Raw genomic sequence first — 144179 nt, 5'->3', positions numbered from 1 at the left:
GCTTGCAAAATCCCTATTTTTCTGTCCACATCTAATGTCCCACCTTCCTTGGATATTACATATCCTAGGTATTTAACTTGTTTTTTCCAAAGCTGCAGTTTATTTTTGTTTACTTTATGTCCTTCAGTGGCTAAAAATTGTAATAGCACTACGGTATCTTCTTTACAGTCTTGCTAGGTGGGAGATGCCAGCAGGATATTGTCAACATAAAGCAAAATCTGACTACCTCTTGGTTGGGTAAATCCCATTAAGTTGCTTTCCATTTCTTGTGAGAATATTGTTGGACTTTCACAATACCCCTTTGGTAGTTGCGTATATGTAGTCCTTTTCCCCTGAAATGTGAATGCAAACCAATGCTGGCTGTCAGGGTGTATCGGTATCGAAAAGAATGCATTGCTGATATCTACCACAGAAAAATATTTCTGTTGAGGTTTTAAATCATTTAACAGGGTGTGTGGGTCTGGCACCGTAGGTGCCCTTAGTATTACTGCGTCATTTACAGCTTGTAAATCTTGGACCATAAGCCACTCTCCATTCGCTTTCTTAACAGGAAATAAGGGTGTGTTACATGGTGAATCAGGAGATTCCACCAGCACCCCTTCCTTAAGTAAAGCTGCTATAATAGGTTTGATTCCTACCTCTGCATCTTTTCTTAAGGGATACTGTCTCTTTTGTGGTCTAAATGCTGACTTTGGCGTAATAGTAACTGGTCCTGCTGTACGAATAAGTCCTACATCTGATTTTCCTGTCGACCAGAGATTTTCTGGTATATTCTGTAAGGCATTCTCTTCCTCCTTCAATAGGAGTGACAATCAGCTGTCCTTGCTAGACTGCAAGTGTACAGCTGGGTGGGTCTGAGTTATCCAATTCAGCTTCTGCATTTGTATTCCCTGTTCTGACAGTTCTAACTCTGTCTGTTTTTCCCATCTCGTGACTTTTTCTCCTAAGTCTACCCATTTTACATTCTTGTCCTTAGTTAAGCTAACATGTGGCAATTGATTAGATTTATAAAGCGCAAAGAACTCCTGGGGCAACGAACTGCTGGCTACACTGTTCCCTTCTGTGTCCCAGTACAGATTACATAATATCAATCTGTTTGCATGATTTCTAAACAATTCTTGCTCATATTCCTTATCAGGTCCTGGTGTATTACAATAATACAGAGTACAGTGCAACAAATGCTGTTTATCAATGTCAAGGGAGGGGAACTTGCTGACGGCTACATTCATCAACTCTTCGGTCATTGCCCCTGGACCAGTTGTAACCAAATCCTGGCTGTACCAATAAAACATTTCACCCTCCGATTGCACTGCAAAGGTATCAATTTGTCGCTGTGCTTCCATACCCTGCATAGTCGGAACTACTGCTATACTAAATAACTGCATAAGGTCTCTGCCCAAGAGGTTTACTGGGCATTTTGCAGATACAACAATTTTGCTTTTCTGGGTCAATCCTGAAACAGGATCAGTTATCACAATATTATGGGAGAGGGGCTCCCGATACAGCTGTCCATTAGCTGCTTTCACTAATATGTAATCAGGTGACTCTGAATTCTCTGGCAGATTGGAGGGATGTACCAGGGTCCGTGATGCCCCTGAGTCACACAAGAATCTGACTTCCCTCCCTTCTACCAGGAGTGTAACTTCTGGTTTCGTGTCTGCTAAATAGAGCTCTAAGCTCAATAAAGCCAAATCCAATATTTCATTTACTTCACTATCCGTGATTGCACTTCCTCTGTTTCTTCTGTCACATTCTCTACTCCCTCTATCACATACTCATTTGTCTTTCTCTGCTATCCCCTTCTAGTGATTCCTGACCATCATATAGTCAGTCCTCACCCTCCTTATCCTCCGTGGTTGCCTTCTTGTTTTTCTTGCAATCCCTTGCCAAGTGTCCTTTCTTACCGCATTTAAAACATTCACCCCTTTTCTTTCGCCCTTCAAAGTCCTCTGATCGTTGATCAGATTGTTTGTTCCCCTGGGCATTTTTCTTGCCCTTTTTCCCGGACTGTACTACATATACTTCTGCTCCATCTTCTACAGAAAATACTTGGGCTTTCTTTTTCTTTTTGCTATTAAAATGCCTTTCGGCATATCTAGCATATTCAAGCAATGACTGTAACCTGCTTGTACGATGATCTACCATGTGTTTTGTAATAAAGCTGCTTATAGGTGCAATACTGTCTTTCAAATATGCATTCTTTAACTGCTGCTCATATGGGGAATCGTGTGTCTGATCTTCAGGAACCTGCATTCCACAATGGTTATTAAAACATTCCAATAGTCTGGCATAATATCGGTCAACAGTTTCACCTTCCTGTTGGATGCATTGATTAATGCAAGTCCAGTCTGCCCTAGGCTTCCATTTCTCAGAGATTCTGTCTGTAAGACCTTTCCCTCTGTTGTCTAACTCTGCGCTGCTATGTGGAAGGGTGTGAGCGCAATATCACGGGGATTCCAGTCGCCACTAATCATGTGCCAATCTGGTCCCACAATTTGTCTGACTACTTTTTCTACCTCTTCTCTGTTTAAGTTATAACTCAGCCTCATTCCTTGCAAATCTTATAAGAACTTTCTAAAATTAACTTTTGGATGGGGAATTCCCTCAGTGGCTTTCCGGATGTCTTCTGGAGTCCAGGGTCTATACACTAGAATAGTTGGGTCCTGACCTTCTTGTCCTGCCTGAGGATTAGGCACTTCTATAAGTGGGCATATTTCTTCTTCAGTCATAAATCGTGAATTCCTACCCATTTGATATAACTCAATGTCCCCTTTTGAGTTTCCTGCCCGTGTTCGAGACCTGATCTCAACGGGATGTCTAACAAACGGTTTTGCTTTTGTAGTGTCTCTACTCACAGTGACAGTAGGATATCACGGGGGTGGACTAACTTGTTCACTTGCCTCATATTCTGGTAAGGGAAGTGGAGGGGCTGACGCTATTACTAATTTATTGTCCTCCTTATGTAAAAACATTGCTTTTGAATTATTACTCTTTTGTTCCCTTCGGTTTACTTCCTCAATCCACCTGTGTGCCTGAGGAATTCCTAACTGACGTTGCTTCTTTACCCGACATCTAGAATCAGTGTTAAGCTGTTTGACAAGTTTGACAAGTGAGGATTTTTCTAGTTTACCATCAAATTCATACTTATTAACCCATTTTGAGTAGTATTTAATATTATCAGCACGCTGTGACTGCATGTATTTTGCTTCTTCAGTTAACAGTGGATTTTGGGACCTTTTTGTACAATTATTACCCATTTTTGTTCTACCCTTTTAATCGTTACGTAACTCCTTATTTTTAACGTGATGCCACGGATGTTTTTATAGTGTCTTTTGAATGACTGCCTACCTGCTCTGTTTCTCTGATCTATGACAAGACAGTAATCTTTCTGTCCCTGACTTATAAATAAAGTCTTAACAGAACAAATACAAATCTAGTCCCTGATCTAAAACAGAAAAAGAAGGTAGATTCACCTCACCTGAGCCTTCTTGATTGATCACCTGGTTCGAGTAAACCTGTCCTTCAATCTTAGATCAGAAAGTGGCTGGCCTCTTTTGTACAACAATTCAGTCGGAGGACTTTTCAAATAAGAAGAACCGATGTGGTTTCTTCCCCGCATGGTTTCAAGCCACCTGGCCTTGCTGATCCAAGGCGAAGTGAAGGTTTCCGGTCTGAAGGACCAATCTGTCAAAGGAAAAAAACTTCAAAGACCAATACACGTAAGGTTCAGTTAAAGCACTTTAATTTACTTGCAGCAAGGAGACATAAACATGCAAATACAAGGATTTGTCTAACTACTAACAGGAAGTATGTTCATTCTCATACTATTTTACAAGACACGGCCTTCTAAGCTGACGTAATTAAACACAACTTTTAGCATTGTTCTACAGCAGATGTTACTTCAGATTTTCTGCTGACATGACTAGATTTGTGAGAAACTTTTCAGAAAAACAACCTGGCCTTGGTGACTATTAATCCGTTTACAAGCATCTGTTGTACAATGTTACTTTTCAAGGTACTTTTCTAATACAGATACAAGCAAATACTGATTGCAGTTCATATTTTCAAGCAGGCTTTGTACTAATTATCTGTAACTTCTACAGCTGTGTATTTTCTCATGGCACAGTGGAACTTCTTGTCTAAGTTTCATACAAGTAGTATTGTTCTATTCATAATTTTCCTAACGCAAGCAGAAATCACCTGCTTCTCAGTAAATTTCCAAGGCACAAGCAAGATTTTAGCTAACAGTACAAGGTCAGAAAGCAACTGCAGTTTGTACAGATTTATGCAGTATGAAATAGAATAAATGTGTTAACTCTTTTCAAGCTTCTAAATGCACTTTTTAAAGCGGCAGTGAATGATAAAAAAAGAGTTCACTGCCTTTTTAAAAATGAAAAAGCTAAATCATGTGGCTTGTTAAATCACATGATTAATTTGAAATAAGATAAATAGTTTTGCTAATTTTAAACACATTATGCAGTCTGAGGAAGCCCAGGGTGATGAAAGTGCTTACTGTTTGATGTGAAGATTAAAGTGAAGTGAAATTTGGTTTTATTTTGGCTCACTTGCGGTTTTTATTCAAGTTCTGTTATTTTCTGACTTTTCATTTATTGTTTTTGAACATTTTTGTTCTTTATGTGAGCCTATTAATATGACTAGTTTCATGACTATAACTCCAGGAGACATTCTAACAGATACACCAAATGGGTTGGTTATTGCAAACCAAGAAGGATATGGCTCACAGCAAGGCTCCATTATTTTCAACAAAGAAGTGGCACCAGGGAGATTTGATGAGATGCTGAATGGATGGTTGGCACCCCCGGTTGAGCCGTTTAATGGTTTGCAGAATGTAGAAGGAGAAAGAAGTTCAAAGAACTTGAGAATGATTTGTTAAAGCTTAAAAGACTACAATGGGGCAATATGTATTTTGAGACTTGTCTCAAGACACAAAGAGTCCCTAAAGGTCTAAGAGTAACTGTTATGCCAGTTGGTAATAATTTTTCTGCCGACTTTATAAATAAATAAGTGAGTAGTTCTTAACCAAAAAAAACAGGGCTACAATATGTGAAAATGTTGGCAGAAGCAAATTCAAGTAGAATCAGTGAGTTAAACAAAATGATTCAAACTGTTTTCTAAGTTAAAAGACAATTAAACTGCTGACAACTTTGATACCAAATTTTCATTGATTCAGGGGAGGCTGAATGAAAGTTTGCACAAAAATAAATTTAAAAGGTTTTTGCATGACAAGGCTGATTACAAACTAGTTGGAGAGTTGAATCAACCAGTTGCAGAGAAGGTGGAACAACGTCAGCAGCATAAACAACAAACACCAGTAAGATGGGCTTACAATGCGGATGATATAACTGAGAGTGAGGACAATGGTGGCCGTAAATCCAAGTGATTAGCGCAAAGAAATCCAATAGTGGCATCTAGCATTGTAGCAGCGACTACTAGTAAAGTAGGAGAAGAGATTGTGTTGTTGGAAAACACTGAAAAGAATTTTCCAACAGAGCCCAATCAGCTGGTGAGAGAGTATCAACAGCAAGGCAAGCAGAGCAGGACTTGGGCTGAGGTTACATCACCGAAAAAGAATGTGCATTATCAGAACAATTGGAAAAAGAAGAATGTTAGCTAATAAGCAAAGAATGTACTGTGATACAGTCTTTATTATAGTAAATTTGTCTAATGTTGCATTATCAGATGAGTTGGTTAAAGTGTTAAATAAAGGCTGGAATTTTGTGCCCTCAAAACGAGCGGACAAATGTGACACTATCAATGAACTTAGGGACTATGTTAGAAAGTTAAATTTTAAAGTGATGTTCTCTAATACTTCAAATGGTGGCAAAATGTTTAGTAAGCCTAGTGTGTATAATCCACCGTTAACAAAGGAACTAGAAATGTTTCAAATGATGTGTGAGCAGGAAATAATTGAAATGTTTGAAAAGAAACTTGCTTTCAAATATTTTTATTTAAAATATGAACAAAGGCAGCTATTGAATGTTTTTTTAAATAATGAGAATGTATTAGTAACTAAGGCTGACAAAGGAAATGCTTTGGTTGTGTTAGATAAAAATGTTTATATTAAGCAGATGGAAGAAATGTTATCTGATACGCAGTTCTACAAAGTTGCAACTTTTATAGAAGTTAAAAAAAGTTTTTCATTTATAGATGGTCAAATAGAGGAGTGGTTCCTGACAGGCCGCATAACAGAAGATATAAGGAAATATTTGCATGTAGAAACACCTAGGATGAGTCGTATTTTTGGGCAACCGAAAATACATAAAGATTTAAATAAACCTCTGGTGCACCCTATATTGCAAGCAGTGGAGCAAAGACAGAAGCTATGGCTATTATTGTAGATCGACATTTGTAGCAAGTTGTCAAATATAGTTCATCATACATCAAAGATTCTTTTGAATTTAAAAATATGTTAAGAGAAATTAAGGTAACAAAAGAGGGTCTTTTGGTAACATTAGACATAAAGTCTTTATATACAGTCATTCCCAATGATGAAGGAATGGAGGTAGTTTGATTGGAACTACTAAGTTCTAAGAAATTTTCGACCAATATGGTTGGTTTACCAATGGAAATATTAGACATCATTTTGAATTTTAACTTCTTTGAATTCAATCAGAAAATATATAAACAAACAAATGGAGTTGCTATGGGTGCATTGATGGCGCCAAGTTATGCTAATATTTTCATGTACGGCTGGGAAAAGTATCATATTTTAAAAAGTAAGTTTATGGAATACATTGTGTTCTATAAACATTTTATTGATGATGCTTTTATGATTTGGAGAGGAGAACAGAACTTGTTAGACGAGTTCTTAACCTATTTGAATGGAGTATGTGGCTATTTGAAATTTACATCTGGGTATAATGCAGAGTTTATTAATTTTTTGGATCTAACTGTGTATAAAGAAAATGATAAGTTGCTTACCACTATTTACAAGAAAAATGTGCAGAATAATTCATATCTGCACTTTGATAGCATGCACCCTAAAAGTACGAAAATGAATATAGTAAGGGGTCAGTTGGAAAGAATATATCATTTAACTGACGATGAAGAAAAAATTCAAAATTAATGCGGCAGCTTATATAATAGTTTTATAGAAAGAGGATATCCCAAAGATGTATTAATGATTTCTAAAGAAAGTTTTGAAAGAAGAGCCACACATGAGATAGGTAAAAATAATGCTAAGAATGATTTTAAAACAGCCATGCAAGTTACTAATAGTGGTGATTCTGGAGCATTTAAGAACATTATAACTAACAATTGGAAGTTCTTAAAATGCAGTGCTGAAGTTGAAAAAATAGGAGTAGGACCAGAATTTGTGCAAAAAAGAGTAAAGAGCTTTAAAAATATATTCCAGAGTAGCTTGAATAATAGGCAACCAGTATGTAGAAATCCAGGGATGGTAAAATTATGAATTGCAATATGCGTGAGTATTTATTAACATGTGTAAAAAAAATCAAGATAGGAACTACTATTGTACATCTAAAAGGAAAATATACATGTAAGTCTAGGTTTATAGTATATTTAATTATTTTTCAATCATGTGAAGCCTGTTATGTAGGGCATACTACAAGGGAGTTATATAAGAGGGTGTATGAGCACAAGTATGCTGTTCACATACAGGATGATAAAAATGCAATGGGCAAACATTATAAAGAAAATGGTTGTAAAGTGGATTTTAAATTTTGTGTACTGGATGAAGTAATTAATTTTGAAGTCAAATTTGATGCTGAATCTGAATTAAGTTGGAAAGAGTATTTGTGGCAGGTTAAATTGAACTCTTGTTACCCACCAGGGTTAAACGATAAAAAAGAGTTCACTGCCTTTTTAAAAAGGAAAAAGCTAAATCATGTGGCTTGTTAAATCACATGATTAATTTGAAATGAGATAAATAGTTTTGCTAATTTTAAGCACATTATGCAGTCTGAGGAAGTCCAGGGTGACAAAAGCACTTACTGTTTGATGTGAAGATTAAAGTGAAGTGAAATTTGGTTTTATTTTGGCTCACTTGCGGTTTTTATTCAAGTTCTGTTATAAAATAATTTTTAACTAAGTTTGTATATTGGATAAGCAAATGATGTATCTACCTAGAATGCATAGTATTCATTTGTAGGTAGTTCCATAGACCTTCTGGTTTGTAAATGATTTTCATTCATTGTGATATATTTTGCAATTGTAATTCATGCAGGATCATGTGGACATATATTGTGAACAATAATATGGACATTTTACTGTTGAGGGCCAGCAAGAGGAAAGAGTGGTCTGCTGTGCATTTGTATGCCTGCACTATTTCACTGTTACTGGTAGATCACCAGAATACACATACATGTGTGCACACATGCATGCACACACACACACACACACACACACACACACACACACACACACACACACACACACACACGTGCACGCACACACACATGCACACACACACACGCACACGCACACACACATGCACACACACACACGCACACACACACACACACACACACACACACACACATGCATATGCATTTGCACAATATGATTATAATATCAGAGGTGGTGAAGTTTTCAAGATAGGAAGAAGGATCAGATTATCCCTTTATTTCTTTGAGTGCTTTTCTTTTCCTTTCTTTTCTCTACAGTCATGAAAGCTAGTATATTAAAGAGTACATGGTAATAAATTTATATCTATATCTCTCAGTCATTCTGTATTGCTACCTGTAGCTATAATAATCTGTTTACTGTCTATATATCTATTTATGGATTCACACTACTGATCAAATCAAATAAATGACTTGTCAAATGCCATTTTTGTGACACAGCTGGTTAATTTCACTAGCTGGCAAGTACAGAAAGAATGAATGTCTGCAACATTGAATGTAAGGTAATTGAGAGTGGATAGTAATGCTGAAACATTTTTGTAAGTTTTAGCATCTGGACTGAGTGTTTGTGTGTGAGCATTTGCAGGTTAGAGTTATAGTAAGGGCTAGCTTAGGTGATGTGCTTGTGTTTTGCTTGTGTGTGTGTGTGTGTGTGTGTGTGTGTGTGTGTGTGTGTGTGTGTGTGTGTGTGTGTGTGTGTGTGTGTGTGTGTGTGTGTGTGTTTGTGTGTGTTTAGTACCCTAATGTGTAGGTCTGGGGCAAGGGACCAGGGTAGGATTAGGGTTAGCATGCATTAATAAGGTGGCACAGAGGGGGGCAAGGATTCAGGAGTAACAAACCTTCTGTTAATATTGTTTTAGGGGGTGGTTATGCAGCTGATCTAATAGATTATGTGAATCAGGAAGCAATGTATTTAATCTAAAAGTAGATATTCATTTTTTCAAGTGGAATCACTGGAAACCCTATGAAACCACATATAACAATTTCCCTAGTTCAATTTAATAAATATGAGAAAACTGAGGGTAAGATCCCTTAATGTCACACCTAGAACTCTATGATACAAATTGAGTGAGCCTGGCTATTTTGGTTAAGGAAATATACAAGCTCCGACAAAGTAAAGCCAGTGTTAATAAAATACATGCACATGTTTCAGCAAAACTGTCAAATCTTTTATTATATTACAGGTATTCTTTTTTGAAAAATTATGTTTAATGTACTGTTCTACAAGTAGACCTAAAAATGGTACTTAATTTCAAGAGAGTCAAAACATTGAGTTGGAATGACAAACATTTTCTAAATATTACATTTATATGGAATGCATGAAGGAACAAATGCCTCAGTCCATGAATAATTAAATGTACACTTTCAGAAAGACCCATATTTCTTAAAATAAAAATATTCTAATACCATTAAAGATATCGGGAGATTTAAATTAATCTGGAATCATAATCAGAAAATATATGATTATTATTACTATTATTATTTTTATTATTATTATTATTATTATTGTTATTATTATCACTATTATCATTAAGAAGTTACAAAATTGCAGAGAAGAAAAGTGGGAGGGGTTGTGACAACTAAATGAAGATAAGAATGTTTCCAATTATCCATTTTTATTCCATTTATTGCCTACTTGGAGGCGATCTGTTCTTGACTTACAAGGCCATGCCTGACCCAGCTCTGTTAGAAATGCTAGATCTAAATAAATCCCAATCCCTCCACACCACATGCTCCAGAGACCTCAACCTCATTACCACAATCAACAGAACAAGCTGGAGGGACAGGATCATAACCCAGAGACTGCCCATGCTATGGAATAGTCTTCCCATACATGTCAAGCTGAGCGCCTCACTGGCCCTCTTCAAGAGAAATCTTGATGAGTGGATGGGAAATAGAAAATTCACCCCAGAAATCACTCCAGTGGCTCTACTTGACAGAGGCACTGAGAACTAACATCAGGTGGCACGATGCCAGGGTAATCCTATGGGTTAGGCTTGTAAACACTCCAGGGCCATTAGCCTAGTACACACCTATGAACCTATGAACCTATGAACCATAAAGCTGCTAGACAAGGGAGATAGTATTGTAGTCCATGGAGCACCAGGATTATGCTCAAATATTGTGAAAAATTGAAACCAGTTAACAGTTTCTGTAGACGGAGACCCAGTTTTATCACTCTGTAAGCACTCCTGTTAAAGTTGTAAAGATTTAAAAGCAGATTACTTTCTGCCTCTTATTAAACAGATCTTATGTTAGCATATTCTTACAAGTTACTAAGCACATGCTGTGCTCTACATCAGTGGTTCCTATGAAATGACCTTTATTGCACAGATCATGAAACTGATGAGCCAAAAAACACATCATCATATAACAGGATGTTTTCCTAAGATTCTGCATAATTTAATAACAATTTAATAACATATATCAATCTAATTTGTTAAACTGTCACACCTGTCTTTTACCTACAAAGGTGACAGGGAGTGTTCCTTAAAAAAGAATGAGGACATCTTTAAGTATGAAGCAGTGACTCCTCCATAATTAGCATTTTAATACCAGACAAATGACGGATCGCTAGAGGCCTAACCATATATACCTTCAAGAAGCTTTTAAGTGTGTGTACTTAATGTTTTAGATGGCTAAGCCTCAGATGGTTCCCCTGATTACTTGACTAATATTGTCCCCATGTTCAAACCACTTTATTGCTGAACTACATTTGAGATAAAAAATTAACTATTAATGATTTGCACTAAGCAATTAGATACAAAGGTGGGTGACTTAAGTTTTAGCTGTCTAAGTGGAGAGACACTATTTTAAAACAGCAAGATAGATTGAAAAGGGGTGGGCACGTTTGTATTCTGGTACTATGGAATACAGTGGGATGGCCAATAAATTTAAATAGTTGAAGGGGAGTGATTTCACAATATGCTAATTTTGTGCTTACTCACACCAGCCATTGAAAGGAGACAGGAAAGGTGTTATATGGTCAAATTAACACAAGGGGCAGGCAACTAGAAAGAACACAACAGTAACAGGGTGGGAGGGTGGAAAAAATCTGTCTGACTCACAAGAGACCCAGGTGTGGTCTCTTTTCAAGTTTTAATATGCAATTAAAAGCTTTGATTAGCAAAGGCATCAAATCTAGAGCAAAGGAGGTTATGACCCTCTATACTCATCACTAATCAGGCCCATAATGGAGTATAACACCCCTGTTGGGATGTACCACACAAAGTGCCTGCAGCAATTGGAGAGACCTCAGAGGTTTCTAACTAAGAAGATCAAGGGACTCCACCATGTGCCTTACACAGACAGACTAAAGTCCATGTCACTATACTCAGTATCATAAAGACTTCTTAGGGGAGACTTATGCCTGGCTTACAGAACAATCTCATACCCAAATCTAATGAATTTGCTTTACACTTGTAAATCAAATGGGGTGAGAGCTACCCATTCTAGGGACCTAAATATGGCCTGCAACTGAAATAGAACATGCTGGTGGGACAGATTTGTCTCCCAGCAACTTCATGTCTTTGGAATAGGCTGCCAAACCATGTGATGCAGAGCACCTCTATGACACTCTTCAAAAGGAACCTGGATGAGTGGATGGGGCGCAGTAAGCTTTTACCGGGGATAGTGCCCACACATCTTCTGGACTTGGGCAGTCATTACTAAATACAATCCTTGGTATTGACTAGAGTGTCTATGGTATTACATTGGGATGAAATGACTAGGCTTGAAATGACCTCCAGGTTAATAGCCTAGTAATCTCCTATGGTGCTATGATCGTATGATATACAGGAAATAATACTAGTGTGGTTTCTATGTATGTGCTGGCAATGATTTCTTTGTTTTGGGAGATTTTTTCCCTTCTGTACTTTTGTTCACCTATGGATGGAGTTATTATACATAATTTGTTATGGACTCTGTATATACTTTAATTGTTTTAGTTGATGGTTGAGTTTTATATTTTATACTTTGTATTCTTTTACTTTCTTTGGGTGGCTGCAGTGGTGCTGTGGTTAGCATTGCCGCCTCACAGCAAGAGTTTCTCTGGTTCAATTCTCGGCTGGGGTGCCTTCTGTGCGGAGTCTGCATTTCTTCCCTGTGGTCGTGTGGGTTTCCTCCGGGTGCTCTGGTTTCCTCCCACATCCCAAAGACATGATCTAGGTGGATTGGATGCTCTAAATTGGCCCTAGGCATGAGTGTGTGCATGCATGTGTGTGCCTTCTGTGGAAGATTGGACGTTGGGCTGGCAACTCGACACTAAAACTCCGCTGCCAATCATGAGTGGGCATGTGATCTGCTGTGGTGACCCCTAACCGGGAAAATTCAAAAGAAGAAGAAGATTCTTTTACTTTCTTTATGTGAATTTGCAATGCAATAAAAAGTTTTTTAAGTAAGAAATTAAATACTTTGACCATTTTGATCTTCTGCACCTTAATAGAAGCAACAGTATAAAAAGAAAACAGTCTAAGAATCCCCTTCTCTAAAGTTCTAAACCACTATTTTAAAATTAATAACACTTACTGGTGACATAGGTGTGATAGTTTTTTTTTTTTCCAATGCATTCCCCATCCTTGGAATAGACACCTTCTGCATATCAAATGAAGTACCTCCCTGACTACATTCAAAGCCTTCCACAATAACAGAGAGGGTAAAATAAATTCATGGCTGGTATTAATGCAACTGATCCTCTGTCCAGTGGAAACTAATTTGCCTTTATCACAACATTGGGGATATGGATGAATGTCTCAATGGCTGTCCAGCCTTAAGCTTAGTATAACCCTATATACGTATAAATCTAAATAAAGGAGTAAAAGTTCCACAACAGAAGTTATTCTGATAGAAGCATTTTGCTGCAAATATAACTACTGAATGTTCCCAGTCAGCTACTTCAGCAGTTAACAGGACCCATCCATATATTGGTGAACTAAAGTTGACAGTGTGGTTGTTTCAATTAATGAATGAATTAATGAATTAATTAATGTATTTATTTATGTACAATTGTAAGTATGTTATTTATTGGTACATTTATCTGTTTGTGTGTTTGTTTAGTAGCATTTGTTAAGTGCGATTGAGGCCAAATATCTTAGTATGTTGTTATCGATAGTTTGAACAGATTTGTTGTTTTCTGTGGAGCATTCGATAACAAGACGCAGGCCATACTCTAGTTGTGCAAATACAATTACTTTGCTGCTTACTACTCTAACACTGTATGTAAGGAAAGGAGAGATTTTTCCTGCCAAAAATGGAAGCAGTTGATTTTAATCTTGTTGTGTCCAGGTGGTACTGGAAATTGAGGAAAGTGTCTAGCCATAAGCAAAGATAATTGAATTGAGAGACGTTCTCAGTTGAGAAGCTGTAATTGTCAGGAATTTGAAGGATGGCAGTGTTTTTGTTATGTTTTTTGGATAGTGCAAGAGTGTAACTTTAGTTTTTGATGTGCTAAGGAGCTTTTTTACTACTTATACATTCTGTTAGTGATAGGATGTCAGATTTGCCTTCTTTTTGCATAGAGAGAAGACACTGATTACTTTTCTACATATACAAGGACAGACTGGTCTGGAAGGTTGTATGACAGTTTGTTAAATGAAACTGAGAATAGTACTAGAGCAAAGATTGATCCTTGTGGCATTCCTTTTAAAATAGTTTGTATTTTTGTATTAATGTTTACAGTTAGGTTCGTTAATGTTCAGTTTTTATTTTTTGATGCAGGATGAAGCCTGTCTTTAAGATTTTATCATGTGATTTTATTGTGTTTTTAATTGAATGATGAAATTCATTGGTTGTTAGTGTCTTTAAATATGCAGTGTGTTTTATCATGAGTTTGTCTGATGAAGCTGTCATTGTGAACTGTGAAAGCGCTAACATTAAAATGTTTTACTTGGTGATATTTTGCATCTTTCATTGACGCTGTGGAATTGTATGCCTTCTTATTGCCGTGGTGTGGTTCGCTTCATTTTTTACTACATTTTTATAGTGCTGTATTTTGTAGTGCTGACAGAAGAACCCTGTCTTGCCCTGGTTGCCTGTACTTTTCGCTTTTAAAAGACGTGATTGAAGAACCTATTTTAACTCAAAATTTTCAATTAGAGAGTTAGTTTAAACCAGGAAGAAATTGTCAAGCATATAGTTGGCTAGAGTGGGGTGATCAACCAAATAAAGCCTTCATGAGGTGTATAAATATTGTTCCAGTTAATTGAGGACTGTCCATATTTTGAAGTATTTCATCAGAGAGAGAGAGAGAGAGAGACAGAGACAGAGAAAGAGAGAGAGAGAGAGAGAGAGAGAGAGAGATAGTCCATATAGCATTTCTAGTGCTGCAGTCTGCCCCAAACCTATGTTGTCTGGAAGTGAGAACATGAGATTGATGACATTGACTAACATATTGGAATAGTTGAATGGAAATTAATTTCTTTAATATTTGCCATGAATAGGCAAAACAGAGACTGTGTAAATGTGGGAATGGTATATTGGATTTGTGCCTTAGACAAATCTTAACTATGACAGATTTGCAAATATCAGGCATAATATTATGTGCAATGAAAAGGTGTTATTTGTTTTGGAGTGGTACAATAATGTATTCTTTGGACTGATAAAAGAACCAATGAGGGAGACTGTCAATACCTGCCGGGCCATCATGAGGGATGTGTTCTAGTAGAGATTTGATATATGTGGTGTTTATTGCATTGAAATAGTTATGTACAGAGTGGGATGGAAATATATTCTTGGGTTTATGAAGCTGTGATGGGAATTAAAGAAAATTACTGAATTCTGTCAGAAAATCTTAGAGCATTAGAGAAGATGGACAGGTGACTATATCTGCAGGTCTTTGTCAACTGGTAAGTTGTTTGGTTTCTTTCCAAAATAATGCAGGTATGTCGAGTAAGGTTTTTTGTGTAGATGAAAAGTTAAGCACTTTAGGATGACATATAGCTTGTTTAATAGGCTTCTTAATGTAATATACTGTTGTCTGATGGCCATATCCCTCTCAACTTCTTAGCACAATAAATCTGGATAAAGCCTAAAATAATGGGGGGAGGGCAAAGGCTCAAAATTAGGGATAGCTTGTAACTGTTGTTCTTACAATTTTAAAAAGTTACTAGAATAACATATGTATCAGTATGCATTTCCTGAAGGATATGAAGCCTGAAACTGAAATGCATGTCATTATTTAGTGACTTCAATCCTCACTGATTTGCCATAAATTTTATGAGGAACAGACCCAAAATATGAGGCAAAAATCAGGACATTCTGCAAAACATATGTACAGCTGAGAGGTATGCAGGTGGTTGATGGGTTATTGTACAAGATCTGCCATGCCTCCTCTCTGTATTTAGAAATCTTACTTAATTTAGGAGCCATTAAGCATTGTTAGGTTTATAGTCTCTAGAGGTTATTGTGAATAATATGCCCTATTTGTATAGGAGATGTCTAGTTAGGGAATGTGCTACAGTATTTGGGTCCTAAGGTTTGAGGATGTTTGTCATATAATGTCTTTTGGAATGTATTAATGCTGGTGAGGGAAGGAAGTGGGCTACTGCTAGGAGCAGATATTTGTTATAAGTTGGGATTCTGTCATGAGACAGTTATGGAGAGAGTTCAGTTTGCTTTTGATGGAATTTGTAAAAGAAAAGTGTGCCAGTTCAATGTCTGCTGCCTGAGTGGGTATCTATTAACTACTGATATTAGTGAAAATAATGGTAAACTGTCAGTTTTAATCAAGGATTCACTGATTCCTACTGTGTCAGGCTTAGTTGTTGTTATATGGGGAACCAGTTTGATATAGTTTATTGCAACTGTTTTGTGCATTAATTAGAGAGCAAGTTTGATTGTGTCAAATAAGAGTATTATTTTATTTATTTATTTATTTTTTACATTTGTTTACTGGAAAATTCAGACTGGACACATGTCCTTTTTCAGTGGAGGTCTGGGGGAGAAAAGCTTCACATTACAATATAAGAATAAGTAAAATACAGAGTTACATAATAGATAAATGAAGGCAATTGTTATATATTACAATAGCAATCATAGTATTGAATAGGGTATTTTAATATCTAGCTAGAAACTAACAAAAATGCTATTATGAATATTCAGATTGTAATCAAATAAAATCATACAAATATATAAGAAGATGTTCCACTAGAATGGTGGAACAAGCTAGAAGGGCTAAAAGGAACAGAAGGGGAAGGTAGAAAGGACTAAGAGGAGAGACTGAGTGATTAGAGGTGGTAGTCAGAAATAGGTAATTGTGTAGCAGGTGGAGAAGTATTTAGAAGTTGAGATGAAGGAAGGCAGTTGAGGATGGTATAAGAGGGGTCAGAGAGATTGAGCATGGCAGGGCAGGGTGCTGGGGAAAGCAAAAACCTGCAGATGAAAGGATTGTAATGATCCAACAGTGGGAAGCAGGGTGGCTAGGGAAGAAGTGAGAAAGAGGAGGTAAAAGGAAGTTCATTAATTGGGATTGATGCATGGACATATCCAGTGACTTTTTAAGTGAGTTGTTAGTACAGCCTTGAAGTGATTGCCTGATGGTAATGTGGTTATAGTGGGGAGAGAGTGTTACATAATTTGGATATTATGCAGGAGAATAGAGCTTCCCCAGCTGAGTTCTTGGCTTTGGTTACTAGAAGTTGATTTTTAATGCTGGAACAAAGTGGTTGAGTGGTGCAGTAGGGCTGGAGAATGTTTTGGAGGGATGGGACTTTAAGTGGATAGTTTACTAACTTATGAGTGAGTGAGAGTTGATTCAGGTGAAGAAGTTGAGGGAGTTCAAGCCAGTCAAGCTCCCTAAGTGAGATACAGTGGTGGCTGCGATATGATTCTCCAGTGACAAACTTAGCAATTTTGCTGTAGTAAGCCTCGAGTTTATAAGGGTCCGTTTGTCTAAGGTTGATGAGTATAGGAGAGGCATAGAGTAAATTGGAGATTAGGTGGAGAGTAGTTGATGATAGGCCAGGAGCATGGGTTCCAGGGTTAGGTACAATGCCTCCTTTTATGTATGTAGGGTTATGTGCTGTTTTACATGAAATTTGTGTGTATGTGAATGTAAAGTAAGAAATGCATTGCATGATGGTAGGGTTGAGGCAGTATACAATGTGGTAGGAAGGAAGGTTTCCAGGTAAAGGCTGAAGTGAGTTTGTACAATAACATAAGTGTCTCATTGATTTGGCATAGATTTGGTAGGTGACATGATGACTGATGGTGTGCTTGGGGTGGGATAGGTAGACATGCACATAGATTGCCAAGATTGGTTTTGTAAAGATTAGTGTAACCAGAGTGGCATTTTTGCAGTGATGGATATTATGGATGTTGCTTGGCGACAGAACTTGGAAAGGTGATATGTTATGTTGTACTTGTTCTATGTTTTCATAGTTTATGCTGTTGATAAAGAGTGCCAATGCCTTTAAGAGGAGTGGTTTGGATAACTAAAAGGGAGTACAAAGTGTTCATAATAAGTTGGATGATACAGGAGAAGGGACTGGACCACAGTCAGTTTGTTCATACGCAAAATGGGAAGCCCAATACAAGAATCCACAAGCAGAAGGCTAAAAACAAAAGGTATTTTCTATTTCTGTCAGCAAATATAAGTAGCTAAAGGTGCCTACAAAAACAAGGCTTCTTCAGTTTCTGGTTCCAGAAAATAGGTAGTGCAATTCAGTGATACGTCTGCCTGTGCTTTCATTGACCTATATTATGGGAGCAGGACACAACAAAACAATTATTAAAAAGTAAGACCTATTTTAAAACAACATTGTTGGTATTAAGTACTTTGGCTTCCCCAAATTAAAGTTGGAGAAAGCAGCATTCAGATCATGAGGATGTTGCTGTATGTGGTCAGTTCAGGATTCCTTCAGATTAATTCCAGCAGAATATTATTTGTGAAAAAGAATGGGGCAGTTCCTAATAATAGTGCACGTAAATCTTACTGCATGTGATTTCTCAGTTTTGGCAGACATGGAGATGTTGATTGTCAAAGGAAAAACAACTTCAAAAAGATCAACACACGGCAGGTTCAGATTAAGGCACTTTAATCTTGCAGCAAGGAGACAAAAACGTGATAATACTGAGTTTGTCTAACTAGAATCAGGAAGTGAAGCTATTCTTATACATTTCTTACAATGCATTGCCTACTAAGCTGACGTAATAAATCACAAGTTCTTTCAATATTATTTCATAGCAGCTGTTTGTCCATGATTTTCTGCTGGAATATCAAGTTTACAAAAAAACTTCCTAAGAAAAATAACGTGGCCTTGATGACCACTGGTCAGATACAACTTCTCACTATGCAATGTTACCATTCAATGTACTAGGGCTAATTCGAGCACAAAGCAAGTATAGATTATAGTTCATTTTTTCAAGCAGTCTTTGTTTATCTGTGTCTGTCTTTTCCACAGCTGTGCATGTTCTCATAACATGAACAGAGCTGATTGTTCAAGTTTGGTAACATTATAGAAAACAGTATTGTTCTTTTCATTATTTTTCTGACCTAGCAGATAATCACCTGCTTCTCAGTAAATTTCCAAAAGGTATAAACATGAATTCTGCTGTGCTAGCAAATACTAGGTCAGAGAGCATCTTGCAGTTTCAGAAAGCATACTGCAGTTTGAAAAGCATCTTGCAATTTCATACAGAATTAAGCTGTACATAAAATAGAATGAAATGTGTTAACCCTTTTAGCTTCTAATAAGCAATAAACATATACATTAATACATATTTTTCTAACATTTCCCCCTGTTAATACTTTTTATTCTATTTTCAAAAGCATAAACAGTTTGCTTCTTCTCTTAACCTCTTTCTGTTCAGAATTTGCAGTTAAGAGAGTCATTCAGTTTAGACTTATGAAAGTGTTTCATTTTTCAACAGTTCTTCAATTTCAGTACTTTGATACAAAGTTTCAGAAACTGACATGTCTATAAAATCTTTGATCAATCTTTTCATGCAGGGAATACCACAACAAACACATACCCCTAACAGGAGTAATCCCACACAAATGGCAATCAGGATGTTCATTAGGATGCTACCCCCCCAAACAAATTCTGGAAAAAATCCGTCAGTGGGTTTGGGCCTGGTTTGGTCATGGCCGACACTTGCTGAATCACCTCAAGATGGTCGTTTATCTCATGCTGGTTGTCAGGAGTATATGAACAGCACTCCTCTTTTATTAAAGCGCACGTACCACCTTTTGCTGCTAGGGTGAAGTCGAGAGCCATGTGGTTTTGAAGCACCACAGTTCTCATAGCATTCAGTTCATCAGTTACTAATTTGAGAGCAGAAAAAGTTGCATTGCTCATTACTTTGAGAAGTTTGGACAGTTTTCTCAGCTCCCAAATCGATTTCACTGCACCATATGCAGGGGCTATACCTGCCCACAATATAATAGTGTCACTCAAGTCCATTGTGTCATTTTATCCTTGTTTTTCACAGAGTTATGGTTTCTCCAGCCTGCTTCAATTCGTCTCATTGGATTCTCAGGTCTCTTGATCGAATTTCCAGGATTCTTGGTGACCTCTCTGACATTTCGAATTCTTCCCTGAGGCAAAACTGCAGTGTGTCGTATGGCCGGAACCAGGTAACCCAAAAAACAACTACCGGACCAATTTTCAGGTAGCCATTTGTATGCCTTTTTCCCACACACAAAATAACAATTCTTTACTTTAGTATTAATATATACTTGCCCTGCATGAAACATTTTCTTATCAATGATAGATAGTTGTTCAAGAAGAACAGGATTACGTTGTACTTCATCAACTGTTTTGTGCATTAATTCAAAATATGAGTCATAGTTTGTATCACAAATATAACCTGCATTATTAGCTTTGATATAACATTTGTAAGGAACAGTCACATTGCAATTGCTCCAACCCACCTGAACAGTATCATTTTTGTAAAAACATACAATTCTCTTTTGTGTAACAGGCAGGTACAATGCTATTTTGTCTTGTGATTTCACAGTCGTAGTATCAAAAATCAAATTTTCCAAGGTCTCATTTACCCCTAGGGGGACAGCAGTCATTAACAATCCCCCATATGCTGTTGGTAGAGCTGTGCAAATTCAGCAATTCGAAACATTAAAAGTTTCAGCATACACATATTTAATTGCTTGGTAAGTGTTAAAGTTCGGATGCCAGTCTATGAGTAATGCATCTTGTTTATTCAGTTCAGCTCGTGTTGCTGGAAAAATGAAAGGCCTCAGCAAAACAATTAATGTTATCAATATAGTTAACAGAATGATCATGCAATACTTTTGAGGTTGCTCTGTATTTCTATTCACTCCGTATCTGGTCATTTTGTTCTTGTGTAACAGTAACAAGTTTTTTGTCCAGTTCAAAGTTTTTAACCAATTTACAGTGTGTCAAATGAATCCAGGATGCTTGCTCTGCGATCTTGACTGCAGTGGGTGTTGACAGTAGAACTTGGTATGGCCCTTCCTACTTCAGTGTCATCCAATTCTTTCTCTTGATGACTTTCACCCAGACCCACGTGCCTGAGACTACTGCTGCTTCCAATGGTCTGGTTTATTCTTTATCTGAAACAGAATTTAACTGCAAAAGTTGTTTATTACTTAAAAGTCGTCTCCTATATTCTGCAAGTGAACTATCAGCCTCCTGATCTGCAGGCATGAGAGGTTTTCATTGAGGTATATAATATGCCCTCCCAAATAATTTTTTTCAAAAGGAGTTAACCCCTTTGCATTCGGAACAGTTCTCATGCTCAACAATGCTAGAGGCAGGCAGTGCACCCAGTTCTTTTGTGTCTCACTGATTAATTTCCTAAGTTTGTTTTTCAAAACCCCATTATGCCTCTCTACTAGTCCTGCAGATTGTGGGTGGTATGCACAATGGTTCTTTAAGGAAATTCTGAAATATCGGCTCAACTGTTGTTTAGTTTGATTTACAAAGTGTGTGCCATTGTCACTATAGATCTTTTCCAGTATGCCAAATCTAAGAATAATTTCTTTAACAAGGACTTTTGCAACAGTAGCTGCATCTGGATTTTTGGTCGGAAAAGCTTCCACCCATTTGGAAAACATATTTATAATGACAAGACAATACTTCTTATTTTTGCATTTGTTCAATTCTATGAAATCCATACAGATAGTATGGAATGGGTACGGTGGTGTTGGGAAACTCCTTTGCTTAGGCTTCAATGCCCCTTGTGCATGATGCTTGTTACAAACATGGCACGCTGCACAAATATTTTTTGTGTAGTTTGTAAATCCATATGCTGTGAACACTCGATTCACTAACTGTACCATCCCCCCTGTTGAGACATGGCACTGCCCATGGCTTAACAAAGCTGCATATCTAAACAAATTAGACAGCAAAATCGGTTTTCCTTCTTTGGAGATGTACAGCCCTTTCTCAAGAATTGCTCCTCGTTTTATCCATTTCTGTTTTTCTACTTTTGTAGTAAGTGTCTGCATTGTTTTTAACATTTCTAAATCTAAAATCTCAGAAGGTTGTAATTCCTTACTCAAAAGAAATACTTCTGAAGCTGAAGCTGCCTGCTTTGCAGCTGTATCAGCTCTCGCATTACCTTTTGAAATCCTAGCCTGTTGCTTGGTATGAGCTACGCATTTACAAATAGCTACTTTCTGAGGTAACTGAATAGATTCTAACAAATCTAAAATAAACTGCGCATGATTAATCGGTTTACCAGTAGATGTTATCATTCCTCTATTCTTCCACTGTTGCGCAAAGACGTGTACAGTAGAAAAAGGGTACTGGCTGTCAGTAAAAATGTTCACACATTTACCCTTTGCCAAGGTACATGCCCTTGTCAAGGCAATCAATTCTGCTGCTTGTGCAGATAAGTTGTGTGTTAAAGACTTTGCTTCTAAAATCTCAGTATCAGAAACTACTGCATACCCCACTAGGTTCTGCCCTGTAGGACCCCGTCTGCATGAGCCGTCCACGTAATATGTCACCTCGGCATCATCCAAGGGAACATCCATTAGATCTTTTCTAGGCAGTGTCTTTTGCTCAATCTCCTGCAGGCAGCTGTGAGGTGTGCCATCCGCAGGGGTCGGGAGCAAGGTAAACGGATTCAAAGTTGTACATCATTCTATTGTCATATGAGGTTGGCTCAAGAGTATAGTCATACAGGAGAGATGTCTAGCAGGAGAAAGATATGCTACTTTTTCTTGCAGTAAAATAATCGCAACTGCATGAGGCACTCTCAATGTGAGAGGGTGGAACAACACTACTGAGGCCGAATCCTGTACTGCCATTGCAGCTGCGACTACTGCTTGTACACAGTGGGGCAAGGATCGTGCCACTGGGTCCAGCTGTGATGAATAGTAAGCTATGGGACGTTACTTGTCCCCATGTTGCTGTGTTAACACTGATGTCATATAACCTTGCTTACAATCTACAGTTTGGAAAAAACGTTTATGATAGTTTGGTAATCCTAAAACTAATGAGGATGCTATCAATTGTTTCAGTTTGCAGAAAGCTGATTCTGCTTCTGGTGTCCATTGTAATAAATCTTGTGCTGCCACAGGCTTCTTGTATATCAAGTTGGTGAGTGGAGCAAGACTCCAAGGCATAGTTTGGAATCCAACTCCGACAGAAATTAGTCGTACCCAGGAAGGACATCATTTCCTTCTTGGTAGTCGGTTTAGGTGCTTGTAAAATTGCTATTTTCCTATCTTCATCTAATGTTCTGCCTTCTTTGGATATTACATATCCCAGGTATTTAACCTGCTTTCTCCAAAGCTGCAACTTGTTTTTGTTTACTTTATGTCCTTGAGTGGCTAGAAATTGTAGTAATGCTATGGTATCTTCTCTGCATTCTTGCTGGGTGGGGGCTGCCAGCAGGATGTCATCTACATAAAGTAAAATCTGACTGCCTCTTGGTGGGCTAAATCCCGCCAAGTTGCTTGCCATCTCTTGTGCAAATATTGTTGGGCTTTCACAATACCCCTGTGGTAGTCATGTGTATGTATACCTTTTCCCCTGAAATGTGAATGCAAACCAATGTTGGCTGTCAGGGTGTATCGGTATCGAAAATAATGCATTGCTAATATCTACCACAGAAAAATACTTCTGTTGAGGCTTCAAATCATTCAATAGGGTGTGTGGATCTGGCACCGTAGGTGCTCTAGGTATTACTGCGTCATTTACGGCTTGTAAATCTTGGACCATACGCCATTCTCTGTTTGCTTTCCTGACAGGAAATAAGGGTGTGTTACATGGTGAATCGGGAGATTCTACCAGTACTCCTTCCTTATGTAAAGCTGCTATTATAGGTTTGATTCCTACTTCTGCATCTTTCCTTAAGGGATACTGTCTCTTTTGTGGTCTAAATGCTGACTTTGGCGTGATAGTAACTGGTCCTGCTGTACGAATTAGTCCTACATCTGATTTCCCTGATGACCAGAGAGTTTCTGGTATGTTCCGTAAGGCATTCTCTTCCTCTTCTAGTAAGAGTGCTAATCAGCTGTCGTCGCTAGACTGCAAGTGTACAGCTGGGTGTGTCTGCGTTATCCAGTTTAACTTCTGCTTCTGTACTCCCTGTTCTGACAATTCTAACTCCGTCTGTTTTTCCCACTTTGTGACTCTTTCTCCTAGGTCTGCCCATTTCACATTCTTGTCCTTAGTTAAAAGTTAAACTAACATGTGGTAATCGATTAGATTTATAGAGTGCAAAGAATTCCTTGGGCAAAGAACAGCTAACTACACTGTTCCCCTCTGTGTCCCAGTACAGATTATGTAATACTAATCTGTTTGCATGGTTTTTAAACAGTTCTTGCTCATATTCCTTATCAGGTCCTGGTGTGCTACAATACAGAGTACAGTGCAACAAATGCTGTTTATCAGTGTCAAGGGAGGGAGACTTACTGATGGCTATGTTGATCAGTTCTTCGGTTACTGCCCCTGGACCAGTCATGACCAAGTCCTGGCTGTACCAATAAAATGTTCCGCCCTCCGGTCGCACCACAAAAGTATCCATTTGTCGTTGTGCTTCCATACCCTGCATAGTCGGAACTACTGCTCTGCCAAATATCTGCATAAGATCTCTGCCCAAAAGGTTCACTGGGCATTTTGCAGAAATAACAATTTTGCTTTTCTGGGTCATCCCTGAAACAGGGTCAGTTATTGCTATGTTATGGGAAAGTGGTTCCCGATACAGCTGTCCATTAGCTGCTTTCACTAATATGTAATCAAATGATTCTGAATTTTCTGGTAGTTTGGAAGGATGTATCAGGGTCCGTGAAGCCCCTGAGTCACACAAGAATTTTACTTCCCTCCCCTCTACCAGAAGTGTAACTTCCAGTTTTGTGTCTGCTAAACAGAGCTCTAGGCTCAATAATGCCAAGTCTAAAATTTCACTTTCTTCACCATCTGCAATTTCTTGCACTTCCTCTATTTCTTCTATCACATTCTCTACTCCCTCTATCACATTTGCATTTGTCTTTTCTTGGTTATTCCCTTCTAGTGATTCTTGACTATCATATAGTCAGTCCTCATCCTCCTTATCTTCCATGGCTACCTTCTTGTTTTGCTTGCAATCCCTTGCTAAATGTCCCTTTTTTACGCACTTAAAACATTCACCCCTTTTCTTTCTCTCTTCAAACTCCACTGATTGCTTATCAGATTGTTTGTTTCCTTGGGCATTTTTCTTGCCCTTTTTTCCGGTCTGTACTACTTAAACTTCTGCTCCATCCTCTACAGAAAATATTTGGGCTTTCTTTTTCTTTTTACTGTTAAAATGCCTTTTGGCATGTCTAGCATATTCAAGTAGTGACTGTAATCTACTTGTACGATGGTCTACCATGTGCTTTGTAATAAAGCTGCTTATAGGCAAAATACTGCCTTTCAAAAATGCATTCTTTAGCTGCTGCTCATACGGGGAATCATGTGTTTGATCTTCAGGTACCTGCATTCCACAATGGTTATTAAAACACTCTAATAATCTAGCATAATATCTGTCAACAGTTTCACCTCCTTGTTGGATGCTTTGATTAATGCAAGTCCAGTCTGCTCTAGGCTTACATTTCTCAGAGATTCGGTCTGTTAGATCTTTCACTCTGTTATCCAGTTCTGCATTGCTATGTGGGAGTGGCTTGTGTTCTGCATCATGGGGATTCCAGTTGCCACTGATCATGTGCCAATCTGGACCTACAATTTGCCTGACTACTTTTTCTACTTCTTCCCCATTTAAAAAATAACTTAACCTCATGCCCTGTAAGTCTTCTAAGAATTTTCTAAAATTAACTTTTGGATGGGGCTTTCCGAATGTCTTCCGGTGTCCACAGTCTATATACTAGGAGAGTCGGGTCCTGCCCTGCCTGTCCTGCCTGAGGATTTGGTACTTCTATGAGCGGACATATCTCTTCTTCACTCATAGCTCGTGAATTTTTGTTCATTTGATATAACTCAATATCCCCTCTTAAGTTACGTGTTCGAGACCTAGTCTCAATGGGATCTCTGACAAACGGTCTTGGCTTCGCGGAGACAGCAGGGTATAGCGGAGGTGGACCTGCTTGTCCACTCGCTTCATATTCTGGTGCGGGAAGTGGAGGGAGCGGAGGGGCTGATGCTATTACTAAATTATTATCTTCTTTATCTAGAAACATAGCTTTTGAATTATTACTTTTTTGTTCCCTCTGGTTTGCTTCCTTAATCCACCTGTGTGCCTGAGGAATGCCTAATTGACGTTGCTTTTTTAACTGACATTTTGCGTCGGTTTTAAGCTGTTTGACAAGTTTAATAAATGAGGATTTTTCTAATTTGCCATCAAATTCATATTTATTAACCCATTTTGTATAGTACCTAACATTGTCGGCATGCTGTAATTGCATATATTTTGCATCTTCAGTTAACAATGGATCTTGGGAACTTTTTGTGCACTTATTACCCATATTGTTCTGACTGTTAGAATGTTATGTAACCCTTCTTATTTTCACGTGGTACCACGATTTTTCTTTTTCACAGTTTATCTAGAATAACTGCCTTACCTATTCTGTTTCCCTGATCTATGACAAGACTGCAATCTTTCTGTCCCTGACTTGTATAAAACAAATCTCCTGACAGATGATTCAAATCAAGTCTCTGATCTAAAACAGAAAAAAAGGTAAATCTCACCTTACCTGAGCCTCCATGCTTGATCACCAGGTTCGATGGAAAACCGTTAACTCGTCCTCCAATCACAGATCAGAAAAGTGGCTGGCCTCTTTTGAACGACAATTCAGTCGGAGGTCTTTCAGAGCAGAAGAACCGATGTGGTCTCTTCCCCGTACGGTTTCTTGCCACCTGGCCTATCTGACCTGAGGTGAAGTAAGAGTTTCCGGTCCGAAGGACCAATCTGTCAAAGGAAAAACAACTTCAAAAAGATCAACACACGGCAGGTTCAGGTTAATGCACTTTAATCTTGCAGCAAGGAGACAAAAACATGCTAATACAGAGTTTGTCTAACTAGAATCAGGAAGCAAAGCTATTCTTATACATTTCTTACAAGGCATTGCCTACTAAGCTGACGTAATAAATCACAAGTTCTTTCAATATTATTTCATAGCAGCTGTTTGTCCATAATTTTCTGCTGGCATATCAACTTAACAAAAAAACTTCCTAAGAAAAACAACGTGGCCTTGATGACCACCGGTCAGATACAATTTCTCACTATGCAATGTTACCATTCAAGGTACTAGGGCTAATTCGAGCACAAAGCAAGTATAGATTATAGTTCATTTCTTCAAGCAGTCTTTGTTTATCTGTGTCTATCTTTTCCGCAGCTGTGTATGTTCTCATAACGCGGACAGAGCTGATTGTTCAAGTTCAGTAACATTATAGAAAACAGTATTGTTCTATTCATTATTTTCCTGACCTAGCAGATAATCACTTGCTTCTCAATAAATTTCCAAAAGGCATAAACATGAATTTTGCTGTGCTAGCAAATACTAGGTCAGAGAGCATCTTGCAGTTTCAGAAAGCATACTACCGTTTGAAAACCATCTTGTAATTTCATACATAATTAAGCTGTACATAAAATATAATGAAATGTGTTAACCCTTTTACCTATTGATTTATTAATAATAAATCATTTATTAATACATATTTTTCTAACATTGATACATGCAGACAGTTTAGGAGATGATCACACTGATTCCATAAAAATATTTGTAAAAAATGGGGAAGTTCCTAAAATAGCACATGATAATTTTATTGCCAGGAGCTGTTCAGTTTAGTCAGTGTAAAACAATTTATGCCTTGCAGATCACAGTGTACCCTGATCCAGCTGGGAGTTGTAATATGTGTTTTGCCAATACAGAATTATTTTCAAATAGGATTGTCTCTGTCATGTCTTCCTGTCACAAGCCATTTACTTCAAATTTCAAATGCAAAAAAGAAGATTTTTTTATGCCAAGTAACACAAATTGTATCATATCATTTGGTAATATTTGTCACATGCCATAGTTATTCATCTTTTAAATGTTATTTATTTAGTTATTTATTTCCAGTTTCCAGGGGAAGTTCTCTGGACCAAGCAGAGCCCATTTTCAGTAGAGGCCCAGGGAGAAAAGCTATAAAAGCAGTTAACATAATATAACATAAATATAGTATGGAATATATAATATACAAAAGCGTAAATACACAATTTAAAATACAAATACACAATCAGGGATTACATGTTTAAAGAACACATGTTAAAATAAAGATGAAGTCAAAAGTAATACAGATAATATAATTAAAAGTACAAGACAAAGTGTTTATACAAGTTTAGTGTTTGTTTAAACAATAATGTTAGTGATCAGAGGTGATAGTACATGAGATTGAAGGGAGGTTTGAAAGAGACAACAGTGTAATTTAGGTGGGAAGGGAGCAGGAACAGTCCCAGTTTGAAGAATGAAGTAAAGATTTGAAATTAGAGTAACTGTGAATACAGAGGTGGGAGGGGGGAGAGAATTCTATAGTTTAGGTAAGGAGTGTGATAGAAGAAATTGGCCAGGAGGGCAAATGGGTTTATAGATTTTAAGGAGGTTTTGGTTTTCAGATCTAAGAGTACAACTGTGGAGGTAAGGGGTTAAGATAGATGAAAGAGAGGGGCAGATGGAGGGTTGGAATATGACTTTGTGAGCAGTGGTGAGTTGTATGAATTTCAGGGAATTAGGAAGCTCAAGACAGTTTAGTGAGTGAAGGGACTGGCAGTGATGGGGGGAGTATTTGGACCCTGTAGCAAATTTACAGACTTTGTTATAGCAGGCTTCAGGTTTGTCTTTTAGGCTACGTTGGAGATGAGTAAGTAGAGGGGCACCATACATAAGAGAGGGGAGCAGGTAGGAGGAGGCTAGAGTACGTCTGGTAGAATCCGTTAGATAGCGATTTTGTCTTTACAGCAGATCTAATTTCTGATGTTTTTTTTGATATTATTTTGGATGTGGATATCAAATTTTAAATGTTCATCAGTGGTGACTCCGAGTAGTTTGGTATGAGGTACAGTATCAATTATTGTGTTAGTGTGGCGTTTTATTTTAAAGGAGGTTTTGTGTATGTTGAAATTTCTCGAAGGAGATAATACCATGATTTTTGTTTTGTTAGCATTGAGAGCAAGTTGGCTGTTTAGCATCTAAATTTCAGTATTGGAGAAGGCTGCTTGGGTTTTTTGAAGGCGTTCGGAAGGAGAGTTTGCTGTACAGATGATGGTGGAAGCGTCATTATACTGGATCAGTGTAGCATTATCTATTGATTTGTGAAAATATTGAAAAGTAAGCGGTCAAGAATAGAACCTTGGAATTTTTCCATGTAACAACTTGTTGTCTATTGAAGAGATATCTTGTGACTCAGGCTAAGGAGGAAGGAGAGAAACTGAGGGAGGAAAGTTGAAATAAGAGTAGAGGATGTGAGGCAGTGTGAAAGTGGAGAGATCTAAGTAAAGGGTGGATATGATTTTCTCAGAGTCACGGGCATGGTTCATGGTATCTGGTAGTGCTGTGGCCAGGTCTGAAACCATGTTGTGTTGGAGTAAGAAGATGATTGTATGGCAAGAGTTGGTGATGAATGCACTTTATGAGGATTTTAGGAAGAGGTGAGAGAATAGCAATAGTACGGAAGTTAGTAGTGTCTGTGTTATTGCCACCTTTTTGGAGAGGGGTTACAAAAGTTTTCTTCCAGAGTGAGGAGACATAGGCTTCTTGGATGGACCTGTTGATAACAATGGAAATGGCACGGCATTGCTGTCTGCACTTATCTTAAGGAAGGATGGAGACAGATTATCAGGTGTGTGGGAGAAAGGCTTTAGTTTAAGGAGGAGTTTTTTTTTCTGCTGGTGGGATAGGTTTAAGACTGAAAGGTGGGGTGTTAGAGGGAAGAAAGTGGATGGGAGACTATGAGAGGGAGAGAAGATGGGAAAGTTTGTGGTTAGTTTGGCTATGCAGTCAACAAAACAAGGTGTTGAAATTATATGCATTTTCACGGTCTGTGGAGTTTGGGTTAGGGCATGGATTGTCTTTTCTACCAGGGTTTAGAATGGAGGAAATGCAATTCCAGAACATTTTGGGGTTAGAATTATGTTCTGATTGGAGATTGGAGTAATAAGTCTTACGTTATTTAGTTATTAGCTTCTTCACTGAGTTGCAGAGTTGTTTGAATTCGATTAGAGAGTTTGTTAACTTAGTTTTTTTTTGGTATTGCTTCCAACATTTGTCTCTGAGGTGCATTAGTTTTCTGGTTATTTCTGTGTTTAATTTGTCTAGTCTCTATCCTCTCTTAAAATGAGCAAGGTCTTTTTCAGCGGTATGCCCCTTTTTGGCCTACTGTTGGGTATCCTGATGCCATCCCCTCCCAAATAGAGTATTTACTCTATGTTGGTTCACTAGCAGTTCAGCGAAGTTGATTATTTTTATTCTGGAAGACATTGTTTCTTATTATGGCTACCTGTGCCAGATGTAAGTCTCCTTACATTATCCCAGGGATTCAGAAATGTAACATGCATGATCATGGCCAAGCCAGCACCATTTACATTGTGTGCATGGTCAGCCCTAAAACCTATTACATATGTATGTAGCCAGACCATTGTGCAGATGGAACTGCTTCTCATGCACAATGGCCTGGCTGCATGCATATGTAATAAGTTTTAGGGCATCACACCACATCACAGATGTGTAGCCAGATCATATTCTATTATCTCATAGACAGATTAAAGTACAAGCAGTTGAGATAACTATTGATTGTGCATGAACACCTCTAATAATAATAATTATCAAATCCTCCACCACACAAACTACAGCTCATACATTAGTTTCTTGGCTAACTGCCAGACAAGGGGGTCACATGCTGTGGTACAATCTTTGCTTTCCAATCTGGTAATAGTCATGAGTTCACATGCATAGTTAGAGAAGTAACATTGATAATGTTGATGAAATGATCCACAATAAAATTGCTGAGAAAAGTTCCATGAAAGGGTAAGATATCATGAATGGCTAAGTGTGAAGAAGAGGTTTCATATAGCAACAGAAACCACAGAGATGGACAGAAGAGTGCAAAGGGTGTTACCAAACAAAGTGAAGCAGCAAAAACACAATGGAGGTGGAATGACAACATGTGAATGTTCAATAATATGAAGGTTAGACAGGAGAGGTGGGATACAGTAAATTAATATGGATGTATCAGCCTACATCAGTCCTGACAACATCAAAGTATGAACAGTGGACCTGTTCTATAATGTGAATGTCAATGAAAAAGGAAAATATGATACTGTCAGAGTAACCGATCCATCAGTTCTGTCCACAAGCCAGTACATCCTCTGAAGCAGTCAGACTGAAAGGGGTCATAAAACACACATACCAGGGAAATGTAGAACATTAGCAGACTGCAAACCAAACATTGTATAAATAGTGTCAATTTTATATATTCGAACGCTTAAATGTTCAAATCACTAAAGATTGAACTTTAGTGATCGAACATTTAAATGTTCAAATATTTTAAAAAATTAAAAAAAAAAAAACTAATCAAAAAAAAAACTAAAGGGTGTAAGCAGGGAGGCAAGCCCCCCTGCACTGCCACACCCCCCGCTACTTAAATATACCAACTCCAAGATCGTGCTACAGTGTAGGAAATGGTAAATTTTCCATTTCTGCACTGTAGCATACTGAAGTGTGATCTTGTGGGGTGCAGGGAGGGCTTGCCCCCCTGCCTACATCCTTTGTTTTTTCGTTTTTTTTTTTGTAAATATTCATTTTTAATATATTCGAACATTTAATTGTTCGATCACTAAAGTTCAATATTTAGTGATTCGAACAATTAAGCATTCAAATATATAAAATAAACTCGAATGCATACAACCTCTAGAAGATTCAAACATCCAACCCATACACTGAAACAATAAAAATCATTTCATGAGTATAATGTGCCATCAAAGCAGTTGGAGTAAAGGCATGGTGACATGTAGTAATGCTTATCTCACTTACACTATCAAAGGCAATATCATAGCATATAGCAAGGACTGGACTTCATTTCTTTCCATATGATGAGGAATTCCATTTCTCGTTGGTTGTACATGTGTGTTGATGTTACTCTCCAAGAGCCATCTATCAACATATGAACACAGATGATTTATATTGTATACACTGTTTATGGGCATGTCTACATAGTATTTATTTTTTGACTAGAATAGTAATGTCTTTTGGCTTGTCCCGGTAAGGGTCGCCACAGCGAAACTCTGGTCCGCTAATGATTGGCAGTGGATTTTTACAGTGCTGAGTTGCCAGCCCAATGCCCAACCTTCAAAGAAGGCACACCCATTCATGCTCTCACCTACCTGCATGTCTTTAACATCACCCGACCGCGGGGAGGACATGCAGACTCTACACAGAAGGCTAAAGGTTGGAAATAAAAGTATAGTACACAGTGAAAAGAGGAAGAAAGCTAAGGGCATAACACATGGTGAGCCACTAAGGAATTTGTAAGATACAGCTGGGAGAGGAGCATATCTCTCACTTAACTAAGTTCAACAATGATAGATGCATCTATAAATACAATTAGTTAGAAAGTGCCAAACTCCCTGACAAAATGTACAAATTGATGATAGAAATGTGTCATTTCAGGGTAAAGGAGCACGTAATAGAAAGAAAATAGAAATACTCATAACATTTGAACATATGCCTTTGTCACCAATACTCCCTAAATTAGGGCATTATCAGGGTATGCCATAGAATTATTCATATGCAAGGTATCAGTAAAGCCCATTTCAGGGTAATGGAACACGTGATAACAAGAAGAGAGAAGCACGCATGGATAGATTTAAATGCATGCCTCTGCCACTAATATGTCCTGAAACAAAGCATTAGGCAGGCATGCCGCCAAATACAAACATACAATTGGTGTTAGTAAAACAGTTTTCTGGGGAAGGAAACACATGATAGAAAGAAAATGGGAACAGGTCTAAGTGAACTTGAATCCATGCCTGAGTCATTCATGTTCATGGACCTAGAGTATCAAACAGGTATGACATAGAAACAGTTACAAAAAGGTGTCAAATAAAACAATTTACAGGGGAATGGAATGCAGTTGCTGACTGACGATTGAATATTCTAAAAACTATAAATCTGCAACAATTTAGAACCTTGCATCCAGTACACTGACAATGTACTTATCATTTAATGACAACAATCAGCTATGGGAGCTATTACAGTGAAACTATTACCTTTATCCTACTCTGTAATAGCCTGGTGATGTGCATCAATTATTTTTTTGTGCTGCAGATGGCAGTACTGTTAGGACAATTATTTTGCCTTAGGACAAGAAGTGTCATCTCTGTGGTTATATATTGCCATTAAAATTGCTGTATGCCAACTGTCACATAATGAGTAACCAGGCAAAAATGTTTTTGTAAACCCTTTGTAAGCAAGTGTATGCTGTGTTTATTTTTTGATCACATGATAGGTGGTGAATGGAAGTATAGACTAGAGATGAAAAGGGGAAACAAGCAGAAGGTAGAACACAAAGTGAGCATATAAGGAAAGATCAGGATCAAGGTGGGATAGGATTATGCATCTCATCTTCTGATCTTGAAAATCCTGGTGAATTACAGCAATAGTTATAATTATTTAATGACTAAAATCCTCAATGGTTTGTTAGACAACTGCATGTTTTACAATGACTATTTTATAGGATCATAGAATTAGAGCAGGTTACTAGGCTATCGACCTGGAGGTCATTTCAAGCCAAGCCATTTCATCCCAAATACAATACCAAAGATACTTTAGTCACTACCCAGGATTGTATTTATTAATGACTGCCCATGTTCAGTAGGGTTGTGGGTACTATTTCCTTTTTTTGCCTGTTTTAAGGAAGGAAAGTTGGGGAAAGAAGTTAGAAGTAAGAGATGGGTAAGAGAGGGAGGATATGTAGCAGGGAAGATGCTCGTAACTGACAGGGTGAGAGGGTAGACAATGGTGAAGGAGTCATCAGTCAAACAGAGACAGTAGTGGGAGGCCTTTACAACATACATGGGAAAGAATAGATGAAATTATTTGGAAAAAATACTCTCCAAAAAGCAAGAATCATTCATTTCCCAACTTCCACACAGAACAGAGCCTGGGGTCACTACATGTGACCAGATACTGCTGAAGCTCTGCCACAAGGACCAACTTCCAAACATTTTTGGATGGTGCAGTGGTGTAGTAGATGCACTGTCACCTTACAACAAGGTTCTCCAGTTCGATTCTTGGCTGTGGTGCCTTCTGTGCAGAGTCTGCATGCTCTTCCTGCATTTGTATGGGTTTCCTCTGGGTGCTTCAGTTTCCCCCCAAGTTACAAAGACATGCTTCTGAAGCATTTCTCCCCTGGCCTCAGCTGAAAATTGGCTTTGTTCCAAGTTGGACTTTCCCAGTAAACAAATGCTAAATAAATAAACTTTTCATTGAGAATTTTGACTTTGTACAATAGCTTGGGGTCACCACATTCAACCCAGATACTGCTGAAGTTCTGCCACAAGAGACAACTCCCAAACATTTTCACTGAGAAGTTTGACTTTGTTCAATAGCCTTGGGTCACTACATTTGACTAAGATACTGCTGAAGCTCTGTCACAAGGGCCAACTCCCAAAACATTTTCACAGAAAATTTTGACTTTGTATAATGTGGGCAAATTTAACTTGACAATCCTTGCTGTGTATTAGCTTAATCTAGTCAAATACATGCCTGCCTGTGGTGGAAATTAGTTTTTAACATTCCCCCTGACAGAGTTGTTCTTGCACTCTAACGGCCATATACTAAGTTGTCCGTTGTCCTTTCTCTTCATCAATAGATGTATATGCCAGTTACTTTGTCCTCCATGCTAACAGATTTCTGCATTCAGGAAATGAAAGAAAGCCTGATCAACTTGGTACTTCTCTGTTAGTTGCTTAGTATTGGCTATAAGATGATTATTCTCTGTTATGATATGACCTAAGGCTGGAAGCCTACTATACTCCCTACAGCCAATTCCCATCCACCCTGGCTTACTCTACTACTATCATACATCCTACATACTCATTACACAACTGACTCCTAAATCTGAACTTTGTTTTGATGAAGTCCCATATTTCAAAGGGATGAAAGCACATTGTCTGTTTTATTACTGTGGTCAATATTTGTGGTTAATAACAATATTTATACCATTTTCATCCATTTGGACCCAGGTCATTATTCCATCTTCAATGGCTTAGTTTTTTTCAAATTTATTTTTATTTTATTTTTATTTTATTTTGCATTTGTTGACCGGGCTAGTCTGGCTGGATATATGTCCATTTTCAGCAGAGGCCCGAGGAGAAAAGCTCCACTAATATATACTAGTAACTGGCATAAAAAAACAAATTATAAGAAGCTACAGAACTATTTACAAGTAGCATAGTAACAGTATGGAATCAATTTAACAGAAAAAAAAATACCACGAGGATCCCTAACCCTACAATCTGAGTGATGCAGGAATTTGGAAGCAGAAATAAAAAATAAACAAACACTAGAGTCTATACAATATTTACAGTATTAACAAATATGGTGAGCATTTTGTGCATGAGCAAATAGTTATAAGACCCAGAATTACACAGTAAGAAGTAACAAACAAGGTTTAGATAGTAGATGAGATGACAGGTTGGAGTAATATATCAAGTATAGAGAGAAAGAGACAGATATAGGAATAGTAATGTCCAAGTAGATGCCAGGTGAGCTACAGATGAGGAGAAGTAATATTGAGAGAGACAAGTAGAAGAGATGGGTGTATAACAGTAGGGAATTGAGAGAAATTTACTGGAAGAGAAGTGTAATATAATAAATAAACCCTCACTTCTTGCTATTTTACCTATATTCATAAATTCTAGCATTTTAAACCACCCTATGACTTACATTTCAGAGAAGATGCTAGGATAACCTAACTCTCTTCTTTTACAGAAAATTCTTCTTTCCTACCAATCCTCTGTCAGCTTTCAGACTCCACCACCACTAAATATCTTCCTACCATGCAACTTCTTTTTCCTTATTGATCCTTACTTTCACACTACCCACTAACTATAACATACAGATCCATTTATTTAATCAAGGTACTCATCAGCTTATCCTCAATTCTTCTCCTGCTACTGAGCCATCTTTCATCCTATCATGACTTTATAATAGCTCTCAACTTATCTCCATCTCTGTCCAGACCACCTATTCATACTTTCACCCTACACTCTCCAAACATTGCACCAAACCTATTCCATGACACCCTCACCTTTATTCCAAATACAGACTGATTAACTCCATTTCAATTCAAACCTAAACAAAATTAGGTGGAAAAATATTCTTCAAAAACAAGAATCAATACTTCCCCAACATACTAATATTCTTTTAGAAGGAGATATTCACCTTAATCCTGGCCCCACCTTTCACAATGAACATCAAGACAATTTTCTTCCACACAGTACCCTAACCCTACAATAGACATCCCCCAAACCTTGTAATCTAATTTTTGCTGCCATAAATGTTAGAAACATAAGAAATAAAACTGCTGGACTACATGCCTGGATTACCCAACATAAATCTGTTATTCTTGCTAAAACTTAAACGTGGCTTAAATACAGCATAAACAACTCTAAAATTACACCTCCCAGCTATAATATCACCTGTAATGACCACATGAAGGGGAAAGGTGGTGGTATTGCTTTAATATTTCCCAACAACTACCACATTCCCCTTTCAACAAACCAATACCAAAATTCAATTCATCAGAGTTACTTATAACTCCTGAAATTAAACAACTATAAACAAATAGGTATTACTGTTCTTAACATCCCTCCTGCTGATAATACGGGTCTATATTATATTCTCAAAAGCCAACAATGTTGAATCTGACATTGTCGACACGAGAATATCGAACACTCAGAATCTCGAGCGTGTAAACGGAAATCTTCATAAGGAGACATTTCCGTTTACTGCAATGTAGTGTGGTCTCGGAGTTGGTATATTTAAGTAGCGGGGGGGGGTGCAGGGTACTTTTTTCTTTTGGTCTTTTCATAAGGTCGACATTTTAAGACATCGACTGTATGGTGTCGACCATATGTTGTTCGATGTTTTCAACCGTCGATTTTATAATATAAACCCAATAATACAGTTGAACTGGAAAATAACATACATCAGCAATCCATAACAATTCCACAAGAAATAATACTACTATTGTGATGTGAATATCAGTTGGTTGAACATTAACTCCCCTAGTATGAACTAATGTGGCTTCACACAACTGATTAATAGCCCCACACATTATAGCAAGACATCAAATTACATATTAGACTGGATCCTAGTATCAGACCCTAGCAAATACACCAACTCAGGTACAATGTCTGAGTGTATCAGTGATCATCTCCAAATCTACACAACCAGATGCCTCACACAGCCACTCAAAAGGCATGTTTATAAAACAGCATGCAACCTTTCCAAGTTTACCCACAAATCTTCATTACTAATCTATCAGCTATTAACTAGAACTTCTTAAAACTCCTCCTCTTTGATGATGCTGTAAATGAATTCAGTACAACTTTTCTGAATATCCTGAATAAGCTTGCAACTCCTAGAAGGAAAAGAATGAAAACAAATAATGCAATCTGGCTATCCAAAAAGAGTAGAATGTAAATGCAGGAGAGAGAAAAAGCTTGGGAGGAATAGCAAAAGTATAAAACACCTCAACATTTTGAAAACTTCAAAATGCTTCACAATCACACTAAAAAGCAAATTAATGAGGATAAAAAACTATGCTATAATAACCATCAGAAAAACAGTAAACACAACCCTAAAAAATTCTGGACAACCATTAAAGAAATCTTGCATCCCAGGCATCAATTCAACATTAACCCCTCCCCTAATAACTCTTCACTTGAAATCACAATGCAGTTCAACTCTTATTTTATATATAGTATAGCATCTCTAACCAAGGATTCCCAACATCTAATCATCTAATCCTAACCTTACCCAGCAGCCACATATCACCACATCCACTTTCACCTTCAAACCTGTGCTCAAATCTTACATAACGCCACTCCTTCAGCTGATGACCTCTTACTTTGTCACCCAACAGGGAGTCACCAGTATTGCCATACCTTATGCAGACTTGAAATCCTTCATACAAAGACAAAAGCCCAATGTTTCACTTTGTATGTAAGTATCACTCAGTAGACAATTCAAATTAACCAATGAAAAAAACATGTAAAATATGAGCCTAGATAACTTAAGTGTCTGTCTCTCACACAGAACAAAACCACCAGGCAAAGATTTCTTAAAACAGAAAACAAAATGGAACAGGTAAGACAGAAAGCAGCTCTATGAGTCAAAGAAAAAAATACAGCTTTACTTTCTCACTCAGCAGGGAATAACCAGCAATGATGTACCTGAACAGGAAAATGCTCTAGATTATGAGGAATGCCCCATATTCAACCTTAAACAAACCCACTATTTCACTGTTCTACATTAAACGGCATTAGTTCCGCTACATGGGTTTTGATTGGTTAGTATGCCACAATTACTACCAACTGGCAATGCGTTATACAAACCTGTCAAATAACTGCTTCACTCTTCTGCATTGAACAGTGTTGAATGTGCTACAAAGTTTTTGATTGGCTCGTATACTGCAATTATGGCCAATCGCCATCTTGGTATATGAACCAATCAGGTAAGCATTTATGCAGATGGCAGCCAAATGAGAACTCCCAAATACTTGACCAATCATGCACTGTCAATAGTTTTCATGCCAGTAAAATGCCTTCAAAAAGGTCTTCAGGATGCAGGAAGATTACCTTGGACCAGCAGCAGTTTGAGGAAGGAAGAAAGGCATTTGTGCAGTGGGTCATTGTGTCTGTGGTAGAGGGAGCCAGGGAGGATTCATTAAGTCCAGTCTGAGACTTGCAGGTTGTACTGGAAGGATAAGACAGTGCCAAACAGGAATCTGCAGTGCTTCATGGATTCAGGGACTGAGATCAGCAGACCTCTAACCCAAAAGGCTGAGATTCATTTCTATGGCTGATTTTACTTCTACTCCTTTGGATTATTTACTCTTGAATGTTGTTATAGACTGAGGGAGCTGTAGCTGCTTTCCTGTACTGTGCATAGGTTAGTTTCATAAAATGTGGGCTGTAATGTGTCGCTTGCATTCTGATTGGCTTTATCCCTGTCTCTTTGATTTATCACGTTACGTAATCCAGTCTAGATTTTGTGGTTTGTTTAGATTTATTGTGCTAACAGGATGAGCAGTAGATAGTAACTTTATTTAATTGTATGGCTGTATTGTGTTCTTGTCCCTGATGCATTTCTAAGCCAGGTTGTTGCTCCATATTTTTTGATTCATTGCTCATAAAATTAATTTTTTTCTGGGAAATTATGCTCTGAGGGTTAAAGTTACTAGATATTAACAAGCATTTCAATTTCAGATTTTATATTCTTTCAGAAAATGCATGCACAAACGTCCTGTTCTAACAGCTTTCCAGGTTTATAAGAGCAATATTTAAAATGTATCGCTATTTTTGGGCCTTTGTTCCCAAAGTATATCAAGCTTTGTGCAGATTTCTTGTCCTAACAGGTTGAGAGGTAGGGCTTATCAGGAATTACTATTATGAGCATGCATTGTAAAACTAATACAAGATCCCATGCTTTTAATATTATTTGTTTTGTCAAATATTCGCACCACATGGATATAATAGTTTGTCAGCAATTATCCTTCTAATGGTTCTTTGGTTATTACTGTCTTATCTTCAGAATATATATATCTATATCTATATCTATATCTATCTATCTATATATGTATATATATATATATATATATATATATATATATATATATATATATATATATGTCCCAACAAACCAAGGCAAAAGAAATAAGCCAATGCAGCCAAACTCAGTGTAGGCCCGGTACAACAAATTCAAGGGTTAGTCCTTTACGAATCAATAGACCATAGTACAGGTAGAACTAGAAGCTTTTTAATAACCGTTAGCACTTTCAAGAAACAAGTTCTCTTCCTCAGACGTTACCCTTGAATTTGTTGTACCGGCCTACACTGAGTTTGGCTGCATTGGCTTATTTCTTTTGCCTTGGTTTGTTGGGACATATATAAATATATATATATATATATATATATATATATATATATATATATATATATATATATATATATATATATATATATATATATATATATATATGTGTGTGTGTGTTTAGTTACAGGCATATTAATTATTTTTATGAAAGGCATTTTACAAAATGGTTAAAGGTATCTGTTTTTCTTTTGGAATAGAACTTGATGTTGATAAGTTCAAGACTTAGAAATGCTCAAAGAAAAGTCTCGTTGTGTATCTTGTGTTCTCTCACGCAGCAGTGCAATATGGTCACTTACATGTTGGAAAAGGGCAGTTAATATGTTTTCATCTTATTTTAAATGCTGCAGTGATTGTAGCTAACTTAAAGTGGTAATCATGCTGTGTTTGCTGTCATTTGTCCATTGTAAATATTTATGAACATTTTAATTTATTTCTTGACAAAAGAGGTGGTAGAAAATAAGGTGGGCACTGAGGAGATCAGAGAGTGACTGGGAATTTGACCTAGGCTGTTGAGTGGTTCTCTGGATTTTAAGCATGGTAACTACCTGTAAACCTAGGAGTTACCACCAGATTTGTAATGCCCACACTGCAGCACTTAAAATAAAATGAAGAGGAGATGGTCTGCACCTGTCATCCCTGGATTTCCAGGTATTGGCTAAGGCTCTTGCCAACCCTATAGTGCCTTTTTAGGCAGTGTTCCAAAGTCCAAATTACCACCATAACAGCTATAAATAAATGCAATCTGAGGGTCATGCTGATCAGTGCTAGAAGTCTAAATCTCAAGATGCACTCGCTCGAAGCACTCCTCAAAATGGAGAACATCAACATTTGTGTTGTAATGGAGACTTGATTTAAAGCGGTATAAAGCACCTCTGCACTACCAGGCTATAACTCATTACATACCTTTCGGCCCCTAAACATGGACCAAAGCTCCAAAGGTGGTGGTGTCTCCATATTCATAAAGGATATGCACACATCTAGTCTAGTAGCCCAGCATAATGCATCTGAGATACTTCAGGTATAACTAACATTGGGTATTACTACGATCCACGTCATAGCCTGCTATAGGTCCCCAACCATGTCCCTAGACCCTCACTCCATGTTCCTAAGCACCCCAGAATCTATCAAGGTCCAACCCAACACTCTCATACTAGGAGACTTCAACTTCCCCTCAATCAACTGGGAAAACTGCTCAAGCACCAATGCACTGGCCCAACGCATGCTGGAATTCATCAATTCCAATGACTTGGACCAGCTCATTCTTACCCCCACTAGAGGAAAAAACATCCTTGATCTGGTTATTACCAACATGGGTAACCATTGCTCCACACCAATAGTCAATTCCTCCCTGGTTAGATCCGACCACAAACTTATCACCATGGAAATCCACATCTCACTGACACCCCTCACAAAAGTATCCACCATGAAAAACATCTCCACAGCTGACTTTGGAGTCCAAAAAACAGAGGTGGCTAACTTCACGGCACCCATGCCAATGGAAAATAGATGCACGACTGCCAAATTATACACCGATGCACTGTATGAACAAGTACATAAATGCATGGAACTAGCCATACCAAACAGAATCAAGACGCTCTCCTCCAAAAAAAGAAAGCCAGTCTGGTGGTCCCCTGCCATTAATAAACTCTACAAGAGAAGGAAGAAACTGTTGCAGAAAGAGGTGAAGTCCCAAGACTGGAAAAATTCCCTTATTAGCCTCAACAAAAAGTTGAAATCCCTCATCAAAACTTCCAAAGCCAGCTATGAAGGCAGAATTGTGGCAGACACTAAAAAACAACCACAAAGCCTTCTTTAGTTATATCAAGAATCTCCATGGTAATATGCAGATTTGCTCTGAGTTACTGCACAATGGTACCTCCTATATTGAGTCGACAGATATTGCCAACATACTGGCCAACAGATTCAGTGTCATCTTTACCCGTCTCTCTCTCCCCCTAAAGGACCAATCTCAATACCGGAAAAATGCCAGGTACCCTGCATTACTGCAGTACAGGTTAAAGCTGCATTGTCTAAGGCCAAGAATACGGATTCCATGGGACCCAACAATATCCCTGGCTGTGTTTTACAAAAATTACAAAGTGAACTGGCACCACATCTGTGTGCTCTGTTCACTCACAGCCTCACCTCAGGCTTTGTCCCTACCGAATGGCACACAGCTACAGTCATCCCTCTCCATAAAGGAGGAGTGACTACAGGCCCTAGAAATTATTGCCCCATTAGCATGACAAGCCTGAGATGTAAGGTTATGGAGCACATCATCATGGACCTAATTAACAAGGCTATAGGGAATCTCCAAACTCCAGATCCCACACAATTTGGTTATGTGAAATGTAGATCATGCCTGCTCAACCTGGTTGACTTCTTTGAGTCAGTAACCAGTGCAGTGGATGAAGGTAAGGCAGTTCATACAGCCCACCTCGATCTTGCCAAGGCATTTGATAACATTCCTCACTCATGAATTATTGATAAACTCACCATACTAGGCATCGACCCCTATATCATTAGGTTGATTGCAAGCTGGCTCACAGATATAACACAGTGTGAAAGTAGCGGACTCCAAGTCAGACTGCCGACCATTCATGAGTGGGAGTCCTACAGGGATTGGTCCTGAGTCTTCTCCTGTTTGGCATCTACTTCTCAGAAGTCCAGGCCAACATGGAGGGAATCTGGCTGACCAAATTCACAGACAACTGCAAGCTGGGAGCCATTATTAACTCCCCAAGTGATGCAGACATCCTACAGAAAGGCCTCACTGAGACCAATGATGGTGTCAAAACCATGGCCTTAAGCTTAATGCCAAAAATTATGTCATCATCCCCTTTGGGAAAAACTCAGTTCCCAATAATTACCACATTGATGGGTTGACACTCTTGTAAAAGTACTGAGGGCCATAGTTTTTTAACTTTTCATGGCACCTTTGCTAGGTGCAGACTAGGGTATAGGACAGGGCTAGAACACTTCTGAAGTGGTTACTGTGAAATGCAGATAGTATTGTCATGATGTATTACTGCAGGCTTTATTGCCATGATGTAGTACCGCAGGTAGTATTGTCATGATGTAGTGCTGCAGGTAGTATTGATATGATATAGTACTGCAGGTAGCATTCTCATGTTGTAGTACTGCAGGTAGTATTGTCATGATGTAATACTGCAAGTAGTGTTGTCATGAGGTAGTACTGCAGGTCATATTGCCATGATGTAGTACTGCAGGTAGTATTGTCATGATGTAGTGCTGCAGGTAGTATTGCCATGATGTAGTGCTGCAGGTAGTATTGCCATGATGTAGTACTGCAGGTAGCATTCTCATGTTGTAGTACTGCAGGTAGTATTGTCATGATGTAATACTGCAAGTAGTATTGTCATGAGGTAGTACTGCAGGTCATATTGCCATGATGTAGTACTGCAGGTAGTATTGTCATGATGTAGTGCTGCAGGTAGTATTGCCATGATGTAGTACTGCAGGTAGTATTGTCATGATGTAGTGCTGCAGGTAATATTGTCATGATGTAGTGCTGCAGGTAGTATTGTCATGATGTAATACTGCATAACTGCAAGTAGTATTGTCATGAGGTAGTACTGCAGGTCATATTGCCATGATGTAGTGCTGCAGGTAGTATTATCATGATGTCATGCTGCAGGTAGTATTGTCATGATGTAGTGCTGCAGGTAGTATTGTCATGATGTAGTACTGCAGGTAGTATTGCCATGATGTAGTACTGCAGGTAGCATTCTCATGTTGTAGTACTGCAGGTAGTATTGCCATGATGTAGTACTGCAGGTAGTATTGTCATGACGTAGTACTGCAGGTAGTATTGTCATGATGTAGTTTATATATTCATTGCTACTGTTTAGGTACATTTCATGCTACAGTTTGAAGAGTTTTGCAAGTACATTTATTAAGCTAGGTTTGTTTATCCTTGATATGAATGTTGAGATATAACCTGGAATGCTTTGATCATACTGAAAATGTCATTTTGCAATAAAAAATCACTCTTCTTTCTGTAACACTGGTTAGGTGGGCAAGTGAGCACCAGACGATTTCAAATATCATCATTGAAGCAAGGGAGTGAGTAAAGTGATTATGCAAGGCTTTATAGTTAACAAAAGCAGCATAAACAAGCAGAAGAAGGTGCAAAAACCAGAAATTTCCAGAGATGCGGATAGGTTGTGGGCCTATTACTCCATATCTTAGATGTTGAGGAGATGGTTCTACTTTTTCTTTCTGCAGTATAGCCCCATTTCTTTCTTACAAACCTAGGTACAGACTGCTCAGATTATGATGAGGACAGGGATATGGCTATAGATGGCACTCCGAAGAAGAGGCGATACACAGTTTTTGAGCCAAACTGGGCAAGTGTCTTTGATTGACTTTTTGTCTGAGTAGGCACGGTGTGAAATATGCTTTCTGCAATACCTGTAACACAGACTTCACAATCCATCATGGTGGCTGACATGAACGGCAAAGACATGCCAATAGCAAGAAACACAAACAGAATTGCAAGCATGCAGCTGGAAGGACTATGGCAGACATATTTGGACCTCAGAGTTTACAGAGTACAAAGGCTGCTGAGGCAGAGGTTGGGTTTGTGTTGCTACTTGCTAAACACAACTTGTCATTTGCAGCAGGAGAACACATCCTGACGTTTACGAAGAAATGTGGAGAGGATCAAGATATTCTCAGGAAAAATGACATGTGGAGGAACAAAGGCAGCCTGCATTGCATGGGATGTTCTGGGGCATCATTACCAGAATGACACTACCGCTGCCTGCCAGAAATCACCATTCTGTGTGTATATGGACTAAAGCACAGAAATGAGTGATGAGAAACTATTGGTGATACTTGTTGTTACCTTGATGAAAAGACAGGCAAAAATGTAACAGGGTTCCTTTATATGCCAGAATGTGTGTTAGGAACTGGACAAGCATTGTTTGAAGCCTTATTGTCCACCCTAACACAATTTAACATTCCAGTTTCCACCACTGTGGGCTTTTCTTAATAATTGGAAAACAAAATTCTGTGCTATCACATTTAAAGGAGGTGAACCCCACCATTGTAAACATAGGGTGCCTGTGCCACCTGGCAGATCTATGTAGTAAGGTTTGTGTAAAAGCCCTACAGTCACCAGTTGAAGATCTTATATCTGATATGTACTGTCATTTCTGTTCCAGTGCACAAAGACAACAAAAACAGCAAGAATTTGCTTTATTCACAGACATTGATCCCCTCAGAATTATTAGGCATGCACCCAGTAGATGACTGAGTCTTCTGAAGTAATTAACAAAACCCTAGGCATATGGCCAGCTCTAAACTCATATTTTTTTTGTTTGCAGAGCCATGGTCTGCTAAAATTGACTTGATTTCCAAACACCTACAGAGTCATGAATTGCATATGAATTTTATTTGTCTTAAGTATACACTGGAACCTTTATTGGAGTTCAACATTCAGCTTCAAAGCCAAGAAAGTCAGCATTGGACACTGCATGCCACTGTAGCAGTATGCTGGCAGACTCCTCAGACCTGCAGCTGCTGTCAGACTAATCAAATACGGTGATGTTTCAGTGTTGACTGACAGTAGCTATGTTCTGCTGAACAGTGAGCTGTGCATTGGCTATGGAGTCAAGCAGTACATGAACAGCCATGAAGAGGATATTGTCAGCACAGTTATCAAATTTATCTTTTATAAAAAGTTGCAGTGTTTTATGCTGCAGTGCTGCAGAAACTGCTTAAAAAGTTTCCCATGCAGGATTACTTAATGAAAGATGCTGCATTCCTTATTAACCCTGCCAAAAAATTGAACATTTATTCAGGATTGTCAGGGGATGTTTGTTTCTGTCTGGGTGTCTGTGAAAATGATGCTGAGGCTGAACAATTAATTGATGAGTTTACCTAGTATCAGACTGAGGTCACAGGGAACCTGACATGTCCAGCGCATGGGCCTCACTCGTGTGATCTGTGTCCAACTTCTGGGCACACCTTCTGAGGGACCTTTCCTTGATGGGAAACTGCTACACTTTAAGCAGCTGATGATGACTCTACTTTGCTTGCCAGACTCAAATCCGTAAGCTGAAAGAGCATTTAGTATGGTGCTGAAAGTAAAGACTGAATTGCGAGAGTCTCTCAATGTAAAAACATTGAACTAATTGTTAGCAGTGAAAATGAATAAAGAACTAGACTGCTGTGATCTTAAGCTGTCAAAACACATCTTAGCTGCTGCTAAGAAAGCCACAGCAACATACAATAAGTGTACATCTGGTCCATCTAATGTATGATAGGATGCTGTTCTTGCACTATACACTAACAGATGTTTAGAAAATGTAGTAAATGTAGCAAGTGGATTAATGACCATGTGATTTTAATTTTGATTTGCATAGAAGTGTTCTTTCATGTACTTATGGTGTGGTTATGGTATTGCAGCTTGTAAAATAAATGTTTTGTATCTGACTCGTGTGTCATATTGAATTTTATAAATGTTCTACCAATCTCCATGGCAATGGTGTGTTTCGTGCAGTGCAAAAATAGGGTGTTCCACATTTTGACTGTTTATCACACAATGCTAGGGTTTGTGCAAGCTTGAAATCCTTCAGACGAAGACTATAATAGAAGCAGATATAAATGTCACAGCGTCATATTAAAATGATATATAGCAGCATAATATATCAAATAATTGAAGGCATAAAAGTAGTACAATATCTGAATGTGCCTTTTATCAGATTTCAACTAACTTCCCTTTCCTAAACATATGTGTTATATTACTTCAGATATTACTTCAATCCAGTAACTTTCCTCTGGGAGACATATCCACCCCTTAACCTTGGTTCTCAGACCTTGTCAAGCAGGTGCCTGACAGTGCCTAACTGTGTATTCTTTATCAAGCATTCCATTGCAAGTACATCTGTACCTTACCCTTGGGAATTGTTAAGTCTGTACATCTCATGCATAACCTGCAAGATTATCTTTTCCCTTCTACTCAACTGTCTGTCCCTGAACTGTATGCATAAATGACACAAAAGTCTGACTCTGTATTTTAGGCCTATTGTACTACTTATTCTGCCTTATGCCTAACACCTACCTTTAAGTGAAAACTTTAGTCTAACAAATCCCCCTGGTCCCTGACAAAAGTTTTACAGGGACATTCTAATGCAGTTACCTCACAAATGCATCATATCTATATTACTAACTATTGTAATCTGGTTTGAACATATGCTTTATGCTACCTTCCACTAAAATTTTTGTAGTGCACAGTCTGCAAAGCAATACTGTAATAATTGATGCTATCAAAGTCATTATAACTACCAGAAGATATTTTAAAACCCTAATCCTGGAATAGGTTTGCAAATCAGTCTATGCATGAGGTATTACCAATGTCTTGCACCTTGGTCATTATTTCACTCATAATCTGCAGATGTGTCCTGCTAGATTCACTTTTATCTGGTATATGACTACAGAATTCTGTTCTGATCAACCCACAAGTCCCATGATGGGAAGACAGCAGATAATCAAGAGCATTTCCAAAGTGATGTCCTTAATGGTCTGAAAGGTACTATAAGCTAATACCTCCAGCAACATGGCTAATTTACATAATTCCCAGATAGTTTTAACAGCTTCATATGCAGAAAATATACCTTCTCCAGTGATTACCCCATCACCCAGATCCATGTTCTTTAGAGTCTTTAAGTCTATGTTCTGATGTTTGTGTGATGTATCTAAAACCTGCACTTTATCCTGAAAGTCAGTGTTCAAGCCTCTTTTTCCGTAAATAGAACCTGAACTTGAAATTCAGCTTTTAAACTCATGTTGTTGGTGGATTTCTGCAAAGTCTGTAACCAAGCCTGGTGATGAGCTACAATAAAACAACAAGGCTGTGACCCCAAAGATGGGTCAAGGGGAAATTTCAATGGCATTTTTTCCTGTCATTAACCAAAAGGTGAGGTCCCTGATTTGACATTGGATGATGCCTTTATTCCCAGCAAAATAGCTGGTAAAGAATGACTCAATTAGGCATCCTCTCTATACAAACTTTAGTAAGTCTCTCCTTAATGGTTCTATTCATTCTTTCTACCATTCCATTAGGTTGTAGGTGGTATGAAACATGAAATCTCTGCTGTATTCATCAGGTTACACACTTCTTTCATAACCTGACTTGTGAATTGAGTACCATTGTCAGACTCAATGATCTGGGGCCACCCCAGTGTGAAAAAAATATCATTCTGTAATGCAGATGCTGTAGTTTTTGATGTCATGTACTTGGTGGGAATAGCCTCCATCCACTTGGTAAAAGTGTCTACTGCTACCAACAAGTAGCGGTACCCCCCTTTTGCTTGGGGAAGAGGTCCTGCCAAATCTATTTGTATACTGTACCATGCTGCCTCTGAAACTGTCATGCTTTGCAACTGAGGTTTCTTTATTGCAGAGTTTGTTGTCTGCAGACTTATTATGCATTCCTCCTGTGTTTCTTTCCACAGTGTTTTTAGCTGAGGATTGCAAAACTTATACTTTATGATAGGCCAAATTTTCTGGAAGCCTAAATGGCCCAGTAACTGATGGTTGTACTTGATTAACTGTTTAGCCAATGATTTTGTTATGTAGGGCAAACGTACCCCTTGCTCTGTTTTGTACATATACAACTTTACTCGAGGAACTGGACTGGCAACTTCACATTGTGTTATTTCATTAGCATCTTTCTGCATTTCCTGGATCTTCACCAGATCTAACTCAACTGTTGAACTCTCTTGGCTCAGCTCTGAAATATCTTCTAGTTTGTTCTCCTGCCACTGTTCTGAATATAGAGGAACTGCCTCTTTGGCAGCCTTTTTGCTGTTGCTTCAGCTACAGAATTGCCAAAAAATGAAGATTACTATCTTTTACTTGATGTGCCTTTACCTTGCAAATGCCCCATTTATTCCTGTTTTTCTACCCTAGATCATTTAATTCCTCCAGAACTGCTGCATGCTGTAAAGGTTTACCTTTACTGTCTACAAGTCCCCTCCTGGCTTAAATTTCCAAATATATGGTTAAGGCTGTTACTACATAGAAGCGGTCAGTAATAATGTTCCGCTGACTGTCTCCATACTGTTTTATAGCATATAAAACAGATTCCACTTCTGCTGTTTGGACTGACAGATGCCCAGGAAGCTTGATCATTTGGGTCTCTATTTTTATAGTGTTAAGTGTAAACTGCAAATTTTGTGTAGTATGTGCCTTCTTCATAAAATCTTGAATCATCTATATATACACACCTGGCCTCTGTGCTGAACTGATAAAAATAAGGTGAATTTGGATTTCTGTCCATCTGTTCCTCACAAATATGAGGAGTCCAGTCATACAGCAACTGTTAAGGCAAATTATATTTTTCCCCAACCTCTACTGAAATATTCTTCTGATCTATAGCTATAATCCATTTAGAAAGTATAGCTTGATTCACAGCTTTATGTTTGTCTGAATACAGTAGGGTCTTGATCATATGATGTGGTGTTTGCACTATTATTAGAGAAAACTATGTGATGAATTCTGACTGTTGAATTCCCCAATACATAGCTAACAAAACCTTTACACAAGGGTGATAACCCTTCTCCACTGATGATAACATTCTGCTGAAAAATGTAATAGCTCTTAGCCCGGTCTGGATACCTTGCTGTAAGGCGTGTGGGTATTTCTGGAGGAGGACTGCAGAGACGCTATCATCTCCAGCTGTTGCTTGCAAATAAAAAGGATGTTCTGCTAATGATATAATCAATTCAGTAACTATTGTCAGTTTCTGTTTTAGTGCCTCCACTGCATTCTTTCCCTCTTCTGACCATTCCAAAATTGTAGCACTGGGCAACTTTTCATCAATCTACAAAGGGTCTGCCAAGACAGCATAGTCTTCTACAAATTCCCTGTTAGAATTTATAAATCCTAAAGACTTCTGCAGATCTTGAATTGTGGTATGCAGTGGCATGATCAAAATAAACTGCAGTCTTTCCCTGCATGGGATTTGAACCTGGAGTTGTACAGTTACCCCCAAGAATTTGACTGTTGCATCTAGTGCATTTTACTAGCATTTGCTTTAAACCCAGCATTTTGTAAGGCTAGTAAAATGTCATATAGTATTTGCAAGTGCTCCTGTTCTGTTTCTGTCTGCATCAGGATATAATCTATGTACTGTAACACTTTTCTTACCATAATTCAATGGCCTCAGTACCTGTCCCAATGTCTGATGAAACAGTACAGAAGAATTTACAAAACCCATTAATAAATGTGTCATCAAATACTGGGTATCCTCAAAGACGAAAGCAAAACATTTCTGTGAGGTTTCAGCTAAAAGTATAACAAAAAAATCCATTTGCTAAAACAATATGTAATGCATATTAAAACTTGAAAAGAGACCACAGCTCTGTTTCTTGTGAGTCAGACAAAAGTTTTTCCCACCTTCCCACCTGGTTATTGTTGTGTTCTTAAACACCACTGTCTTTCTAGTTGCCTGCCCATTACGTTAATTTCACCATATATCTCATTTCCTCTCTGCTTTTACTGGCTGGTGTGAGTAAGCACACAATTATCATTTTGTGAAATTACTCCACTTCAATTATTTAAATTTATTGGCCACCCTACTGTATTCCATAATTCCAGAATACAAAAGTGACCACCCCCTTTCAATCTGTCTTGCTGTTTTAAAAATAGTGACTCTCCAATAAAACTTAACTGTTGAAACAGGTAAAACTTAAGTTATCTACTTTTACATCTAACTCTACTGCACACTGCAGTGTTTAGGATAAACCAGTTTTCATCTCACCTTTAATCACCTATTGCAAGACCATCAGTTACTGGAGAACCCACATTCTGCCTCTCAGTTGTCATCTTGGGATTAGTGCTTCTGTTTTCTCCTGGTGAGAGAAGGAGTGCAGTTACATTATTTCCTGGAGACTGCTGATCACCAGAAAGCTTAATAACTGCTTTATAGGTGACAGCTTGGAATCTGTGCTTATATTCTGATCCTGGTGAGAGTAGGAGCAGAGTGCATTGATTCCTGACTCTTTCTGGGTAGAGAGTGAGTGTCAGTGCTTAACATACCTGATTGGTCTGGTTGCTATTTGAGGCATCTACCAGAAAAAGGCTACAAGCCTGCAGACGCTTGCATCATCTGGGACAAGACTGTGGATCACCAAACAGGCCATGGCTTGCTTCTCTTCTTAGAATTGGTTCTAACATTTTGCTTCTGGTGAGAGGAGACACAAAGGAGTAGTGTATCCCAAGAGAGTGAAGCTGTGCTGAGACCAGCATTAGTAGTAGCCAGGCAGTAGCCATTCATGCGACTCCCCTCTTTTCATCATTCTTGACAAGCTAATTCTTTATTTTTCAGTAAGTACTGCTTGATTTATTTCTAACATCAGAATATCTGCCTAAATACTTCATCCATAAATATTCAGGGTCTATGTATTAGTGTCCCTCAAGTGTTTACATTTTTCCTGTAAAAGGAATACATAAGGAAACAGCTCTAGTACTAGCATTTCTAAAGGACAGTTCCCTGTGCTTTCTCCTATTAACCTCTCTTAATGGAGGCTCAATAGAAATCTACTGAAATATGTCACTGTCCATGGGGAATGACCTGAGATGACCCCTGCACTACCAGGCTATAACTCATTCCACATCTTTCGGCAACAGAACATGGACCGACCGAAGGTCCAAAGGCATTGGTGTGTCCATATGCATAAAGGATATGCATATCTCCAGACTAGTAACCCAGCATAATGCATCTGAGATACTTCCGGTAACACTAATATTGGGTAAGACAGCGATTCAGGTTGTAGCCTGCTATAGGTCCCCAACCATGTCCCAAGACTCTCACTCCACGTTCCTACACACCCTGGAAACTATTAGGGTCCAATCCAACACTCTAATACTAGGTGAATTCAACTACCCCTCCAACAATTGGGAAAACTGCTCATGCACCAATACACTGGCCCAACGCTTCCTGGAATTCATCAGTTCCGATGCACTGGACCAGCTCATTCTTACCCCCACTAGAGGAAGCAGCATCATTGACCTGGTTATTACAAACATGGGCAAATGTTGCTCTACACCAATAGTTAATTCCTCTCTGGTAAGATCTGACCACAAACTAATCACTTACCATGGAAATCCACATCTCACCCACACCCCCTGCAAAGGTAACCACTATGAAAAACGTCTCCAAAGCTGACTTTGGGCTCATAAAAATAGAGGTGGCTAACTTCACAGCACCCATGCAAATGGAAAATAGATGCATGACTGCCAAATCACACCCCAGTGCACTGTATGAACATGTACATAAATGCATGGAACTAGCCATATCCAACAGAACCAAGACGCTCTCCTCCAAAAAAAGGAATCCAATCTGGTAGTCCCCTGCCATTAGTAAACACTACAACAGAATGAAGAAACTGTTGCAGAAAAAGGTGAAGTCCCAAGACTGGAAAAACTCCCTTATTAGCCTCAACAAATAGTTGAAATCCCTCATCAAATCCTCTAAAGCCAGCTATGAAGGCAAAATTGTGGCAGACACTAAAAACAACCACAAAACCTTCTATAGTTCTATCAAGAATCTCCATGGCAATACCCAGGTTTGCTCCGAGTTACTGCACAATGGTACCTCCTATACTGAGCCAACAGATATTGCCAACATACTGGCCGGCAGATTAATTGCCAACTTTACCCGTCTCTCCCCCAATAAAGGACCAATCACAATACCGGAGGAATGTCAGGTCCCCCAGCATTACTGCAGCACAGGTTAAAGGTGTATTGTCCAAGGCCAAGCACACAGCTTCCATGGGACCTAACAATATTCCTGGATGTGTTCTACATGAACTACAAAGTGAACTGGCAACACATCAGTGTGCCCTATTCAATCACAGCCTCACCTCAGGCTTTGTCCCTACCAACTGGTGCACTGCTACAGTCATCCCTCTCCATAAAGGGGGAGCACCTACTAACCCTGGGAATTATCACCCCATTATCCTGACAAGTCTGTATGTAAGGCTATGGAGCGCATCATCATGGAACTAATTAACAAGGATATAGGGAATCTCCAAATTCAAGATCCCATGCAATTTGGTTTTGTGAAGGTAGATCTTGCCTGCTTAACCTGTTTGACTTCTTTGAGTCAGTCACCAGAGCTGTGGATGAGGGCAAGGCAGTTCATACAGCCTACCTCGATCTGGCCAAGGCCTTTGATACCATTCACCACTCAGGAATTATTGATAAACTCACCAAACTAGGCATCAACCCTTATATCACCAGGTGGTTTGCAAACTGGTTCACAGATAGAACCCACAGTGTGAAAGTAGAGGACTCCAATGAGACTGCCTACCAGTCACAAGTGGAGTCCCACAGGGATCAGTCCTGGGTCCTCTCCTGTTTGGAATCTACTTCTCAGAAGTCCAGACCAACACAGAGGGACTCTTGGCTGACCAAGTTCTCAGACAACTGCAAGCTGGGAGCCATTATTATCTCCTCAAGTGATGTAGACATCCTACAGAAAGGCCTCACTGAGACCAATGACTGGTGTCAAAACCATGACCTTAAGCTTAATGCCAAAACATGAGTTGTTATTCCCTTTGGGAAAAACTCAGTTCCCACTAATTACCACATCGATGGGAGCCCACTGAACACTGAAGACGTTATAAGAGATCTGGGGTCACAGGTTGACAGCAACCTCTCTTTCAACCACCATATTGCCACTGTTGTCAGAAAGTCCTTCTATTCGACACATCTCATTACCAAGGGTTTTGCATCCAGGAATAAAGAGGTCATCATCTCTCTCTACTCTTCCCTCATTAGGCCAGTCATCAAGTAAAATGCCCCATTTGGCATGCATCTCACTAGACACATGCAACAGCTGGAAAGGCCACAAAAGTATCTCACGAAGAGGATACTAGGCCTTAAACACGTCCTACATGAACAGACTCAAAAAACTATAGCTATTCTCTGTCTCATATCATCTACTAAGAGGCAATCTCTGCTTCACTTACAAAGCCATATCTTACCCAGCTCTGTTAGAAATTCTACATCTAAAGAAATCCCAATCCCTCCACACCACACACTCCAGAGACCTCAGTCTCATTACCACAATCAACAGAACATGCTGGAGGGACAGGTTCATAACCCAGAGACTGCCCATGCTCGGGAATAGACTTCCCATACATGTCATGCAGAGCACCTCACTGGCCCTCCTCAAGAGAAATCTTGATGAGTGGATGGGAAATAGAAAGTTCACCCCAGGGATCACTCCAGTGGGTCTACTTGATAGAGGCACTGGGAACTAACGTTGGGCGGCAAGATGCCAGGGCACTTCTAAGGGCTAGGCTTGTAAAGGCTCCAGGGTCATTAGCCTAGTACACACCTATGAACCTATGAACCTATGAATAACTGTAAACTATTTACTCTGTGGAATTAAATGTGACAGCCATTTCAGGTGTACCAGGTACCATATGTTTTGCTGGGGTGGTGTACTTATTTACTAACCTCATATTTAATACTAATCTGTGACTACCATCCTTTTTCTTTACTGGCCACATGGGTGAATTTGATGGACTTGACCCTTTATTTATAACTGCTTTTCCTTCCCAATCTGTAATATATTTATGGATATCTTCCACTGCTTCTCGGTGACTGGGGTACTGTTTCTAATAGGGTGGTAACCAGTTTGTAGGTTCCTCTGTGCTTACAGTGGCAGTGGCAACCAGGCCACAGTCTGTTTTGTCTTCAGCCTATAATTCTGAAAATTCTTGCATGAACTGATACTTTAAATCCTGGACCTCATCTGTGCAGTTTACTGCAAACAGCTTTTTGCTCATATCTTCTGTCTGCACCATTGTACATATCACAGCATCTTTATTTCTCCACAATATTTTGTCATTAAAATCTAATACAACACCTAATCCAGACATAATATCCATTCCCAAACTGAGGATGTAACAAGAATTTTACTGTCACCTTTTTTCCAGGCTGATTGGCTTTATTCAGAAATCTGATTTCCAAAGGCTTGCTGTTGACTGCTCATATTTTGATTTCAACTGTGGTCTCTAATGCTGATACATTTTACTTTTGCTAGACATTTTATATTATGATTTTTTTGTATACTGCTGTTAGCTAAAATAGTACTCAGTTTTTCACAATATTGCCAGAACTATAACTAACTAACTATTCATCTATTCATCTTACAGTACTACTACATCTCTCTGCTACTGTTTCACATACACTATCTCCTCTCTCCTATTCCTCCTCATTTTTTGTAGCTTTCAAGCCTATTGTTGACCCTCCTGTGCCCCTCCTCCTGCCTCCCATTTTCATTCCTTTTACTTTTTTTTAGTCACTTTTTAATTTTGTTGGTCCCATTCATTCATTCTGGTTCTGCTTTCTCTGAGGTAGGTAAGAACACCATGCAAAAATGCACCAACAAGATGCTTGATCAAAGGCAAACAGGTGTGAAAGTGGCAACACTCCTGTTTTCTGTTTGTGTTCTCTGCTGCTGTGCTGTTTTGCTGTATGTATTCCATTTTACTTTTAATTAATACCTCTACTTCTCTCTCTAGCATCACTGGCTCTCTCTCTCTCACTACCCCTTACTGCTTTCTGTTTTTCACTTCTCTTCTTACTGTTAATCTTCTCAATAGCATTTCTACCCTGCTATATGATTTTCCAGTCAATTATTTTATTTTCCCTTAACTACCTTATTTCCTGTTGTTTTCTTTGGTCTCTTCTCTTACTACTCTGCGGTCCTTTCTGTACTTGTAATTATTCCATTGTTATGTTTGAGGTAATGTAGTAGTAGTAGTTATATCAAACTTTTGCAGTAGTTAGCTTTTGCTTTTTCCTTGCTTTTTAAATTTAGAAGCTCAGTTCTCCTGCTCATTTCCTATTGCGACTTTTTTACTCTTCTCAGGGTTACTCCTACTACTTGTCTGATCATAAGCTCCAGGTAGCTGTTATTTCAAAGATCAAATTTTGTCTCCCAGATTATTTTGTTCAGGTGCCTGGCCTGTATCAAATTAATTGTAGTTTATTGTAGTAACATTGCATATAATATATAATATAATAGTCACATATGCAAATGTAATATATATATAATAGATATATATATGTATAATAACAATAATAATATACTATACAATAAAGTATATAGAACAAGTCTTGAATCATATACCAACTACCAGAGTGTAAGTAACCAAGTATTACTTCAGTCAGTAACTTTCTTCTGTGAACTACATACATATAACTTTAACATTGGTACTTTCGCCTGTTTTTTTTAAGTGCCTGACAATGCCTGCATCTAACCTTTTATCTAGCATTGCCGATTGCCAAGTACACACTTTACCCAACTGAAAAAACTTCTGCTTTCCCTTGAGAACTATTATACACTTGTGAGACATTTCATGAGAGCACAGCAATCTTACTTTTTCCTATTGAACTGTCTTTCCTAGCTGAACTGTACAAATGAAACACAGAGTCTGACTCTATTTTGCAGGTGTGACTGTATTTTTATGTGTCCTTATGCTAGCAACTTTACTTTTTAAGTTAAAACCCTCAGCTAGCAACTAGGATAAAATATAATTACAACTGTGAGCATGCCTGTAAATACCCTATATATCTCCTCACTCTCTCTTCTTCACCCTAGTTCCTTATTTCAATCAATTTCTCTCCCCTGGCTCTCACTGTAAATATCCCATAAGCCTACCTTTGACCTTCACCTTCCAAATCCTGATAGCATTAGAACTGTACTTGGGTCCTCTGGCAGAGGTCTGTTTCTAACCAGTATGAACAGCAGTATGCTCAGAGCTGAACCCTGGGGCACACCAAATCCCACTGTGAGGCCGAACACAGTTCGTACTTGAGTCAACAGGTCCTTGTACATGGGTCTATATCATAACATCGAAATGTCAAAACTTTTAATGTTATGACATCGAACTCAAAACCACAAAAGCTGAAAACCCCCGAAGACTGAGAACAACAATTTTTTTCCCTGGGAAAAAAAAATCACTGTTCCAATACAAAACACGAAACACATGAACACTACAAACTATTTCTAATATGGGGGGACTTTTCCCCCCCACACCCCCCTATTTAAATATACCAACTCTGAGATTGCACCAAAGTGGAGGAAATAGCAAAGCCTTGGAAATAGCCCACCAAATTCTTTCCCTGGGAAAGAATTTGATGTTCCGCGGCTCTGATATTGTCAGTTTTCGAACTTTCAAGTTCGAGGTTTTCATGTTCGAAGTTTTGACTCTTCGATGTTATGAAATAGACCCCTTCTACATAGCCTACAGTAGATCAATTGGCATAATGGTTAAGGTCTTTGCCTTCCATGCACTGTAAACTTATTGTTCTTAATTTTTTTGTAATACTTTGAAGCTTTTCTCCCCAAGTCTCAGCTGAAAATGGACTCTTAGCCAGTTGGAATTTCCTGGTAATCAAATGTCAATAAATAAATAAAAAGAGATGGGATGCTCAGGGCTTGGGCATAGGACTGGATGACTGTAGATGCAGTTTCTGTCAGCTTAGACCCAGTGACTATGTCCCATCTCACAATGCAGGGAAGGAACTCAATGAGTCCCACAGACTATGGCCTCCAAATGACTGATGCAGGCATGCAAACTCTTGTATATTATCCCCCCACAAGCTCCTCCATCTCCTGAGAGTGGCAAATGCATCATCACCACTTGCACTTTTAACAGCGGGTACTACTCTACCACCTCCAGTGCACGGCTGCCTGATATAGATGGTGCCAGTAGTACAGGAGGTGTGGAGGCAACTGTGCAATGCTGGCACCCAGATGTCCTGGATGGCTCTGGTTTTGATGGTAAACAGGCTGCCACCTGTAGGAGGACAAAAGGCCTTCTCTGTGGGTTAAGTGCAGGTTTCTGTGATATGGCATATAATAGTAACAGAAATAAAGAGGAAAAAATAAGTAATTGCTTGAAAGAGAAAGGACAGTGATAAAGAGGGTGTAGAAGAAAAATACGTAAACAATAGAAATTACATTTTTAGATATGTTGATAATGATACACCAAAGCGTAATAGCTTTTCAGTAGAAGGACGTATGCAGGCATACAATCAATCTCCTTGTGTGGTTATAAGATATGAGAGGGACCTGAGCCAAAAGCTATTTTCACATGCACTCTGACGTAAGGGACATAAGTGCTGGAGCAATTTATTAAGACAGTTCATTAGTGTTTGTGACCAGTGATGCTATTTAAGTTTTGAAAATAGCAAAACTGTAAATGTACATAGTAAGCATGCCTAGTACATGAGATATACAAGGAACAGATACTTCTATGGTATACTGTGAAATGCCCAGCCAACTACTACTTATGGATATTAAATATATGGACCTTGTAGTGGTGCATTGATATCAGTGGGTTGATAAATATATAAATATATATATAGATATATATATATATACATATATATATATATATATATATATATATATATATATATATATATTTTTTTTTTTTTTTTTTTTGTGGGGGGGTGGCTGTTGGTGGAAATTGAACTCACAACCATCCAAACAATCTCATAGAGCATGCCCCAGACTTGATGAGCTATTAGTCCAACTATACAGGGAGGAAGAGGCATGCAAACATGCACTTCTAACATTGTACAGTCATACTAATTTTCTTAAGTTATGCCAGGACTGACCGATGTGGTACTGCTGTATCAACGTCATGCAGACCTATTTTAATGGCTACAGCTGTTAGTATGCAAACAGAGACAATTTTCATGACAACATATATAGTTACCACAGCGTGCTCTATAGTCTATTCCTATACATCTCACTGTTTCTTTCAATCTCTGCAGAGACTGGACATATAAACAGGGTAAAATGAGAATTTGTACAGTGACATACAGAGGCAGGTTATTTGTTTAGCTAAAAGATGGTATACTTATAGGACAGATATGTTGACTGCACTCGAACTTCAGACTCCCATTGGCCAAGGAGGTCAGACTTGCATTGACACAGGTCTCTGTAGTGGGTAACAACACTATTCTTCCCATGGGTGATGCCAGTAGCACTAGTGACAGCCGTGGCCAAACTATTCCAGGCAACAGGCTAATAACGTCACTGGTATACCCCTCTGACAAGAGCCTCTAGCTGAAATGTTTATGGAGGATGCCATGAAAAATGTTGGATTCCTCCACATACCACCTCTGTGCTCTCAAAGGATCACTACCATCACCTTCTCTATTCATTATTGTCTCATCTTCAAAAGCTCAGGAAAAATGTCAGAGAACTGGTGCCTAAAATAGTCTCAATTTTCTTATCTTTCTTACAAAGTGTGGCACCAAAAGACAATTCATTTCAGTGATGGAAAGCAAAATAATAAAATATGAGGACTACATTATAGTGGTTTCAATGGCACTTTAAAGTGTGAAACATTGCAAACCTCAATCCTTGTGTTTGCTGCTGAGAAAACATGATCATCAGCAACTGCAATGTCACATGGTAAATAATGGGATGACATTTCTCTCTGCCTTAAAATAATCGCCTTTCCAAGTGTGCATGGTGCTGCCCACAGGTGCTGAGGTGTATGAATGTCACTGTGTAGCAATCTCTTGATGTTTAACAGGTTTTCTGAAAGCTTAAATTGACTGAATCAGAAACAATAATGATATCAGCCCTAATTAGCATAATAATTGCACCCAGCCCTAATTAGCATAATCATTGCACCCAAAGGGGGGAATCTACATTATATCAAAATGATTAACTGCACAGAATCCTTATCATGCTGAAGAAGACAACAGTGAATGGTGTTTGAATCCTACATTTGCTCAAAAATTTGTTACTAAATAAGATGTCTACTTACATAAGGTAAACAGCAATTGTTGCCCTGGTGGGCAAAGGGGTCCCACTCAGAGAAGTTAATGGTGCTCACTAGAAGTATGGTTACAAATCTCTGCTGAGGTCAGTATGCCTATAGCTTCCACCCAATGTATGTGCAGAGCCATTGTGGAGGCACAGGCTAGTTCCGTCAGAGCCAAGGCAGATGTAGTGAGGGTGATCCAGGCTGTGCATGCTTGATCAATATGTGTGATTAGTTTAGACTGAATCATCATTTTACCATACACTTTCATTGGGTTATCTGACTGGGCAAGTAGGCATCCTTGTGACTGGTTATCTGCTATGTCTGCAGATATTAGATAAGCTAACCATATATGAGCAAGATTACACTTACACTGTGCTAGCACTTCCACAGCAACACCGGTTGTGAATGTGTCTATACCCAGGAAAAGCTGGTCCTGTGGTCATGCTGGCACATCCTCCAGCAGACATTAGTCATGGTTTGCTAGCACACTAGCATTCAGCCTAGGTCAAGATATACCAAATGTAAATCCTGGCTGAGCCAGCTATCATAAGGGTGTTACACAGGAAAGATGAACCCGCTGTCATGCATGATCTGGATTTGTTCAGTAGGCTAAGGAGCACAACTGCACTCTCTGCTTAAGCTGTATCCTTGCAGATACACACAGACACAGAAACACTCACACACACATACACACACACAAACACACACACACACACACACACACACACACACACACACACACACACACACACACACACACACACACACACACACACACACACACACACACACACACACACAGATCCAGAGCAACAAGTGCATTCTACATATCCACCAACCCTGGCCCATCTCCATGTTAACCATCACCCAATATACTTATCACACTTCCCAGAGACATACATTTTCTGTTTCTACACCTCAGCACTCACACTTACACATTTATCTGTGTAAAAACATTCACATCTGTACTCCCTTACCCACCTATACAAATGATACATGTGCCTTACCTGTGTACATCGCCATTGGGTTGCCCATGTCTGACTCACAGTGTGGCCAACCTATGCATGGGCACTGGTACATTTGCATGCATCACTTCAACTGTTATGTATCTACTTAACTCTTATATAGTTATGTTTTAAAGTTGTGCGCAACCAGCTGCCCCTTTGCTAGTGCCATGGTGCACTGTAATCATCTCTGTCTGATGTGGTCATCCCTTGAGCTTGCTCCTCCTCCTCTGACTTCTCATCAGTCTCAGTTGCCACTCCTTGTGGTGCAGGGAACTGTGGTCCCTGCAATTTGCCACCCTGCTGTAACTATTTTTTTAATTATTATATTATATAACATAGAACACACTATCAGTATTTTGGCACATGTGATGGTGTATCCAGATAGGGAAGGTGTGACTTCACCAGCCCAGTCACTTTCTCTATGATGTTTCTGGTTTGTTATATGGCATAATTGTATCTTTGATCAGTTCAGTTATATAGATTTCTAATTGGTGTCATAAACTAAGGTTTCAGCGTTTACCCACTGTCAGCCAAAATATGCCCTTTTGGTAAGACACTCCTTACAAATCATAAGGGTTACTTGTGCACCTGAGTGGCCTGCACACGCATTGTGGATTATACCCTGTGAATTACAGATCACCTGATGGTTAATGGAGTGATACCTTTTGTGGTTCACAGGCCTCCTTCCCAGTTCACCAGATGAGGACTTTATTTTAATGTGTGTGCAGTTTATGGCTCCCAGTACCACATGGAAATGGAATATAGCATAGAAGTTATGCATGATGTTTGTTCTCTCTCTTTCTCTCTCTGTCTCCGTTGAGGTATGTAGGAACCACATATGCTCCACCACATGCCAAAGCATGGAATTGAGGAACTGATGCCATATTCTCAAGGCAGATGCATGATATACCTCCAATGTGTCCCCACTAGGTTGTGGAAATGTCCATATAGCTAATATATGTAAACCCCCACATACTTTTCTATCCAGTAGAATAGATACTCAATAGCATCTATACTGTTGCAACTGCAGCTGGCACATATCCACAAGTTATTGCAGGGTGTTACTGTCTACACAGTAATAGTTTGTTATGTTGCTTTCATGGACTGACTAGGTGACTAGGTGCTTCCACTGGCTACAGCATCTGCTATAAAAGCCTCTTGTAGATCATATTTACTATAGCTGCAGCCAGATCATACACTACTTTACTGTGGCTGAACATGAGCTTATGATCATGTACAGATTTAAAGCTCATCTGGCATCACTGCATGATATTAAACCCTGTCAGAATAACTCCTCCTCCTTATTTTGCCTCATTATCATATCCTGGCTCCAGTCATTAAGATAAACCATAGCCAACATTATTTTGTAGGTTTTCTGAATTGCTCACCTCCTGCTTGTTTCCACTTATAGTGATGTGGCAAAGTTTTCTGACTCTGACTCCATGTTTAATACAAAAAGTTTCTTAAAGAACTAATCATTCATCTATGACCAATGTAGCCATAAAATTAATGTTAACTAGACAGTTTTCTTGCCTGTGTTCTTTGTTGTCTGTTTTACTCAGGATGAATACCTCTTTCAGTAAATTGATGTGCACAGGCAACTCAGGTATTATCTGCACTGTAAGGACAACTCAAGCATTATGCGGACTGCACAGACAGCTCAGACTTTATGTGGACTGTGCAAACAGCTCATACATTACATGGACTGCACTGGCCACTCAAGCATTATGTAGACTGCAAAGGTAGTTCAGGTATTATGTAAGCTGCACAGCCAGCTTGGGCATAAAACTTCAATACTCCCTACCCCTTAATGCACACCATTTTATTTTACTTATCCTATGTTGACCAGATTACTCCCTCTGAACGAGTGACCTCTCTTTAGGGGAGACCCAAGGTGGTATTTATACTGCTAGGGGAAATTTGGCCAAGCCATTTGGGAATGTCCACTACTCATCACTGTTGTCAGTGGAAGCCATTTTGGAGGAGCACTTATTGTTTCCATTCCAGGTGTAGGGGCAGCATGGAGAAACAGGGAAGCAGATGGAGAGCGAAGGAGATGATGGAGTAGTGAAAGAAATGAAGAAGAAAGCAAATAGTGACACGAGAAAATGTCTGCAGGATTTGAAGGAAATGTTTCAAAGAAACCTGTTTGATGGAGATTTCTCACAAATGATAGAGTTATAATTACAAATCTCCAGTTGGGAGTGTTGTGGGATGATTTACTTAAAGAAATGGTGGTGCAGAGTGAGCCAGAAAATGAAGGAGATGTTTCCTGGGGGGATATTATGGAGAAAATACAAAAGGAGGATGCAGAGACAACTTGAAGAATACTGGTGAGATGGAAAAGAAAAACGTATGCAGAGAAAGTCAAAGAAGGCAAAAGTTAGTAGCAGAAAAGAAGGCAGAAGAAAATGAAAAACAGAAGTATGTGGTAAGGATTCAAAGTAAAGAATACAATGAATTGGACAGGTCTAAAGTGTGGGACCATTTAATAGCCCCTTTGGATGTAAAAGCACATGACGTAAGAGTGTTTATTCTTATTAACAAAGAGACATTTTGTGAAATTATATTTGAAAATTTTCTTGGAGAATATAAAAAAAGAAAGACTGTAACCCATGGAATCTTTATGTGCTAAAAGCATTTAACAGGGAAACACAAAAGAAGATTCATATACAGTTTTGAATAGAGGTGAAAAAGAAATACTTTGAAAGGGCATTTGAAGGCAAAAAAAGTATCGAACATTGCAAAAGTGTATGTATGACAAATGCTGTATGAACTGATGACTGGGACTGTAATATTGTGTTAACAATAGAAAGAGAAAAAAATGATACATATACCAAGCATGATAAATGAGGTGGAGAATAGGGGTGCTGTAAAATATTGGGGACAACCCAAAACATGTTTTTTTTTCAGAAAAAAGGACATTTCATAAGTAATCATCACAAAAGAAAATGTTATTTGTGGGGACATCAGACATGATGCAACAAATGTGAATTGAAATGTTATAAATGTAATAACATTGGAATTTATGGACGGATTACAAAAATAAAAATAACACTAGTGAGAAAGAAAATGAAACAGACGGAAATGAACAAATAAGAAATTTTAGAAGTTGTAGAAATAGAAGAAAAATTAGATGTGAAAAAATATTAAAGAGAACATAGAAGAAGGTTCTGAAATAAGTGATGAAGAAGACATAAACTGGGTAGTAGTAAAAGGGAAATAAAAGGAGTCTTGGTAAAAGAGTAAAAAACTGAAAAAGAAAATGTAAAGGGATAAGTACAAAAGAAAAAAGAAAGGAAATGGATGACAAAGAATATATACAGCTAAATATTGGTTGAGGTTTTTGACTCACAGATACAAGGCACCATGTTTGATTCTTATCTTTGGAAAATAAATTGATTAGGCTTAGAATGGCCTATTAAGAAAGTTGCCATAGTAGTTAGTTATGAACTTATGAAACCAAGAATATAAGGGAAAGAAAAAAAAATGAACATTTTATAGTTCTTTCTGTAAACGTGAATAGAATTAAGAATATAGTAAGTAGAATGGGAATTCTGGAAAGGCGTAATACATGTGATGTAGATGTAATTTTATTAAAAGACACAATGAAGAAAGATTACAAATTGAAAAGCTATGGACAGTAAAGATAATCTGGAATTTGGGAAATGAGAGATATTCTGGAATAGCTGTATTCTGTAGAAATGCAATAAAATATTAGATGTATCTTTAGCAAAAAAGGAAAGTTCAACCATTGTAGAATTAATATGGAAAGAAAAAAGTATATAGAATTATAACAGTATATGCTTATACTAACTGCAAAGAAAGGGAACACTTATTTCATCAGATTTCAGACTATATAGTGATAAATATGAATATTATAATTTCAGGAGACTTTAATTGTGCTTTAAGATGCAAACGCAAAGAGAAAGGAAATGATATAAGGAAAATGTGAGACGTTTTAAGATGTAGTAAGTTAAAACTCTTGAACAAAAATTCATGGATTTACAAAAGGGGTATTCATAGAACTGAAATAGATTATTTTATAGTCAGAAAGTTTAGTTATAGGAGAAGGACATGTACTTGAAACAGGATTTTCTGATAATCTTGCAATATGGCTGGAAATAAAAAAATAAGGAATATATAAAAATAGGCAAAGGAATAAAAAGAATAAATGAGAAAGCATGGAATGAAGAAGGAAAGAAATGAACAATACTGTTGTGGAAAGATCATATTACCATGAGAACATTTTACAAAAATTGGTCTGACTGATGGATGATATTTAAGGAAAAATATAAAAATTATTTTTTAAAATGGCAATATGATATGGAAAATTAGAGAAATAAAAACAGAAAATAATCTGATACATTGGAAGAGTTAGAACATAATGATAGAAAGTGTTTTGACAAAGAATTATATAAAAAAATCAAGAAAAAATACAAGTACTGAAATATAAGTGAAGATATTTTTGCAAGGAAAAAAGAATTATCAAGTTACTTAAGCAGATTAGTAAAGGAAGGTTGTAGTGTAATGAGTGTAATAAAATATGTAAAAGGAGAAATAGAAAGAACTAAGGAAAAGATTGTGAACAGTGTAGTAAAACTTATAAATAGTGTAGTATAATATGTACAAGAAATGTTTAAAGAAAAAAAAGATAGTGAAAGAAACAATGAAAGTATAACAGTAAACAGAAAAAGGCAACAAAGAGTTGGATAAGAAGACTTCTTTAAATGAGCTAGAAAAAGTAATAGGAGAAGTAAATGTAGATTTGGCTGCAGGCCCAGATGGAATACAACATGAAATGTATAAAAATAATTGCAAAAAAGAAAATTTGGATGCACAAATGAGTGTCTAGAAATTATAGGGATGGCACTGAATAAAGAGAAAAGTAAATGGTTAAGTGTTATACATAGTAAAGATTGGGGGCATATATTTCACAATGAATAAAATGTCTGTGTTAGGTATAAAATTTGGGAATAAAGATGTAAACAGAATTCAATAGGAACATCAATAGAAGATATATGGCAAGCATGTCTTTTCTGGAGAACATAAAAATTATCATTCAGGAAAAAAGGCTTATTTAATAAATTCAGTACTGATGGAAAGTAGCATACTTAGCAAGTATGTTTATATTGCCAATAGTAGTTACAAAAGAATTATTGTAGATATTTTTTTTTTCATTTATATGAGAGTCTAGATTAAACTCAATAAAAAGAGGAGTTTTCTATGTAAATAATGAAGAAGGAGGTTTAGGTTAATTAACCCAAAGGTATATGCTACTTCATTAAATTTGTACATTAAATTTGATAAAAGAATAAATATGAGAGATTAGTAGTAAAACTGTATAAATGTAAGTATGATACATTTTGGGGTATGGTAAACAAGAGTATGAGAGAAAAAGAGTTTGTAAATGAAGAAACAAAATGTTACAAGAAAAAAATATTTTTATTGAAAATAAAAATTGATGACATAGAAAAAGACACAGCAGTATGGTATAAGAATGCAGTGATAAACATTATTATGTAAAATCATGGGAAAATATAGCAGAAGAAAAGAATTAAAGCTATAAAACTCAGAAGCAAATGGTATAATCAGAATGTAGAATGTCAAGATTTTTTTGTGCAGACTGATAATAGATAAATTGCCAGTAAAAGGAAATACGCCATATAAAAAGAAAAGTGATAGAATATGTTTGCACTGTTAAGAAGAAGGAATGATGTAACGTGTTTTTGAAATGTAAAAGAGTAAAAAAGTTGTGGGGAAAACTATGTAAAAAAGATTTTTTGAAGATATAAAAGAAGTGGATAAAATAAACATGGATATTATTAAATATAGATATGATAAGAATAGAAGAAAAGAATATGTTAAAAGAAAGGATAAAATGTTATTTTATGCCATATGGGTTATATGGAATGAAAGGATAAATGAAAATATGTTTAATGGTAAATAGATTTTAGCAACAATATTAAGTAAAATCAGATGGTGGTTATGGAAAAAGGAGCAGGGGATCTAATAGGGATGGACATTCAGTAAAGGAAATTAAGAAAATGTGTAAGTAGATTGATATACTTTTATAGTTTTACATATGTAAATATTTTGTAAATGAGTTATTTTTTTATATAGATAAAGGACCCCTACTCTTCAATAGGTGCCATTGGATCTTTTTCATCCACCTGATCTACCACCACCTCAAGCAGATAGGACTTCAGTTTAAAATCTCATTTAAAAGGCATCACACATAGGCATGCAGTATACTCCCTGTTATGCCACAGTGGAGTGCCAGCAATGCATTCAGCTGGTATGAGGACAGAGCCCACAGCCTGGAGCACCAGATGCAAGTGCACTACCTATTGTGCCACTGATACTACCAACGCTTTTTCAGTTGTGGGCCCAAAGAAAGGTGCTGCAATGGTATCTATTTATTTTTACATATGACCACCAAAAGTATAAAGAAGGGGTGTTTCCTACAGATTGTACCTAAAGACATATCTGCAGTTATGGTAAAACTGATAACTTATGTTCTGTTTATGTACAACTGGTTGAAGAAACATGCAAGAAAGATTCCCCTGATTCATAATTCAGTGGAGCCTAGAGAAATGTGCCTTCTATTACTGTTACTCAGAAGGAAGACCAAGAAACAAATTAATGTCATAACTTACAGAGCTTTGCTAAGTTATTCAGTGATGACAGGATAATGTCCAATAATATGTCATCAAAGGAAGAATTTGAAGAAAACTGTTAATGGGGAGACAGTGCTACTAGAATGTGACTTTGTAGCAACAGTAATGTTTTGCCATATTTTTCATATCACAAGCAAGAAATTGGAGTGTCATCTGATCGGATACTGTTTCATGGTGTTCCTTCACAAGCAACTCGGTATTACATGGATTGCACAGACAGCTTAGGCAGTACGTGGACTACATAGACAGCTCAAACATTAAGTGGACTGCACAGGCAGGGCAGTCATTATTAGGGCTGCACATGCAGCACAGGCAATGTGTGGACTACACAGACAGTACTAGAATCATGAAGACTGCACTTATAGTTCAGGCAGTATATGGACTGCCTAGACAGCACAGGCATTATGTGGACTACAAAGACAGCTCAAAATTTACATGGTCTCCAGAGACAGCTCAGACATTTTGTGGACTGCACAGACAGCTTAGGTATTACATGGGCTGACAGCTTGCACAGACAGCTTAGGTATTACATGGACTGACAGGCAGCCCAGGCATTATTATGGCTGCACAAACAGCTTAGGTGTTATATGGACCGCACAGGCAGCTCAGGCATTATGTGGACTGCACAGGCAACTTGTAAGTTACATGGACAGTGCAGGCAACTCACACACTATGGGGACTGCACAGAGAGCTATGATATTATGTGTACTGAGCTCACTCTATATTCACAGATTTCCCATCTGTCTGTATCATTCTGTTGTGGCCATTAGAACAGGAACATTATGACACCGTGACTATTCAGATGACTGCCCATTTCAGGGTTTGTGATATGATAAGTATGGAAAAATGTTACAGTTTTTCTTCAAAGACTCATTCTATTAGAACTGTCTCTGCATTGTTAGTGCTTTGTCGCCTCACAGTTAGACGTTGCCCGTTCGATTCTCAGTTAGAGCATCTTCTGTGTGGCGACATGCGTGAACGGCCATTCCTTCATTGAAGGTTGTGCATTAGGCCCGGCAAGCCAGCACGTAAAACTCTACTGCCAATCATTAGCAGACCGGAGTTCTGCTGTGGCGACCCCTAACTGGGAAAAGCCGAAAGACACAAACAAATAGTATATTTTCAGTCACTAACTTCTTATCCTTTGATATGTTTACAAAGTACTATAATATAAACATTATCAGTATCTTGTTCCTTATTTAGGGTAAAAATAATTTAAAGCATGTTTCCTAAGGATGACACTAATATGCTTCATCTGGGAACTATTTCATGTATGTTCCTCCAGCAATATCTACAAAAACAGATACAATATGTATGGGTTTTACCATACTGTAAATATGTGAGTAGGTACAATCTGTATGAACCAGCTTCCCTCCACACCCTTTCATTAAACTTTTAGTGCTTTAGTTATACATATATAGGTATAGATGGATATAGATATAAACAAAAACGTTCTCTTGGTCCACAACTGAAGAAGCAAGAGGATGTTGTGCATTATGTGGGGAACAGAGCCAGCAACATGGAATTTGTTATGTTCTGAACAATCCTAACACCTCTTTCATGAGTCTTTTATGCACCCACAGCTGGAACTATACTCAAATATGTACCTCTGAGATGAAAAGCCATGACTTTATTTTTTTTCCACAATAAACCAACTCTTTGCACAACAGTTCCCATATCCATGTTTAGAATGATTATATTTTATTGGATACTGGAGTGCTATAAGAGGTACTGATAGGATGCTTGGAAAACTTTCACTGCTTTTTCATTTTGTGGTGTCAGTGTTGTATAACCATTCCAGGATAATATTGCAAATTATGCTAACAAACTATCATTTGTTTCTATGGTGAATAATATATTTTATATAGTAAATAAAGGCCTCAGTCATAAACTCCAGTATTCTCATGATTGTTATACATTTGCATTCAGACTTATAAAAGAAAACAGTTTATTGTGAAGCCCACTATATTGTCATTAAAGAGGTAAATAATAGAATAATAAAATGTAACCATCTATGATGGCTATGGTAAACAAATATGTCTTCTGAATCAGCCAAAGACAGGACTACTGAGTTACCAAATGCAATACTGCTTCCACACATCTCTGAAGTTTCCTTAATTTTGAGGAAAACACTTCTGATTATTATTTTAGTTCCTTCTCTCTTTTTTTCCGGAATTTCAGAGTAAATTGCTGCTTAAAAAGCATCTGAAATCTTATCAGATACACCAGTCAGTGGGAATATTAACATGTTGGCATATTGCCAGTCTTTACTTTGAACAGATTAGACTAAATGCTAACTGCATGTTGTTAGCATCATGAATACAGAATGTGTAATTCAAAGGAGGTGACTGCCCTACTAATGAAAAACTACATTTTCCATCTTTCAAGTGGAAATTCTGAAGCAGACATCAATAAGTGTGTTCAGACCTTGTGCAAACTATAAGAATTTTAGTGGCAACACAGATTACTATAAATGTGTCTGAAAAGTTTGATTGGAGTCAGCTATTAAACCAGCACTGATGAGTTTAAATCAGATATGTGCCTACATGGAAGATATGCAAAAGAAGATGTTGTTCCCTTCTTTCTACTTAAGTAAAGTTGCCAGGATTCATAGCTTCTTAATAAGTCTAAACGTTTAATTGCAAAGAATGATTGATAAAGATCATTTTAATTATGCTCCTCCATAAATGAAGAGAGCTAGTACAGTTAAAGATGACAGATGCTGTGTGCATAAAGTAATGTGATGTATTGATAGAGTACCTACGCCAGTCTTTTACTTGTGTTCATTAGCATAAAGCAATTTTCAATAAGTGGGTCTTAATTACACTTCAATATAGTTAAAAGCACCTCCTCAGTTGTTGTATAACAGACAGGTGAATTGAAGAGAAATTCTCTTGCATGTGTTATTTCTAGTCTGCCATAGTTACAAAGTTCCCTTTTTGAAAAGCTGGACAAAACAATTAGCTCTTCCAGAGAAAGTGGTTGATATCGATTAAGCATATATTTTAGATGCACATCATTAAATTGTTTTATTTTTCTTTCTTCTTTCACATGTATTGTCTTTCGAAGTTGGATGGACTAATTTACAGTGCCATATCAAAATCAATGTATATATCCTTGCTTCAAATAAATTGCATCGATTAATTTAATTGTATCGTTTTACATATGCATCAGAATATGATTTTCTTTCTGAAGTGATCTTAAAATCCACACAGGATGAGTAGAGAGAAACCAATGTTAACGTTTTAGTGTGCAGACAGAGAAAGGTGAAATGTAAAAACAATCAAAAATTACTAGGTGATAATGAGTTAGCTCATGAAATATTTTCCATTTATTAGTCTGTTAACCCACTTAATGCCTAGGGACTTGCAGTGAAACCCTTAGTCTGATTTAAGTGCAAACTAAAGTATCACAGCATAAATATCTCAAATGCCCAAACATTGCATATTAATCTATTTACAGCATTTTTCTCTGGAGGAATTGCTTGACTCTGGCTAGGTTGTTTACCCTCTCATCTTTGTATCAAAATATATTCACTTTGAAATCACACAAACTTTGGTAACGCAAAAGTAGTTAAAAGGAAACTCATGTCACATTTTTTTTGTTAGATTCACCCCATCTCAGAGTAAGTATTAAACAAAAAGAACAGCATTGCAAGTAAAACAACATTTGATGCAATAAAGTATAAGCAATTCAAATAATTGCCAACCATGCATGCAAGATATTTCAAATGGTAGAATAATAAAATGCTACAAAAGTATGTGCTCCCTGTAGATAGCATTAATGATATCCATTGAAGACATTAAAGCATGCACATTTTTAAATCAGGAAAAATGAAAAAAGTAAATCACTTGTTTTCATCTATTTATACAAGCATATTTATTGAAGATGCCATGTTCACACATAATAAAAAAAACTGCATAGAAAGACTATCAAATTGATCTAACTGCATACAAAAATGCAATGAAATCCACCACATACATGCAGCGCAACAATTTATTCTCCACCTTAGACCAAGAAAGGCTAGATCAGTTAAGTCTAAAAAGGACTTCCTTGGTTCAATCACCCCTAGTTACCCAAATGTATCACATGACAATACAAAGTAATCATGTAGTGTGTGAATAACAGTAATCAAAGCTACTAAAAGGCCCATATAAATAACAAATATATCTAAGTAGTAGTCAAAGCATTAATGTACAATATTCTGGATAATTTATGCGTCAGCAAGTAATGGTAACTGTATTAAATGTTATTGAGAATCAAAAAGACATTTGTGTAAAATAACCCTTTGTTCTTGATTTAGGGCAATGTGGGCATTAATAACCAAACTTATATTAAATAATATGAGATGCACTCTTCACTATAACCCTATATCAGTATACATATAGTGCATCTTCTTTTCTTTGTATGTAATATTTAAAAAAATGCATTACCTGGAGAAATGTTTTTGATCATATCAGTTCAAATCAGTTCAGATTTTGCCCATGTAATGTCAAGTGTATGCTTCATTGTTGTCACAGTTATGCTCAGTTATTCTGTTTTGATATTCACATCGCAAAGCAATCAAACCAACTCTTTGTGAGCTGCAAGTAGAATAATGTTAGATCTCAAAGCAGTAGAGAAATGCATTGACTTTAATATACACTAATAACATTTTTACAATTAAAATAAATTCTGCTGTCCCCCCATACATTTTAATAGTCTTCATTGCACTTCAGAAAATAATCCCCATTTTCAGAGGTTTTAAATGCTGTCAAAATTTTCCTCTTGCAATCTTTATAATGTTATGCCAAATACTTCCCTTTTCTATGACTAAACTTAGAGATTTCAAATTGAAATGGAAGTGTAAAATATACAGCCTGAAAGAGTGGATAATGTTTATCAATAACGTCTTTGATCTTAAATTAATTCTTTCAATAGATGGCAACAGGGCTTATCCATGTATCACCCGAGACATTAACGTTGCAGTCCTAATATTGTGAAAGAGGACTTAGTTAGGACAAAGTATTCATGGGGTCACCTGCTCTTTAACCTCATGAATACTTTTCTTTGCAAGATATCTGGCTGATCCTCATGAACTAGATTTTGGAATAGTTTTTGTCATATGACTATCTCTTGTTAAAAATGTGTTTGGAAAAGAATTTTATGATAACTCTGGTATCACCTGATCCCCAAAACTGTTTCCAGCATAAAATACAAAACAATGAATTGTAAACTGCTGAACTTTGATAATAAAGTGAATTTTGAAATTATTATTGATATAGTTGCCAAATTGCAACAGTTCAAAAAGACCCCTTTCCAAATCAATCAGCAGCCATCAAGAAAAATATACCATGTGAGTATCTTACTCAAAAAAATTACACTTGCTTCATTGCAGTTGCAGTGTATCACAAAAGTAAACAAACAAACAAAAAAAATCAATCAATCAATAAATAAAGGGCAAAACATTAATGCAATGGAACTGATGTGTCCAAAGCTGTTTCCATATGTTATAATAACAAATGTTCTACATTTTAGTGAGACTATTTCCATTACCTCAAAATTAATGAACTGCACGTTTTAGGGATTCAATTCACTAAGCCAGTACTGTGAAAATGGAATAACCACTCATATGGAACATTTTATATAAGAACTAAACAAACAATGTGCATAAATGTCAGTTCCAGAAAGATTGCTTTTGTGATCACATACTATTTTAAGGCCTGAAATTAAAGAGTTATGCATTTGCATTTTTGACAGCTTTTTTTTTGTAGAAAAGTGACTGATATACTTTTGCTTTCTACTGTTTGCTTTGCAAAATTTGCAGCTGTTCAGTTTTCAATGTCTACTCTGACCTGATTTTCACCGTAATTTCAAATATCAATCCTTGGGATTCCAAAGCATGCTTACCACAATGGTGCTGTGGCAACTGTAAATTGTTTTGTAGCATGATGCAACCTAAAGGTAATTGTCAATTAAAACCAAAAATATTCACAACCCAAGGTGCTACTGCTGATAATTAAAAAAAAAAAAAAAAAACCTGGTGCAAATGGCACGCTTGGTAAAGAAAGATTATTTCTTCTAATTGCAGACAGGTATAAGGTAAACAGAAGTAGAAACAACTAACACATATACTCCTAAGCTTGTGCACATGCTCCACATAGTGACAATTTGGGAATGGCTGGACGCCACAGTAAATGGCCTCCAGCAATGCTTATATCTTTTTTCTTTTATTATTTTGCGTGGGGTAGAAATGAATGTATATGAAAGTCTCAGTAGAACTACAGCAGGCACAGGAATTTGTACAAGGTAACAGGTAGGTAAGAATCACAATGGAGAGGGGGAGGAAGGGTATACTTTTTTGAGGGACATGGTCCTATTTGTTTTATTTATTTATTTATTTTACATTTGTTGACTAGGATAGTCCGATTGAATTCGTGTCCATTTCCAGCGGAGGTCAAGGGAGAAAAGCTCCAAGGTAAACAGATACAATAAAAACAATGAAGACATATTTACAGATATGGTATTTACAAAGAATACTTAGGCAAACATGAATAGACAAGTTTGCATGTTAAAGTAACCCCTGGTTACAATCAGGTGAAAATTAAACAGTAGCTAGATTACTAGATTATTCACATTCATTATTAGAGTTAGTCAGGCTTGTTACAGTGGCAAAGCCAGTTTAGTGCCAGATCTTGTTTGACTTTGGTTTTAAATTGGCCTAGGGAGGAGAGCTAGGTAATATCAGCTGGATGTAAGTTCTAGTCTCTGCCTGCAGAGTTTGCAAAGAGGGCATCACCAGCTGCATTGTTAATTTTGATTGTATCACCACAAACCAGAACAAATGAATAAAATACGACCAGCCACAGATTCCACAGAAAATTTATTGCACAATAAAGCACAAAAATCTCTCTCTCTCTCTGATGTCTCAGCTGAAAAAGCCTTCAAGGAGTAAAGAAACATCATAAAAGAGCTTGCCTAAATACTAGAAAACATGACAATAAAACAATTGCGCAATTAAATTAACAATCTCCACTTTAACTCTTCATTCAACCCATGTGGGTGCAGAGCATCAAACTTAAGAATGTATACTGCTTCCTTAAACAGAAACAGTTTTTTTAAGATTACTTATATCATATAATGACACACTTATTTTTTTCTAAAATAGTGCTTTGTAACCCTTCATTATTGCTCTTATGAAACTGTTGAAAATGTGCTGCAATAGATCTTTCTAATTTCTATAATAATCAGAAATTAGAAAGTTCTATTGCAGCACATTTTCAACAGTTTCATAAGAGCAATAATGAAGAGTTACAAGGCACTATTTTAGAAAAAAATAAGTGTGTCATTATATGATATAAGTAATCTTAAAAAAACTGCTTCTGTTTAAGGAAGCAGTATACATTCTTAAGTCTGATGCTCTGCACCCACATGGGTTGAATGAAGAGTTAAAGTGGAGATTGTTAATTTAATTGCGCAATTGTTTTATTGTCATGTTTTCTAGTATTTAGGCAAGTTCTTTTATGATGTTTCTTTACTCCTTGCTAATTTTGATTGTCTGAATTAGAAATTTGTTCGAGGATCGAAGCAGTCTCGGATTGTTATGGGGGGGTGATAATATTTCTAAGAGCCGGTGTATTATCTGGATTATAGAGGATTTTATTAGCCATGATCAGAAGGTTATATAGGAAGTTCTAGCCACCCAAGCTGGTTAAGGTTGATGCAGTGGTGTGTTCTAAAAGGCAGGCCAGTGGCAAACCTGGCAATGTGATTGTAACAGGTTCACAGTCTATTAAATACAGATTTGTTTAGATTAGAGAAAGGGGGGAAGCATATAGTAGTGTTGAAAGTAGGTGAGAGCGAGCTATGGCAATCTTAGCTGGAGGGGTTAGGAAGGCTTTTATTCTATACAGTGACCCATGTTTTTTATTGATGGCCTTGATCGTTTGATTTACATGTAGGTCAGATTTTAGGTTATCAATAATGACACCTAGTAGTTTTGTAGATGGGTCGGGGGAGATTATTGTGCCATCTTTTGCATTTATGGTGAAGGAAAAAGCAACAGACCTTTGTGATGGTGAGAATAACAGCATTTTAGTTTTTTGGGGATTTAGTAACAATCCACATTCAGAGAGCCAGTTTTCTATAGTATTAAATGTGGACTGGGTAGCAGACCTCAAGTCTGTAGGAGATGTAGCCGAGCAAATCAGGGTGGAGTCATCAGCCATCTTTTGCATTTATGGTGAAGGTAAAAGCAGCAGACCTTTATGTTGGTGAGAATAACAGCATTTTAGTTTTTTGGGGATTTAGTAACAATCCACATTTAGAGAGCCAGTTTTCTATAGTATTAAATGTGGACTGGGTAGCAGACCTCAAGTCTGTAGGAGATGTAGCTGAGCAAATCAGGGTGGAGTCATCAGCGTATTGAATACAGCTGGCATTTGGGATGACAGTATATAAGTCGTTAATAAAGATGGAAAAACAGTAGAAGCCCTAATATGGAGACTTGTGGTACTCCAAGGGTGTTTGTAATAGGTTAGAGGGCTTGTTCTGCCAGAGAACAGCCTGCTGCCTCCCATTGAGGTAGGATTTAAACCACTGAGTGACATTAGCGTTTAGACAGAAAGATTGCAGGGTGTGAATAAAAAGTTGTTGATCAACCATGTCAAATGCCTTGATTCAGGAAGAGGGCTGAGGATATGTGATTATTGTTACGGTTATTGTTTAAGGTATTAGTAAAAGCCAGTAGGGCTGAAGTTGTGCTGTGGTGTGGACGGTAGCCGTGTTGGGTATCGGCCATGAGGGGATTTTGGATTAGGTGGTGCATAAATTGTTTGTGTATACATTTTTCCATTATCTTTGCAAGGGAGAAAGTATAGCTATTGGTCTATAATTGGAGAAATCAGCGGAGGAACTTCCTTTATGTAGTGGGGTTACATAGGATGTTTTCCAAATGGTGGGAATTTTAGCCTCTGCTATGGTACGATTAATTAGTACTGATATTGGATAGGCAATGGCATCAGCTGATTTTTGAAGGCACTCAGCATGGAGTTAGTCAGCGGAGAGTGTGGTGGGTTTTAATTTTTTGATCAAGGTACGGATAAGTGATGTGGACACTGGTTGCAAGCTAAATGAGAGTTGTTTTTTAGAGGTGGTACTATCAGGGCCAGGGGAGCTAGGAAATAATTGGCTAGCTAGGGCTTGAATTGTCTCAGTAACAAAATGGTTAAAACTGTCTGAGAGCTCCTTAGGTGATTTATCAATGGCAGCAGCAGAGATAGGTGTAGACGTTTTTCTAGGATGAAATAGATTATTCAGACCTGCCCAGAACTTCTGAGGATTGTTCTGGTTAGCTGTCTGTAAATTACAGTAGTATTGTTTTATGTCTTGAAGAATGTATTTTTTTAGTTTAATTCCTAGCTTGCCTAGGGGTCTTTAGTAGAGTGCCACAGAGCCCAAAATTTGTTTCTATTGATAATTTTTAGTCTAGACTCTTTGAAAAGCCATGGTGGAGTTTTTGCTTTTGTTCGCTTTAACCGGACAGGTGCATGCAAATCAAGGACTTCAAGAAATTTGTTATTAAGATATACAACTGCCTCCTCTAAGGGGAGGTGTTTTAGCATAGACCATTTACAGGAGTTAAGTTCCTGTTGGAATTTGGCAGGGTCAAAGTCTTTTTTGTTTCTGACTTTTCTGAGTAAGGGTTGTTGTGGATTAATGTATTTTTGCTTAACTATGTAAGTAAGAAGATGGTCACTCAGGTCATCGGGGAGGGTACCAGCAGTGTACAGTTGGGGGTTACTATTTACGAGTACCCAGTCGAGTATGCTTTCTTTTTGGTTGGGTTTACCTAGCCTGGTAGGGTTGGTTATGGTTTGTGTAAATGCATGCAGGTTGATGTGGGTAGAAGGGGATTCTGAGGAACAGGTGCCCCAGTCTATCTTAAAGTCTCCAAGTAGGAGGGTTTCTTGGGGTTAATGACATGGTAGCCAGTGAAGGGTGTCTTCAAGTGTGGCTATATTTTTACCTGGGGGAATATATATATATATATATATATATATATATATATATATATATATATATATATATATATATATATATATATATATATATATATATATATATATATATATATATATATATATACACACACAGATGATGTTGATGCATTTAGTTTTGTTAAGTTGCAATCTAGTGGCAAGAATTTCGGAGTTATTAATCTGAGGTGGATGATTAACATCTATGGTCACATTCAACTCAGATTTATAGAGTATAGCTACGCCATCCCCCTTCCTGGAAGCACGATCCAGCCTGTGTATATCATACCCTGGTGGTAACACTTCATTGTCTATAGTGTTAGGTTTTAACCAGGTCTCAGATAGACAGAGAATCTCAGGGGAGTGGACAGCCAGGAGAGCATGCAGTTCATGTACCTTGTTATTAATGCTCCTAATACTGAAATGACAGGCCAGGAGAGAGTTAGTTGGTCTACGGATTACAGTTTTATGGCTTAGGTTACAGGTGGAGGGGGTGTATATATCAGAGGTGGATGGGGGTGGGTTGGGGTGAAGTTCACCACTGAGTATGAGGCTAGGTCTATACTTAGTGATAAGCCTCAGGAGTTGAAAATTTTGTAGTATTGTCTAGATCTAGAGCTAATGTGCCAGGGGTTGGTATGCTGAAAGTGTGAACATGTGGAGTTGTACCCACTGTTATTAGCATGGCTAAAGGTGGGATGTTTTACAGCAGGGTGATCGTATGGCCTTTAGGGTACTGATAACCAGTAAATAAATGGTTTTCATACAAGGTGAGTACATAAGTGGTTAGCAGAATGGAAAGGAAAGAGTAGTGTAACATTATGACAGAAGGAGTATAGTAGTTAGGACTGTAGTTTGAATGACACAAGAGTAGAAGATCTGATGGTCAATTTAGAGGTAATAGAGTGGGTGGAGAAAAATATGTTAGGTGAAAGCTAATAGGATGGTAAAGACAGGGTGGAAAGAGTATGAATGTGAAAGCTGATAGGATGTTGTAGCAGGGGTGTGGTTAAGTACCTATAAATTTAGAGGTACTGGGGGTGGATGGGAATTGGGGACAAGGAGGGGAGCGGAGAGAGCCTTAGTGTAGCGAGGGCTTGAGGAGTTGTTCTAACACTGGCTCCAAGTGTTTCCTTAGGCTTTGGTAAGCATGTAGTGTTAACTTAAATGCTTGTATGTTAAACTGAATTTTAGACTGCGTTTTTAACTGTATTTTAAACTGTATGTTTGCACTAAGTTATAGACTATGTTTAGGCTATGTTTTATACTCATGCAGGGTATTTATAAACTGCAGGTTATGGGCACAGAGTATAATTTTCAGGGCTATGTGTGGGAGAGCAGAGTAAAACTACAATATTCAGGGATACATTTTAGGTTAGGAAATAATGTGGTTAAGAAATAATGTTAGGGGCAAACTAGTTTAATTAAAAACATAGAGGGAGCCAAATTACTATGGGGGACAAACTAAAGGTGGCTTTAGACCTAGGGCAGTAGTTTACAGTATGTAGTATTTCAGTACAGTTTAAGGTATTAACCTTAGCCAGTTGTAGGACGGACTTCAGGTAGATTGTTTGTGGGTGCTGTTTTTCAGGATAGCTTCCTTCAGGCAGGGGATTCTTTTAGTTAGATAATTTGAGGGGGTCTGCCTAAAAATAAAACATACATTAGGAGTGAGAACCTTTCTGGCACTTACATCTAGCCACCAAGCAAGCAAGCATTTCAAATTCACTTCAACTAGAGAGTATACGGTAAAAAACAGCTCCATATAACTACAGATTATTTGCTTTGTTTTCACAGTATAGGTCTGCAACCAGTAATAAACAAAGCTAGACCTTGATTTAACTCTATAAAATACCTTTTTCAACAGGGTACAATGCTTGGTTTAAATTTCCACTAACACTGTATATTATATACCTACCTACCTATGAACCTATATACTGTATATTTAAAAAGGAAAGATGAGGAAGAATATAAGGTATAAGATACTATGTAGAAAGAGATTAGAGATATGGGGCACTTAAATAAACCAAAAATTTGTGCTGTGACAATGGAATTATAGAAATGTAGACAAATGGAGGACAAGAGGAACACAATAATGGGTATAGAGTTGGTATGAAGTATTTTCATAGTGCTTGGGCTACATCCCTATTGTGCTCCACCAGGCAGCAATGTGACTCTTGAAGCTGCATAATGACCCTCTCCACCATCTCTGCCACCACCTCCGCAAACCCCCAGTGTATGACAAACTGTAAACTCCTGGCAGTGGCACTTGAGGGAAGAATAACATTTCTCTTCAGTAGTGGGGGGTGGCATAATGATCAAGGTTTTTTCCTCATAGACACAAGGTGCAGGGTTTGATTCTGACCTCAAGTTATTGGCTAGGCCTTAAGTGGCCCTTCGAAGCAATTAGCATAGTATTCACCTATGAACCTATGAGTAAAAATCAGAGGCTCAGGCAGTGCCACCAGGTTTCAAACTGCAGCTTCTGACAGGAAGGCATGCTTCCATCAGGGATGCAGGCTTGGAAGAAGGTGGACTTCTTTCAGGAGAAGACTAGGCCTGATGGAGAGTCATGTACCTGTGTTGTGCCACTGGCACTCCAGTGACAGGACAGACATAAAACAACAAACAGCAAATCAAATATTAACCAAAAAAAGGATAATGACAAAGGGAGGAAAAAAACAGCCAAAAAGACATTAGTATTATTTACTTAACAGATTACTTCTCTGATTCCTATACAGATTGTGAATACAGAGGGAGTATTGATACAGTTAAGATGCTTCATATAGTTCTGCCCACATGCATTACCTCAAGTCCATAAAGTAGGGTGTGCAGGCAGGTGTGTAGTGCCACCATTACAATTGCTGTGATTGTGTGTGAAGGCATGGATTATACAGTGGGGGCATATTGCTATTGCTTGTAGACATCATGGCTGGCATGTGGACTACTGGTCCTGTGGACCCCCTCTAAACACTGTACAGTGAGGTTAGTATGCTGCAGCTCACATAACTTCACAGCATCAAGCCAAGCAAATGTTGATCAGGGTAAGGTATGACCAGCCATAACATATGTTGGAGAAGTGCATGGGCAATATGGCACCATAGGCACTAAGCCACCACCAGACATGAGTCCCCAACGCAATCCCCCCACAAATGATACTTTACCCAAAACCACATCCCACATTACATCCTTAGGACACCCACTCAAACATCTTCTTCCTCCATAATAAAACTGCTAACCCTACCAACAAGTATTCCCTATTGAACAGTCTGTACAGGTCATAGATGTAAGAGCCATTCATCATATCAGTGATTTTCTAATGCACTGTAGTAGGCAGATGTGCTCATTTCAGTAGGAACTAGTGTCTGTGTAACCTATAATCATATCAAGTGTTCTGTTCGTGGGTGTTCATAGTATAATGCTGATAAATACAAACGTTTTGTTTCCCTTTCATAACCAATGGGTTGTTATAATGTACTTGTATCTATAATAATTATGGCACTTGTCAGTGCTAAAACTACGTAATATATCCAAGTGCTACATAACTTTCCCTAATAATTATGAAAGCTATTGCAGGGGTAATATAGAAGCTGTAATACTGTAGCAAAATAATACAGCTTCAACAGATACATATTCTTGCATTGTGCACAGATAATGTGCAATAATATTTTGGAATACACATAATGTGACAAGAAAGCATACACACCATTTTCTTTATGGAAATATGTGGAACTCTTCTATAGATCAGGATGCAATTTGTCATGAACTGTACCAGAGCTTCAAAATAAAGAAAGAACACAACACTCTATAGTTAAATGTCCAATAAAATCAGAAATAGTTTCAAGAGAATTAACATGAAACTGAAGATATTATAATACTTAGATTACATCCCAGAGGCCCTTGCTCTGTCCTCTCCTACCCACTGGCATAGACGTTTAGGATGGTGCCTCTGCAAGTCACAGTAATGGTGCTGGCACTGCTCACCACAAAGGGCTATGACAGTGTTATCAGGTACTGCCCTGGGAAAACAGTATCAGGTATTCATTTCAGACTGATGATGCTTATAGGTTTCTTCAGTTAGACAATCCTGGTGGTCCCTATGCAGCAGGAAGAGAATTGTCTTGCTTTCCTTACTTTCTCCTGACCTTCACCTGCTTGGATTGATTCTACTAAAATAAGTGCCTTTGGAAGCCATGGTCATTCACCAGGTCCAGTTCCAGACAACTGTGGTAGCCCTATCATGGCCATGCACATTGATGTTTTTAGCATGTAAAGTGCAACAAAAGGCAACTGGATAGTTTGACCAAAAATGCTGCCACCATTGCTTTTCTCAGAAATACATGGCACGGCTTGATGGATTTGAGTGCAAATAGCAGTGTGGAAAAGTGCACTAGACTAATGGTGCCAAACTGTGATAACAGATTTTCTCATTATTGTCTCCATTAGATGCAGATGTAACATGGATTTCCCCATGTTCATGCAGGAGGCATGACCTGCCCACCCATGCTCAATATACTTACATGTGTTGAGTATTTCTACAAGCAGCTGCTTTTTCTGAAAGGAAATTTTGTGAAAAATAATAAAATTATCATTTATTTCTCCAGCATTTTTGTTGTGCTCCAGCAGACTGTTTGGCATCTGTATGTTGAGCAGTGTGGCCTATGTACCTACAGATTCCAGGAGCAGTCCCATATGTATTCATGAATGTGCACCGTGTCATCCTCCAGGGTACTTGGTCACCTGTGCACTGTATGGATAACAGGCCATAACCATGCAGTCATAAAACCTCCCCCCGGATCCCAGATTTGATTGGATGTAGCCACCGTTGTATATTTCAATGGCACATGGTTCTTGACACCTGTACCCCAGAGATTGTATAGCTGTGCATGGCGATGTTAACACATTCATAGGTTCATAGAGTATTTACTAGGCTGTTAATCTATGGAGTTCTTATTGAGCCTAGTCTTACATTATCCAGGTAATTTTTAGAACTTATTTTCTGGATAAAAATAATCCAGAGGTGAGCTGAACAAGGATATGTAGAGGCATTAGCTTCTCTATTAGGAAAGGGTGCTAAACTTGGAGGGAATTTGCTGTTTCCCATACATTTGTCCAAATTACCTTTGAAGAGAGCAAGACAAATACTTTGCTTTCTGTGGAGAGTGAGATGGTGCCATAGAAGAGGTATTCTCTTTGATTCATGCCTATCCTTCCAAAATGTACTATTTATGTTGCAAAAGGGACAGAGATCCCTTGAGCAGCTGTTCAGACTACCACTGGACATGCAGATGTGTAATAGGTCTGACAGAATAAGGTCAGTTAAGGCTCTGTACGAGAGGCAGAGGTTGACTTTCAGTAGCCCATATGACATCAAGAAGAGGGACAAGACTTTGAGATGGTCTACTTAGTTTTTATAATATAGGCCCTTGATTTCTTTTAGTGAGAAAGCAGTGTGGTCACTCCAGTTGTGATAAGTGCTTGGACAGTGCATAATGAATGTGGCATTGCATTCAATGACTGGCCTAACGAGAGCAGAAAACATTGGAATGGTTACATGCCTGGACCTGCACACCATAACTTTAGATATAAGCTATATGATGAGACCAGATTTCCTTACAAAAATGTTAGCTCATTGTCAACATACAGTAGGTTTCCTGATGCCTAACCAGGTGATCAATTTTCATGAGTGACCCAGGTAAATGTAATAGTTAGAAGGGAAATCATGCATGCAAAAGGATACTATTATGCATTTCTTTGTATTTCATTTAACTTCATGGTTTTGACTCTAGCTCCATTTGTTTGGGAAAGGCCATCTTGAAGGATTTTGATGTCTTTTGATGAGTTTATGATGGCAACAAGTTTACAGTCATCTGTAAACTTAGTCATCTGTAAATCCTTAACATTTGCTTTGACCAATGGGAAGCAAATGCCAAATAGCAGTAGCCGAAGTACTCTACCCAAGGATGTACCACTAGTCATTTGGCCTTTTGAAGGAGGTGGAGCCTCACATCATACTTTACTGGCTTCTGTTTCTAAGTCAGTTTGTTATTCAGTGAAAAACATAGGGATTTACATTAAGTTGGAAGAGTTTATCTATGATACCTGAGTGTGGGATGGCGCGGAATGTCTTTGCAAGGTCTAGATATGCAGTGAGTACTGATAGATTTTATTTTATTTTATTTATTTTGTTTTACATTTGTTGATTGGGACAGTCTGACTGGATGCATGTCCATTTTCAGCAGAGGCCCGGGGAGAAAAGCTCCAAGGTAAACAGATACAACATAACATATTACAAATAGAATATTTACAGTGATTACATAAGCAAACAAGATAAACACATTCCACAGGTTAGGGTTAATCCCGAGTGAAAGTCATAAATTACACAGTTAGCTGATTAACAGATTTTACACATTCTAGAGGAGAGTTATCCAGGCTTGATACAATGACATAGCCAGTTTAGTGCCAGATGTTGTTTGAGTCTAGTTTTAAATTGACCTAGGGAGGAAAGTAAAGTAATATCAGCTGGAAGAGAGTTCCAGGATCTACCTGCAGAGTTTGCAAAGACAGAGTCACCGGCTGTGTTGTTAATTTTGCTTGTCTGAATTAGTAGTCTGTTAGAGGATCAAAGCAGTCTAAGATTGTTATAGGGGGTGATAAGATTTTTAAGTGCAGGAGTATTGTCCGTATTATAAAGGATTTTGTAGGCCATAATCAGTTGGTTATACTGGATTAGACTGGGTAGTTCAAGCCACCCAAGCTGGTTTAGATTGATGCAATGATGTGTCCTAAAAGGCAGCCATGTGGCAAACCTGTGATCCCCGGGGTAAACTTTCTGTTTCCCATCCACTTGTCAAGGTTTCTCTTGAAGAGAGTTCAGAGGAGCTCTTCCTAGTGTAGATTGGAATCTTGTTCCAAAGCATGGGAAGTCTCTGGGACAGGAATCTATCCCTCCAGCACATCCTATTAATTATTGTGGTGAGGTTTAGATCCCTAGAGCGTGTGGCTTGAGGGGATATGATTTTTCTTTAGGTGGAGCATGTCCATTAAATCTGGGTTGGACATGGCCTTGTATGTCAGGCAGAGATCACCTCTGAGTAGGCGGTATGCAATCGAGTACAGCTGGAGTTTCTTCAATCGAGCTGCATAGGCATCTGTTAGAGGCCAGTGATCCTCTTGGTGAGGTACTTCTGTGGTCTTTCCACCTGTTGCAGGTGTCTTGTAAGGTACATCCCAAATGCGACGTTGTACTTTATGATGGGTCTGATGAGTGATGAGTAGAGGGGCACAATGACCTCTTTTAATCTGGATGCAAACCCTTGTGTGATTAGGTGGGCCACATAGAAGGATTTTCTAACCACTTTGGCAAAGTTATTATCAAAGGAGAGATTACTATCTACTTGGGTCCAAAGAACCCTTATTATGTCTTCCATATTTAGGGGACTACCACCTATGTGGTAGTTTGTGGGTACTTTGTTTTTTCCAAAGGGGATGACAATGCACTTTTTGGCATTTAGCTTGAGGCCCTGATTTTGACACCAGGTATCTTTCTCATTGAGACCCTTTTGGAGGATGTCTGTGTCAGCCAGAGAGTCAATTATAGCCCCTAGTTTTCAGCCATCTGCGAACTTGGTCAGCCATAGTCCTCCTGTGCTTGCCTGTACCTCTGAGAAGTATATGCCGAACAGGAGGGGTGCTAGGACTGAGCCCTGAGGAACGCCACTTGCAACCGGTTTAGAGCTGGACCTAGCTCCCGCAACTCTCACCATATGGGTTCTGTCCATGAGCCAGTTGGCAAACCATCTTGTGATGTAGGGGTTTATGTTCAGGCTGGTGAGCTTGTCTATAATACCAGAATGGGGAATGGTGTTGAAGGCTATTGCGAGGTCTAGGTAGGCTGTGTGTACCACCTTTCCCTCATCTATAGCCTTGGTAACTGTCTCAAAGAAGTCCACCAGGTTTAGGAGGCATGATCTGCCCTTAACAAAGCCGAACTGGGTACGGTCCAGTGTTTGGAGGTTCCCAATGTCTCTGTTAATGACTTCCATTATGATGCACTCCATAGCCTTGCAGACCAAGCTAGTCAGGCTTATTGGGTGATAGTTCCCGGGGTCTGTTGTGGCTCTACCTTTGTGGAGTGGAATAACTATTGCTGTGCACCACTCTATGGGTACATAGCCTGTGGAGAGGCTGAGTTTAAACAGTGTGTTTAGATGAGGGGTTAGTTTGTCTTTAAACTCATGTAGGATGCAGCCTGGGTTACCATCCGGTCCCATTGATGCTGTGTTTTTGGCTTTGGAGAGGGCTATTTTAACTGAGTGTCTGTGATTTTAGGGGCTCTACATTCTTCTGGTATGGTTATGGACCCTTTTGGGGGTGAGAGGGGGTGAAGTTTGCACTGAACCTCTCTGCCAGGATGTTGGGTATATCAGTCAGTTCAGTGTATTTTGTGCCATTCTGCACTAACTCCGAGCAGATCTGAGCATTGCCACTTAGATTCTTGACAAAGCTAAAGAATGCCTTGTGGTTATCTTTGGAGTCCTTGGCAATTTTTCTTTCAAAGCTCGCCTTGGATGATTTTATGAGGGATCATAGAATGGTCTGGGTAGCTGACAATAACTCTGTTGGAGATGTGGCCGAGCAAATCAGGGTAGAGTCATCAGTGTACTGGATACAGCTGACTTTTGAGATGACAGTATACAGGTCAGTAATGAAGGTGGATAACAGCAGAGGCTCTAGTATAGAACCTTGTGGTACTCCAAGCATGTTAGGTAGTAGGTTACAGAGTTTGTTCTGCCAAAGAACAGCCTGCTGTCTACCATTCAGGTAGGATTTAAACCATTGAAGGGCTTTAGTATCTAGACAGAATGTTTGCAGGGTGAGGATTAAAAGTTGGTGATCAACCATATCGAATCTCTTGGAAAGATACAAGAAGAGGGCTGAGTATATATAATTATTGTTACAATTATGGTTTATGCTGTTGGTAAAGGCTAGTAGGGCTGAAGTAGTGCTGTGGTGAGGTTGGAAGTCATGCTAGTTTTTTGCCATGTGGTGATTCTGGATTAGGTGGTGCATGAGTTGTCTATGAATACATTTTTCCATAATCTTTGCAAGTGGAGGGAGTATAGCTGTTGGCCTATATTTGGAGAATTCAGTAGAGCTGCCTCCTTTTTGAAGTGAGATTACATAGGATAATTTCCAGATGGTGGGAATTTTAGCTTCTACTATGGTTCGATTGATTAGTATTGATACAGGGTAAGCAATAGCATCAGCTGATTTTTTGTAGGTTCTCGGCAGAGAATTGATCAGCAGAGAGTGTGGTAGGTTTTAATTTTTTGATCATGATATGGATAAGTGATGTGGTGGTTAGTTGGAAGCTGAACGAGAGAAGGTTTCTAAGGGTGGTGATTTCAGGGCCTGGGGAGCTAGGAGGTAGTTGGCTAACTAGGGCTTGAATTGTTTCAGTAAAGAATTGGTTAAAACTGTCTGAAACATCCTTGGGGGGTTTCTCAATAGTAGCAGCAGGATAGGGGTAGAAGTTTGTCCAGGATGTAGTAGATTATTCAAACCTGCCCAATATTTCTGAGGGTTATTTTGATTTACTGTCTGTAAATTAAAGTAGTATTGTTTTTTGTCTTGTAAAATGGATTTTGTAGTTTTGTTCCTAGGTTGCCTGCATTTAATGTGAGCTTGGGGGTCTTTAGTAGAACGCCATAAAGACCATGCTTTGTTTCTAAGGGTAATTTTGAGTCTAGACTTTTTAGAAAGCCATGGCGCAGTTTTTGATTTCATTCTCTTTGACCGAACAGGTGCATGCAAATCACCGATCTCAAGGAATTTGTTGTTAAAGTATACAACTGCTTCCTATAAGGGGGGGTATTTTAAAATAAACTAATTACATGAGTTTAGTTCCTGCTGGAATTTGGCAGGGTCAAAGTTTTTTTTTCGTTTCTAACTTTTCTGAGTAAGGGTTTTTGGGGGTTAATGGCTTTTAGCTTAATTAAATATGTGAGAAGGTGATCGCTTAGGTTACCGGGGAGGATACCAGAGGTGTACAGTTGGGGTTGACTATTTATGAGTACCTAGTCAAGTATGCTTTCTTTTTGATTGGGTTTACCTATCCTGGTAGGGGTGGATATGATTTGTGTAAATGCATGCAGGTTAATATGGGTGGTTGGGGATTCTGAGGAACAGGTGCCACAGTCTATGTTAAAATCTCAGAGTAGTAGGGTTACTTGGGGGTAGTGACATGATAGCCAGTGCAGGGTGTCTTCAAGTGTAGCTATATTGTTACCTGGGGAATGTACATGCAGATGATATTAATTTTTATTAAGTTGCAATTTGGTGGCAAGAATCTCTGAGTTATTAATTTGAGGTGATTGTAATACATCTATGGTCACATTCAACTCAGATTTATAGAGTATAGCTACCCCACCCCCCTTCCTGGAAATACGATCCAGCCTGTATATGTTGTACCCAGGTGGTAACACTTCATTGTCTGTAATGTTAGGTTTTAATAAGGTTTCAGATAAACAGAGAATCTCAGGGGAGTGGACAGCCAGGAGTGCATGCAGTTCACGTACCTTGTTATTAATGCTTCTAATATTGAGATGACAGGCTAGGAGAGAGTTAGTTGGTCTATTAATTGTGGGTTTATAGCTTAGGTTACAAGTAGAGGGGGTGTGTATTTCTGAAGTGGGTGGGCCAGGGTTGGGGTGAATATCACCACCAAGTATTAGGCTAGGTCTATACTTAGTGATAAGCTTCAGGAATGTGTTTATAAGTTTGTGGTAATGTTTGCATCTAGAGCTAATGTGCCTGCGGTTGATGTGTTGGTAGAGTAAACAAGATGTTGGACAGGACCCGGTACTGTAATCATGGTTGAAGGTTGGATAATTTACAGCTGGGGTGATAGTATGGCCCTTTGAGACCTGAAATCCTCTGAGAAACTGGTTTTCATACAAGGTAAGGAGGTATGGGGCCAGCAAGAGGGGTAGTAGAGAGGAGTGTATCTTTGTTTGGAATACAGCTAGTGGATTAAGGAACTGCTTTACCTAATGATGCAACACCAGAAGATTGGGTGGTGAGGTAACTGTACTGGAAGGGGGTGTGAGAATGCCAGATAAAAGCTAATAGTTGCTAGTAAAATGTAGGTAGAGGAATGGGGGTGGGAAGGATTATCCCAGATGAAAACTGATAGGATCTAGTAAGTGAGGGAGTGGCTATTGTACTATAAATGTAGAGGTAGTAGGGGCGGGTGGAAATTGGGGGCAGGGAGGGGAGTGTAGCAGAGCTATTGCAGTTTACAAGGTTTCCTAGGGCTTCCTAGAGCTGTAAGGTAAGTATTGTAGCTCTTAATTATACTAGTTTTTAGTTCTTAATTATGCTAGCTATAGGTTTGCTGTTTTTTAATACAATTTTTAGTGAATGTGCTAAAGTTAATACAAATTTAGTGCTGTTTTAAGGTTAGAAATACAATTGTTAGAGGGCAGAGGTAAACTACTCTTTAGTTAGGGTTGGGAGTTAGCTAATTTGTAATGGGGACAAACTATAGGTGCTTTAGACCCAGTCAGCAAGCTTACAGTTTAAAATGGTAAACAGTATTATTTTTCCACCTTGGCACTTTGTACTGGCTGACTTCAGTGTACTGTATTCAGCAGGATAGCATCCTTCTTGGACAGGGAGCACTGTTTGAGTTGCCCCCATGAATTACTTTAATACCCTTCTTAATACTGATGACCAGGTTAAGTAGGTAGGATCTGCCCTTAATGAATCTAAACTGGTTTTGGTTGATAATTTTAAGTTAGTCATGTGCTTATTTACTAATTCCATAATCACCCTTTCCTAACCTCACAGATGAGATTGATCAGGCTTATGAGCCTATAATTGCCCTTGTCTGTCAGTGTCCCAACTTTGTCCAAATGGAAGGCTGTTGCTTTACCCCATTCATCTTGCATTTAATCTGTTTGGAGGCTGATAATGAATAACCCCTGTAGGGGTTCTGACAAGGCATGTTTCAGACTGACTAATGGGCAGCCTGGTATGCTATCTGATACCATAGAAGTATTGTTGCTGGCCTTGGATAGAGCTCTGAGGACTTATTTTTAAGAGATGTAAGGAGAAGTGTAGGTGCATATATGTGAATTGAGAATATTGGAGGGGTGAGGGGGTGAAGTCTGAACTAAATTTATCTGCTAGTATTGGCTGTACTATGTTTCTGAGTTTGTGATATTTTTTGCTGTTAACTCTGTGCAGTGCTTTGCTTTGATTTTGAGATTCCTAACATAGCTAAAGAACACATTGTGGCTATCCTTTGCCTGAGTGGCTATTTTAACCTCATATCTGGCTTTGATTGGTTTGATCAGGGACCAGTGTTTCTTGCTGAGTTTAGCTAGAGTGTTACTGGCATCTTGAGAGTTAATTTATTTTTGTGTGCAGTGTTTTTTTTTTCAATTGTTATACAGCCTTTTTATGTCAGGGTTCAACCAGTATGGTTTATTTTTAAAGTCAGTGTTGTATTTACTTTTGGGAAAGTGGGGAGACAGATGCATCTATGGAACTAATTACATGGGTGTAGAATTTCGCAGTAAAAGATTCTGCATAAGCAGTGGGATCTTCAAGATGGAAGGGGCTTTTAAATTTAGTCAGGTCATTACTCAGTTTTATTAGATTAGCCTTTGTATAGCATCCAAATACGGAGGTACTGGACAGTGCTTCCAGCTTCAGTCTTAAAGTGACTGTGACTGATTTTTATTGAGATTTGACCAAAGAGGAAATTACAATTGGTGTTCAGCAAAGCTGCCACATATTGGTAAGGATCAAGTCCAGGATTTCATCTTCCCTGTCTGAGGTAAACAATTTTTGCACTGATGAAGTCCAGAAATGTCCGGGCATACATGTTTGAGGGTGTACACATCACAGAGTTAAAGGAGGAGGTAGTTTAAGTCCATTTTGAGAGTGATGTGGCTTAATACATAGGGACTACATTATGATTAGGTTGGAGGTATTGGCTCAATGGGTCATAGAGGAGGTCTTATAGTTAGCCATGATATGATAAGGGGATTTGTTAATAGAAAGCTGGATATAGAGGAGTTCCAGGTATTAACATTACTAAAGAGCCTGGAGATATTTTTTCTAGTCAATAATATAAAGTAAAATGAGACAAGTGCTACAATGTCTCAGGATAACAATTACAACAAAGCTGGTAAAGAGATTAGAAAGTACAAATACATGATTCAAGGTTCTTACTAATGTGGGCTGAAAGGGGAATATCACTTATGAAGTTTGTAGCTGATTACTAGAGGTGCTATCCATATGGCAATGGAGATGATACTGGTCTCATCACAGCTAAAGAGTTAGGAATAAATGACCCTTTGTTCCTTCTCTCACCAGAAGCAAAAGAGTAAAATGAATGCAAAGTTGTTTCCTGACAAGTAATATTAACTCAGATGTTGATGGGTTCAGTATACTTGCATCTTTGTTTTATAGATACCCTGGATAAAACCTATAGCAGCAGAATGCAATCGAAAGCCAAGGTGCACAAATGCCCTGAAAAGATTCTTATCAAAAATGCAAAAGACGACAAAGTGAACTCCCATACACACTGACAAATCAGAAACCATCAGGAATCAATGTCCATCTGCTTATTCTCTCACCAGGAGCAAAGCAGTAGCATTAATCCCATGCTGACTCCCAAGAAGCAATTTTCAGACTTCCATTGATCAATACTTTCTAGGAAGGCTATGTAATAATGTCCTTCTGCTCCTTCTCTTATCAGGAGCAAAACAGAAGCATTAATCCCAAACTGATTCCAGAAAAGCAATTTCTAGGCTCTCTGGTGATTGGTAGTCTAGTCACAGATATTGCAGATTTTAATGCTCTGAATGTTGCATTGTGCATTGTGTGTCGGGTAGTATGAAATACAGGCTAACTCAAGCTTTAAGAGTCTAAGAGGAGGGACTTGCAAGTTTGATCTTTCACTGCATAGTAGAATAAGCAGATGAGATAGTAGTGTAGCTAGGGTGGGGCAAGTGGGGCAAATGCTTGGCAGCAAAGTTTTGGAGGGTGTGGTCAGCTATGCCCAATATCCAGTGCAATACCAGCTTTTAAAAGCTGTAATTGCTTTTGCTGTCATACCTGAACACTGTAGCACTCCATGTATGGTCTAAACTATAGCAACTGCTTGCTACATTGTAGCAAACAGTTTGCTACAGTTTAAAAGGTAGAAAATAAAAAATCTGAGCACTATAGCCCTCCCTGCAGGCAGGGTATAAACTATAGCAACTGTTTGTTGCATTTGTAGCAAGCAGTTACCAACAATTTATAAGCAGAAATGCTTATTTATTTATTTTTTAGTAAAAGGGAGGAGGGTTGATGGCAGGGCACAGAAACGAGACCTGAATGGCGGGAAAGGAGAGAGGGGATGTTGTGCATCTGGCCACCACAGTTGATGCAGCAATAGAAAGAACATCATCTTTGTTTTTTTTTCTACTGTGCAATGGAAGAGCTTAGGGGGAGTGGTTTATAATAAGCTGACTGCTAGATCAGCTTAATACAGCTACAGTAAAGTGCATTTTTTTTTTTTTTGCTTTGAAGAGCTAGGGGTGTAGTGCTGGTTCATGGTATGCACACAAGTTGTTGGCTGAACCATCTACATTTCTGAGGTGAGATAAACTTGAGTGAGTGGGCACCTCTAAAGCCATTAAGTTTAAAAGCATAGCACAGACTGGGTGGATGAGAAAAATCCAGTTCAGCAACCCACCAGCTGTAGTTTTATAGCACCTGAAGCTAAATAAAAATAATATTTGGTATGACCTTGTCACATTTCACAGATTTATTTCCTTTCAATTTCAAATTGTTATGCCACAATGTGGTAAGCAGAAAAAGTGCAAATTCTCCCTTATAGAGAATGAGATCCTGATTCAGGCCTCTTCCATCTGCTATATTAGCAGATGCTTATCCATGAAAGATCTCACCAACATTTCACTGAGTGTACCTGGTGGCACATGAAAGCAGACTTAATAACTATTGGTGGATGAAACAGACACTAGGATCAGGTCAGACAATGAACTCCCCATCAACATGATCCTTTTTGCAAGAACTACTGCAGCCCAACTGGCATAGGAGCACAAGGACATAGGAGGGGATCCACAAACCAAAGCACAACTGTCTAAAAGATGTCATATCTAGCACAAAACAACTTAAGCCCATGCCTAGGCTACACTACTGACTGGTACAGGGCTTAAAAAAATTAAAAAAAATGCTCCTCTTTAAAAAAATGTTCCCAATTCTCTTTAAGAAGAAAAAAAACAGTAGTAGCAGCAGCATTACAAAATACTGTCAGGTCTCATACTGTAGGTCTGAAGAGCAGGAGTTTTGAGTAAGAGTAACAGACAGAGTATGGAAGATCTGAAGTTCATGAGAGGATGAGTATAATATCTTAAAAGAACGCAGGAGATTTGTGCAGTATTATTCACAGTATGGTTTGGATTACCAAATGCAGATGTGTGTGTGGTTGGGTATGGATTACCAAATGACAATGTGTGTGTGCATGCGTGTGTGTGTGTGTGTGTGTGTGTGTGTGTGTGTGTGTGTGTGTGTGTGTGTGTGTGTGTGTGTGTGTGTGTGTGTGTGTGTGTGTGTGTGCATGCATGCGTGCGTGTGTGTGTGTGTGTGTGTGTGTGTGTGTGTGTGTGTGTGTGTGTGTGTGTGTGTGTAATGCCTCATCTAGTTATAGGGTTTGCTCAGAGTCAAACCTGTACCTTAGGAACAAAGAGTAACAGACTTAATCCAACTACCAGACCAAATTTTTTAAGGGGGAAAAACTCAAAAGTTTTAGTACATGTAAAACCTGTTGTTCTATTAACTTTTTAAGTGATTTGAAGTAGCCTGTCAGAGAAGACATAGGGAGGTCAAAAATAACATGGATGTGTCCTGCAAGCATGTAAGCCCACCCCCAAAAAATTAAACTGTATGTTATATGCAAGAATATTTCTGAATTTTGTATGCTGTAGATTGTTGAACAAAAGTTATTGCTACAGTGTTTATATTGTCTGTAATTTATTAATAGGCCTGGACTGTGTAATGTAGACTAAACATGTTGCATTTTAGTAGTCTAAAAATCTTGCATTTTAGCTATATATTTTTTGAGTACCTTCTTTAGAGCCTCCAACAAATACAAAGGGTTTGACATTTGCTAGGTCTGATTATCTGCATTACAGTACTGATCAGAACCATCAGCATACCTCTCATAGTCATTGCTGCATATTCTTGTAGTGTAGTCTTCTCTACAAGACTGGATTGTAAAGGATTTCTGTATTTAGTTACAAACTGTTAGTCTGGCCGTTTGCACAGAGGACTAAAGCTCTAAGTTGTTAAAGAGCTGCTTCCTATGGCGAGTGTGCGGGTTTGAAATTTCCATTTTAATTTACTTCATCTGACATTGACTAAATCCTTTAATAAGACAATGCTTGGGACCAATTGGGAATTTGTGATAGGCTCCTTTATGGTCCCCAGAACTGCATACCTAGTAAATATGAACCTGTTGTTTGCCAGCTATTCCCTGCTGCATAGCTGATCTAGTTCAGCTAACGTTATGGCAATATTGCCAGTGCATGATTTTTAATTTAACACAGGCAATGCATTCTTCAAGAGCAGCAGGCACTACATTTGTAGATGAAGCAATGAAATGCAAAGCTGTTTACCTGCAGCAACCTCTGCATTAGTATGGTTCTCTTCAATGTGCAATTATTTAGATGTTTTTTTATTTCTGACATCATATATATTATCAGGTTGTTAATATTTCTTATGCTGTCATTAATACTCTACTGTTTGAACCATGCTACACATGGCTGGATAAAATGGTATGGTAGGCATGGGTAATGCGATGCCAAGATCCCAATCCCATTCCAGGGTCACAGCTTCTGTGCTTGTGCAACCCAGCCCACAAACCCATGATGACATTCATGGATAGAAAAACACAGATGCATTTGCCTAAGGAGTGGTCCCATTACCTGCAGCACAACACATCTTGCTTGCTACAAGCTTTAGAAAGTATGAAGATGACATCAATGGACAAGATATTGTAGGTGAAGTCAGCGATGGGTACCCACACCCTCCCAAGCTAAGTGTGTCGGTAGTAGCAACCCAGTGTTTTGCAGGACCACAATACAGGCGCAGCCAGACACAAATACAGATAAGGCAAAGCTGGTCGGATAATATATTAACTGTAACATTACATAAGGGAGTGTAGGTCACACATGCGGAACATCATGGACATGTAACATAGGGAATTTGCATACATTATGTGCACCTGTACAGCCACACATCATGACCAATGCAATTCCCATGGCTAGTTCAGCTCTGCCTCTGATGGGGAGGCCCACACTAGAAGAGGAGTGGTGTAGTTTGGAAGGCATAGTTTCACCACCTCCACACTACCACCCAGTGTTAAGGGCCCACAGGGTCATAAGTAGGAACACACAGACAGGGTGTTTATGTAGAATCCACCCATAACATGAGCCATCATTCAAGCTTATAGGGCATTACATCCTCACAGTGTAGGGTGGTGCATACCTGTGACCTTCTCAGGGCTGGGCAACCCCATGGAACATGACATGCATGGACAACTCTTATGTCTCCTGAAGGTACCCTGAACCTATCCATTAGATTCAACCTGCTGCATCATCTGCTGAGTTTGTTTCCTATGGCACATACATCTACACACACACACACACACACACACACACACACACACACACACACACACACACACACACACACACACACACACCAATAATGATCAATTATACCATCATTCACAAACACTGCCCATTATTGACACTTGTGACTGTGGCTCTGCACACCTGCATACGACGATGATTTTTCCTGTCCTCAGCACTTTATTACTTGGATAGCCTATGACTGATGTACACTACAGCCAGTGCATGCATTGTACTGAGAAATGTGTGTGTAAGTTTGCATGCTTTATTTTTAGCATTGTGTGTAATTCTTAATATGGCCCATAGTTATGAACCAGATATTGCCTCTTAGCCAGTGTTGTGGCATGCTGCTCTTTTCATCATCTGGCATAGCCATCCTTTGCAGCTAGGTCATCCACTAACTCCATATCAGCTACCTTCCCATCACATTGCTTTCATCCTTCTCTTGAATGCCTCTACCTTGCTGTAATTGTTTGTATATTAGGATGTTGTGAAACACTGCACAGACCGCAATCCTTTTACTGCTCATTGCATAATCAGTCTGCATTGCACTGCAAGATAAATCTAGACTGCCGAAGCAGGCCTTAAGTAGGTCATATACGTTTGATAAGAACCTTGAGTCTGTGAAATGGCAATGTTGCAGCCATACACTATCAATGGTAGGGTTTCTAATGGTTATTGATAGCTATGGCTTATGTGCAGATTTGGCATTTACAGGTAAGATGTCCTTAGGGAAAACCAGCCCATGCAAATCACTGATATAGGTCACAAATGTGCAATATGTGGGAGTTGAGGGCACCACCAGTGTGCAAAATTGGCCACTTCAATATGAAAACTGTTTCTGAGTACAACAAATATCTTTACTGTTAAAAGATATTCATACATTCTTTAAGACAATGTTCCTGAACAACCCCAAACTCATTGGGTATTGAATAGTATAAATGCATTTAAGAAAAGCACACAGCAGATTCCCAAATGTGTGCATGTTTGTCAAAATTAGAAAATATGCATATTTTAGTATAACATATAACATGGCAGAAAATGTCACTTTTTGAGAAAAGAATATTAATTTATTTTTTTTTCATATTTTGAAATCACGTGAATAACATATTTCAGATATATACAGTTGTTCAGCCTGAAACAAATATAAAATATGCATGTTTATTTTGAAAGGAATGGCAAAAAAAAAAAAAAACAGAGCACCTAAATGGCTATATAAAGATAATGGTGTTACCTATAAAAAACACATCTCTGCAACAATGTGAAATATTACAGCATATTTCTTAAAATTATATATCATTATTTTCAGTCTCAACGTGCACTTAGATGGTGATTCAATGTTCAAAAATATAAATACAACTTTAGTACTTTATTATAGGTGAGTTTAAACTGTGTGTGTGTGTGTGTGTGTGTGTGTGTGTGTGTGTGTGTGTGTGTGTGTGTGTGTGTGTGTGTGTGTGTGTGTGTGTGTGTGTGTGTAGTGGAGGGGGGGATAAAACATCCACATTTCGGACAAAAATAGGGGTTTTAATTCCAATGTAAAGACAATTCTATAAAGACATATTCCAAGCCATTATTGTGCCATGTATACAGAGGAGAAGTTCAGAAAAAAAACACCCACAGTATCAACATAGTATAATGCAAAGGGTTGGACTGTGACAAGCAAGACTTTTAAGAATGTATCTGGTGCCAATGTATAAAAATGAATTATTTTATTCCTCCATTGTATGTCACTACATACATGACATGTTATAACTGGAAACAAACAATATTCTGGAGGATATGTGGGGTTTTTACTACTACTTCTACAGCTGCAATGAGAATGTAGTGCACTCTATGTTCTGGACATGACTTTCATTGGAAAAAGGCTGAATAGTCTTCAGGTGGAAACAATGTATAATTTCAAAATTTGTAAACACAAGTATTTTGGCATGCTGTATGAGGACACACACCCATTCCCATAAGGCAGATCACAATAAAAATTCAGAAAACTCTAAAAAGAAATTTAGCTAAAAACATTTTCATGAATGCCATTTTATGGGAGTTGGGGGGTTGGGAGGGTAGCCTAATGGTTAAGGTGTTTGCCTCACAAGCAGAAGGTGCAGCGTTTGAGTCTCACAAGGGATAATTGGCTAGGCTTAAAATGGCCCGCAAGGGCAGTTAGCTTAGTACTAATCTAATAACCTCTGCCAAATATTTCACTGCATCAAGTCCTCATTTATTTTTTCAGTAAAGGATGTTCATTGAGTGTAGGCCACTCTCAATATTCAGTAACCAAAACTGTGTCTTACCTAGTGCAAAAATTATTATTATTATTATTTTTTTACTTCTCTGTGATATGCACTTAGTGGACATATATTTGGGATATCAGTTCCACAAGGCGTTTTTAGTACAGGTCAAATAGCCTCCAGATGGATACTAGATATAAGGCCAGACTGAGAATGCAAGTTCTCTGAAATGCTAGGTTTCCCCTCTTTACATAAGAGTACACAAGTTCACCGAAATGCTACGTGTGCCATCTGTATATAAGACACCATATATCAGCTACCCTAAGGGAGTTCACAATAAAATGCTTACGCAATTCTAAGACAATAATTGAGCAGACAGTAGAGTGAAGAATGTTATTCTGTCCACAATCATCTCACTGTTTTTCCATCTGGGTTTATATGCCAGCACATTGCCTTTGTCAGAACATGCTGTTTAGACCTAAATCTATTTCAATAATCGAACTGATGAAATAACACACAGCAATAGTGAATTGCATTCTACCATCTTGAGCAGAAGCTGAATGCATACAACTAAAGTGAGACTAATTATATAATGCAACTTAGCAGCCCAGTATATTCTAATGGTCATATAGGCCTTTTGGGAGAGACTATTAGTATTCAGTTATGTCTGAATCGGTTAAAGATTTTCTAGTTAAAAAAAAAAAAATATATATATATATATATATACACATATATGTATGTATATATATATATATATATATACATGCACACACACACACACACACACACACACATATATATATATATATATATATATATATATATATATATGTAGGTTCATAGATATGTACTAGGCTATTAGCCCTAGGGCGTATATAAGTCTAGCCAAAAAGGTACCCTTGCTTTTGCCACCGAAGAAAATTATTTTCCTGTGCCCCTGTCGAGCAGAACCACAGAGGTGATCCATGAGGAGAATTTCCTATTTCCCATCCAATCATCAAGATTTTTCTTGAAGAATGCTAATGAATAGCTCTGTTTGACATAGAAAGGTAGTTTGTTCCAGAGTATGGGAAGTCTCTGGGACAGGAATCTATCCCTCTAGCATGTTCTGTTTATTGTGGTGACAAGGTTTAGGTCCATAGAGCATGTAGCTCGGAGGGATTGGGATTTCTTTAAGTGGAGAATGTCCAACAGATCTGGGTTTGACATAGCTTTGTATGTTAGGCAGAGATCACCTCTGAGTAGGCGATATTCGACGGAGTAAAGCTGGAGTTTTTTGAGACGGTCTGCATATGGCATCTGTTTGAGGCCAGTAATCCTCTTTGTGAGGTATTTCTGTGGCCTTTCCAGTTGTTGTAGATGTTTTGTGTGGTACATACCAAAAGGGGTGTTGTACTCTATAATGGGTCTAATGAGTTATGAGTAGAGGCGAACAATGACCTTTTTTTTTTCTGGATGAGAAACCTTTTGTGATGAGGTGAGCCATGTAGAATGATTTCCTGACCACTGTGGCGATATGATTATCAAAGGAGAGACTACTGTCTACCTGTGTCCCAAGGTCTCTTATCACACTTTTGGCGTTAAGTAGACTACAACATATGTGGTAGTTCATGGGTACAGAGTTTTTCCCAAAGGGGATGACAATACACTTTTTAGCATTGAGCTTCAGGCCATGGCTTTGACACTAGGCATCTGTCTCAGTGAGGCCCTTTTGTAGTATGTCCACATAGTTAGGAGTTTCGATTATGGCTCCTAGTTTGCAGTCATCTGCAAACATTGTTAGTAAAAGACCTTCTGTGTTAGCCTGTACTTCAGAGCCAAACAGGTAGGACTGAACCCTGTGTTACTCCACTTGTCACTGGTCTGAAGTCGAATTTGGACTCTGCTACTTTCACAGTGTGGGTTCTGTCCATGAGCCAGTTGGCAACCAATCTTGTGACATAGGGATTTATACCTAGTTTAGTGAGCTTATCTACAATTCCAGAGTGGGGGATGGTATTGAAAGCCTTGGCGAGATCTAGATAAGCTGTGTGAACCACCTTACCCTCATCTATGGCTTTGGTGACTGCTTCAAAGAAGTCAATCAGGTTTAGGAGACATGATCTGCCTTTTACAAACCTGAACTGGGTAGGGTCCAGAGTTTGGAGATTACCAATGTCTTTGTTTATGAGTTCCATGATAATACGTTCCATGGCCTTGTAGACCAGGCTCATCAGGCTAATGGGGTGGTAGTTCCTGGGGACCATCATGGCTCCCCCTTTGTGGAGTGAGAAAACTGTCACGGTGCGCCATTCAGTGGGCACAAAGCCTGAGGTGAGGCTATGATTGAACATGGTACTGAAGTAGAGTGCCAGTTCATTCTGTAGTTCATGTAGGTCCCACTGATACTGTGTTCTTTGCTTTGGAGAGTGTGTTTTTTACCTGTGCAGTTGTGATTACAGGAACTTGGCATTTTTCCAGTATAGAGATGGGCCCTCTAGGGGGTGAGAGGGGGTTAAAGTTAGCACTGAACCTATCTGCCAGGATGTTGGCAATATCAGTTGGTTCTGTATATTTAGTGCCATTGTGCTGTAACTCAGAGCAGATCTGAGTGTTGCCATTGAGATTCTTGGCATAGCTATAGAATGCTTTGTGGTTGCCTTTAGAGTCAGTGGCAGTTTTGTTTATGTATGTATGTATATATATATATATATATATATATATATATATATATATATATATATATATATATATATATATACACATATACATACATAGAGAGAGAGAGAGATTGGCATTAATTTCTGAGTTGAACTTCTACCAAGTCGCAGTCATACCTCTCATCCTTTTAGCACAAGAAATCTGGCCAAAGCCTGTCATAATGGGGGGGACAAAAGCCCAAAAATAGGGACCCATTTTAAATATTGTTCTTATAAACATAGAACGTTGCTAGAATAACAGGATTTGTGTTAGCATGCATTTTCTGAAGAATATGAAGTTTGAAACTCAAATGCATGTCATTATAGTGACTTTAATCCTTAGATCATCCCAATGATTTGTAAAAAAAAAACACAAATTTTATGAGGAACAGACGAAAAATATGAGGCAAAAATCTGGGCATTCTGCAAAAATCTATACAGTTGAGAGGTATAGTCGCAGTTCCTAGTAATGCTTTCCCCTTTTTCAGTAACAGCATTTTAGATGCTGGAAAAGAAATCACTTTGTGAGGAAAAGTACTTTTCATTCTTATCTTACAAAAATTAAACATGTTTATCATTTAATTTGTAATGTATTTACCTCTTTTGTTTAACATAAAAATACACCTGCATGTAAAGGTATCTACATTACAGAGGTTGTGAAATAATGTTATTAATGATGATGATGATGGTGATGATGATAATGCAGCAGCTTGAATGCCAAAATATGGGTTGTGTCTTCTTTACTTTGTTTTTAAAAATACAGCTATATAACCATGGTCCTGTGGCATAGATGGATAACTTCCTGACTAAAACCCAAATGATACGGTTCATTTAGTTAGCATAGTACTAGAAGAGCATGAGGGAGAATGGACATTCCCAGATTGCCCATACTACTGTAAGGGAGACATGTTCTGTCATAGTGAAATACAACCCTTCTGAGATGGTACACAATTTTTGACTGCAAAAATTGTATATTTATATAATGGCATCATTGTTCTCAGATGTATCAATGATAAATCAGTAGGAAAAATGTCACTCACCTTTTCTATCACAACCAGCTTATGATCCCCAAAACATATTCACATTCTATGGGAGACAAAATAGGTAATAAACAAAACAATACATGTGGTTCTGTTAAAGAAAGTGAACAGAAACTCTGCTGAGATACAAGTTCACAAAAGCAAGTGGTGTTGGCTAGCTATGCCTGTTCACAAACAGTGCTGTCACATAGCAGAATGAGAACATCTCTGAAAAGAAGGAATAAATTGATATTCTGCATCCACTGTTGCAATTATCCAAAGTGAAAGCTTATTTGAGAGTGATGGCTCTGGTACTGAAGGTTCTAACACAGCTGAAATGTGTAAGACTGAAAGATTGAACCTGGGTTAATAATTCAGTGGTGTTGTTAAGAAATAAGAACTCAAATAAAAGGTAATAGAGCTTTTTAACAGAAAAAAAATACACAACAAAAGGCTACACAAAAGCAAGGGAAACTAAGACAGAGAGAAACTCTCTACATTCCATAGTTCTGTAAGAAATGTTTTGCTCTAGATTATTATGTAAGCATGGTAAAGCAGGCTGCAAATGTTGTCTTTAGGCAGATAACATTAGTAGCAATGTTGAAAAAGATAATTTCTAAAAATTAAAATAAAATGACAAACATTTTCAAAGTTGTTGACTGACAATGAGAAGAAAAAGAGACTGCAAAGTAACACACACAAAGAAAGAAATTCTTCCAAAAAGACTGTATAAACTATTTGTAAAAATTGGAACAGTGAAATATAAGAGTAAATCAGAAAGTGTAAGTCAAGTGACTTTACAAATCAACATGAAAAAAAGAGCCAAATATCTTGATTTTGGATTTTGAAATGGTAGAAATGTCCTGCTTGGTGTAAAGCTAAAAATGAATAAAGGCACATCTCCAAGAGGCTGACATCAAAGGCAAGAACTGTACACAGATCTGTGCTGAGAGTAGTGAGGCAAACAAACTGAAATCTGAAAGTATAAATGAAAGTAAGAGTTATCACTGCTCAGTGAGGAACTCAGAAATGCAACAACAGTGACCTAAATGCAGTTAACTGGAAGGAAATACCAAAAGAATAAAAGCTTGATTATCATGGTGCATGATCTACCAGGATGATAATGTTCATCTCCAGCAGTCTGAGCTTGAGAGGGGGGCATGTTGTAGAATGTCTTCTAGTGTTTACTATTGGATATGCAGATCTGCAGACTTGGGAAAATCTAGGAAGAGGATTCACACTTGCTGATTGTAGGAGGTCATTTCCTTTCCTTCTAGTGGAACAGCTAGCGACAGAGTAGGAGAAAGTTTTGCCTGATAATTAGGATGGGGATCTGTAAATAAGGATTTTGGTTGTGATCCTTGTGACAAGTGCAGATTATGGATTTTAGGAAAGAATTCTGCAGATTTTCCTGAACAAAGACAGTGGATTACTGAAAGAGAGAGACTCCTATGGTAGCTTGATTCTCTGTTCTGGATTAGTTGCATGCTTTGAATTGTTTCTAAGGAGCAGAATTTTTATTCCAGAATTATAAATTCCTTTATCAGTATAAAAGCGTGCTTACTTATATTTTCTGAAAAAAATGGGCTCATGGTAAATAAATCTGCACCTATTTTTATGAAACAGTACATAATATATGTAAGAATAATTCAAACTGACACTTTTCAAGGAATAAAAAACAAAATCATTTTAATCCTTTTTTAAATCATATAAATCCTTATAAATGTTACAATTTGTTTTCCTAATGGCCTTGCTTCCAAAAAATGCTACACACATGCTACATACACAGCACCCAGCATTATAAATTGCAGTAGTTTATGCCCAGTTAAAATAAGCTGAGGTTTCATGACTGGCATCACTACTGACAGTGAAAAAGTGTTAGAAGTAATCTGCATCGTTTACATTTGTTGCAGTTGTGATTCATCTGCTTCTTACCAAGCATGTAACCTTGTCCATACCTCCTGCATGATGTTAGGACTCATTTTTAAATTGAATTTTTAGTGCAGATAAGTAAATTCACATACAGCATTTTTGATCACAGTATTTTCTTTAAATATATGCCAAATGTTTCTTACAATCTGTCAATTTGCAGATTTAAAGTGTAGGTTAAAAATCATCCTTACATGCCTGCGTAAACAGTTATTGGTGTTACTAAAATGATTTTCATTATTACTTGTTAAAACGCATTTATTATTAGTTCTTTAATGACTTTATTAGGTGGGAATGTATATTGAATAACCCTTTAGCTGTGGAAAATAGAATTTTCTCCTTTGTTTCACTGGGTAATAAAAGTTGCCAGCATCACTTTGTTAAGCCTAGGTGATCAGGAACCTCATTTTCCTTAATCTCTCTATCATCTCACCTACAGTGGGTATATGGCATACCTCTTTCCAGATTTTTGCATAATATCCAGATTTCTACCTCATATTTTCAGTATGTTCCTCATATAATTTTGTTTATCTGGCCAATCTTTGGCAAATTAGTGAGGACTAAAGTCAGAAAATATTGACAGAGGCGGAGCCTAGATAGCCAACTGAGAGTAGCGAATTTTGAGAGCTCCATAAACTAGTATAATAATATAGGAACATTTTATTATTTTCACGTTTAAAATGTCAGAAATCTATAGATAAACTACTAAACTTCATAAAAATCAATTTTGGTGGAGATATACAAACATTTTCCTGTCAAGTAAATCGGAGATATATTGAGTCACTGAATATGAACAACTCAAGGAATTCTCACCCAGATGCTGCTTTGAAAAAAGAACTGCAATTGATGACATCTACCTTACAGGAAAACAGAAGAAACAAAACCCTCTGCAGGTATGGCGGCTGCAAGGACTCAAAATAGACAAATTCCAAAAACACGAATAAGACCAGCAGCTGTAGCACCAAAGTTACTTTATTCAAATGTAGTATAAACTACATATAGAAAAAACAAGTATAGTGTGGACACTGATGAAGGCATTGTCATTTTTTGCCAAAACTGGTCTGATCTATACTCGTTTTTTCTATATGTAGTTTATACTACATTTGCATAAAGTAACTTTGGTGCTACAACTGCTGGTCTTAGTTGTGTTTTGGATGTACCTTGGAGGAACTATCTTTGAAGGTGGATGGCTTTAAAAATGACTTGAAAAACCTCAAATTAAATTCTCAAAAACAGACTGATACTCTTAAGGAACTATTACAGCAACACCATACAAAAATAACAAATATAGAGACTTCTCTAAATGACATTGAAAGGAGACTCAAAGAGGAAGACTTCCATAAAGAATTGCTGCTTAAACAGAACACATGGCTGTTTAACAAACTAGATGACTTAGAAAACAGGTAAAGGAGAAACAACATAAGGATATTTGTTCTACCTGAAAACACTGATGGTAAAGACATTATTTCATTCGTAACAATCTGGATTCCTACATTTTTACACTTGAAAGAGGGACTTTCATTTGGAATTGAAAGGGAACATAGAGCACTGAGGAAACTAAACAAATATCCCACCTAGATTCATAGTTATAACATTTTTTTTTCATTTCTGGACAAGGAACTTATATTAAAATCTGCTTGGAGAAAATCACCCTTAAAATACAATCAAAGCCTGATAACATTTGACAATGATTATTCTTCCAGAATACTAGAACAAAGGAAAAAAGTCTGGCCAATAATAAAACTTTTGAAACAAAACAACATTAAAGCACAACTGGCCCTTCCAGCCAAGGTAAAAAAAAAAAAATTGCCAATGAGATGAGAACCTTTAATGACCTAGAAGAAGCTCCTATATTCATCAAGAACAACATCATAGTGTCTATCCCAGAAGTAATGAAATGGATGGCCCCTACTCTTAAAAGAATAAAAGAAACAAATCCTTGGACCTATGCTAGAAAGAAGAAACAAAAATCTGATTCCAAGACAGCTGTCCCAAAAAAATAACTCTTACAACTACATCTCTCAAAGTATCAACTGATATGGTACATCACTTGTCATCTGTTTTTATTTAAAAAAGGAGGGATTCTTAAACAACTGAGAAACAATAATGATTTATTCAGAATGTTCAAAGAGTCGAATAATTCTTCACAAACAAAGGTAGGTCAGTATGGGTTACTATTTACATTATATACAAGTCAAACAAAGCAACATATAATACACACATAGAAGTTTCTATTCCCCTACTTGAACTCAATGAATACTTATCTTGTTCATTTTTCATTGATTTTACTTATAATAATTTAAGTAATTCATTAACTAATTAAACAAGGTACCATTCATCAGAGTTCAGACTCAAATGTAACAAATTAGCATCATATATAAATGAAGTTTGGCAACAATCCAAGTTGTCCCGGGACATCTTCATGAGGGGTTAGGTTAATATTAGTGGGAGTTAAGTGGGTTGGGGAGGTGAAAGGGTTAAGTAGAGGCAGGGATGGTTGTGAGGAAATGAGATAAGGATGGGGAGGGGCTTAAGGGGTTTCGACAAGTGTAGCGGGCAAGCAATCACATTTTGGCGTGAACTTGCTACCCACCCACCCTCCCTCTATTTTTGTTGGTGAGTTGGGGGAATTGGGGTTATTTTATCAGTGGGGGTAGGTGGAGAAGAGGGATAGGCTTGCCCTCTTCTGTTCCCCCTCTGGTGTCTGGTTGTTCATTTCAAGGATCTGGGGAAAGGAAAATGAGCAGTTGGAGGAAGCTTGCCAAATAGATAAGCAAGCTGAGGTAAGGATGCTGCTTATTTGGTGGATGGTAATTCAATGAATGGTGTATGACGTGAGATGCTTCATAAGTAAAGTAAGTGAGCAGAGGTATGAACCCTGCTTATTGGGCAGGATGAGTAGGTATGCTGCCCTGATTAACATTACAAGGATGGTGCTTCATAAGTAAAGTAAGGAAGCAGAGGTATGGATGCTGCTTACTGGGGCATGATGAGTAGGTACGCTGTCCTGATTAACATTACAAGGATGTTATGCTGTGTTTAGAATCAACTATACTGTGGTTAGTTTTAATTAATGAATTTGGTGTACAAAGCTATGTTATGGAAGTTTAATAAAGGTCATCAAATGTCATTTGGTGTGATGTGTTTATTGATGGGGACCAGGACAATAGCAGCAACAGTAGAGTGTTTTGAAAAAAAAATGCTGTCATGGAGACTAATGCCTTCTTCAGTTAAAGTATGATTTAGAAATGTCACGTATATCCTGGTTAAATAATAGTAGCAAGCTCTTAGTATAAATGTCATCATTATTCTGTCTAAATATAGCTAATATAAATTATGGCAGGTTTCACATCTACGAGTGCTGTTTGATCAATCCTGATATGGTGTGCATGGATGCAGCTGTGTTGTTTGATCAATCCTGATATGGTGTGCATGGATGCAGCTGTGTCTGGCAGCTGTTGTATGTTGCCATTTTCGTCTCCAGGAAGCTGTGGGTTGTGGCTTGTGATCGAGGTTTACTGATGCTTCTGAACGGGGAAGAGACGTTTGGTGTTTTGTCCTGGATTTGGGAGAGGGTGGCTGGATGGAACTCTGATTTGGGATATTTTGGCAGAGAATGGTTTGTTTGTACATCTGCTGAGTGGGAAGTGGAAGGCTGGAGGAGTGTGTTGTCTCTTGTTGTGGTGGCTTGTTGGGAATTTTTTTTTTTTTTAATCTGTTTGCTCTCTGTTCTTTTTCTGGCTGCCGCCTTGCTGAAAGGGAGGGAATTCAGGATTGAAGTTGCAGTGAAGTGAAGCTTTGCTTCAGGTGCATCACAAGCCTTTGGTATGCAGTACACAGACACACTAACAGAACAGATGCTACCTGGTTGCTATGGTAATGGAGACAGTGTGATGATAATGCTTAATGTCTCTGAGGCACCTCCGAGATGATTCTCAGCAATGACGTTCTTATTTTTTAAAAAAATATATATCATTGTGAAAGACTAAGACTACTTGGTCTTGTGCAGAACCCTTTGCAGTGGTCTGGGAGGTGAGCTTGCTCAGACATGTTGGACATATGGGGATAGCTGATTCTAGGGGTGTTTGGGTTGCCGGGAAGTGCTAGAGAATCATCAGATTTCCTTTGTGGAAATATCTGTGGGAATGGAAGGTGTGTTCAGTGATTCACTGGCAGAGTGACCACTCCATGGAACAGGCTGATAAAATGGAACAGGACAAATACTGGTTTGGATATTTTAAGAACAGCCTGGAAACACACCACATGAATGAGTGAATGGTATTCTGGCAAAACTGGATGGGCATTGTTGCCCGTGCTTGAAGCACTGATATCTGTGTATGTAAGGATGGAAATATACTTATAACAAATAAGAAACTAGAAGGGTCTCATAATTTAAAGTCTATGGACTGTATAAACATGCCTGGAAGGAGCTAATAATAAGAAAAAGCATTACAGTTTGTGGTCTCTCAAATAACTAAGCAACAGCCAAAAAAAAAAAAAAAAGAAAAACACATACACAGTAGATACGCAATGTATGATTTTAGTAAATCTAGACATAAAATATATAATCATCATATAAGATGAAGCAGTCTGCTGAATTTAGATATTAAAGACAGGATGTAATAACATGGGCTTGTGTATAATAACACTACTGTCTTAACTTGTCATAAATGACATATACTACATTGAACATCAAGGGGAAGCATGATGATTTTCTTATATAAGTAAATATGCATAACAAGTAATGTAAATGCTTTAACTTGAATTGTAATTTTTGTAATCCATCTTGACCATATATAATACTTAAGTGGTTACCAAGGTAACTAATGTTTTGTACATGACATCAAACTGACAAAGTTGTAAAATGGAAACGATAGAATCCTGAACTTGAAATGTCACAGACTGTAACAATCATATTCTGAACAAATAGTATTAAATTGACAATAGACACTGAGTTTAATAACATAGACTTGTGTGTAATAACACTACTATTTTAACTTGTCATAAACAACATACATTATATTGAACATCAAGGGGAAGTATGATGATTTTCTCATATAAGTGAATTTGCATAGCAAGTCTTGTAATTGCTTTAACTTGAATTGTGGTTTTGTAACCCATCTTGCCCATACATAATACCTAAGCTGTTATCAAGGTAACTGTTTTATATATGAAATCAAACTGAAAATGTTGTTCAAGGGAAACAACAGAAGCTTGAACTAGGAATGTCACATAATGTAACAATCAAATTCTGAACAAATAGTATGAAATTGACAATAATCACTCAGTCTAACCTTTGCTGATTATACAAAATAGAATATTGCCATATAAATCTAAAAACTTTCAGTATATACCATAAAATGGCAGTTTATGAATAAGGAAAGGGAACTTGTAAAAATTAATTACAATAAGTGAATTTGTTGTTTTTAACCTATAATTTCACTTATTTTATAATACAAATTGACAGATATGAAAATCCTTATAGGTTCATAGGTTCATAGGTTCATACTAGGCTATCTGCCCGAGGGCATTTATAAGCCTAGCCCATCGTTTTACGCCACCCCTTTAGTATGGGGAACTATACCCATTATTTTGCTGTGCCTCTGTCGAGCAGTGACACTGAGGTAATTCCTGGGGTATATCTGCGATCTCCCATCCATTGGTCAAGATTTCTCTTGAACAAGGCCAGCGAGGTGCTCTGCCTCACATGTACCGGGATTTTGTTCCACAGCATAGGGAGTCTTTGGGTGATGAATCTATCCCTCCAGCACGTCCTATTAATAGCCGTGTCGAGGTTTAAGTCTCCCTTGTGGCTCTGATGGATCTAGATTTTTGAGGTGAAGCATATTCATCAAATCTGGGTTTGACATGGCCTTGTATGTTAGGCAAAGGTCACCTCTGAGCAAGCGACTGAATAGAGCTGGAGTTCTTTCAGTCGGGCAGCAGAGGACAGATTTTGAGACCCTTTATCCTTTTGGTGAGGAACTTTGTGTCCTCCAGCTGCTGCAAGTGTCGGGTCAGATACATTCCGAATGGGGCATTGTACTCAATCATTGGTCTGATGAGTGATGAGTAAAGGGAGACTATGACCTCCCTTGATCTAGATGAGAAACCCTTCATGATAAGGTGGGCAATTTAGAAGGACTTCCTAACTACTTTAGCTACATGGGTGTCGAATGACAGACTACTATCAACCTGGGTCCCCAGGTCCCTGATAACCTCTTCTGTGCTCAGTGGATTGCCACCTATTTGGTAGCTAGGGGTAACCTTGTTTTTCCCGAAGGGTATGACTATGCATTTTTTGGCATTTAACTTTAGGCCGTGGCTCTGGCACCAGTTATCCATTTCTGTGAGACCCTTCTGAAGGATATCTGTGTCAGATGTGTTTTCTACTATGGCCAGTTTGCAGTCATCTGCAAACTTTGTCAGCCATAACCCTCCTGTGTTTGCTTGTACTGAAAAGTAGATGCCAAACAAGAGTGGGCCCAGGACTGAGCCCTGTGGGACACCACTTGTGACAGGCTTTGAGTCTGACATGGCACCAGCAACTCTGACCCTGTGGGTTCTGTCACTCAGCCAGTTTGCAACCCATCTTGTGATGTATGGGTTAACATTTAAGCTGATGAGTTTTACAATGATACCCGAGTGGGGTATTGTATCGAAGGCCTTAGCCAGATCGAGGTAGGCTGTATGGACTGCCTATGCCTCATCAATGGCGTTGGTCACTGTTTCAAACAAGTCAACCAAGTTTAAAAGGCATGATCTGCCTTTGACAAAGCCAAACTGGGTTGGATCCAAAGTCTGCAAATTCCCTATGTCTTTATTTATGAGGTCCATTATGATCCTCTCCATGGCTTTGCAGATAAGGCTTGTCAAGCTAATGGGCGGTAATTTCCAGGGTCTGTGGAGGCACCGCCTTTGTGAAGTGGGACCACAGTTGCAGTGCGCCACTCCTGGAATGCGTATCCAGAGGTAAGACTTTGATTAAACAGCTGTCGTAGCTGTGGGTTTAATTCCTCATTGAGTTCGTGGAGCACACAGCCGGGGACACCATCGGGTCCCATGGATGCTGTGTTTTTGCTTTGGAGAGCAGTTCTCACTTGGGTGTTGGAGATGTTTGGGGGCTGCACTCATTTGGTATAGATATCTCTCCTTTTGGGGAGGGGAGAAGTTTGCACTGAACCTGTCAGCCAGTATGTTGGCAATGTCTGTAGGATCAGTAATCTTCACATCATTTTGAACTAGTTCTGAGCATATCTGGGAGTTTCCTCCTAGGTTTCTAACATAGCTAAAGAAGGCCTTATGATTGTCTTTTGAGTCTTTAGCTATTTTTCTCTCGAAATTTGCTTTGGATGATTTTATGAAAGCTCTTAGTTTTTACTTATAGTGATCAAGGGTGTCTTACCTTTTAAGGATTTTGCTCTATCTTGTAGTAGCTTCCTCCTTTTGTTGTAGAGTTTGTTTATGGCTGGGGTCCACCAGACTGGACGCTTGCCTTTGGTACAAAGAGTCTTTGTTTTGCTTGGGATTGCCTTATCCATGCAGTCCTGCAGGTGCTGGTAGAAGGCGTTTGTAAGTGATTCAGCGGCTTGAGTATTGTTTTCCGCCAGCTCGGGGGCCTGAAAGGAGACCACACTAGTCTTTAGAAGTGTGAAGTCGGCTTTTGAGAAGTTCTTTACTGTGGTCTTTTTTATTTCAGGTGGGGGTGGGATGAGGACCTCCAGCGAGATTAGTTTGTGATCTGATCTCACCAGTGAGGGGTATACTTCCGGTGTTGAACATTGTGCTCCCATGTTCGTGATGATGAGTACGAAATGTGTACGAAATGGGGGGAACAGGGATGCACTGATAATTAAAATGTACTAACTTTCATCATTATCACATAAAATAAACTTGATGCTTTAAGTAAGTTAGCAACAAACAAAGTGATTACTTAAATGCTGCAAACAATGAAATATAACTTCTGATATATCCAGTAAAATACATTGTATTATAAACATTAGTTATAAATATTATTACCATCTATTTATATTAAGCAATACGTTTTGAAAGACTTTATCAATAAGGGTGAATATGTTAAATGACTGTGTGCTATAATCTTTTACTGAGGTTTTATATATGATACATCCTACTTTACTATGATTGAATTGCTTGTCATCTATTTTTCATGTAAATATTAATTGCTTATACAATAAGCAGACATTTATATTGTATTAGAATTCTGTCTAATCTACAATAGTACTATATCTGTTCAAAATAATATAAATATTGCTTATTCCTATTACAAACATCCTCCATATGATAATTCAATTTATGGAGCTTAGATGTTCTGGATTGTCAAGGAACGAGTGATAATCTGATGGACTTAGGTTTATCCATCAGATTAGGAAAGATTTTAATTCCATGGCTAGTGCAGATCTTAGTTTTGTTAACATTTATTAATTTAAATTTGTTATTTCACAAAAACATTTTTAATATGCCTGAACAAAACATTACTTTACTGGTAAACACTTAAAGTATAAAACTGATAATTTCCTTTAAAAGCTCAAACATATACTTTGTAGTTATCAGAGGAAAATGTTTAATAGTCACAATAGAACAAAAATACATAGTCTAAATAACCTAAGATGGATTTAACTTTATCTTTAAATACCAATGGCTTAAACAATCCTAGCAAGAGATGAAATCTACTGAAATATTTAAAACTGAACACAAATTGTCTTCCTTTAAGAAACTCATTTCAAAACAAATGACAATTACAAATGTAATCCTAAGGAATATATGATATTGGCGCAATCCACTTATAAGACAAACAATTTTATGGAAAACAAATGTGATTAACCCAGAAATCATTTATAAGTATAAAGATAAAGAAGGCCTTATGACATTAGTAATAGTTAAATACAATATCAGAATATGGACCCTAGCCAATCTATACTGGTTCCTAGGCATTGAAGCAGGAACTGTTAACAACATTTGGATTTCATTTCCAATAATTATAAAGGCAACTTAAGATTAGGAGGAGATTTTAACAGTATATGTGACATTTCTGAAACTACAAATACAAAACCACTGCATGCATCTGTTGTATCAAAAGTTTTAAACAAGTGGGTAAAATCATTTCATCTTGTAGATACTTTCAGATTTAAAGAAGATAAATCTTTGTTGTTTTCCCATCAAGATCACAGATTTGGTACCCAAACTAGAATAGATAAAATATTTGCTGCCCATAACGTACACTCTAAAATCATTAATTTCTTAATCACTCCCTGTCCCTTTTCAGACCACAATTCATTGATACTAAAACTTCAAAATGGGTACAGACCATTAATCTTTAACTCCAGAATTCCAGCATATATAACTAAAATTAAAGTGTTCAAACCCTGGTTATTATCTGAATTACAGTTCTTCTTAGATATTAACTACACCACAAAGATAGATAAAATAATGATATAGGACTCATTAAAAGCTTAGATATATGGTAAAACCCTAACTTGGTATAAAAAAAAATCAGAGAATGGGATTCTGAATTATTAGATCTACAATTAAAACTTTTGTCAGTAAAAGCTGAAAAAATCTAAATCATTTGGAGATGAAAAAGAAAGTAGAAGTATTAAACAATAAATACAATGAAATTCTAACACATAAAACTAGTTTAGCTTTAGAAAAAACATTAATACCTTGGCCACTTCTCCCAAATATCTACATAATTTATCCACAAGAATCAAAATACAATTAAAAGCTAATGATGTTAAAAGTATCTTCCCTGAAAAGAAAGAGGAACATGTTTCAGATATAAGTGATATTCTTGATGCCTATAGAAATCACTATATGGGACATTTCCAAAAATAAAATATACATATTGATGAATTCAATCTAGATGAAAATGTTCTAATATAAAAAAATACCAGAAAAATTAAAACTAGATCTGCAAGCACCTATATCCTACAAAGAAATTACAGATACAATAAAAGAGGGTAACAATAATAAATATCCAGGTATAGATGGCATAGTTATGGAAATATATATATTTTTTTCCTTCAAAGATACTATCGCTCTTCCAAAAAAACTTTATTAGAAATTCAGTTACAAGCTTTAATACCACCCTCTTGGAGATATTCCTTAATCACACCAATCTTAAAGGAAAACAAATCCCCAAACTTCTGTACCTCATATAGACCTATACCATTATTAAATAATGACTATAATATATTTATGACAATATTAACTAAAAGAATGAAAATTCCACTATCCAAAACAATAAATAATGATCAAACTGGATTTATATATCATAGACACACACATGACAATATCAAAAGGATAATTTCTCTTATAGATTATGTTAATAAAGAAAATAAAGAAAAACTCTTAATTGGCTTAGATATAGAGAAAGCCATTGATTCCCTAAATTGGGACTATTTATTCAAAATTCTGGTGTTATTTGAATTTCCTTCTTCCTCTCGTCATCTACTAAAGAATATATATACAAATAATTTAGTGTATGTTAAGCTAGGTCCTTTCACCTCTGAATCTATACATATAACAAAGGGTACTAAACAAGGATGTCCCATGTCACTGATTCTATTTGCTTTGGATATTGAAATATTGGCAGATTCAATATGTAACAATACAGAAATCAAAGGAGTAGATGTTTATGAACAATACAATTCTAAAGTAATGCTCTTTGCTGATGACATATTATTAACATTATCCAATACAAAAGAGACATTAGAAGAATTAGTTATTTTAATTGACACATTTTACAGGAATTCAAGACTCCATTTCAATAAATAAAAATCAACATTTTTATTTTTAAATAAGAAAAAAGAATTACAGTCGAAGGGGAATCACATTATAGGGAAACAAGAATCTACCTTAAAATTTCTAGGAATTGAATTATGCAAAGGTAATGATGAATTAGTCTCAAAAAACTATAATAATATCATCAATACAATCAAGATTTCTGTGGAAAAGTGGAACAAAATAATATTAACATTTGAAGATAGACTACAGTTAATAAAATGGTTTTACTACCCAAGATTCTATATATAGCTTTGGCAATGCAACTGTTATCAGAAAGGACTATACTCAAAGAAATAAATTCATGCCTAATAAATTTTTTTATGGTTTCCCAAAAGAAACAGAATAGCTTTAATACATCATATCAGACCATGGAAGCAGGGAGGATTAAACGTTCCTGATATAGAAACATATCTAAAAGCATCAATATCTAAAGCAATCTCAGATTGGATAAGTCCAAATTATTCTGCAAATTAGAATGCTAACTGTATTATCAATAAATTAATTTGATTTACAAAAAAAAAAAAAAATCAAATAGATAAAAACAATTTGCCATGGCACGCAAGGGCGCCCGCAGGCAGGTGTAAGGGGGTGCACTTGCACCCCCCTGGAACTGGCTGGCCGAGAAATTAATTTTATTTTAATTTATAAAAAAAAAGCTTTGTCTTTTTTAAAGGCGTTTCTCTTTAAGAATGCCATTTACATCCTGTCAAGCTGCACAGACGCAACAGGTGTTTGCGACCCGTTTTTGTCTTCTGTGCATAAGCGCTGAAACCATAGCACTTTTCAGCTGCAAAGACCGGTTGTAGGACCCAACAGTCATGCGTGCGTTGCATTAATTTTAAATATAAACGTGCACGCAGTGCGCGGGAAGGGAATCACATCATTTCTGCCAAAGAGTCATTCACAGTTTGATACCTTTCGTCAGTTCTGCAACTCTGTGATTTCACACTTAAGTGGGGTTTTTACTCCTCCACCGAACTTACTGCAGAATGAAATATTTGAGCAAGCTCTTGGTAACTTTGGGCAAGTCAGCATTATAAATAACCGGCCTCCTTACTACCAGTAATGTACTAGGAATGCTAGCTTTGGTCGTTTTGTGTGGTAATTACAGTTTTGTCTATGTGACAGGCAATGTGTTTACTGTGTTACCACTATTACTTTGATGAAATAGTTTGTTAAATGGCAAGCAGGTAGAGTCCATGAGTTAATGTGACTAAAATAACCTTATACTAGTGAATTTGTGAACATGGAAGGTAAAGCGGAGGATACTGGGATGCTAAGAAATAAAATGTTTATGAGTGATTGAGCAGCAGATAAATGAATACATTCTAGTGTTCATTGTGTTCTCTTTGTGTTTGGGGTTTTTGGAAGGTGCAGTAGACTATATTACGCTAAATCATTGGTTTACTTTGCGAAACTGTCTCTGAATGTGCATCAGTATTGCGTTTTATCCGTTATAACATTTTTGATGAAATAATGAGGTTTGCAGTCCCTAAATCCTACCACATATCACACTAACGCACTTCTCATTAGTCAAAAATGCGTATCACCAAAAAGTATCTTGTCCTTTTAACTTTATGAGTGAATAGTATCAGGGTTTAAAAGGTGGCCCTGATTTGGGCCTTTGTCTCTGATTCTTGAGGTGAGAGAGCAGGACCCATGGTTGGAGCTGTGTCTGTGTTTATTTTAGTATGAAGGGAGAAAATTTCCTGGGGAGAAGAGCGAAGCAATTTAAATCATAACATACTACTGAAATTTTCTGAAGTTTGTGTGCTAATTTGCTTGCTGTTAATGTTATGCTTTAATTAACGTTATATTGGTGCAAAATGGATGCATATTCATTTTAAAAGTCTATCAGGTGATTTGTTTGCATTTAAAGACATTTCTTGAGCTTTATCAACGTGTGCACCTATGAGCAGTTGTTATTGTCTTACTTTTTCCCTGTACGTTGGCGTTTTTCTTTAAGTGCTTTTTATAAAAGAAATGTTTTGAAAACTGTGATTCACGAGCTATTAAATTAATTTAAGGAGTTGTTAATTTGTTTTGTGCTGTGCAGGACATTGTGTATGCTTCTTCTATGTTGAAATTGTTCACTTTTTTGTGTTTTGTGATGGGGAAAGTTACTGCACATATGCACTTTAGTTTGTTCTAAATATGTGTGTCACTATTGATGTTAAGAAGTTGAGACTAGATGAAAAACAAGAAAATTCTGTAAAATAGTAGAATAGAATTCCAGAACTAGTGAAGCCCTGAAACAAGAGTGTGACATCCTAAAATGATTACACATTGGGCATGTGTTTTGTGAGATCCATAGGTACTGTCCTAGCACTGATCCCCTCCCCACACCTTGATCCCCTCCCCACACCTATTGTAAGTGTAAAAATGGCTGTAAAATATCATTCATTTTGTAATGTGTAATTCACTGAGGTGTTTAAGAATTAAAGGCTGTATATTATGTTTTATAGTGCATAATGAGCTTTATAGTGTGGGTTGCATGATAGAATCATGCATGCATTACTGTTAATATTTACATTTGGTAAGCAGCGGAGTGGACTGAATTTTGGAGGACATTATGCCTGCAACTGTTTGCCTTGTATTAAGTATGTGTTCATTATAGTATATTCATGCAGGCATGGAATGTGGGGTAATTTCAGAGACTGGTTTCTGTCTCTCTTTTTTGTAACCAATAATTGCAAACAGCTGATGATGAATTATTAGGATTTGATACTTGCCTGACACTGGGTGCTGTCTAGGCAGTGGAAGAAAGCTTAGGTGTACTTCCTCTCCTTCTCTATAGGGGACTAATCTTAAATCCTTGGCTGTTTTTTAAAAACGAGTCCAGCTTTTGTTTTTTTGGTGGGGGGGGTAGATAAATGGAACTCCACACAGGTGAGTTCTGTGAAAACGTAAAGTGCAAAAATGAATGCATTTATAATCTTGAAGTAAAGTGAACAAAATCAAAGTCAGGTGCCATAAATCGCCACTGTATTTAAAGTCCTTCAGCTCATGTTTTTGACACGGCACAATACATGAACACCAACTACCCTTATTTCATTTGCAGGACTCTCTTCTGTGGATGTCCCACTTTGTAAGTGGGACAAAAGACTAGCAGTATCCAGCCTCCGTGAAGAGATCAAATTACTTCCAGAAGTAATTTCAAGTCTGAACCAAGGGTAACGCTACCAAAACTCTCTTCTGCCAAATTTAGCATAGGACTATTCCAAAAGAAGTCTTTGCTGAGGGAAAATTTTACATCGCTTTCCCATTTCCGCATCTGCTGATGGGTCTCATTTAGCAGACATTGGCATCAAAGTAATTCATTCATGGAACCTATTCTGACAGACTAGTCACTCTTTACAAAAAATATCCTGCTACATCTATATATACTACCAGGGACACTGTTACATTAGAAAAAGGTGAATTGTCATAAGTTTTATGTACTGTTTAATATTTTGGGGATAAAAGGAATTAAGATCTAGTAAAATAACTTTTGGTGGACTACAAAAGGTATCAAATGATGTGACTATTACTCTGCTGATTCAGAAGGACCTCCTTTATAGGAAGCTAGTTTGTTACAAAATCAAATTGTCTCTCTAGTGGTAGAAGTTACCAGCTGAAATAAAAGAAAGCATAATGGCACAACAATCATCCCTGATACTGGAATGCATAGGAAAACACCAATTACATTCAATGGCTTTCTTTAATCTAAAATATTTTTAACTTTATTTTTAAGTTGATAGTAAAGTAGGCAATTAGCTGTTGAATTTGAAGGAAAGTAAGCTTTAATTAGGAAACCTGTTCAGGCAGGTTTAATATGTGGTTTGTTGGCATCCCTGAACCATTGGATAACACTAACTCTCCTCACGAGATGGCTCAGGATTTTTTTGAAAGTTTAGATAATAGATATAAACCAAGACGACATGCTGAATAATGCTGGAGGGATAGATTCCTGTCCCAGAGACTTCCTATGCTTTGGAACAAGCTACCTATCTATATCAAACAAAGCTCCTCATTAGCACTCTTCAAGAAAAATCTTGATGACTGGATGGGAAATGGGCAAATCATCTCTGTGGCTCTGCTCGACAGGGGGACAGGAAAATAATTTTCTTGGGTGGTGAAAGCCAGGGCACCTTTTTGGCTAGGCTTGTATAGGCCCTAGGGTTGATAGCCTAGTACTTACCTAAGAACCTAAGTATGTTTATCCTGGTTGTAGAAAGTCAGTGGACTTTGATGGGCTCTCCTCAAACGGGTAGTGTTTGTGACAGATGCTGACACTCGTCTGCTCCTACTTCTGTCTGCTGTCACACTAAAAGTTTAGTAACTCCCTCCGTGACTTAACCTGTTTGGATGTGCTTGAAATATCCTAAACTCTTGGGTTAACATGCGGTTGTGTATGCCATCATGCTAAACAGCCACAGGAGCAGGGATTGGGGGAGCAGTGTCCCCACCTTGGAATGGATGTTTTGATATTGAGATTCAAACATAGTTGAGAGTTAAAACTAGTTTCCCTTGCATTCTTCCTTACTTTAGGTACATACAGTTCCATGATCATAAAGTAACACTCAGCAGTGTGTTTTTAAGAACTTCTTAATCCTGTAATACATAGCCCAGCAGTGGTTATCTGCTCTGATGGCCAGTAAGAATTAATAGTTTGATTCGCTTGGTGTTTTGATATAAACTGAAATACAGAGAAAGAAAACTTGCAGACCAAATGCATTGCTAAGAACTTCTCATTTTGATATAAGTTGTCACTTTAGTAGACCAGAGTTCAGGTGGAAATGTGATTGTTGCAGATTTCTGCCCCATATTCCTACTGAGCTCTTCTCCTCGGGCTTCCACTGAAAGAGATTTTGCACAGTTGGACTATCCCAGTTAACAAATGCCAAATAAATAAAAAGGATTGAAGTTGCTAAATAATAACAGACATTTGAGTTTTAGATGTCATGTCCTTTAGAAAAATGCATACTAACACAAATCCTGTTATTCTACTATTATTATGTTCATTAGAGCAATATTTATAATCCGTCCCTATTTATTTTAGGCTTTGTCCAGATTTCTTGCAGTAAGAGGTTGAGATGTGCATGTGGGAGAGTGAAATGCCCTATTTAGAGTTAGCAGGTGGAATTTATTTTCACATACAATTTCAAGGAATTGTGAGCTTCAAGGGAAGAGATGTTTACTGTTCATGCGAAGTCTGCTTAAAATGTGCAACTGTTTTGTTTAGCAAATGGTATCACTGTTGTGGTATAGAATTTCAAAACTATCTTAGTAGCACAGCAGGTAGCATGCTTGCATCTTGATGTAGAGGGCTGTAGGTTCTACTCCCACCACATGTAGATTTGTATTTTAAGGGGGTGGAGTGCTGCAGTCCTGAGTATGTCCTCCTTTGGATGAGATGCCTAGTAACTATGAACCTGTGTTTCCTCTTGCCACTTATTCCTATTGCAATATACAAGCTTAGCATTTTCTTTTTAAATGTAACATAGGCAAGTTATTGTTTAAGGGCAGTAGGCACTGAATTTGTAGATGAAACACTGAAATATAAAGCTGTTTTCTAGCAACAACCTTTCCATTAGTTTCATATCTCTTTAATGTGAAATTATTCAGATGACTTTTACTTCTGCAGAGATTGTGCATATTGACTGATATTGGTAGATTGCAATGATAGACGTTTAAGTGGCCTTTTATGGTTGAAATGTTCTGAATTGGGCAATTTGTCATTATTGGTTCATATGTTTTGTTTCATTGCTTAATGGAAAAAATGTTCAAAACTATAAAACACACTCAAGTGGTGCTGTATTAACAAGGTATATAATTCAGTTATTGTATATTATAATTAATACAATCAGGAAGGTGAATCAAAGCAGTTATGCATGGTTCTGAAATGTGTGCAAGGGGCCTATGATTTGAAAACAGTCCAAATGTAAACTTAACCTGCCATTGACCAGATGCATTTTCTTTGAATGTGAGTTTAAATGCTGTTTCAGTGCATGCAAGTTTCAAAGGTAGGGAAGTTTTAATGCTAAGTCTGTTTTCATTGTAAGACTATTGCTTTGTTTAAGTTTAGCAAATGTATATCAGTGTTTGTGCTATAAAACAGGAGGTTACTAAGCTATTGGCCCTGATGCCCTAAAATTTGAAATAAAAGTTGAAAATTAAAACCATCTGTAATCATTGTAGAAGTAATGCATAAAACAGTATGCACACAGAGTTTTGAACAGTGTTTATGGCAACCGGGGAGAAATAGCCAAGTAATGGGATACTGGAATGGCTGCGTGTGTGTTGGGGGATTTGAAGGGGGTGGGGTTGGGGGCGGTGCTTTGACATGGGTGGGGTTGGGGGCGGTGCTTCGGGTTTGCACCCCCCTGCAAAAAATCCTGCGGGCTCCCTTGATGGCACGTGTTATGTATTAGTATGCAATATAACACAACTAAGCCCACTAAAACTTGCATGATTAATTATTACATTGACTCATTTAGACATATTATTAATCCAAATATTGATTTAAAAATCTGGTTTTATCCATTAACACCATTCATAGTTACAAAGAGCTATCCACATAAAATATACAGAGAAATAATTAATTCCTGGGAACAGAAAGGATTTGCTTGTTGATTTCAATGTATCAAAGAACTAAAAGTTCTAGATATGCAAACAATAGAAACAACATACACAATTCCACAACAAGATAAGCTAACTATGCAAAGCATTCTGACGTATTTGCAAGATTTATGCTGAATAATTAGTAATTCTACATTTAAAGAAATACCTAAACTTACAAAATACCTATATTAAATCATATATAATGATTATGATATGGGAAATAGTATTTCAAAATTTTACAAGATATTGATAAATTATAAAACAACACCCAAATCCTCATATTGGAATTATATAATAAAAGGGCACTCATTACAACTAACTGAAGAAATTAAATCAAATATTTTATTATCAATGAAACATACATCCATTACTGGAAAGATTTTAATTGGAAATGCTTGCACAGAGCATTCTTAATTCCAAATAGATTTACTAAAATTAATTCTTCTACAAAGGGAATATGTTGGAGGTGTGAGCAAATACACAATGCAGATTGGAATCACACTTTTTTGACTGTGTTAAAATTAAGCCATTTTGGAATGGTATTACAAACTTTTTACAAGCTTTATTTAATTAATTGTTTAACTTATCTAAAACTCTAGTGTTATTAAATGTGTAGGAAGGTCCTCATTTGAATGAGTCAAATATGTATCCAGTATGGACAATACTTGCAATCTCAAGGGAGTGTATAACAAAAAGATGGAATACAAACACAATACCAACTTTGGAAGACTTTTACAACCTGCTGAAGACCACAGCATTGTTGGAAATTAAAATTAGAGAATTAAGGATTCATCCTAAGCCATTTATTAACAATCCATGGAAAAAGTCTTATCATTGATTGACACTTTACAATAACTGAACAGATATACTCTGATAACTGTATTGTTACACCTATAACGTAATTATATATACTGATCTCTGTTATAGTGTCAGGCTGATGTAAATAGTGAACATAGTTATTTCAGATGTTATATACAAATACTATGGAATTTATTCAACTGTATTTGAAAAATAAAAACAATGTTGAGAATAGAAAATATTGACAGACATTTGAGTTTCAAACTTCATACCCTTTAGAAAATTCAAGCTAATGTAAAACCTATTTTTTCTATGAACTTTCTACATTTGTAAGAGCAATATTTAAAAATTGTCCCATTTTTGCCCCCCCCCCATTATTTATGGCTTTGCCCATATATCTTGCTCTAAGAGTTTGAGAGGTATGGTTATGGTAGCCGTTAAATCTTGAAATTCTATTAAGGTAATCATGTCGAAACTGGAATAAGCCATCGAATTTTGGAACTAAAACAGCCTGCCTATTCTAGTCCCTAATGGATTTGATAATCCTTATCTTCATCATCTCCTTTCCCTGTTTTTCAGCATCTTCTACCCAGTAAGGACTTAGGTTGACTTTTCCCACTGGACCAGTCTCCATATGATGTTTAGCAACAGTTGTCCTTTTTGATAGCTCTCAATACATACTATTATTGTTATCATTTTTCTCAGAAGAATCTCCTGAACTTCGTGCCTTTGTAGATTTTAAACAGTTTTGCTTGCCACCACTTTGAAATTTGAAGGCATCTATTTCTCTTCCCATTCTCCCTAAATTCAGTCACCTTGTTCTCCACACCTATTTGAATCTCCCTTCGATGCTTATGGTAAATATTTGAATCTTCCTTCGATGCTTATGGCAAATTTACTCAGCACAACTCCTTTGCAGTTGTCTCACTTTGCAATTCATTTTATATATTTGGTTAGTTATTAGACAGAATTCTTGACATGTTTTTTCAATTGTGGTGCCAGAATAAAAACTTGATGTCCATTCTGGATCTAACTATCCTAGGAATTTCTGTTATAAACTCTTTTGGCCTGCTTGAGTCCTTTCCATACATCCTAGTACAAAGGCCATTACTGATTTTATTCTTTCCTGTAGATATATGTATTACTGAATGATACCTTTAATATGCGCATTATGTTCCTCACATATTACTTCCACTATGTCTAGAGGCCCTTGTATCTTGTCCCATATAACAGCTCAAATCAGCTTAGCCCATTAGAAGCTTGAAGCACATCTTAGAATGCAAACATTAAGTAAGGCAATGATAAGGCTCCAACCCTTTGTGTCCTTTCTCAACATCAGCTTTAAAGTATAGTTAAACCACTCCTCAAATCCACATTTACAAATGGTAGGCTGAGGCTCTTGGCTAATATGAAAACTTTGGCACAGGTGATTCATGACATTGGTTATGAAGGGAGTCTCCTGGTTCCCTAGAATTTCCTTATCTATTCCCAAACAGTCAAACAGCAAAAATAGTTCCTTAGTGATTCCTCTGAAATTGTTTTTCCTGAGGGAATTAGCTTGAATGAACTGGGTTGCATAGTCCAGCACCACCACCACCAGTAATTCCTGTTGCCTACTTCTGAAAATGGTTAATGGCCTTTTGATATCCATTGCAACCTATTCAAATAGGACATTAATTATGGGTGTAGGAATCAAAGGATTCCAAAAACCTAGGTTAAGAGCTTTCTGTTTAAGGACAGGACATCCAGCACAGAAGTTGTCAATCTCCATTATAACACTTGATATGCAGATTCTGTCTGCAGTTGGAATTATCCATACTAAGGTGCCCTCATAACATGCTATTATTGTCCCTTTTAGCTTTAGTCCTTTAGCTACCTTATTGATGAGGTAATTCTAAATCCCAGTTAGGTGAAAATGTATGTGGGTTCATTGGAAACGCCTTCCCCAGTGTCCTGGATGTATTCTTTATAACATAGCTTAATGTGTCTCCTGTCACTGGACTAATATAAAGCTCAGTTTGTCTACCTGGCAGTAAAGGAATCCTCTCCAGCCATGGAAGGTACACAGACCTCTATGTCCCACTCCTAAGAGGAAAGAAAGCCCATTTGAGTTACCTACAGACCATTTATTAGTTGCCTCTTGCATTGAGGTCTCATGTTTTTTCTGTAGTCCTCCATTATTACTTGTCCTCATTTTGATTTGTGGTTGAAATTCTAGACAGCATCTCTTACATGAATCTTACTTTGAAGCCCCATGTAGCCTTTGTGATTCTCCACTGTTTTCCATCATCATCTCATTTTGCAGTAAAAACAACATATCGTGGGTTCCTGAGACCTATTTTCTTGTCTAGATGATTGGTGTGCCCTGCCATTTACAGGCATCTCTGTATTACATGGGCACAAGTTTCCCTTTTTGCACACATTTATCCATATATTGTTCTGGCCTCAACCTTCTATAATTACTCTGGGTCTCAGTGATACTCTGTGCTCAACTTGTTCTATGCTACATAGGGTATTGATATTTTGTGGACTAGCACAATGCGTTGTTTGGGCATTATGTTAGGAAATATACAATGCTCTTTGCTGTTATCTCCTTTTCACTACTTCCAGAGTCGTTCCCAATGATTCCATCACTGCTAAGGAAAAAAAACCATGGCTACCAGACACTGATTCAGTACCTCTACCTGAGAATTGGGCACATGAATGTATGGTCAAGAGGCCTTTTTTTTTTTTTTTTTTTTTTTTTTTGCAAATACAATGTGCTTCTCATGCTCTTACCTTTATGGTAGCACAGTAACAGAAGACAGATAGTATCAGATGAGCAGATACTTTGTCACAATCCAAAGGCTCGTCACCCCCCCCCCCCCCATCTTGACCTACTTAGTCATCTGCAGGAGAATCTCTGCATTAGTTTACCATCCGCTATATTTAGTATCCTACCATCTCTTCCCAAACCTTAAGCAGAATATAAATGATGAGGTCTGTTACTCTTTATTAACTGTTTTCTCAATTAATTTATTGGGCAATGCTTTATACATATTTTCAAAGCACAGATGATCCTGTTTACTAATGCCATAAAGGTTTCTGGTATCTTTTGGGTCTGCCTGACCCATTCCCCTGTTAATGATGCCCAGCAAAGCCCTTTTAAATTAGCGTGTTATTAGAAATCCCCATCATTGTTTCTTTACTGTTCATACCATTAGAATCTAGCCAACATTTCACAATATATTTTAATTTACATAAATGTGTCCTAATTGATGTACAAGTTCAGAATGTCCATTGATGAAATCTAAGCAGTATACATTCATATTGTTGGAAATGACAATAAAGATCAAGAATTTCAAACTTCAACATTCTCAGAAGTTCAAAAATCAGCAAATCGAACAGCTGATTCACTGATTTGTGAACTAAAATGTCGAAGACACATCGTAATGCAGGGAGGCAAGCCCCCCTGCACCCCCATGTGGGGGCTGTGCCCCCCACACCCCCCACTTTAATATGCTAACTCTGAGATCGCACTACAGTGGGGAAAATAATCATTTCCTGAACCCCACTATAGTGCAATCCATACCCACAATTTCAAATATGCAATGAGCGAATGCCAATGTGCATTCACCCATTGCACATTTGGACAATTTTTTTTCAATGTTGTGCCACTTTGAAAACGTCCTTTTACACAAAGTGGATTTGAATGAGTGCATAATGCACTTATGAAGGTAAACAATCTAAGCCCTTGGATTTCTGAGGTTTCTCCTTTTCTTGCTAATAAATCTAACTTTACCTTATCAAAGCCACTAACGTCAGAGATAGGAATGCCCACATGGTTTATAAGGGCTCCCTGTGAGGTATGTCACCAGAATCCTTTCATAAGTGGCATGATCGCATTCCTTCTGAATGGCTATCTTTTTGATAAGAGCCATGTAGACATCCAGTTCACTGGCACTTTTGGGAGGGTTTCCTTAGGGATGAAACTGTCTGCTGTGCCATGGATGTGGCTATTGCCACCATCTGATTAGCAGTGGCAGGGGTCTTCTAAATAAGCTGCTCAGCTGTAGTCATCAGGGGGCCTCAGGGACAAAAATACAACTGGACAAATCTTTAGAAACCTACCACCACTCAATGCACAAAATTGTCTTAATTTACCATGGGGACAATTTGTGGAAGAGCCAGGTGGAATTATAACAGCTGCAGCTGCCAGCTGCTTCCACAAGGTGTGAAATTCCCAGGCAGTGAATGCATCCAGTTTCTTCAGAAGAAGGGTTTATATGATAGAATACAAAAAGTGAACAATATTTCACCAAAAAGTTTTAAAAAAGACAATTCATGAAACAAAGTAAACAGTCCAGTACATATGTTGTGGTTGTTTGAACAATCAATATATGTGTAAAAAATCTTATTTAAAGCTGACAGTGTTTCTGGTTAAAAAAGTCTATTTTAGAATCTGTCTTCTGTCAAGTACAGCTGAATGGTTGTACTATTCAAACAATAGGGTTGGAGACTCTTACCATTAAGGCTTTCTTCAATGAAATACAAGATAGCATTTTACTAGAATCACTTTTTTTCAACACTAGTAACCCCCAGGTTCTCCACTACCAAGACATCTACTTGCAAATGCAGACATCTTGCTGTTCTTCCACCTTGGATCCAATTGATTCTTTTTCAGAAAATCTGTCTTTACCAGTGACCTCCAAACATGTGGTACAGGGTTCTCTAGACTACTGAATGACTTCTGCCATCTTGAAAGTAACCTGAAAGTAAATGTGTGCAGCTGAGAATGATTCCTAACCTGTTAAAAATAGGCATTCTGGTTTAAAAGGACCAGTTCATTTTATGCTGTTCTGCTGCATTCATCCAATTAACAGCCTTCCTATTGCTCTTTCACAGCCAAAATGATTCATGCTCTAGATATAGATATATGCAGCTCTGCTGTAACACACTGTGGTGATTTCATCTGATGAATGCCCTAATTGCCTTACCTTTTAGGCATTCACAACATGGAATCACAACTCTGTGTTACAGCAGAGCTATATATGTGTGAGTATATACATATAAATAAATATATATATATATATATATATATATATATATATATAGTTCCACTTTATAATCTCAAAATACTGAAATTTTAAATTTCAGTATCTCAAGACCATAAAGTGGAATGTTTAAAATCCCAAAACTCCATAAGTGCGAATCTGGAAATGTCGAATTCGAGGTTATGATGTTTTGGTATTTGAAGCTGGATGTAGTGCATGCAGGATGCATCATGTAGTGTGTAGATTTATCTGGTATGTAAGGTAAGTGGGTATTTTGTGGGGTTTAAGGTATGTATTTGAGTGTATGTGAGTGTGTTTGGAAGTTTTATGTGTGGGTTAGGGTAGGCAGGTAAAGTATGAGTGTTTAAGTGTTGAAAGTGGTGGTGTTCATATATTTGTGATGTGTGTGTGTGAGGGTACTGTAGAGTGTCTAGTGGTGAGTTTGCTGTGTTATTCTGTTTGGTGCGATCTCGGAGTTAGTATATATAAGTGTGGGGGGTGTGGGGGGGTGCAGCTATTTATATGTAGTATAGGTTTGTTGGTTTGTGTTTTTGTGTTTGTGCATGTTTTTTTTTTTTGGTTTGTTGTAGTGTGGGTCTGATGATATATGTGTTGTGTGGTGTATGGTGTATTTCTGTTTATGATTTTGTGTTTCGCGGTTTTGGGGTTTCGGGATTTGGAACGTTCAACTTTATGGTCTCGGGATACTGAAATTCAAGATTTCAGTATTTCGAGATTTTAAAGTGGAACCATGTATGTGTATATATATATATATATATATATATATATATATATATATATATATATATATATACCTACATACATACTTACATACATATATACATACATGCACATATACCACTATCTATTTATCAATAGAGGTAGATAGATAGATAGATAGATAGATAGATAGATAGATAGATAGATAGATAGATAGATAGAGTAAGTGGAAGATTAAAGCAGAGGAGACCACCAATCTTTATAAGAATAATGCAGATTTTATACAAAGGTTTGTGATTTAACCAAATCTACAACAAGCATATTACAGTCATTCATATACTGCTGGGAGACAATCTCTTTTGTAGCTCTTTCTGGACTCCTCTGGCAAAAACAGTTTTCAAAGCCTTTCTCTACTGTGGTTGACTCCCTATCTCAGAGTTATTGCTTTGAACTCTATGTCTTCATCCACAAATGGCTAAATGCTTTCTCACTGGGCTTCTCTCAGCCTCATTTTAGATATTCCATTCAGTAGATTATGAAGAATGCCTTACCTCACTAATACAGCCAGTCATCTTTCTGTTCTTATAGAAACAAAACTTAACTGCAAACTTACTTTATTTAAAGAAATATTACTGTGTTTACAATGGACTTTCTATAACACTGTTATAAACTTTATTTACTGAACTTGGTTACTTATACTCCTCAAGCTTGAAACTTATACCTTATAAGCTTATACCCCCAGCTTGAAACAATCATGTTCATTCCTATTGGTTGGGTGGTGTGGCCATGAGAAGTCATACACTTTCTGATGCGTTGAGTTTGGTCTGTGCTTGGCTTTAAACTTAAATGAATGCAAAGATAAGACCCACCTGGAGAGGTTTCAGTTCCACCCTAATATTAAAATAACTATAGCTCTAATAGGGGAGTATGGTTCATTTCTACAATAAATTATCTCCCTGAAAGATAATATTTTAGAAAGACAAATGTCCAGTTGAAAATTAGTGACATTATCATTCAATAACTGACTACCCAATCTTTGCTTTGCTTAATTTCTAACTGAGTAACATATTTGATGATCCTCTCCATTAAAACTTTGTGAGAGCACAGCTTTTAATCCTATTTCTGATGCAGCTGTATAGACTGTAAATGCTTTATTAAAGTCAAAAGATACTAACACAAGCTTTGAGCATTATGTTTCACTTAACTGTCTAAAAGCAATGCCTACTGTTTTTGTTCGCATAATTTTGAGGTACATCTTCCCCTTGGTCAAGTTTGTGGGATCCATGCTGTTATTACAAAATTGGGTGGACACTTTGGTGATACAAAATCAAACAAAAAACTTCCTCATGTTTTTCTTAGTTTTTAGAACAGGACAGTTTCTTGTTAATTACATTTTTTCTTTTTGAGGTTTAACGGTGCATTTTCCAAAGACATAGGTGTGGTAGTTAACCTCTATCATTTATTCCTTTTTTGCTCTTACAGGCATTCAGAGTTAGGACTGACTGCTTTATATAGAGTTATCCAGCCTGTACCTTTTCTAGACATAAGTCAAAATTCATAGATTATATAATGACATTGTCTAGTTAATTTGCAGTATAGATAGAAAGTGGTTTGAAGAGTCTGACCATTAATATTTGAAAGGTTACTAGGGCATCATGCATTCACAAGGGAAGAGTGTTATACAGAAATAATTGGCCTGTGGTTGAGAAAGCTATCTTTTTCATAGCCTTAGCTATTAGAAAAAATTGTTAATATCCTTTAATCAGGTGTCATGTTGTTTGAAAACATAACTTTCCTAGTTTTTCAATGTATGGCAGCTATCAATTTTTTGAAATGCTATTAACCTTAAAATCATTGTTCCATCAGGTCTTGTGACTAACAGTACAGGGCTGTTACTTTCACTCACTTTTTGGAAATCTCAATTACCCCTAGCTGATGCATTCTTATTAATATTTAAAGTGCTTCTTTTCCTTGAGGTTAAGCTATTTAGAAGTGATTACTTAAATTAATTTTCTCTTCTGTATTAATCAGAATTGTGTTGAAGAAAAATTTGTTCTGTCAAGAAGTACTGAGATCAATTCCTTGTTTTGTAACAGAAGTTACTTTATTTTTGTTTCTCTGTCTTGGACAGAGTATCATGTATATGGAATGCAGGCACAAACATGAATTTCAGTTCTTTATCAGATTCACTAAACTCTGTCATTAAATAACTACATAAGTTTATAATTCCTTCCATAGTTTTCAAAGGTTAACATGGTATATCTTTTCTGATCCTCTTGTCATCATGTCTTTCTCTTTAGTTTTTTTTTTTCTCTATTATTTCAAATGCACTCTGCTATCTTTTAAGGGAACCAAAATCAACACTCGGTCTCCTGGTTTGATTTCCTTGGTCCTTGTGTATCTGTTATGCACACATGTGCTTGAGCTCTTTTTATGTTTGTTTGTTTGTGTCTTTCGGCTTTTCCCGGTTAGGGGTCGCCACAGCGGAACTCCGGTCCGCTAATGATTGGCAGTAGATTTTTACGTACTGGCTTGCCATATTCCCTTAAAATAACAATCACTGATTTCAGCCAGACATGAAAGCTGGTAAAGTGTTCTATAATACTTTTAAATGAGATATACTATTCCTCTCAGGTGTCTCTGACAATATCTAACAGACCACTAGGATGACAGTCAGATGTATTTAAGAATGCCAATGTACATAAACATTAGCACATGCTATTGGCAATGCCAGCATGTCCATAGCACATAACTGATTGTAAAAGAAACTAAGTCCCTTTATTAGGGCATTTGCTGAAATTCTGAGGGCTGTAACTATAATGCATGGAAAAAGCAGAAATTCAAGTTCAGCTGTGGACTAATATACACTAAGCCCAAAACAAAGTTAACCTCAGAGTATTTCATAGCTCAAACTTACAGCAGTCTCACATTTAATATCGTATACTCTCTCTGTCTATAGCTCTATCAATTTATCGATCTGTGTTTGTGGTTTCACTTGATGCATTGGAATCTAGCTTATGTCCGTATCTGTTAGTTGACAGGTGTGTCAGACGACAGTTACCAGGGTTGGGGAATGTGCCCATTCCATGAGAATTGTGAGATCTCAGAGTTAGTATATATAATTAGTAGATGCTGGGGGGAACAGAGTGGCAAACACTGTTTTTTGAGTTTGCATGTTGTGAGGTTGTACCATGAGCATGCACATTGAGTTGTCAACATCACAAATGCAAATTTTTATGTGTTGATATTTGTGGCATTGACATTTGAGAGCTTCATTGTATTTCAGTGCAGAGATATATATATTATATATATATATATATATATATATATATATATATATATATATATATATATATATATATATATATATATATATATATATATATATAGGTGTAGTGAAATTGAATCAAACACTCAAATATTGAAGTTTATAAAGGTGACCACAAAGTGTCAACTTTGCAAACATGCAGCCACACATGCTCTGATCAACAATTTCATTGCATGTAAAGCGCCAACTAAAACAAAAAACATAATAAAGCAACAGTTTTTATTGTCAAACAAGTTGCCATGTACCACCCATGTGGGGGGCTGTGCAACCTACACACACTGCTGATTATATATACTAACTCTAGGTTCATAGGTAGGTACTAGGCTATCGGACCTGGGGCCTATACAAGCCCAGCCAAAAAGGTACCCTGGCTTTTGCCACCCAAGAAAATTATTTTCCTGTGCCACTGTCGAGCAGAGCCACAGAAGTGATCCCTGGGGTGAATTTTGTATTCCCCATCCAATCATCAAGATTTTTCTTGAAGAGTACTAATGAGAAGCTTTGTTTGATATAGATAGGTAGTTTATTCCAGAGTATGGGAAGTCTCTGGGACAGGAATCTATCCCTCTGGCATGTTCTGTTTATTGTGGTGACAAAGTTTAAGTCCCTAGAGCGTGTAGCAAGGAGGGATTGGGATTTCTTTAAGTGGAGCATGTCCAACAGCTCTGGGTTTGACATAGCTTTGTATGTTAGGCAGAGATCACCTCTGAGTAGGCGATATGCGACAGAGAAAGCTGGAGTTTTTTGAGACGGTCTGCGTAGGGCATCTGTTTGAGGCTGCTAATCCTCTTTGTGAGGTATTTCTGTGGCCTTTCCAGTTGTTGTAGATGTCTTTTGAGGTACATACCAAAAGGGGCATTGTACTCTATAATGAGTCTAATGAGTGATGAGTAGTGGGGACAATAACCTCTTTTTTTCTGGATGAGAAACCTTTTGTGATGAGGTGTGCCACGTAGAAGGATTTCCTGACTACTGTGGCAATGTGGTTAGCAAAGGAGAGACTATTGTCCACCTGTGTCCCGAGGTCTCTTATCACACTTTCGGTGTTAAGTATACTACCATATATGTTGTAGTTTGTAGGTACAGAGTTTTTACCAAAGGGGATAACAATGCACTTTTTGGCATTGAGCTTCAGGCCATGGCTTTGTCACCAGGCATCTGTCTCAGTGAGGCCCTTTTGTAGGACGTCTACATCGTTAGGAGTTTTGTTTATGGCTCCTAGTTTGCAGTCATCTGCGAACTTCATTAGCCAAAGATCTTCTGTGTTAGCCTGTACTTCAGAGAAGTAGATGCCAAATAGGAGAGGACCCAGGACTGAACCCTGTGATACTCCACTTGTCACTGGTCTGAAGTCGGATTTGGAGTCTGCTACTTTCACAGTGTGGGTTCTGTCAGTGAGCCAGTTGGAAACCCATCTTGTGACATAGGGATTTATAACTAGTTTAGTAAGTTTATCTATAATTCCAGAGTGGGGGATGGTGTCGAAAGCCTTGGCAAGACCTAGATAGGCTGTGTGAAACAACTTACCCTTGTCTACTGCTTTGGTGACTGCTTCAAAGAAGTCTATCAGGTTTAGGAGACTTTTACAAACCTGAACTGGGTAGGGACCAGAGTTTGGAGATTACCAATGTCTTTGTTTATAAGTTCTATGATGATGCGTTCCATGGCCTTGCAGACCAGGCTCATCAGGCTAATGGGGCAGTGGTTCCCGGGGTCCGTGGTGGCTCCCTCCTTGTGGAGTGGGATAACAGTCGCTGTGCCCCATTCAGCAGGCACAAAGCCTGAGGTGAAGTTATGATTGAACATGGTACTTAGGTGGGGTGCCAGTTTGTTCTGTAGTTCATGTAGAACGCAGCCTGGGATTTTGTCTGGTCCCATGGATGCTGTGTTCTTGGCTTTGGAGAGTGTGGTTTTTACCTATGCAGCCGTGATTACAGGAACTTTGCATTCTTCTGGTATAGAGATGGGCTCTTTAGGGGGTGAGAGGGGGTAAACTTAGCACTGAACCTATCTGCCAGGATGTTGGTAATATCAGTTGGGTCTGTATATTTAGTGTCATTGTGCTGTAACTCAGAGCAGATCTGAGTGTTGCCATTGAGATTCTTGACATAGCTATAGAATGCTTTGTGGATGTCTTTAAAATCAGTGGCGATTTTGTTTTTGTAACTAGCTCTGGAGGATTTTATCAGGGATCGCAGCTTCTTACTGAAGCGGACCACCAGATTGGTTTCCTTTTTTTGGAGGATAGTGTCTTGGTTCTGTTTGGGATAGCACTATCCTTGCACTCATGTAAGTGCTTATAAAGTGCAATTGTGTAGGATTCAGTAGTCATAACTGTATTGTCCATCATCATGGATGTCATGAAATTCACCACTTCTGTCTTAAGAAGCATGAAGTTGGCTTTGGAGAATTTTTTTACCATGGTTTCCTTAATGTGGGGTGGGGGCAGGATGTGGATATCTAGGGTAATAAGCTTATGGTCGGATCGGATCAATGAGGTGCTAATTTCAGGTGTGGAACACCAGTCACTCATGTTTGTAATGACTAGAACTAGGATATTGTTGCCCCTGGTGGGGGTGTGGATAAGTTGATCCAGGGCATTTGAGTTTATGAATTTCAGATAGCGTTGAGCAAAGGAGTTGGTACATGAGTAGTTTTCCCAGTTAATGTTGGGGTAGTTAAAATCGCCCATTATTAGGGCGTTTGGTTGAACCCTAATATTTTCCAGTACATCAAGAAAAGAGGAGTGGGAATCCTGGGGTATGGTGGGTGATGTGTAGCAAGCAACAATTTGGATTGCAGTTTTGCCCAGAGTTAGTTGCACTTGGATAACCTCGGCTGCATTATGCTGAGCAACTAGCCTGTAGGTGTGGATATCCTTAATGAATATGGACACACTCTGTGATTGCACAATCAGGGAAAGGGCATATTTCTCTACACTGAGAATTGTGTGATCTCACAGACCTGTCGACCATCTGTTTAGTCAACTAAATTTTGTTGGCAAAACCATATAACTATATCTATATCTATATCTGTATATATATATATATATATATATATATATATATATATGTGTGTGTGTGTGTGTGTGTGTATATATATATATATATATATATATATATATATATATATATATATATATATATATATATATATATATATATATATATATATATATATATGGGTTCTCTATAGAATCCTGAAATACTGAAATCCCAAATTTAAGTGTTTTGAAATTCTATAGCCGAAACCTTTAAATACCGAACCCCCATTATTGCAAAGCTTAAAATCGCGAACCTACAGTGCAAATACACCACACTCATACACATACACACAATCTCCCCCACAATAAAACAAACAATCCTACACTGCAGACTAGCAGGGGGACAAGCCCCCTGCACCCCATGTGGAAGGCTTTGCCCCCCACAATCCCCCTACTTATATATATTAACTCCGAGATCACACACACAAAGGTAACTCACACACACACATTTCACAGCCCCTTGCACACACACATCACAGCCAAAACACACACTAACATACACTAAAGCCCCTAACCAAAACACTCATACGTACTTATCTACACTTACACCTATGCATTCACACAACGCAACACCCCCTACTTATATGTACTAACTCCGAGATGGCACAATCACACACACAAAGGTAACTCACACACACACACACACACACACACACACACACACACACATTTCACAGCCCCTTGCACACACACATCACAGCCAAAACACACACTTACATACTCAAAGGCCCCTAACCAACACACTCATACGTACTTACCTACACTTACACCTATGCATCCACACACATGCATTCACACACCAGAACACCAGAAGCTCCGAACTTCATTGTTTTAAATTTCTCGCTTCTGGTGTTTTGGAATTTCAAGGCTTCAGTATTATAATTTCAAAATAATGAAAGTCGGGATTTCAGTATTTCGAAATTATAAAGGGAACCCATATACATATATATATATGTATATATATATATATATATATATATATATATATATATATATATATATATATATATATATATAAAAAACACACACACATATGTATGGTTTTCCTTTTACTGAGTGGTCTGTCTGTGTGTCCTTTGTACCCTTTGTTTTGGATGTGTTAGTTTGTGTATTTTGCTGGCACCTTAATCTTTATGAGCATCAACTGGGTTTAAAGACCTGTGTTTCTGAAGTATAACCAAACTATCCACTTATGCTGTGCTGACAAGGTCAATAAAAACACTGATACATGCACGTTCACAGTCAGTTTGGCTTTACTGTCCTGAATATAACCATAAAGACTTGAAAAGTAAAAAAAAAAAAAAAGTCATGGGCATTTAGAAGCCATGAAGCTAAAATACTTGATGTCCTGAAGGGGTCATTTGCATATATCCCATCGGTCTCCACTACTGCTTTAAGGTATCACACAGTGATAATTCTTGCTTGTGTGGTTTTTCCTTGCAGTTTTTACTGAATGGTTTGTCTATATATCCTTCTAATCCTTTGGTTTATACACACACACACACATACACACACACACACACACACACAAACACACACACACATATATGTGTTTATATACATATATATATATATATATATATATATATATATATATATATATATATACATTGGTTTATTACTGAAATGCCGGATGGCATTCATGCAAGCTGGGAATGGTCAAAAGGCTAACTTCCAGTTCACAGAAGGTTGAACTGAAAATGGTCAGCTCCACAACAATGAATGCTAGTGTGCATTCAATGTTGTGAGGTCGACGTTCTATCTGGAGATCGCAGTACAGGGGGGATTTGGAAATGTACCCATTTGCTCAATGTAGTGCAATCTCAGAGTTTGTATATATAGTTAGCAGGGGGTGGGGGTGCAGGGGTGCTTGCCCCCCTGCAAAATATTACTTCGGAGTGACTGGAAGGCAAGGTACTTTGGGTAATGTCGACTTTGTCGAATGGGATGGGTCAACATTACTGGTTTTTCATTATTGCTGCCTGTCTGATATTTTTATTTTCAGTATTTTTTTTAGATGACGTGATCACTCGGCAGCATTTGTTTCGGGATTTCAATACTATACTATATATATATATATATATATATATATATATATATATATATATATATGTGTGTGTGTGTGTGTGTGTGTGTGTGTGTGTGTGTGTGTGTGAGAGAGTGTGTGTATCTACATAGGTCTCCTTCAGATTTTCGAAAACCAAAACACACATGATCGAGACAACAACAGCGAAAATGACAGTTCATCAACTCCTCACATCACCAACAATTTACTGAGGGAAAAGAGGCAGTCATCCCACAATAAAAACAAACCACAGCAAAGCACTATGGACCCCAAAAAAGGGGGGTCTTCACCCCACACACCCCTCTTAACTTAATATACTAACTCCGAGATTGCACTATAGGGGAGAAAGAACAAACTTATGACTGTTGGGTGACTGCCTCCTTTTTCCCTCAGTAAATTGTCAGTGATGTGAGGAGTCGATGAACTGCCATTTTGCTGTTGTTGCCTCGATCATGTGTGTTTCATGTATGTGGGTTTTTGATACTCTGAAGTAGATCTGTCACACATTAAAACAATTGCAAGGTTTAATAGTATCAAAATTCTTGGCTTTCTTTTTCAACAGTTCATCAAATTTCTGATTTTCTTTTTTGTTTTGAAATATTGGCACTCAAAAAATCAGTTCAGACTTCAATAGGGATGACCTTTTTGAAAGCATCCATGCTGACTGCAATATATAAATGAGTCTATTGATGTGAGTGAATCCATCGGTGTGCTGCATAATTTGGCGTCTCATGTATGCAAATATTTTATTTACAAAAAGTGAGAGCAGAAGGGGTACTAGTAAAGACCAATGAAGGACTTCTGTATCCATGAAATAATGTTTTAAAATAGTGTTGTAATATAGCATTTTGCCTTGCAGATAATTGGATATATCCTGACAGACTGTTGACAAATGAACTTTGGAAGCAAACTAGGTTGTCCTGGGACATCTTCATGGGTGGGTTAGATTGTTATTAGGGTGAGTTAAGTGGGTTGGGGAGGTGAAAGGGTTAAGTGAGGCATGAATGGTTGGGAGGAAATGAGATAGGGGTGGGGAGGGGCCTTAGACGTTTAGTCTAATGTAGCTGGGTTAAGCAAGCACATTTTGGCGTGAACTTGCTACAGCAGGTTCTCGTCCATGGCGACCTGCAAATTTGGTGGTCAGGTGGGCCTGGAATGGTTGGGTGGAGGAAGTGAGTGATGTTCAGTGCCAGGGGTTGGTGGTGGTGCTGTCAGTTATATGATAGATGTTGCTCATGTATGTAAGGGTTTTTTTTTTTTTTTACCATTTGTTGGGGATGGGGAAGGCTGTGCTTGTGGTCTGCTGCCAGGAGGAGGAGGGTAGATTTCCTGTGTTTCCCGCCGGTGTCGTGGCTGGCGCGAGGTGCTCCTTTTGGGCCAGCCTGTTGTGCCATCCTCTGGGGTGTTTTCCTCGGCTGGGACCAGTGGTGCCTTTCATGGACTCTAAGCAAGTTGTTTGGCAGTTGGCACAGCTTTCGGTTGTCCGTCTCATTACATTGATGTTTGAAGTGGATAGGAAAACTGAAATGTTGAGCTAACATTTAAAGCACATTGACACTCCATGCTTTGATGAATAGCAGGAATAAAATTGTGAGTTGTGGCCAGATGTTATCGGCTCCTCTTCAATGTGCCCTGTTTGCTTTCGGAGGTTGAGGTGCTGGGTTCAGTGGGGAGGCCAGTGCGCATGCTCTGGCTGCTCGGTGCTTCGTTTGACATGATTTCATATATATATAAAGAAAAAAAGGGGAAGAAGGAAAAAAGGGGGAAAGGGCCTTGAATTGGCGATGCGATTTCATTGCCTGTGATTTGTGCTGCTTGTCCACTTTCTCCATTCGTGGCACACACACAGAGACACGGGGCACAGGTTTTCAACAAAAGCTGTTTGGTGTCACATAGAAGGCAGGATGCGAGCTTGAGGTTGTGTGGAATTTTCTGCTTTGTCTTCCAGTTGGCAGTTTCGTGGGCTTTGGTGGTGTAGCATGATGTTAAGTTGTCAATCTCGCCTTCATTCTTGCTGGATGGGTTCAGAGCCGATCCTCGGCTCCGACTCGGCACTTGCTTTAGCTCGAGAACTCCTTTTACCAGCTCGAGGCAACCCTATATCCCATGATGCAAGGCGGAACTACCTCAGATCTCGTTTGCCGCTTAGCGAAAGAGGTCTCCTTTGCCAGCTGAGGTAAGTTTTTCTTTGTGAAATAAGAAAAAGATTAGTTAGGGGTTTATTTTTCCTTTTTAGTGTCAGTTTAGTCTGTAGTTAGTTACAGCCCACCCTATTCCCTTGTTTTCAAACTTTTTATAATCTTTAATCTAAAGTTTTTTTAGTCAGGCCTAATTCCCCATTGGTTATTCCCTTTCTGTGTGTTTGTGTAAGGGATTAATTTGTGTGTTTGTTGGGATTGTTTGTGTTTCCATCCTCTTAGGATGTCTAAGGAAGGCAAGGTCTCAGGCTTCAAGAAGTGTGACCAGTGCTGTCAGAAAATGTCTCTGACAGACGGTCACACTTCTTGTGTTTATTGCCTGGGGCTTTTGCACCTGCAGGACTCCTGTGCTTTATGTCATGCTTTTAGCCAGAGAGTCCTGCAGGAAAGGAGGAATAAGCTCATCCTCCGAGGCTTACTTAAGCCAGAAGGTTCTCCTCCTAAATTAGGGTCAGGAAAACCTCCTAAGCCACCGAAGGCTCAGGCTACAGTGTCCAAGCCTCCTCCGGTGGCTCCGGCTCCGTCGGAGCCGACATCGGCTCCGGCCGGAGCCGATATATCTTCTGTTCAAGTAGTGGGCCGGCTCCGATACCCTGACTACTGTGGCCTTGTCGGCTCCGGCTGGAGCCGACACTTTATCCAGCATCGGAGCCGAGATATCCTCGGCTCCATCTGGAGTTAAAGGGACTTCGGCTCCGATGGCTTCGACCCGTAAGAGATCTCGGTCTCCTTCTATACTGTGTATCCACTCGGCTCCGGGGTCTCCTCTTTTGTCGGAGCGGAGCCATCGGAGCTGTTCTTCGAGATCTTCCAGGCTGTCTGACCACGATTTGGAGAGGGTGGTAAGCAGGCTGTTGAAGTCTCAGGCACTGGCCCAAATGCTCCATAGCCCGTCTCAACAGACTTCGGCTATAGCCCCAATCCTTGAACTTCCTCCTCCGACTCCACACCGGAGTTCGGAGCCGGAGCTTCTTGGGACAGCGACTGTTTCGATGCCGGAGCTGATACATCCTTCGGCTCCGTCGTCCTCGGCTCCGATCTCTTCCTTGAGACCTTCCTTGGAGGGATCCGGTCGTCGGGTTTCCACTGTTGGCTCCGAGGGGGCTAGTGGCATCGGACCCTTGTCCGACCCCGCTCTCCCTCTCGGGCTTCGCTTTGGTAAGCTCGGCGCCGACATCGGCCTCGAGCCTTCTCTCTCTTTGGAGCCGGCCATTCCTGTTTCTTCGGAGCGGGTGTGTACTGGCCTCCCGGGGAGGGGAGCCTTTGAGGTGATGAGGAGTGTCCTGGCCTCTGAGCCTGGTCAACGGTCCATCCCTCTAGCTCCTCCCTCTTCAGTGCCTGCAGATGCCTCTTGCCAACCTCTTGCTCACAGGCCCAGGGATCCATCGCCCCAGGTTTCCCCATTGGGAATTTCCTCCTCTTCTGAGGTCTCTCCTGATCCTGCAGGGGAACCCCTCGGAAGAGGACGTGTAAGAGGAAACACACAGACTCCCCTGAGTCTACTACATCTGATACCGACTTAGATGAGTTGGAGGGTTCCCCACGGTCCCCCTCTGAGGATGTCTCCTTTTCAGACATCCTTGAGCTCCTCAAACAGAGGGGAATTGGCCCTCCATTGACCCCTCTGAGGATGAGTCGGTATACCTGGAGGCTTTGGATCCCGACCCTCCACCTCCTGGGTGTCTCCGCCTTCACCCACTCATGCAGGTAGTGGCTCGAAGGCGTGGCTCCAGATTCTGTGGAACCTGTCCCCAGAAGACCATCCAAATTCATACGGCCCCTTCGGATAAACAGTTCCTTTCCAAAGGTGTCTCTGTGGATGCTATGGTGGTGGCGGCCACTAAGAAGGAACTGGCGGATCCTTCAGTACCTGTCCATCCTCCTAACAAGGATTCTAGGACCATGGACAGATATGGAAAGCGGATGTTTTCCTCAGCGACCTTTGCTATGCGTTCGCTGAATTATCTTTGTCACTTCACCAGGCTTCAACGAGATATTCTCAAAGAACTGGGTGAAGTAGTCCAGGATCCTTCTGCTGCTGGGGCTCAGGAAAAGATTGCCTCACAGCTTGCTATCCTGAATTCCATATCTAACTCCTCCATGCGGCTCATATCTTATGCGGCCGATGGAGCGAGCAGGGCCGCAGGCACAGGAGTTGCTCTTAGACGCCAAGCCTGGATGCGGCTGTGTAATTTTGTGGACCCCTTTAAGGCGTCCTTCACCAATACCCCCTTTGATGGTTCGGCTTTGTTCGGACCTCAGGTGAAGGATACCTTGACCAGGTGTGAGCAGGACGGTAAAACTCTTTCTGCCGTTGGAGTCCAATTTTCCACTCCTTCTAGACCATATCCCAAGGGTCAGAAGGGGGGGGAAGATGTGGTTCCGTAAAGCCCAAGGAGCTACACCGGACACACGTGGTCAGTTTACCCCTAGAGGCAGAGGGGGTAACAACAATAGACGCCACCCTAGAGGCAGGGGGGGTCCTCAGAACCAGGGCAACAGGGAGTCTCTTCCTGAAAAGCCCTTTCAACATCCCTGAGGTGTTGCCCGACTGTCCACCCTTGGAGGCAGTCGGGGGAAGGATTTCACTGTACCCAGTAGCCTGGCAATCCCTATCCCAAGAGAAGTGGGTACAGTCGATTATATCCGAGGGTTACAAGATCCCCTTCGAAAGGTTTCCCGTACCTCTACAATCCCTTCCAGACATCTCACCCGGTCAAAGGGATTTGGCAGAACAGGAGGTTTCAAAACTCCTAGAAAAAAGAGCCGTCCAGACAGTGCCTACAGACCAAGTAGGATCCGGCGTCTACTCAAGATTCCTTTTGGTCCCCAAAAGGACGGGAGATTGGAGACCAATATTAGACCTAAGCAATCTGAACAGATTTGTCAAGAAGGCAAGATTCCGGATGGTCACGCTTCAGTCCATTCTGCCCTTTCTGGGCAAGGACAATTGGATGTGCTCTATAGACCTTCAGGATGCGTACTATCACATAAAGATTCACAGACGCTCCAGAAGGTTTCTCCGCTGCTAGGGACCAGTCATTACCAATTCAGAGCACTGCCCTTTGGCCTCACTTCAGCCCCTAGAGTGTTTACCAAATGCATGGCAGTGGTCACAGCTCACCTGAGACGTCTAGGATTCCAGGTGTTTCCTTATTTGGATGACTGGCTCCTCTCCGCCACCACCAAGTGTCAGCTTCTTCAGTCCAGAGACTACACCCTACAGCTTTGCAGGAAATTGGGAATTTCAGTAAATTTCGAAAAATCTTCTCTGCTGCCTTGCCAATCTATCACCTTTATAGGCGCAGAATTAAACACCATCAAAATGTTAGCCAGACTAACAGACCAAAGAATTCTGGACATCCAAAAATTTGTTCGGCTTCTGTTACAAAGCAACAAGATCAAAGCCAGATTTGTCCTAAAGGTTCTAGGTCTTATGGCTGCGGCCATTGTTCTTCTACCACTGGCTCGCTTCCACATGCGTCTCCTGCAGTGGATGTTATTCACGCAGTGGTCATACCACAATCTTCCGATGAGACACAAAATCTTAGTCACACAGTCGTGCAGGGCTCATCTGGACTGGTGGATATCTTCCCCTCTTCTTCATCAGGGCCGACCCTTTATTCCCCCTCCTCCAGTTGCCACAGTCACTACCGATGCCTCTCTGATCGGGTGGGGGGGGCATTATCAGGGCAGGATGGTCCACGGGACGTGGCAACCCATAGAATACCATCTGCACATAAATGTCCTGGAGATGAGAGCAGTGCTTTTAACGTTGCAAGCCCTCGACGACTTTCTTCCCACGGGGACTATTGCAGTACAAACGGACAACATGTCCGTGGTCTGGTACATCAACAAACAGGGCGGAACCAAGTCCTATCCGTTATGTCGAGAAGCTCTCAGACTTTGGCAATGGGCGATCTCTTCTCAGCAGTTTCTGATAGCAACGCACATCCCCGGCAGGTCCAACCTATTGGCGGACAGGCTGAGCAGATCTATTCTGATGCCTCACGAGTGGTCTCTCAATCAATCTGTAGTGGATCAGATTTTTCTGAAGTGGGGCACTCCTTGTTGCGATCTTTTCGCTACCCCTCAAAACAACAAGTGCCCAGACTATTTCACTCTATTTCCCTTCCAGGTCAACCCCTGAGAGACTCTCTAACCCAGGATTGGCCTCGGGACTTCTTTATGCTTTTCCTCCCTTTCCCTTGATTCCACAAGTCATTCAGAAAGCCACCGTTTTGAGAGCCAAATTGATCCTCATTGCTCCATATTGGCCTCGACAAATTTGGTTTCCGTCTCTGCATCGTCACCTTCTGGTGCAGCCATGGCATCTGGACCCAGTTCCGGATCTTTGATCCACCAGTCGGGTCAGCAGCACCGGGCCATTCATTCTCTCAACCTCACTGCTTGGTTGCTCCACTTCCTTCCCTAGCCAGGCTACCAATGATTTCTGACTCAGTCAGAGACATTTTAGTGTCTTCTTTGAAGTCGTCCACTAGGACTATTTATGCTAGCAAGTGGCGACGTTTTTCGATTTGGGCAAACTCCAGAAATATTGATCCTTTTACTGCTCCCATACATTCTGTTTTAGATTTCCTGGCGGAGGCTTTTCATTCAGGATCCTCGTCATCTACAGTCAAAGTACAACTGGCTGCTATTTCCAAGTATCATATTGGCTTGCATGACAATAACATTATGTCTCATAGATTATGCAAGGCCTTTTTGAGAGGAGTTTTTCTCCTAAAGCCACCTATAAAGCATCCTCCTCCGCAATGGGATCTAAACTTAATGTTGGCATCCTTGATACTACCTCCCTTCGAACCATCTGCTTCATGTTCTTTGAAGTTATTGACATGGAAAACTATATTTTTACTGTCTGTCACTTCTGCTAGAAGGGTTTCTGAGATTCAAGCTCTCTGCATTCGTTCACCTTATTTGGTTTTTCATAAGGACAGGGTATCGTTAAGAACTAACCCTTCCTTTCTCCCCAAGGTTGTATCTCAAACCAATATTAACCAATCTATAGATCTACCAGTCTTTTTCCCTAACTATTCCGACAGAGCTGAACAGAAACTGCATTTTTTGGATGTCCATCGTCAGCTCAGGTACTACTTGCATAGAACTAAACAAATTAGAAAATCGGACCAATTGTTTGTTTCCTATGCAGAAAACAGGATAGGTCTTCCAGTTTCTAAAGTGACCTTATCCAGATGGTTGACTTCCACCATTTCCTATGTGTACTCTCTCAGAGGCAAACAACTATCTTCTAAGCCAAAAGCACACTCGACCAGGAGTCTATCCACTTCTGCAGCCTTTCAGGATAGGCTACCCATTGATACCATTTGTGTAGCGGCTACTTGGGCCACGCCTCATACATTTGTCTCTCATTACAAGTTGGATTTGGCCTCCAGAGATAGGGCCAGTTTTGGTTCCACAGTTCTCAAGAGTCTGTTCCATTGAGCCACCCGGGATACAGGTGCTAGGACGGTCCCATCCAGCAAGTATGAAGGCGAGATTGACAACTTAACATTTAGAAGTTATGTACCTACCATAACGTTCCATGTTAGTTGTCTTCTCGCCTTCTTTCTTGGCCCTCCCTCCTTCCCCCTGGCCTGGACAGATCTTGGAGAGTTCCTATTAGATTGTTTCCTCCAGTACGTTGTTATGAGGATTTCTTTTAGGAACCATTGTTTCTAGTTCTCTTAGGATAGTCTTTAGCAGGGTAAGTTAGCTGCCAAACGAGATCTGAGGTAGTTCCGCCTTGCATCATGGGATATAGGGTTGCCTCGAGCTGGTAAAAGGAGTTCTCGAGCTAAAGCAAGTGCCGAGTCGGAGCCGAGGATCGGCTCCGAACCCATCCAGCAAGAAAGAAGGCGAGAGAAGACAACTAACATGGAACGTTATGGTAGGTACATAACTTCTAATTTTTGGCTACTGGCAGTCTTTCCGTGGGTTTGTTTCGAGTATGAGTGGCAAGGAATGTGTGTCGGTATGCAGGAACAGTGGCGTGAGTAGTGGAGAGAGGTAGTTATGATATTATGTTAGATGGTTATCTCACTCTTTTCCTGAGGTGATTCGTCCATGTGCGGGAGGTTTTCCTAATCCATAGCATAAGAAATGTTCCCGCTCTGGTAATTAGTTGTTGGTGGGGGAAGGGTGTGCACCTGTCCTCTGCTAGGTATAGCTTTCCACTGAGCAGTTCACTTTTTAGAAAAAAAAAAATTACAGGGGTTTGCAGAATGTCTGGAACCTTGTTATACGTTTGGTCTGTATAAAAAAAAAAAAAAAAATCAACATTAAAGTTTCGGTCTTGGAAAAGGACTGGTTATTAATGTAATACCTTGAAAAAAATCTTGACAAATGATAGGTTAAGCAGCTGCTTGTCATCCTAAATTACAGCTCCTGATGTGTTTTCATTTTCTTTCTCTCTCTCTAGTGAACTGCAAAATTCTACATATGCTATACACATTCTTTAATCCCTCATAAAGTTTTCATTTACCATCTCTTTGTATACTACTCGAGTCCTCCAGTAATTGTAACTGG

This window comes from Protopterus annectens, chromosome 2.part2 (genome assembly GCF_019279795.1).
Source record: "Protopterus annectens isolate FY-2018-M chromosome 2.part2, PAN1.0, whole genome shotgun sequence".
Lineage (NCBI taxonomy): Eukaryota > Metazoa > Chordata > Ceratodontiformes > Protopteridae > Protopterus > Protopterus annectens.
Note: the sequence above shows the minus strand (reverse complement) of the source record.